This window comes from Sturnus vulgaris, chromosome 1 (assembly GCF_052056855.1).
Source record: "Sturnus vulgaris isolate bStuVul1 chromosome 1, bStuVul1.hap1, whole genome shotgun sequence".
NCBI lineage: Eukaryota > Metazoa > Chordata > Aves > Passeriformes > Sturnidae > Sturnus > Sturnus vulgaris.
The window spans coordinates 2,968,295-3,112,473 of record NC_142243.1 but is presented as its reverse complement, the minus strand read 5'-3'; the positions used below and the strand labels follow the sequence as shown (position 1 = coordinate 3,112,473).

At 44.1% G+C, this 144,179-nt stretch overlaps 1 protein-coding gene across 1 annotated transcript; it reads left to right on the top strand.

Annotated features, from left to right (window-relative positions):
- The first annotated feature begins 39,384 nt into the window (after positions 1 to 39,384).
- VIPR1 (vasoactive intestinal peptide receptor 1) lies at positions 39,385 to 136,679 on the top strand. Its single transcript, XM_014873698.2, has 13 exons — positions 39,385 to 39,539; positions 77,011 to 77,107; positions 91,056 to 91,163; positions 100,039 to 100,142; positions 104,514 to 104,614; positions 106,985 to 107,117; positions 118,643 to 118,796; positions 121,877 to 121,937; positions 124,239 to 124,308; positions 128,490 to 128,581; positions 133,287 to 133,416; positions 134,023 to 134,064; positions 135,630 to 136,679. The coding sequence occupies exons 1-13, from the start codon at positions 39,453 to 39,455 to the stop codon at positions 135,819 to 135,821; spliced, it is 1,371 nt and encodes a 456-aa protein (XP_014729184.2). The 5' UTR covers positions 39,385 to 39,452; the 3' UTR covers positions 135,822 to 136,679.
- Positions 136,680 to 144,179: the final 7,500 nt, after the last annotated feature.

The window sequence follows — 144,179 nt, the reverse complement described above, 5'->3', positions numbered from 1 at the left end:
TTATCAAATTTTCAGTGAAAGTGTTAACTCCTTTCAGGTTGGAGCTTGAACAACTTAGGAGAGGGCTGTGCTTGTGCTGGTGACAGGAGACTGAATCATCCTGTGAACAGGTGTCCACCATTTCCTTCTCTTCTCTTCTCTTCTCTTCTCTTCTCTTCTCTTCTCTTCTCTTCTCTTCTCTTCTCTTCTCTTCTCTTCTCTTCTCTTCTCTTCTCTTCTCTTCTCTTCTCTTCTCTTCTCTTCTCTTCTCTTCTCTTCTCTTCTCTTCTCTTCTCTTCTCAATTCTCTCTACACGAAAAACATTTCTTTTTCCTGCAGAATGAGTGGGGAGTGCACAGGTTTCTGGATGGACCCCATTGGCCCTCAGTCACTCCCAGAGCACCACCAGCCCTGTTCCCATCAACTTGATCAGTTCCTTTTACATTTCCATTTCTCTCCTGCAGCACACCTGAGGACACTGCACATTTACTGGGTTTTGTTCTCTGCAAGTTTGAATATCCCTGTATTTCAGAGAGTAAAGAAGTCTGAGCCCATCACTCATACATAAAAACGTCTTTGCACCACCTCTGCCAAGGCATTCCCCTGTGGGCACAGATCCCACATTTCTGGTTTATTCTCCACTCAGTGAAACTCCCATAAGAATTCTGTGCTATTACAATGATCTCACACCTTATATTGAGATGTGATAAAGAAATCACAAATAAATATCTACTTGAGCACATCGAATTGTTCAGAGCAGGATGCAAAAGTGTGGGGAAATGTAATGAATGACATGTGGCTCATGTGTTCACTGCTTTATCTAAGCAGAATTTCGAATTATTGAATCAACTTATTAAATTTGTTTTTATTGACTATTCTCTTTTAAACATAAAGGCAGACATCAGAGGAGATTGTGTAAATGTTGTTCTACATTTTATAAAAATGGATTAACACTAAGACTAAAGTAGCACTTTCTGGAAAGCAATGGACAGGCTGAAATGATAAACAGTGGCTATCAATTTCTGACTATTTTTAGCATAAAGAAAATATTGCATGACATCATATTAGTGACCAAGACTTGCCTTTATGTCAGGATTTCCTGTAGAATTGAGGTTTTACCCCATATCCAAACACATTCTACACACACACACACTCACAAATATGTCTCAGATCAGTAAATACCTGCTTTTATTTTATAGATTAAATTGCCAGAGGTCAGTGCTAACCAGGTAAGAATGAGACATGAAAATAAGAGAGAATAGAATAGAAATATTTGAATGTGTCTACAATAATTATCTACTCCAACCCCCTGATCAATCCAAGCCTGACCAAAAGTTAAAGCATGCTAACAAAGGCATTGTCTAAACCTCTTAAATACTTAACTTGCCCCTGAAAGATGAAATAAAATATTTTTTCTTTTATTTTTGCTTGCATGCGTTTTTAGTTCACTTTAAACTTAAGATCTTTGTGGTTATTAAATGAAAAATAAATACCTTTCTGAATCTGACCCATAGCTGTGTTTGGCATAGATGAGTTTAAACTGTGGAAATATCTTTATTAATTGTAGAAGCTAATCAGAACAGATATTTCAGGGTGCTGCTTCCCCTGGTGTTTTAAAACATGAATTTACAGGGTTTTCAGTAAGTAAATGACAGGAAAGAGGCACCTGCAGATACTGGGAGATGGTTCAGAATGCTGGGCCTGAATAAAGCTTCTCCCACCCCACACTAATTACCCTTCAACCCATTAAATGCAGAAACACAATTGTAACTAGATGAGAAGGCAGATTTTTACTGGAAGAAGAGATTTGTGTTGAATGTTAATGAGCTGAGTCTTATGTTTGCAAGATTTTCATTTGAAGATAATTTATTGTAATTCATTGAATCTCAACCATGTATCAGAAAGACTTTGCAGATCATGTTTTCTAAAATATTTAGGGAATCAGTGGTGAAAAGAAGGCATTTTCTGAATAAATTAATGAGCTTCTCTTTTAAAATTAGTTAAATTGTTGTCATTGATGCACATCCCTTTGCAGAACTTGGTTATCCAGGTGAAGATCAACACAATGGGAATGATGGGTGGAAAATCCAGCTCCATTTCCTGATTTCCAGGAATCCTCTTCATCAATGTCAGATGGAAAAAAAAGTCCTGCCTGGATGCCATCCCCTGTCGAGGAATGAATCTCTGTTTGAAATGCAAACTGGCTTGTCTGGGAGGGAAATTTGAATCAGAGAATAATTTGGGCTGGAAGGGACCTCTGGACATAATTTGGTGCAACCCCCTGGAGTTGAATGAGTCAAGTGTTTTATGAAAAGAGCAGAGTGGCAGCTCTGACCTCCCAGTTCCCTGAGCTTGTGCTGCTCTTATAAAATGATTGCTGCCACTCAAGTTACATCCACAGTTGTCAGTCTAATTAAATCCAGTTTAGGTCAATGCCTCTGAACCCAGGAGGCAACCCTTTATCTCCACGGGATATTTGCATCTGAGTGCTTTCCTTTTTTTCCCTAATTTCTACATTTTCCATTGCACTTCATTTTCCCCTTCATTTTCTGTCACACACGGTTTTTATAATGATGTGCTCAGCAGTAAAAGCTTGCTGGTGATTATGGCACTCAGTGTCTCAAGTGACTCTTGCAGAGGCCCTGCTCTCCAGGAAGAGGCTGGAATTTACCCAGAGATGGAAATGAGTAAAAAAATTCCTCTTTCTGCACTACCTGTGTGTGCAGCTTTTGCTTTTCCTAATCAATGATCATTATCTTGACCCACAATTTTGCTCACCTTCTGTTTTTCTTATCATCCTGCTGGTCTAGAAACCTAAATTTACAGTTCTTAACTGACAAGGTCAAATCCATGTCACAGAAGGACAGGATTCAGCTGTCTGGAGATACCTGAGACTCCTGAATCAGGCTATGAATATGAAAATAAATAAAATAAATAAATATGAATAAATATTATTATTAGTAATAATAATTATTTATTGATTGATAAATAAATAAATAAATACATATATAAATATGAAGTGGAACCCACAGAAGACCAGTGCTCTGATGGAACCTCAGTGTGGCATTAGATGATGGGTTAGGCAACAAAATCCCATTCTAGGACTTTATAATTCTATTTTAAAATGGAGTTCAGACCATCCTTGTGGAGGTACCAGTCTTGCTGCCAGTTTTTACAGGGAAAACAAGCTCTGCAACAGCTGGGCTGCACAGCACTAGGAAATAAAAGCAGAACGAGCCTCGTGTGTGGGATGGGGATAATGGGAGGTGATATGAAATATACCCTGCAGTGAGAAAAACCAGACTCTTCATCATCCCTACCTCTTCTTCCTCCACTTAAAGTGGGGAGCTCTTGATAAAGAGAGGAAACGTGAGAGAAACAAAGCAATCAGCTCTGCTGGACACGTAAGAAGGTTGGTCTGATGTTTTTTTTAAGGATCACCATGTAAATTTTCCTGGATTTCCTCATAGGTAAGCCTGCAGAACAATCTCTTGGTCACAAATATGTATCAATGCATACCACTGAACAGTGAATCACCTGATGCTCTAGCTCCTTCCATATGTGGGAGTTTAGTCACGTAATACAACTGTCTGTTGTCTTAGCAATGTTTTGTACCTGAATTTCTGTTTGCTTTTCCAGTTGTCTCTTTTATTTCTGCTCAGCCTGGAATTCCACGCCAGGCTATTTAAGAAGGAACATCATTTTATTGAAAGTCCTAATGACGCTAGAGCTGTTTGGGGATTATGTATCAAGAGCAGGGATTGAGCTCAGAATAAATGTTTGCTTCCTGCTATGGAAAGAAAAAAAAAAAAAACCCAAACCTGTGTCTATATAAGTATTTATTTTTCCAGTGCTTACAATTTTCTACAATGGAAGTTTTCTAAAAGCATCTCTGTATTCTTTCTCCTGAGTACTGTCTGCATTCTGCATTCCAGATCCAGGAGCTCCTCCAACACCATTCCTGCAGAGAGAAAGGGGAGGTTCTCTGTAGGACACACATTGAGAAAGTAAGAAAATTACAGCCTGAAAAATATTCCAGGCTGCAGCTTCTCAGCTCTGTTCCCAGCCCATGAGCTGCTCCAGCTCAAGGCCAGGGAGAATTTCTCCCAGGGTGATAATTTGGTCACAATAAAAAGGAATTAATACCAAGAGAGAAGCCCTGTTGTGGTGTGTGCCCAGGCCCTGGCCATGGGGTGTCTTCTCTCTGAACCAATCTCCTTTTCTCTGCTCTGGGAGTTGCAGTCCTGCTATAAAACCAAGTGTGTTTGTGAATAAACTTGGCTCTTTCTTCCTGTCATGACAGACGCCCATGGAGCCGTGCATCTTATTTCTGCAGCACTTAAAGGGTTAAAACCCCTTGCCATGGCTACAGTTCTCCTTCTGGAAAGGCTGAGGCACTCAAAGCTCCCTGCCCCATCTCCAGCTGCTTGCCAAGCCTGGCCTGGTGTGTCAGGAACGTGGCTGCTGGGGTGGCAGGGAGGTTTTCAAAAACCCACGAGGCACCAGGGAATGCCAAAGGAAACATTCCTCCTTTGAGAGTGGCCATGGAACAGCAATAAGGGCACTCCTCAGCAGCCAGCTGAGCCTGCTGGAGATGTGTTTGTGAGGCAGGAGGGGAAGGAAAAATGAAATCCTGAATGAAAAGCAGAGATAAACTGGTCCTGTTCAATCTGGGCGCTCTAACACATCCTGCAGGTTGTGCAGCAGAAAATGACACTGCTAGGAAATGGAAACTCATACCAGCAACATTTAATTGGTCTTTCAGCAGCTTAAAAGGAGTTAGTATTGAATAAAGCAGTGAACCTTTGTCCTGAGTGGATCTTTATGAATGCTGCTGTTTTAGTGGCTGCTACATCGACTTGTTTACGTAAAAACCTGTACAAATTGTTAAAAAAAATACAGGTTGTGCCTGTAACAAGTTTGCTGGAGCACACAAAAAGAAGTCTGGCCCACCCTGTAGCACAAATAATAAACTTAGGTCTGAGGTTCAAGTCAAAGCCCAATTGATTTTCTTCACCCTCTTTAAATAATGAGGGCCAAGCCAGGGCTCCTCTGCTCTGCTGTTCAGTGTCACTCTTCAGCATCAGATTTGGGACTGGTTTTAGAGGCAGTGATCTGAGGTAGGCAATAATCTTTATAGAGCCAGAAGGTTTTTAGAGAGACAACAACAAATCATAAACAGATATATAAAATACATGCATACATGCATTCATGTATATACGAGTACATGCATTTATATTTATATTTATATTTATATTTATATTTTTATTTTTATTTTTATTTTTATTTTTATTTTTATTTTTATTTTTATTTTTATTTAATCCAAAGCTAGGGTGGTAAACTACAGCACCTCTTTAGCAGCCTGTAAATTCTCCCCTCCTTCCCCACTTCCTCCCAGACACTCCCAGACAAAATGGAATGAAAGATGAAGTGAGAGCACCAGGCAGTCCTGTGTGTTTGCACCTGGAAAGGTGAAAGGCCATTTTATTGCCAGAGATTTTGGAAAGTATGATGATTTGGGGAATATATTGCAGCCAACAAGCCAACACATTCAGGTACAGCATCCTTACACACAGTGCTGTGTGCCCAAGCTGTAAATCCCCATTTTGAGCACACCCCCAGTGAAAAATGACACTCTGTGCATGGGATTAAGGTTTCTGACTCTTAGGTAAATGTTTGGGGTGATTTGGCTCTATCTGAAAATTTTTCGGTTGCAATAGTTTGAGTTTGGTGGGGATTTTTGTTTTTATTTTTTAATCTTTCTCTTTATTTGTTTTCCCACCTGCAAATTTTTAATGTAAAGTGTGTCTTGTTCTTTTCCCATAACACCAGGCTCTGCTTTGTTGTCCTTTATTATGCAGAGGAAGAAGGGTCCAGCTAAAAAGCGGAACAGCTGAATTGAACGTCAACTGAGTCAATAAGGAGAAGACTTTGAGATTTATGGAAAAAAAGGGTCAAATACTTTAAGTTTACAGCTGGGTTCTAAGCCTGACCCATAACCCCAGTGGTAATTAATGTCACAGCTGCATTATGCAGTATTATTAAGGAGATAGATGTGCTGTTATTAGCAATTAATATCACAGCTGACCTGAGCTGTAGAGGTTCACGTGTGGCCTGAAGGGACAGCTGGAAGTTTTATATATGTCAGTGTGTAGGGTTCCAGTCTAGGGAAGACCCTGAAGGCACTCAGGAACAGGACAATAATATCTGATTCTGTGCCTCAGCATCTCATAAAAATATGAAGTGCCCCCATTTTGGAAGGAAGGTAATGGGCAATGTAGTGACAATCTACTCACTGTTGTGTAAAATAAAGCCCAAAACCAAAACTGGTGAAAGGAGTAAAATGGTACCAAGCTGTGAGCACCCTAATGGAAACTGTCCCTGCTCACAGCAGGGGGTTGGAATTAAGGGATCTTTAAGGTCCCTTTCAACCCAAACCATTCTGGGACTCTCTGATTTCCCTCCTGGTTTCCTTTCTCCCATAACTGCTATTGACATCAAGACACTGAGCTCTCTACACGATCCAAATTGAACTCAAAATGGGAATTCAAACAATGCCAGCATCCAAAATAACTCAGTCATCAAAACCAAGAGACACTTAAATTCCCTCAGCATCATCTCTTTTCCCCTGAAAGATTTCTGGACACCTGCAGAGCCTCCCATTCCTTCAGCTTGACTGATTTGATTAATTAAGAAAGGAAATGGGTAACCATACCCCACTGAATTTCTGGAGCAGCAGGTTGAGCCCAGTCTGATGGGTTCAGAGCCAAAGTACCCCGTGGTAGACCCCAGGCTGGGACTTGTAACAAGCCCAGGGAATTCCCTTCCTTCTGATCACAGCAAGGCTGCCAGACCTGGTTCTGATATTAAAAGTTGAATAAATAGTAAAGTTCAATTTATGTTAAAAATTAGCATGGAAAGATGATGTCAAAAATTCTTCTTTTCCTTTCCTTTTGACTCTGGTTGTATTTATGGTCCAGTTGTTTGATCTGATTATTCAGATGTAAATGTCTACATCAGATGTCTGATGTAAAACCTTCCTGCTCAGAGCACAGTCTGAGATCTGGGAGCCTGCAGCTCCCACCTGAAACACAACTCTAACAATCAAAGCACTGGTGAGGAAGAAGATGAAGAAAATCTGTGGCTGAAGGTGCTGTTTTTCCATGACATTGATCCCACTTTTATGGGGTTAGAGGATTCAGGCACCAACAGATCACCAGCCCACAGAGCTGAACCACAAAATCTAAATATAGATTTGCACCCAGGATCCAAATATAAAGGCACCAACCTGCAGCCTCCTGGAACTTCTTATCTGGCACATCTTTTAGATTCTCTGTACAAAATCTGTACAGTTATATCAGTGGAAGTAAACTGATTCACTTGCAGAGGTCGTGGCAATTTGCAGGCACAATATTTTATTTTATACTTGCCAGAGGCCTAAAAGGTAATCTCTGGTGACTCATGAAGTCTTGGGAATGTAATCACCTGTGAAACCAGTCAGAGCAATGTCTAAAATTCACCCCTTTTTACTTAAAATGTCAGGAGAAAATGCAAAGGCAATAAACTTTGCAATAATAAGGAAATTTTCTCATCTAGCAGGCCTATGAAACACACATTATCCTAAATAGCCTAAGCTTATTTACACCAGTCACCACTTAATGAAGGCCATTAGCACTGAGAGGAGTGAATTTGGGCATGAAAATCACTGTAAAGACTTTGGGTGCATTATTACATAATAAAACCCCAAACCCCACTGGAGAACTGAAGGCAGGGGACTTGTCCTGGTTGTGCTCAGAGCTACAGCCACGATTTCTTCTATTCACAAAACAAAAGTGGGCAGGCACCTCCATTTTCTTGTCACTGTTTCTTAGCAAAGTGCAGTTTCTCTCCTGGAGAAATTAAATTGATGATTAACAGCATGGGGAAGGGAAAATCCTCATGCAAATCTCACAGTCAAGGTGGGAACAGGCAGTTCTGAAAATAAGCAGGTGACAATGGCGTTTTCTCATTTTCTTTGTAAATACAAGATGACTCCTGAGGCATTTGCTAATCAGAATAATGAAACAATTCAGCTGGCACTTGTCAAGTCACCTGAGTTTGCTCATCTGATTAGCTCTGGTCTCTTGTTACGACCTTGAATGAAGTGATGATGTGATCAGCAGTCCAAGAATTGCATCAAAATTCTTTTTCCTGACATTACTCATAACAGAAGAACAACAAGATAAGGCAAAAATGGTAGAACTTAGAGGATAAAAGACACAAAAGAACACTTTTCTAATTTTCCTGTGTGATACTGAGTAATTATGCCCTATGATTATTTGGTTTTTGAAATAGGCAAGTTTTATATGTCTTTTTTATTTGTCTTGTGCACAACAGGGATTTTGTTGCATGTCCTGCTAAGGAAATTCAGATTTCACAACAAATACTTCCGAGATCACTCAGATCTTCTAATACATAAAAAAAAAAAAAAAAATAGAATAAATGCAATAGATTCTTATAGCACCCAAAGGGGATAAAAGAAGCCTGGAGGGGGACTTTGGACAAGGATATGGAGTGATAGGACAAGACAGGATGGTTATAAAATGACAGAGGGTAGGTTTAGATGGGATATTGGGAAGGAATTCTTGGCTGTGAGGGAGCTGAGGCCCTGGCACAGGGTGCCCAGAGAAGCTGTGGCTGCCCCTGGATCCCTGGAAGTGTCCAAGGCCAGGTTGGATGAGGCTTGGAGCAGCCTGGGATAGTGGAAGTTGTCCCTGCCCATGGCAGGGGGTGGAATGGGATGATCTTTAAGATCCCTTCCGACCCAAACCATCCTGTGATTCCACAATTCTCAGACCCCTGAAGTCAGCAGCCTTTGTTTCTGAGCAGGAGCTGGGATTTTGGGACAGAGGCAGCTGCCCCTGTCCATGGTGCTGGTTCCTGCCCGAGAGCTGCCCGGCTCCGCTCTGACAAAAAGTCTTCAGCAAACTTCTGATCGTTCTGGTTAACCTCAGTGCCCAAAGAAGTGATTTGTGAGTTTATTGCCCTCATGTCACATCTTCTTGCGAGGATTTTTTCCTTTTCCTGAATGAAGCAGAGGGACAGGGCTTCTGAGTTGCTGTAGAAAGTGAGGTTTATTTTTCTTATCTTCTACACAGGCAGAAGGGGTAAGTTTGTCTTTTTGTCTTACAGATGTTCACAGCATGGCTCAGAAGTCACAAGACTTATGGTTACAAGGTCTTTTAAGGATTTATTAACCAATAAAACACTGCCAACAAATTTATTTATGTTATTAAACCAATACTAAGAAATTTCAGTGTGCCTTTCTTAGCCAATCCTGTTCTGACACACAAACCTACATTGCTGCACTCTAAAACTTCTTGTTAGATTTATTTTTTCTAAACTCTAAAGCTAAACCTATCTCTACTTAACTGTGTTTAATTTTAAACTTTAAACAGGCCCAATGTTCTGAGAATTCCGTACATTTTGAGTTCCAACATTGATTCATTATTTCATTTTCTTTGGCAAGCACTTGGCTGTAAAGAGCTTTCATACATCACTGTCTATCCCAGGTGTCTGTGAGTGTGAGAGTCACTGGAACCACTCCAGGGAGGAATTTTTCTGATCCAGCTGAAGGTCTGGAGAGTGATGGCTTTGCAGGACTTCAGTCAGTGGAGTACAGAACAGAATTAATATTTGCATAGGTCAGACAAATACTGCCTTCAACATCAATATTTATTTTACTTCTAGAACAAGCTGACTTGCAGTGGTGCAGTGTGGAACACAGATTGAGAAAGTAAGAAAATTACAGCCTGAAAAATATTCCAGGCTGGAGATTTCAGCTCTGTTCCCAGCCCATGAGCTGCTCCAGCTCAAGGCCAGGGAGAATTTCTCCCAGGGTGATAATTTGGTCACAATAAAAAGGAATTAATACCAAGATAGAAGCCCTGTTGTGGTGTGTGCCCAGGCCCTGGCCATGGGGTGTCTTCTCTCTGAACCAATCACCTTTTCTCTACTCTGGGAGTTGCAGTCCTGCTATAAAACCAAGTGTGTTTGTGAATAAACTTGGCTCTTTCTTCCTGTCATGACAGACGCCCATGGAGCCGTGCATCTTATTTCTGCTGCACTTAAAGGGTTAAAACCCCTTGCCATGGCTCCAGTGCAGATGTTTTAATGCAGTTTTATGAAGGTACCTGCACTCCATTCAAAATCATCCCACACCAAAACCATCCAAGCTACAATAATGTCTGTCCATCAAAATGGGATTCATCTTCTCCAACACTGAAAGCAAATACCTGTCCAGCCCAGAATTGTTCCAGCTCCTTCTGAACTCAAGGCAGAGACATGAGCATCTTCAGAGGGTGATCCTAAAAGTGCAGCATTAAACAGGTGAGCTGATCCATCCCCTGCCCTTACAGCAAGGGTGAGTTCCATCAGCTCAGCAATAAGGGGGGTTGACTCTGTCTGCAGCTCCTGTCCAAATCTGCCTTCTCTGGGTGACTCTGGGTGATTCTGCCATGGACCCATGTAAGATATTCATGTGCCAGCCTTGGTCTTGCTGGTGTTTTCTTATTAAATCTTTATTTGCTTGACTTCTTTTATCTTTGCAGGAGTGCCTCTTGTTGCTTTCTAATAACCCTAAAGAAATTTCCCAGATATTGTGTGGTCAGATGCAAATCCCAAACCATATTGAAACCAGGACTATTTTTAATTTTGTTGTTTTCCTCCTCTGACTCTTGCCAAAATGGACATTTTGCACTCTTAGCACTTTATTGTCCCACTAACACATTCCTGACTATGATGAATTCTAGCAAACTCCCTTTAAAAGTAAACAGTTTAATTAAAAGTCTGCTGCATATCCCCCCTCTGAGCCTCCAGGCTGTGAATAAACAGAGGAAAATCTTATTTCAATAAGCTCTCCTCTAATTAACATTTTTCTCTGCTTTTCCCTGGACATCTTAAACAAGTAGTGCCACATTGGGACTCGGCTGAATCTTCCTCCACAATGATATTAAAAGTTGGATAAATAGTAATGTTCAATTTCTGTCTAAAATTAACATGGAAAGCTGATGTCAAAAATTCTTCCTTTCCTTTCCTTTCGACTCTGGTTGTATTTATGGTCCAGTTGTTTGATCTGATTATTCAGGTGCCTCAGTTTAGGTTGTACCAGAATAAATCATTAGGACCAAATGTACCAAAATAAGGTAAAATAGCCTAATAATTTCCCCTGCTATTTAATAAATGCAATGCTGAGCTTATTCCAAACCAGTATTAAACACAACTCAGAGAAGTCTGGGTACAAATGGCACATATTTCACAGATCTCACAGGCTGTAATGATGAAATTCCATTTATTTCACAGAAATATGATGAAAGCAGTGCCAGGTTTCTGAAACTCCTGCAGTAAATAAATTTCTACGTGGTTATTTCAGCTCATGCCTCTCTAAAAGCATCAAATAGCAGTTCTGGGAAAGGATCCATCTCAGTTCTTGGTAGGGGAGTTCCTGTGGTCATCTTAGCCCTGGTGGTGATGTTTTAGTCCAAAATATTTAATTTTTATGTTAAATTTTTCCTGGTAAGTCTGGCAGGTGAGAGACAGCTCCAAAATAACCAAGTGCATAAAGGGTAAGGTGGGTTTGTGACAGACCTTGTAAAGAGTGAAGGGTAAAACACAAATTAAATATTCCCTCATTACAACATAATGATGTTTTAGGGGAATCTGTTTATTTGCTTACTTTTTGTTATGATCATTTGATTTGTGCCTAAAAAGTGCTGTTCTGGTTACCCATGGAATTACTACAATTCAAGATGGACACAACTTTTTAAAATTTTGTTTATTAACCGATCCCTCTCCTCACACACAAAAGGAAAAGAATGCAAGAATAAAAATTAAGGATTATTTAAATAAAAACAACAGGAAGAGGAGAAAAACTTTTCCTTCCATATGGTTCTTGGTAACCCCAATTTGTTTTGAACAAGCCATAGGAAAACATTCTGTTTCATCTCATATTTATCTGTTTTTGGGTGCAGTTTAAATTTATCTTTTTAATTCAAAACTGCAGCTATAAATCAGCTACTACTTCATTATCAGCCAAATAAACCTAACCATTTTCAGACAATTCTCTCAGTTTTTAACTTCCTGATTTTTCCTGCTGTTTCAAGCACTAGGATTTAATATGGTCAAAAAGTTCAAGCTGGAACATTGCCTGAGAGTGACAAGAAGTTGCCTCTGGTTATGGGATACATGTGGATTTGTTAAAAGAAGCAGGATTCTGAATATTTTTTTCCCCTTTTGATTGAATCTCTTTTAAAAGGGAGCACATTTTCGTGTCAAAATAATTGAAAGCTCCTTAGTAACAAATTTACAAGGCTTGTGTGTTACAGCACATTACTGCTCACCCCTTGAGGAAATAACCCCAATTATTGGGTTATTTTAGGATATCCCATTAACTTTGAGGGCACAAATGAAACTCCATTATTAAAATGGATTCAGCTGGCTATGGAGGGATGATATTTTCAAGAGGTGTTCTGATAAAAGGATTTGGGTTTGTTCCTTTGGAGATTTGCAAACATTTATCCCGTGGTCTTCTGTGATGTCTCACATTTCACCCTTAATGAGCCCGGCTTTGGCTGGAATTATACTTTATTTTTTTCCAAACTATTTTTATGCAACTATTTATGCACTGTGTTTATTGGACTAGAAGTTGAAACTTTATTCCAGAAATTGTCTTGTATCTCAAAATGTCATTTCAAACCCCGTCAATCCTGACTTTTTGCCCTGAATTTGGTGATGTTCTTACAATTCCTTTTCTTTTTCTTGTTAAGTTTCTGTTCATTTCTCATCAATCTTATGAGGCTTCACTCTGAAAATTACTCTGACAATTTTAGAGTAGGAATGTTTTGTTTTCTATCTTTTGGGGTTCAGCTACTTGCATTTTCCTGGCTATAGATCTGCCATAATTCCTGAAAATGATTCCACATTATTTTTTGGTTTCCCAGCTTGAGCTGAACACAGGCTCAATTTTCTTGTAGATTTTCACATTCAGACTTCCAGAATCAGTAATCAGCTTCAATGCTCATTCAGAATTTTAGGAATTATTCTAATTTCCCCAATGCATCATCTTTGTGAGAGAAAACCTTGCAGCTTTTGGTTGTCACAAATTCTTCACTGTTCTGCTCCACCTTAGCAGCTGATGGATTCTGCTCAGGCATTTCATAACTCCTGTCAATGGTGACAGCACTTCCTTCTTCTTTTCTGCTAAAAAAACCCCCAGGGGTGTGCATTAGACTTGCTCTCAATCCTTTCAATTTTTAATTTTTTTTCTCCTTGAGTTTTATGTCAATAATACAGGTTATTTAATTTTTTCCACTTGATTTACACTGAAATGTTGTATATCTATCTGTTGTAAACTCTCATTATCTTATCATATGAAAAAATAAATTATAGAAATTAACTTCCAACAAAAAAATAGGACAATGGCTGTTTTAAGTCTATTCTTTCTGCTGTGCTAAGAAAAAAAAAATCACCAAATTTACTCTCACAGCAATGAAAACCTTGAAAATCCTTTTTTTTTTTTTTCTTAATACCTACTTTAGAAAGATTTATGAGTTTCAGAATAATGTAGCTGGGACACTGTGGGTATTCACAGCCCTCAAAACAGGGCTGGCACTTTAATCTTGGCCTGACAGATCATAGGAGTCCTGTGAATATAAGGTCTGGATAATCCCTCTTAAAGTAATTTCCAGTTTAATACCCCAAATTGATAATGCTGATTTTTCTTCTCCATTTTTCCCTCCTTATCAGTATGTCCTGTCATGGCAGAAACTTTCACAGAGATTTTGATGCAACTGAAGTTTGGTGCCACCTCATTCCAGTCACTGTCTCAACCATTAAATGACCAGGGGACTGCATCATTCCAGTGGTAGATTTTTTTTTTTTTAATTTTTTTTTTTTAACCTGTAAGAGACACGGATTAATCTGGCCACAGTCTAAGATAAATTACCCGGGCTCCACCACTTTTTTCCTCCAGGATTTTCTCTGTTCACCCATTCTGTGAATGCATTTCCAGGTGAATTAGAGGTGTCCTGACAGAGCAGGACTTTGGGATGGAGAGGGAGTGTCTAAGTGGAGGTTCTGAGGATGTCAGAAGAATCTGAACACCTCCAGTGCTGTGCTCTGATACAGATTCACCAAAACAGAAAGTTTGTTGTGAAATGAGGAACTGGAGGCAGGTTCCCCTCTTTGCAATCCCAGATTTGAGAAGCCAAGCATTTCCACTTGCCAATTCCACTCCTTTTCTCCAAAGTACCTAAAATAATGTTGTTTTTCTCCCAATCAGGCTGATGCCTCTTCAAAGAACATATTTGGGTGGCACTCAGCTCACAGAGGGATAACAACATTTTGGGGTGTATCTGTACATGTCAAATTCCACTAATAATCCCCTACACCCATTTTCCATTCATTAGGAACCATGAAGGGAGAGAACCTGCAACACTCAGCTGTGGATATTATCAGTGTGGCACAACTAAACACCACAACAAAAATCCAATTATTAAATCATCTTAGTCCAGCTAATCCACCTGATTTAAGCTACAGTGGGTAAGGTTTGTGATTTCCTTGAAACAACAACACATATTTTCTTCCTTCTCTCATCTCTGAAGCTGGCAGACTGGTATTGCTGCTCAAAACTATTGATCTTGCTTCTCAAATCTCATTTATTCTATCTCAGACTCAACACTAAAGCCACCAATAGTGGAGAGATAAAGAGGGGTTATGAGTACATTGGTAATGTCCTCACACTAAATTTATCAGATTAAAGGATGGATCTAATAACTGCAATGTCAAATCTCAGATTTGATGGCACTGCTGGGATAAAGACAGACTGTTGATATTGGATGAAATTGATCCTGGCATCATTAAAACCAATATTTTACCTCTTCTTCTCCTGCCCTACTGACTGAGCCATTGAAATCCTAGTCCTGAAATCTGTCTGTTCTGCTCTAGTTCCTAAATCAGACGGTGAATTCCCTGGAATTGTGAACTTCAGTCCCTCTTTTGCTCCATCACCAGGTGCCTGGCAGCTCTGCCAGTGCTCAGCCACCCTCAGCTAATTTCTTTCCTGTCCTGTGTGTGAGCTGAAGTCTTTAGCACCGTTTCCCTTTGATCAGATGAATGAACAAGGGAGCTGAAATCACCACGTCTGTGCAGGACTCAAAGGCTGCACCACAGTGGGAGTCTCCATCACCATGGGCTGGCCTTCAGGTCACATTCCCCAGGATCTCCTGGAGGCTTTGAAGCCTGTCCATGAGGGCAAGCCCCTAAAGCCCACAGGCACCCATCTGTTAAATAAAAACAAATGGACCTGGAAGGAAAAGTACCCAGGGCAGGCCATGACTGGAAGCAATCAGCATTCCCCCATTGCCTTTGGTGATGATTAAGGACATGAACTGACCATCAGCTCAGTGGTGCATTAAATCAGTGCTCCACAGGAGGAAAAGAATTCCCCCTACACCATTCCCACTGCAGAGCACCGTGTGTGTGGTGCTCAGTTCAGTCCTGCAGCCTCAATTCTGGTTTAGGTTTGGTTTTTTCCACCCCAGGAGCCTGTGTGTCCAACATTCCAGCCTCTTGCCAACACACCCATGATTTGGGTTTGGCCTGGTCTTTACTGCTGGGCTGCTGTTTGTGGGATTTAGGGATATAAACAACACTGATTGCACTGACAGAAATGTAACAACCACACTGCACGAGGCTCAGGGTTGTATTTTTAGCATTTGCCAGGATTTTTTGGGTTTAGTTTGGTCTTTCAATCAGGTTATGTGTTTAGTTCATGGAATTAAAAACATCGACTTTCCAGAACTGGGGATTAAGCGTGTGACTCTTGGATTCAGAATCTGAGGTTTTTTTACTGATGGGGTTTCATAGTTTCAACCCTTCATTCTGCATTGGTGCTCCACAACTGGTTCTGCAAATGTGACTGAACTAATCAGAAATTGGGACATTTCTGAGTCCTCACCCATCCCAGGGATTTGGTAAAAACTCTGGCACCCTGGACCATCAGTCCTTGGCCATCACCCTCAATATCTCTGCACAGCTCAGCTGAAATCCCAAATCTGAGAGAAGGGAAGGGAAGGGAAGGGAAGGGAAGGGAAGGGAAGGGAAGGGAAGGGAAGGGAAGGGAAGGGAAGGGAAGGGAAGGGAAGGGAAGGGAAGGGGACTTCCACAGAATTCTACTTTTACCTCTTTTCATTTCTCAGTGTTAGAATTGAAATCCCAGGAAATCAGGGTATTTTATCAAAAGATATCTTCATTTGAATGCTCAAATCTATTTGAAATGCTAATGTTCTCCAGCCAACAGTGGATGACACATAAGAAAATTTAACTTTTATTGACTCTACTGAATACTAGTTTTGTATTTTTTAAGGTGAGTGGGTGAGATGTATAATTTTTTATGCTGAAGGTCTATGTATTTTGCTGTTAATTTAAATGATGATTTTTCCTTTTAAAACCCATGGCAGCCTTTTTCCACCCTCGCCTTACCCAGTGCTGTGATAAATGTTTAGAAAAGTCATAAGAGAACGAGTCCTGATGTAAATTTGGAGGCTCCTGGGACCTGCATTCAAACAAATCCATTCACAAGATCCAGCTCTCCTATGGATATAAAGGTTTATTCATCCTGGAGAAGAGAAGGCTCTGAGGAGACCTGAGAGCCCTTTGCAGTGCCTAAAGTGGGGGGTCAGGAGAGCTGGTGAGGGATTGAATGATGGCAGGCTCTGGAATATCTGCTAGCACTGAAAAATGAGATTTTGGGCTAGCAATTATTTTATGGAAATGTCAATTCAGCAGAAGTATCAGTCAAAAAAACAAATGATATTTGAAATATTCTAGGGAAATAAGAAAATTGAAGGCATTTTTCTGTCTCTACGGGTAATGTCCTCACATATTGAAAATTGTGTGTGGTTCTGGTCACGTTATAATAATTCTGTAAAAACTTCATGGAAAATCCATCACTGAAGGGATGATCCATCGTGGATTGATGGTGTTGGAATAAGGAGCAAAAGGACAGGTTGGAATCCAGCCTGGCAGTGGGATGACTGAGGAAGGGATGATGGACACCTGTAGAATCCAGAGTGATGTGAGCACTGGGTGAGAAGATGAAAAGGCAGCCAGGGCTGTTCTTGTGTAGTAATTACTCCACAACAAATCAAATTAGTGAGTGGCCAGCTCAAAACAAACAGAGGACATGCCAGAAAAAGGGAACTGGGGAACTCTCTGAAGCAGCTTGGAGCTAAAGGTTAGACAAGTTCAAAAAGTGATTGGAAATATTCAGGAAAGGAAAATCCATAAACCAGGCAAACATCTCAGGATGTTCTCCAAGCCTCCATTCACATCCAGGTCTCATCATGGGGAAATTTAAGAGACTTTATGAAGGAAACCTCTCATATTCCAGTACCTGTCCCTGGGAAGGGACTTTGGACATTTTGAGGACAGGATACCCATCTGGGCACTGATCCACAATGGTGTTTTCATAGGTTTTACCCCCTCACTGAACATATTTTTAATTTACTGGGGGGGTTTTCTGCACAGAGCAGCACAAGAGTGGGAAGTGAGTACATGAACATGTCTGGTAGGTGAAATAAATAAGATGAAGTGTGGGGAAAACAACTTATCAATATTCCTTGGCTGAGGGTGTGTTGGCAGATCATAAACAGTTTGTGAGAGCAGCACCTAAGAACTGTGTCATTCTAAACAAATAATGCTGGGGTGGATTAATCAAAAATTAATTCTATTAATTAAAAATACCTGTTTTTCAAGCCACAGATTTATTTGCTGGAGAGTGCAAGAAGTCTTAAGGAGGGGGGATGAGACAGTGGCAGAACACAGGGCAGGAAACCAGTGGAATTCTGTCTTCTCCCTCAAGCTACTGGGAATTTTCCTGTCAAGTTCCTTGTTTGTTCAGTCTCTGTTTTTCACAACTTAATAACGAAATCTTGTTTTCTTTGCCGTGCCAAAAACTTCCCACCAGAAGTATGGAGAAGAAGTTATTTGGGTCAGCCCCCAAAACTTTAATTTCTTTATGAACTAAAAAGGGAAACAATGTTTTTGTGGCAACCAATTCATTCATCCTAATTAACCCTCATTCTAATTATTCTCTTTTATGGAGAATAATTTTTTAACAACATCCTGTTTAAAATCAGCAATGCAACATTATAAGAGTATTCAAAGGTATCAGTTTCTTATTTTTTTTTAATTGTGAACAATACAGGAGCATCCTCAGTCCTTTAACTGACAGATTTAAAAAAGAATATTCTTTGTGAAACAGGGTTTGTGCAAAAAGAAAATTTTTAGCTCAATTACAAACAACACAGGCCAGAATTATATCCCATAATGAGTTTGTACTACACCAAGCATAATTATGTGCTTGTAACCAGCACTGATTCCAGAATAACAATTACCAAAATTTTAAGTACATTTCTGAATTTTACCTAAACCTTCTAATTACATTGAGATTATCCACAGAACTGAGCTGCTAAATGAGAGTCTGATTGAACAGCTGTGGGGATAAAAATAACTCAAACCTGCCCATCTTGTCTGCTTGTCCCAACAGCTGGTGCCAGCCTCAGAAAATACAGAAAATATAAAAAATTGAAGGTGTGTTGGACTAAACACAGCAGAGTATTTAGACCTCCTCCATGGGCTGGATCCTGACACAAGTTAAGATTTTTGCAGCTGAGTGAAGCCAGTTTGTGAATAAGCTGAGGTTTCACAGCTCACTTTCCAAACTCATTTATTTATATCAGACTTGAGACCAAGCCAAAAACCTGGATCTCACACTGCAGGCATCATTAAAAAACAAGATAAAACCTTCAGCCTTTTAACCTCCCCCTGTGACCCCTTGACAGAAGATAACCATTAACCAGTGTTCTCTTCTCCAGGTTTTCTGCCCTCAGAGCACTAAGCCAAGCTTTTCCTGCTAGCCCAGATTTGTGTTTACACGATTCCTCCCTGCCCTGTATATTTTGGGATTGCAAACTTTCTCAAACAAGTGAAATGAGATGGGAGAAGCAGCTGTGCTGCAGCAAAGCTTTCACAATGTTCCATTTTCTCCCCTCATGGGGTTGATGCCCTCCACAAATTTCTTTGCAGCAAATGCAGTTTTCCTAGCTGGGCATGATAATCCAAAAATATCACTTCATAATGAAGGAGCACATGTGTTTTGCATGTTAATGACCATGGCTGAGCTTGCTGGACTAAGAACACCAGTGGGAGCTGGAGAGAGATGACAAATCTTCACCCACAGTGTCCAAATGTCCTTTGAGCTTCCATGGCTTCTCAGCAGATGATTTCTTTCACCCAAGTGGTTTCAGGAGGCAAATAAAAAATTCCCTCTGCCTCTAAATTTGATTGCAGCCTTCTACTGACTGGCAATAAGGCCTGCTGTGGGTTATGCCCAGTGTTAGGTAAAAAAAATTTATGTAATTGGCTCTTGTCCAGCATCACTGCATTTCAAAATATTAAAGCTGAAGTGGTTAATGAAATGTACAGCTTGAAGCACCATCCCAGCCAAAAAGCTTCAGCTTTAAAAGGAGAGGACTGAGTGTAAACCTGAGACTTCTTGCTCCATGTACTCAACATCCTCTATGAGTTCCACTGACTTTAACTGGGGATTTTCTGGCTTCCTAAAAACCAGGGATCTCATCCCAGAAGTTAAACATTAATGTTTTCAGCATTAAGTGACTTGATGGTAATGGTGGTCCTTATAGCCCTTTAGACCAGCCCACACATTTTTAGATTTTATTGAGTCAAGCCAGTTGACTTCTCACAGAGCCCCATAACAACCCCAAGAAAGATGCAGGGTTAGATGGGATATTGGGAAGAAATTGTTCCCAGTGAGGATGGGAAGGTCCCAGCACAGGTGCCCAGAGAAGCTGTGGCTGCCCCTGGATCCCTGGAAGTGTCCAAGGACAGGTTGGATATTGGGGCCTGGGACAGTCTGGTCTACTGGAAGGTGGCCCTGTCCATGGCAGGGGGGTGGAAATAGACCCCTTTCAACCCAAACCATTGTAGGATTTTATCCTGTGCTTTGCTGTCTGGATGAATGATCTACCAGGGTGAACCTCAGGGGATTTAGGTTTCTCAGCAAATAAAAAAATCATTCTCTCCTTTCATGCAGAACTTCTAACCCAGCAGTTCTCAAGCTTTTCTCACCTCTTCTCTCTTCCATTAACATAATATTCCTTCCTTTTACAACTCCAGGTTGGCCACTCTACTTGGGCCTCTGGTTTGGTTAGAGCAGAATGAAATATTTGGGATAAGGATTAGAATAACCCTGCCCATCTGCTAAATATCTTCAGCTCAGCCCCGAGCTTCCTCCCCCAGGGCAGCCCTTTCCATGACCAGCTCACTTATTAAAGCCCACTGATATTGTGTCCCTGCAATTACATTGCCTGGGTTTTTTTGGAGGTGGTTCAATTCCCATTCCAGATGAGAACACCCTGGGGCTAAAAAAAACCCGAAGTGACTCCCTGCTGGATATCCTGGTTTTTTGTTTCTGCATTATCTATATTTCTTCAAATCGTTGTTAAGCACATTGTTTTCTCTTTGAACTAATTGAGATTGTGAATTTCTTCTGCTGGTAGTGGCTTCTTCCACCCTTTTTGGAGTCATTTCTCTCTAAAGATGGCACTGATGTGCATTGTCCCCCTTCTTCCCAAGAGGGCAGCTGGCACAGGCTTCAAACAGCATCTGTGACTGACAAAAACGTGTCTGCAAAACACTCACTGGGTCATCAGCACCAAAAGCTCCCACCTTGTGCTTTCCTCTGGAGGAGAGCACAAACTTCTCTGCAGGTGAGAGGATTATCAGCACCATCCTGCAGGTGGGAAAAGCTGAGTTCAACCAAACTCTGCCCCGAGGCTCTGGCAGGTGCCAGCCAGAGTCCCAGCTCTGTCACTCCTCTGGGATTATCCTCCCTGCAGAGTGGGGGAAGTGAGTGTGTGTGCTCTGTAAATCACTCCAGGGTGAAGTTCAGGAGCTGAGCTCTCACAAATCACCACAGGGTGAAGTTCGGGAGTTGAGCCCTCGTAAAACACTTCAGGGTGAAGGTCAGGAGCTGATCTCCAGTTTTTCTACTGAAAACCTTGGGCATGTGCACACAGAGCCTTCTGTGCAGTCCATAAGTGCCACCAAGGCATCAGGGACAGAGCTGGCCCTGGCTCTGGAGTGGACAGGACAGATGGAAGGGCTGCTGCTGGTTCCTTTCACACCTGGAAAACCACAGGGACCCTCCAAGGTCACATCCTGCAATTATTGCATCTACCCTGCAACTCTTGCATCGATTTCATCCTGGATCTGTCCTGCAGCTCTGAGTTCTGTACCCCAGTACCCCTCTGCAGACACAGCCCTGCACTGCTCACCTTCCAAAACTCTGCTGAAAGCCCCAAGGGAAACCCCTCACTCCTAAATAGTTTAACTACATCTCCCAGCCCCAAAAACCAGCGCTGGGATAAATCCCTCCTGCCAGATGAGAGGTGGCATTACCCGAGTGTGACTCAGCTCTGGAATATTCCAGGATTAATCCAGCCACAGCCTAACGTGTCCCAAGGGAAGCCAAGTCAGACACTGGTGGCTGGAGCTACGAGTGAATCTCATCCTCATGTTCCAAATTTATCTTCACCACTGTCACTGTTCTGCACCAACCCTCCCATGAGAATTCCTGCTCGTATCCGGGGAGTTCTTGCACCCCAACTCTGCGGGGAAATCAGCTCCTGATGGTTTGGATGCAGAACCCTCACAGACTTTTGTGCTCCCAACACCTTTAATCCCACCTGAACATTTTTCCAAAATTATTAAAACCTCAGTCTTGGGGAGACTGTGCCTACAGGACATTCCAGGTAGATCATGAAGCAGGGAAGAGAGAGATTCAGCTGTGGACATGGGAATTATCAACTTCATACAAATATTGTCCAGGAAAAACAGCAAAAAAAGGCATTTCAATAAAAATCTCACTTCACTCCATAAATCTTTTAGCAATTCCCTTTGGGTAAATCCAGTCCAAAGTTCCTCATTGACGTTGGCTGCCAATTAAAGCATCTAAATGGATACATTTAATTTACCTTTTTGTAGTTTTCAGTACTAAAGGAGATCTAAGGCAGACAACATCAGAGAGGATTACTCATGTGTCCCGAAGAAAAAGGAATAAAAAATCACTTTGTGACTACCTTTTGGAAAATTCATGGGGAGTTATTCAAGGGATCATAAGAGACCAAAACACTGTTACAAATAATCAGAATATGTTCTTTTTTTATCTGAGTCAGAGTATATGAGGAATGACAAAAAGACAGCTGCTGTGCTTTTAAGGAATGACTGAAGTAATCCTGTACCTTTTAACCTCTATCCTCAGTGTTTGAGCCATCAATACTTCTACTTTAGAGCTTCACTACACTTATTGAACCCAGCTGGCATCCCAGAATGATGAGGCAAATGCTGAATTCCCAAGGAATCAGACATCAGTGCCGAGGATCAATTTTCTGCTCTTGTTGTTGCTTTTCTTGTCGCTCGACAGGTGAATCCATGAATGAGAACAAGACACTAATGAGGTTGTAGAGCATCATTTGGAAAACATATCGAGTCCAGAGGCGTAAATGGTCTCTCTTAATGAATCTTCATGTTGCACTTGTACTCACTTTAGCGTGATAAATCAATAGTGCATGCTGTGACAGCAGGAGCATCGCTGCTCTGCACCCAGGCTAAATCAAAAATGCCAAGACAAGTGCTCAGAATGCAGCATCACACAAACAAGCCTGGAAGGAACCTCAAAATGTGATTTGATCTATTCCTTCACCGTGCCAGCCAAGCCCAGGCCTGTGAAACATTCCTTTAACCTGGGCTGAGCTCATCATTCCACACTGCCAGGGTGCTGGAGATGACTCACATCACTCAGCATAACCACACAACCACCACGAGATGATTTGGAATATAACCCCAACCTCCTCCTTTTTTTTTTTTTTTTTTTTTATTCCCTGAGGGTGTGTCCCTATGACAAAGTACAAAGCTGTGCAGGTGGATGTGGGAAAATCCCACGGATCAAACTGGGAATTTCCTGGCTGGCAGCTGCCCTGCTGTGCTGTGCTCCTGATAATTTTGGTAGCTCTTTTCCCAATCACTTTTATTTTCTTCACGTCCTTCTTGGGCTGGAAGGGGTGGGGAGAGCAGGATTCTCTACAGGGTGTCAGGAGAGACCCCAGCAATGCTGGACAGGGGAAGGATACCAGCCTGACTTATCTGAGGGCCACCCTGACCCTCATGAATGTTGATTATATCTCATTCCATATCAAAAAATCAGCTTGGACCACTGATTATGGCAAGGGACCAGGATTTACCATGATCCTTTACAAACTACTTGAATTATTTCAGACAAATCCTTAAAGCATCTAACCAGACCATCTCTTGTAGGTACTCAATATCTGAGTTACAAATCCCACAGACTTTTTGATCAAGAGAGAAAAGCCCATGACTCAGAGTTTAGGGTTTCTATTTCCATTTAACTGTGCAGTCAATAAAGAGGTTTAGACATAGTGTCTGAATTAATGTATATCAGGACATGAAAGTATAATTTTTACCTTTTCCCTGGTTATTCCCTGTTCATGTAATTATTTTCTAGTCCAAAAAAGAGTCATAAAAATATCTTCATTGGCACTGTAATGTGGCAGAGAAGAATCTCAGTCTCACAGCAAGTCTGCCTCAAGCACTGACCAATTCTGCATTTTTCAGAAGCTGCCAGAGAAAGCACAGACCCTTCTACCTTCTCATTGCTCTGTACCCTGTCATTATCATCAGTTTTACTCTGAAGCAGGAGTTGTTTGTTCTGTTTGACATTGCTGCAGATGTCTCCTATTCTCAAAAATCCCAGGTTTCTGGGATCCAACAATTATCCACTGATTTTTCAGTGGAACATGACCATTCCCAAATGCCACCTCAGATAAGAACTATCCCTCCAAAATACACGTTTGGTTTGGAGTTTATCTCGTCAGAATTAATTATTCAGGTTATTTATTGGGTCTGTAATTAAACAGGCTTGATTTTACTGATTTGCAATTAGTCATCATTCACTTTTATCAGTCTTCTTGTTTTAGTACCAGAGTGTTTCTGGTATATTGAGTGTGTGTTGGGTTTCTGTGTGTTGGGTTTGGGAGGTCAGGTTTTGGGAACAGGGGACTTCAGGGGTGGCTGCTGAGAGAAGCTCATATATGCTTATATAGAAACTTAAATATGGGAGAAGCTTCCCCCATGTCTGAGGGAGGCAATTCCAGCCAGCTCCAGAGAATCCAGGAGTGAGGTTGAGCCTGGGAAGAAGGGAGGGGTAGGAGGAAGGTGTTCTACAATTTGGTTTTCATTTCTCATTGTGCTGCTCTGATTTTATTAGTAATACACTAAATTATTCTTTTTTCCTTAGTCAAGTCTGCTTTGCCTGTGACAGCAGCTACTGAGAGATCTCTCCCTGTCCTTATATTGACCCTTTCCTTCTATTTTCTCTCTCCTGTCCAGCTGGGGAGGGGAATGATGGAGTGGCTTTGGTGGGAACCTGGTGTCTGGCTGAGGTCAGCTCACCACAGCCTGATCTCTGAGAGCAAATCTTTTCCCAACACTCATTTCCTCCTCATCTGTCACATCCCTCCACATCCATCTCCTCCCTCCCTCTGGCCCTTGCAGAAACCTTTCCCTGTCAGCAGTCATTGCTATCACCTAATTCTGGAGATTTTGCTCTTTACTCAGTCTGTTGGGATATGAGGCAGCCAGTGACAGGGAATGGAGATGGATTTATCATGGTGCAAGCTGAGTATCCTCCCCTCAGCTACTTACACAAAATTCCCCTATAACCAATATCAATCCAGCCAGTCACACCTCTGCAGTTTGGTGTCTGATACCAAGAGTCATAAATTGGGAGCACAAGAAAGAAAAGAAGTGGATTCTCCATTTCTTGACACTTTCAGGCACAAACTGCTGACATCCCTCAGCCAAAGATTGGATGCTGAACTCGCTGTGAGAAAGCCACAGCCCCAGTAATTTATACATCCTATACCCAAATCTATCACAGGGAACAATGAATTACCCTGTGAAAGAAATTATCTTTCTCCACTGACTGCAAAAGGAGCAGAGGGAAGACAGCTCATTTTGGCACAGGTATTCTGTAGCTAACTTCATTCCTTAAATAACTGTGAGGTGAATCCCATCCCACACACTGTGTAAAAGATCAAGGTGAGTGAGTTAATGATCCCATCTGGCCCTTAAACCTGTGAAAATCACTGAAATATGAGCTGATTCCAGGGACTCCTTTCCCACACAGTCAAGGTAACCAGTTCTTGCAAAAAAATTGAGCCAGGCAAGATTTCAAAAGCACTTGCAGAGTTAAATATTATGGTTTAAAAATACTGAAAGGTTTGGGGGGGTGGGGGCGGGGGGAAGGATTTATATTCTCTGCTCCAGAGATAAAACAACCAAAAAATGAAGATTAGGAAGAAAGCACCCATGTGATTAAATTATCCCAGAGCTGACAGCTTCAGGACTCTTTCTACTGACAACCAAACCAGACCATTCCATTTTATGCTGGAATCATAAAACATGGTTCTAAAATTTCCTGTGGCATTGAAAATGTGACCTGAGACCACGTCCATGACATGAAGAGCTGCTCCTCTCTGTGGAGCAGCCCAGTGTGTATCTTCCATCAGTCTTTCCTGACTGGAAAGGTCTGTCACAGGCTTGTCACTGTCACAGCAGCTCAAAGGGCCAGATAAATCATGATTTCATCCAGCATAGTAACACATTATTTCAATTTTCCTCAGGCAGCTATAATGGAAATGGAGTCTCTTCACAAGGCAAATTTCCATGTTGGATGTATTTTTCAAGTCCACCATCAGAGGAGAATGTTCAACACAAAGACGACTAAATTAGTCTGAAAAATGAATCCAGGGACACAGTCTTATATTCCTCCTCTCAAATGAGCATGTAATTAAAGATTCTTTTTGCATTTTAGTAATTTCAGTCAGCTTCAAGCCTTAGGGCTATATTCTGAAGTGGAAGATTGATTTTATAGGGGTTTTGATGAAAAAGTGGCTATATTTTTGAAATTCATTCCTTTTCTGGACTCCGTCTGAGCGAGATTCATCCCCCTTATGATTCCAATGGCTTCTCTGGGGATTGATGTGAATTAAATATGATCAGTGGTGCCTCATAAATTCCCAGTTACCCGTGTAGTAAGAGGTTCCACACAGTTAGGGGACACGTGGCTTTGGATTTTCAGCATCCAGAGGCATTGCAGGCTGACAGCTCAGAGAACACACCATGGCAGTGGGGATCTGAAGGTGGCCCCACAACCACAAGGCATTTATCAGAATGTTTTGAGAGCAGCCCTGAAGAAAACAAACTGTGTCAATGGACATGGCTCAGAAATGTGCATTCACTGACTGAATTCTGGGCTGCAGCAAATAAAAGAGTGACCAGCAGGTTGGTGGAGGAGATTCTCCCCTCTTCTCTGCTGCATCCAGCACTGGGTATTAGGAAGAAAATCGTCCCTGTGAGGGTAGTGAGGCCCTGGCACAGGGTGCCCAGAGAAGCTGTGGCTGCCCCTGGATCCCTGGAAGTGTCCAAGGCCAGGCTGGATGGGGCTTGGAGCAATCTGGGATAATGGAAGGTGTCCCTGCCCATGGCAGGGGGTGGAACTGGATGGGCTTTAACATCTCCTCCTGTTGCAACTTTGGTCACTGAGAATTTTAGGCTTTCTGTGTTAATAGGCACTGACTTTTAGGAGAAAACTGCTTTTGACCTGAGACCGTGGAGAAAGTTTCCAAAATTGAGTGATAGAACTGGAACTATGGGTGTGTAGTTTAAATAGAAGTGTGTAATATCACATGGCAGAAAACTTAGAGTTTAAAGTTTTAGAATATAGTAATATATATAAAGCAAGATGGAGGTTTTAGGGTGAAAGTTTGTCCTTCTTCTTCACCTTCTTCTTCCTGGGTCTAGGTGATATTGTGTGACTGGGTAAAAAAGTCCACATTGCAGACTATGGGTAGTTGGTTATTATGTTAAAAGTCAAAATAATTCAGGTGGCATTTCTTAATTAAACAGTTTACCCTTAAAAAGCCTTGTAGAAAGAAACATAGAGCTCCATTTTTTAGTTTATTAGCTTAAAGTGCTGTAGAACTCACAGTTTGTGAGACTGTAATATAGATAAGAACTAATAAACATCGAAGTCCAAACAAGAAATACCATCACGCTCATTTAATCCCAACTCTGGCAAAAAGCAAATAAGATTCAACATCCTCCATCCCAAACCATTCCAGGATTCTGTGATCACAGCTGGTTTGAAATGTTAAAAAATACACCTCAAACCAAATCAGAGCTATCTAAAACATTGGCAGACAAGATATGGTACAAGAAGAAAACTGATCACAACATCGTGGTGATGTGTCCAAGTTAATCAGGCAATAGTTTATTAATTAGTTAATTGCCAGGAGGTGCAGGCTTCCCTCATGTTCTCATGCCATTCTAGAGGCCTGATCTACTCACAGCCTCCCAAATTATCTCTGGAGACACTGCACAACACTGCACTTCTGGAGACAGACAAAACCTGGAGGTGTTTGGCAGCCAAGGCAGGTCTCAGCCTCACATGCTCAGATCCAAACGGGCTCATCCTGCAGGAACTGATTCAGCTCAGTGTGTGAAATGCATCCTCGTCTGAGGATGGGCCCTGCTTTGGATTCCTTCCTCATGCTGCTGGTGTGAGCTTTCCCTGGTACCTTTACTGCAATCAATCTTTTTTTGTGTGCTGATGCAGCTCCTGATGTGACAGCCTGTGAATAATCGCCTGGGGATATAAACAGGGAGCTGATTAGAGCCAGCATTGGAATGCTGGCTGTGCCTTCACCATGGCTTAGCTTCCCCTCAGCTCCAGACAGTGCCTTCCTCAAACCACCTTCTGTGCAGATCCAAAGGATTTGAAGTTCTCCCACAGTTCTGGAGCCCAGTCTGGCAGGATTCCCTGGCCAGCACACTCCTGGTGCTCCCAGATGTGCCACATGAATCATTTTTTTTAGCCAGAAATCAAGCCCTGTGCATTGTGACCATGTTGAACAATAGACCTGGAAGTCATTCCGGGATATTCAAAATATTTTGTCACATAGAACTCATTAAAACACACACAGAGGACGTGCCTGAAAAGCTGCCTCAAGTTCCCCATAGCATATCTATGCAAATGTTATCACTGATATGAGATATATGTGAAAGGGGATCACGGGTACAGAGCATGTCAAGGTTTTATGGCTCAGCCTCTGTAAATATTCTTCAGGTTGCCTCCATAATATGATTATTAATAGTAGTCTGACTAGGAATAAAAGGAATTTTTTAAATCCTTCTAATGAAAATTAGAGCTTTTTAAAGTGATCTGGCTTTATTTTCTCCACTTTTTAAAACAGTGGATGATTAGAGAAGCCTTGGTAAGCTTTGGAGATGAACAGCATACAGAGTTAAACATTTAGGCTAGTTTATCAATTTTAATTATGTACCAAAACCAAAGTAGCATTGGGTCTCACTCTGTTCTCTAACTGTTCTTTGCAGGAGCCGACAGGTCACTGCTCCCGTTTCCAGCTCAAAACAGAATCCAGCCCAAGCAAATAATTTCAGCTCAGGTTGTTATTGTTTGTATAACCATTGCACTTAAAAGGTTTTACAGCTTGAACAAATAACCCAAAATCGAACCAAACTGAAGGGAAAACAGAAGTCAACCTCTGAATGAGCTGAAGAACTGCACCAGCTCTGAATTCAGGGCCCTGGTTCTCAGGTTTTCTCTGAAACTCTCAAATGCCTGGGAGCATTCCAGCATCGAGATTTCCACTCATTCCATGATTTTAATGCCTGGAGTGACCTGGTACCTGAACAAACCCAGAGCACATCTGGGGAGACATCAGCAGTCCTGACTGAGCTCTCCCAGATCAGAGCATGGCCCAGGAGAAAGGGGCCAGGACAAGTGGGTTCCACCTGTGTTTTCTGCTGACCTAATCACAGCTGGAAACAACAAAACCCTGAGCCCCAGAGAAATCTGTCACCCAGATATTTACAGTCTGAGCTTCCACACCTGAACTTGTCAGCCCTGAGCTCTGTTGCTGCTGAAGAACAGAAAAAAGGTACTTTCGAAGGGGATTTGTCTGACGACTTTCAGATGTTTTCATCAAGATTATCTCCATCTTTCCGTGGTTGGAAGTGATTAAACTCCCAATGATTGATAAAACCTGAAGAGACGAATTAACACGTGTAACATGGTGCTCCACAACCCAGAACCACAACCACAATTCGAAAGAACACTTTTGACACAGCACTCACATCTTGCCACCCCGTGAAGCACAGATGTGCTGCAGATCTGGCAGATCCTGCCCTGTGTTTGCCACGCTCACAGGACTGCCAGGGAGAATCTCAAATAATATTGTTTTTATCCTGAGTTTAAGCAAACAAATCCCACCCAGAAAGCCCAACAAAGGGGTTGTATAAGGGAGCAGTTGCTCTTGCTTTATGTGCAGAAGGCTCGACAGCTCCAGTAAAGTCAGATTATCTGAAGATGCAAACTGGGGTGCACTGTGATAACACTTCACTATTTACAGGCTGGCTCTTGACAGGGAGTGTGTTTGCTTTTGGGGCCACAGCTGAAGAAATACATGTAAATACCGGGTTTTATTGCAGGACTCTTTTGCTGTCCAGGAATAAAGCAAGCCTCGAACAGCATGAAAGGCACAGGTGCTGAGTTTTGTTATCTTGATCACCCCAAAAGATCTTCACTGAGATTAATTTCCCTGGAAATCAAATGTGGTGGGTGGCACTGAGACTGTCTTGCAGTGAAACTCATCCTGCTTATTCTTAATGTCATGTTTGGCTCTGGGTCCAAATGGCTGCTCTAACACATAATCCTAATTATGTGTTCTGGAGTACTTTTGAATCAGCTAAAGAAAGCTGAATAAGTCCCCAAAGAGATAGTTTCAACAGACATTTAGCTTTCAACACTAACTATAACTTCCCCAACTTCAAGAGGATTTGAGTAAACTGAAATTTAGACACTATAATATCCCCACATTCAATAGACTTCAATAAACTGACATTCAGACACTATAACCTCCCCAAGTTCAACTGGATTTGAGTAAACTGAATTCTAGACCAGGTCTGTAGTGATTTTTCCCTTGATTGTGGATAATTTCTTAAAGTGAAGCCTTAGCTGATTATAATTCCCAATTCAGAGCTTCCTTGTTATCTTGGCATTGTTTACAATTATTATTATTGTTATTTTCTCACTTGAAAATAAACTGAAAACTGGATTTCATCTTGGACTTTATTGCAGGCTTATATTTTGTAATCATCCTTGATATTCACAAGAACAGAAAGCCTTGATTCGACCTGAGCATGGATAAATGGTAAAGGCAGAACATCTCTAGTTTTGCAGATTGCTTCTGTGTGTCTGATGTCCTGTGGTCTCCACCCTTTCTGCTGGAAAACTTCGATGGGAAGTGAGATTCCAGGGCTGCATCATCGATCAGATATGCCTGGAACACACAAATAAACAAATGAAAATTGGTGAAGCTGCAGTTAAACAAGATGGGGATGACTCACTGCAGAGCGAGTCCAACCCACTCACCTCCCCAGACAGAGGGAGATGTGGCACAGCTGCCTAAATTCCCCCTCAGAGAGCTATTCCCATTAAGCAGGGGACAGACACTCTAAGTTTTCCAGCTCAGCTGCTCTTAGCTAAGTTTTACAGTGAAAGCACCTCCATCACCCCAATGTCTCCTGTGAATCCTACAGGACCTTGGTGGGGCCATGCTTTAAAAATGTCTCACATGCCTCCAAAAAAACCCCTGTGAGCACATCCACGAATGCTTGGTGCTGCCCTCAGTGGAATTATTTTTCCCCTTTGCCAGCTGCACACAGCCCAGTTCCCAGGCTATCTCTGACTGGAGATAACCCAGGGCACAGATTCCACTCCCACCCTGCGTGGAGTTGTGCAGCCTGGTTGCTCTTTGCCATCCCCAGCCAAAGTTCTTGTTTGTTCACCCAAAAAATGTGCGAGGGCAACGACAAAAAAGCAAAAATCTGCCCTGCTGCAGAGGGGCTGAGAGCCAAGGGGTGAGCACAGGGGAGAAGATGCTGTAAAAACACCGAGGGCTGAGTGTAAATAGAGAGATAAGGTAGCGTTCATGGAGAAGATTAATGTTACAAATGCCAAGGGTCATATTTTCTGTTAAAACAAATAAAGCTTCGCTGAGCCCTGGTGAACTTCACTGGGGCTGTGCCAAGCCTTTGATATGTGAGGAGTGAGTTCAAGGCAGCATCTTGGAGGCAAAATCCAGTCCCAAGTTCTTGTGCCCTTCAGAAAGGTCACTCACCTCTCTGTGAAATCCCTTTCAGAGGCAGCAGGTAGCACAGGAAGCACCAGCACAGAGGCTGCACGTCAGGAAAGCTCAATAAATTCAATTATCTTAACTCAAAAGCACTGGAGCCTGATGCTTCACTTCCCTTAATTACTCCCTATGTTATGTCATCCACTTGTATAATGTTTTGAGCTGCATGGGAAGCATGTCTTTATATGCCTGATTTTTTTCTAGATGATTACAGCAGTATCCTCAGCTTAAAAATCTCTTTTTTCCTTGAAAAATCCAGCGCTGAACTTCATGGAGAGGCTCAAAATTCACAGGTATCAGAGTAATGCACTTCAGCTCCTTCACTCATCCACTTCTTGATAAAGAAAAAGAGGATGGCACTTTTTGAGATATCATTATGTCTTTGCCATTTGCACTGTCAGAAATTGATGGGAAGCATGGAAAATCAGTCATTGTCAATCCAGTTAAATCTAACACGATTTAGTCTGGATTAGGAGAGGGTTTCCCTGTTTTGTACAGTCAGTCTGGCAGATTGTGGGCATGAAACTATCTTTTGCTTACAAAGGGAGAAGAGTTGTCAGGGAAAGGAAAAAAAAAAACCACATCAAAATTATCTGGAAAATTACATTTATGTGAGACAAATTCTTCCCAGACAGCATTAATTCAGGAGAATGTGCTGTCATTTCTTATTCCCCCCAAGAAACAGAGTTTTATTTTTCATGTGTGTTGAAAGGACTTAGAACATAACACTTCCCCCCATTAGTGGATGTAATGTTTTGCTGACATACAGTGAGGATGCTTAATTTGCTTGCACAAATCTATCCTGGAGGCAGCAGATATGTAAGGGATGCATCAGGCAAGGGAATCAAATGAGCAGCACAAACCCTGGGATATTCATCAGCTCAAGCAAGAGAAATGAACTGCAGCAGGCAGAAAGGCTTGCTTTAAATCTGATTCATAATAAGGAGGGCTGGAGGAAGAACTCCCAACCCTAATACATCGTTGGATTCTTTCTCTCTGGGAGATTATAGCTGAGTGAAAAGGGAAAAGCAGGGCTGCTCTCATTTCTTTGTGCAAGGAGGATTTTGAAGAGCAGGTTTGAGCTGGAAACGAGGGATATCCCAGCTAAACAAACAGGAGGAAAATCAATAATCTTACAAGGAGTGTTCACGGACTGCCAAAAGCAGAACCAGGCAGAGGCAGAAATTAAATCTTTACAGTGACTTGGGTTTGTTTGGGGTGTGAGAGAATGAGCTGCCAGGGGAGCCCTCAAACAGGCAGATACCCTCCTACTGACCACACACAGAGTCTCTGACTTTAATCTTTTTCCAGTGGAAACAACCAGATTTCAGAGATGTATGATAGACAACCAGCAAGTTTCAGGCTCAGGTGTTTTCCTACCAAGCTGCAAAAAAAAAAAAAAACAAAACAGTTTGAGGGGAAGAAGGGTTGAAGGGTTTTTATTTCCTTCTCCCTCTTCTCCATCACCATGTCTGAGCCCTGGCCTTGTGATTTTGGTGTTGTTTTCCTGACTGATCCCTGCAGGAAGCTCAGCACTGCTGGGATAATCTGGCCTGGTCCAGGCATGGGGCAGGGCTGCCCAGCCCTGTGTGAGAGCAACTGGCTTGGACAGAGCTGAGCAGAGCAAGCTCAGCTTTTGTCTGCTGCAGTGAAAGATCTCCTTCTCTGCAGGCAAGAGAGGAAAGGAGGCAGCCTGAGCTTGCTGCTCATTTCAGAAGAGCAGTGGAAAATAAAAGAGAAAAACTCACAGGAGCTCTTGTGACTGAGAAATCCCAAAGAGTGTCCTGGTGTGTGTCCAGTGCTTTGGATCTCAGCTGCACCTTTCATTTGGCTTAGAAAAGAGAAAGGAGCAACCCAGCCCAGAAGGTGTAAAAAAACGGGATCATGCTCCACTGTGTGGCCAAAAATGCTTTGCTGGGCATTTTCTCCATTATTCCACTTCTTCCCAGTGTCTGGCTCTCCACAGATCAGAGCCACTGTCCCCAGGGCTCCCTCAGGACTCCAGCAGTCACAGAGCATAAAGCAGCTGGATGGAGCAGGCACATCCTGGGATTCAATGAACATGCTGCCTTCTGAAATGTGGGGTTTCCTTTTAATCCTTCCTGAAATGAATGTGGCAGCTCAGTCTCCTCAGAACTGGTTTCAGTAAACTCAGTAAACTCAGTAAACTCATCCAGTCTCAGAGGTTCTGGAGGTTTTTGTTCATGGTGAAGCCAAAGGCAGGGTAAAAGATAAAAGGATCTTGGAGAACAATAGATTTACAGAATCTTGGAATTTTTAGCTTGGCAAAGGCCTCTAAGATCGAGTCCTACCATTAACCCAGCACTACCAAGTCCACCAACAAGCCATGCCCCTGAGTGCCACCAGCAGACACCTTGGGAAGAGCCCTGAATTTTTTTTTCACTGTTCATTGCACTCGTCAGTTTATACTAAGCCTTACAACATTTAGCACGAAAATTAGTGAGATTCTAGAAATTCCTCTTTCCAGATGCTGAGGTCTTAAAAGCAGAATTATTATTTTCACAACAGAGATTCTCATCACCCAGTCAGAAGAAACTGGGGCTTGCTCTGTGGACACCAGCAGGCAATCCTCTCTGTGCACAGCAGCTCGGTGATGCATTTGGCCAGGCTGTGTAAAATGTTCCATTTCCTGCATCCTCCACAAAAGCATCAGCTCTGCCACATCCTCTAATGATAAGGTGGATCCTTTATCTCCCTCTCCAGAGCTTGCTTTAGCCCAGGCTTTTATTTAGCTTGTGCAATCTCTGGTGTCAATCACCGAGTTGGTTTCCCTGCTTCTTGTGCCTTCTGCTGCCAAAGGACTCTCAGGGAGTGTTAGGGGAGATCAAAATCTCTCAGTAATGAGGGTGAAATGTTTCTTTGTGGTGGCCAAGACCTGGGACAGAAGCTGCCTCTGCTGGGCAGTTTTATTTTAAGAACTGTGGTTGTAGCCATGGTGAGAACTGAGCTGAGCAGCTCTCTGCCCTGGCCACCTCCTGTGTCCTCCTTGGCTCTGCAGAGCCCCAAGGAGAAAGGAGGGAGAGGTGCCCTGTTCCCCCTGTGCCTTTGGCATGTGGTGTGCCCTGGAGCAGTTTTACAATGTTCCCAGTGTAAACAGCTCTGCTTTAATAATGCATGGTTTTCTACTCACCTGAACTCATTCCATCCCTGCCATCCCGAGTCTGGAGAAAGTCCTTGCTTGTAGTTTATTTCCACACCCTTTTTTTTAAATTTTATTTTATTTTATTTTTAATTTTTTTTTGTTCTTCATGAGCGCAGTCTTTCTCTTTTTCTGCCCAAATGCAAGCAAGATTATGATTTTTTTTTAATTATTTTTAAGAAAACTGTTTTATCTAAGCATTTTGTGAGTGGATAGTCCCCTGTCGATATGTAATAGTAATTGCACAGCTTATTTTTTCTGCTCCCAGTGGCTTTGATTGTGTGGAAATAAATGTTGAGTACTATGAAGCAATTAATCCTCAGCTCCCCTGGGAGTTGGGTAGGTAATTATTGCTATCTTTAGCTTACACAGTGAGGTGAGCATCAGGAACTGGATGATTTGCCCTTGCCCCAGAGATCAAGGACAAGATTTTAGCCTTCTTGTATCAGGTAGATCCTTTTAATTGAAACATCCCACTCCTGCTCTTCAGATGTTTCATGTTCTGCACTGACATATCCACCCCTGCTGCCCTCACACCTTTTTGTCGTTAAGCAGGTGGAGATTTCCAGGAGAACGTCACTGGAAAACTTTTGGGGACAGCTGGGGACAGAAAGAGAAGAAAGTCTGAGCTTTCAGCCCTGCTTGGTTGTGCTCAACTCACTTTAGATTTTCCCTACGGCCACTCTGGTTTTTCCACTCCACGCAGAATAAGGGCACTTAAACCACAGGAAAGCACCAATTGTTTGTGCTTCGTGTTGCAAATAATGAAGTCCTGTAGGTGGATGGAATGGTCCTGTTTGCAAAACACCACAGCCAGTGTTTGCCTGCCTCTAATCCCCAACGCAAATAATGCACAGGAATTTATTTTACAGCTTGTTTATGGGATGTGGTGCTGTTAGTGTATTCAAAGAAAGTCACACAGTGGAAAGCAGAACAGATGCATTGTGCTGGCTTTGGAGAGGAGGCTAAATGGGGAACATAACCCCAAGGGCACAGAACAGCAAATCCAGCCTTCAGCAAACTGCTGCATGAATCAGCCCTCAAATATTGTCCTTCTAGACACCACTGCTGCTAGTCTTTGTATTTCTGATTGCCAGAGGCACAGAGGAAAAAAACATAGCCAGGAAACAATGTGGCTGCTTTTATTTACCTCTGCCATTAGTGTCCACCAAAATTTCTTAAATTTGTATGACATTTCCCCAAGCAGTTCTCAGAGAGAGAAGGCATTTTGTGAAGGACAAATGTTAACTACCTGTGAGGAAGAGGAGTTAAATAATGGTAATGAAGAAAGGCAGGCACAGAGAAGAGGCACCAGCCCAAGACAGTGATCATTGAGGTAACTGTGCTGCTACTGATGTGAAGAGGAATTAGATCAAGGCTTTCTGGAATTGCTCACGACTGAAATTAGGCAAAAAATCACCTTCTAGGCTGCAATATCAATTTATTAGCTGAGAGCCTGTTCAACACCAAGCAGATGCCACCTTCCAGCTCCAAAGTTTAGGAAAGACTTTTGCAGGGAGGTGTTGGATGGAGTCACAGTGAGGAGAGCACCAAGCTCCCACCAGCAGGGAGAAATGGAAGCTGAAGTGCAGCAGCTCAAAACAGAATCATGCTTTGGGGGAAATACATCTTGGAGTGGTAATACCTGAGAATTCCCAGCTTGATACCTGGGAATTCTCCTCTTCCCACCCACCCAAGGCAAAAATGAGTGTTTAAACTATGACCAGCTCTAGGCCACACCATAAAACCACAGTGCACCAAGGTTTTGAATTCTTCAGGCTCACACTGTTGTTTTAAAGAAGATACACAGGGATAAGAAGATGGAAAAAAAAGATGCCAAAGGCACGGCACAGGCTCCAAGCATGGGGCTCCAGAGAGTTTTAGGCTTTTCAGTCTGCACTGACACAAACTGGAGAAGGGAATGGGATTTCACTGATACAGGCAGTGCAAGATTTGGGGGCATGGGATGAAATGAGCAGGAGGTGGAGTCAAATCAAACAAATATTCTCCCAACGTTGTGGAATTCACTGTCTGCCTTGTAAGAAATTATCAGATTTTTTTAGAGAATTATCTGAATCCAGTGAAGAATTGATGAGAAAAAACATGAGCTTGCCCCTCTTTTATCTTGCATCTGGCCTGGGCAAAGAGTAACACCAGGATGATGTCTGGAGGGAGGCAGAGGTCCCACAGCCTGGTGTTGTTTCAGTGAGGCACAGAAGGGTGGAGAAGGACCAAAGGGTTTATTTTACCTGTTATATTCATTGTAAATTCTAACTGAAAGTAGCCAAGCCTCTCATTAATGCTCATTTGCATATTAACTTCCACACCCCTAAGGATGCAAATGAAGACACAACATTCCTCACATGCAGACTGCAAACAACAAAACCCCACCTGAAACAAGTGATTGTTCCACCCCTTTGGCAAGGCCAAAAATTACAGGATAGAAGGAGTCTGGATAAGATTAAATATGAAGAAGAAAGAAAAAAAGAGAAGGGGAAAACAGCTCTGTTTGCTCAGGATCAGTCAGTGGATTATGTCCTCCTTCACTGAATGCAACCAGATTTATGGTGCTGAAAACAAACTATTTGTGAATCTGTGGAAGTTCTTGTTGAACAGGACCAGACTTGAGAGCTGAATTGGTTTTAATCAATAATTAAACCCAGCTGCACCCAGCCCTTCTGCTCCCTGAGGATCAGCAGGATCACAAGAGGATTCTTTTCTGCCAAATTTCCACACCCTCAACACAGCAAATCCACAGGACACTCAATGAGCTGGACCTCGATCCAGCACAGTCCACAGGGCAAAATGTGCTGCAGACTTTTCCTGTAAAATCACAAATCCCTCAGATTGACTCCCTGCTAAGAACACAAAAAGCAGCACCTGCCAATACCTTGCTCCTCTCCTCCTTCCCTCCCTCCCATATTTTTCCTTAACAGGCTACTTGAAAGCATTCAGGCTGCATTAATAAATTAAATAAGGATGCTCAGAGTGGCTGTAATTAGTGGGGGGATGCAGTGACCAGCTAATCAGCTCTGCCCCTGTCATTTTAGGATCCAAACTGAGCTTTATATAGCTTTGCTGGTTGTTCAAACCTCTGTACAACTAATTGAAGTAATTAACATCTTGTCCCTCTTTTTACACTGGCAATTACAGGCCACCATGAGGCCTATGATGAGAAACAAGGGAGAGGATTGTGATATTTCATACCAAATGTGAAAAAAAAAAATAAATAAAAGAGGGAAAAATATTTTCAATGCCATAAATTCACATGCCTTTCCATAAAAGTGGGGAAAAAGACACTAAACTGGTTTTTTCTCACCCTTTGCAGGTTATCTTGAAGAAGTAGATGGTTTAGTGATTTGCTAACAAGAACTAAAGACTGGAAATAACTTTAGATTTTTACCCATTAAGCCTTTTCCCTAAAAATAGCATCTTTCTTGGTTGTGTCAGTAAATTGAAGAGCCTGGAATTAGGGAGCTGTCTCCAGGGCCTCCCATGTATGAGGATTTTGTTTTCTTTCTTTGGCAGGTGGTTTACAAGACAACAAATCTGTCCATCTGTTGGAGTTTGAAAATCTAGCGGGCCTGGGGAGAAAGGAACAGTGAGGAGGATATAATGTTTCTTATTTTTACCTTTATTGATATGTCTTATTTGGCTTTTTACACTAAAGCAAGCTTAGACCTGAGGCTTGTCTTGAGTTGAAAAGTGCATTACCCTTAATATTAAATTAAATGCTGCCCAGTGTGCTGGAAAGGGGAAGGATTTCCACATTTTTATTAAATTGTCTTGACCTGTTCTTTCAAACTGAGAAATCCAGAAATTCCATGTTAGGGCCTATGGCATGGAATTGTTCTGCCTTTTTCTGGGGAAAATGTGCATACAATTCACTGAATTGGGCCGGGATTTTTGGCCCATTTAACCACTTCTTACCATGCACAGAGTTATTTTAGAGAAAGCCAAATGCTTCAATCAATCAATCAATCAATCAATCAATCAATCAATCATTTCTATCCCTTCCCAGCAGTGCTAGGTCACATTCCCAAAAGAGGAAAGGAAAGGAAAGGAAAGGAAAGGAAAGGAAAGGAAAGGAAAGGAAAGGAAAGGAAAGGAAAGGAAAGGAAAGGAAAGGAAAGGAAAGGAAAGGAAAGGAAAGGAAAGGAAAGGAAAGGAAAGGAAAGGAAAGGAAAGGAAAGGAAAGGAGTAAATAGGGAGAAATAGAGAATAAGGGAGAAATAGGAGAGAAAAAGTAAAAAGAGGATAGAAGACGGAAAGAAAAAGAAAGATGAAAAGGGAGAAAAAGTAAAATGGGAAGAGAGAGGAAAGGGGGAAATAGTGAAAAGGAAATGTGAGAAATAAGAGAGAAAGGGAGAAGAGAGGAGGAAGAGGGGAATAAGAAGAAATAGGAAATAAAAAGAAAGGAAAAAATGGAAAAATATAAAGGGAAAAATGGAAAGGAGGGAAGGAGATGAGAAGGAAAATAGGAAAGGAAGGGTAAGGAGGAAAAACAGGAGAAAGAAAAGGAGAAGAAAAAAAAAAAAAAAAAAAGGAGGAAGGGAAAATGAATAAAGGTCAAAAAAAGCCGAGTGAAAAGGAAGAAGGAGGAAGGGGGAAGAAGGAGCCGGGGCAGCGCCGTTCCCGCGGCTCCGGCCGTACCTGGGCCGGGCGGGGGCGGTGCCGGGGGCGGTGCCGGGGGCTCGGCGGAGCGGGCTCGGAGCCGCTGCCTCCTCCTCCTCCTCCCGCTCCTCCTCCTCCTCCTGCTGCTGTTGCTGTTGCTGCGTGCCGAGCCGTGCCGTGCCGTGCCGTGCCGAGCCGAGCCGAGCCGAGCCGAGCCGAGCCGAGCCGTGCCCGCTGGATGCGCCGGCAGCCGGGGCGGCGCGGGGCCCGCGGGCAGCTGGAGGATGCGGATGCGGGGCTCGGGCAGGATGCGGATGCGGGGCTCGGTGCTGCGGGTGGCGGTGCCGCTGCTCGGCTGCCTGCTGGCCACGGTGAGTGAGTGACTGAGTGACCGCCGGGACCGCGGGACGCCTCGGGAAAACTTCGGGAACTTTGGGAGCGCTGGCGGGCGAGGGCAGGTGGATCTGCTGCTTTCGCTATCCCTCGGTTAACCTGGGAAAAAGCGATCGCTCGGTTTGCTTTTCGATTCACGTGTGCGTCCCCTTCGCGAGCGAGAGGATCCCTTTGAGCCGCAGGAATTCCCTTCGGGATTTTAGCGTTTTGTTTCACAACCGGCTGTGGTTTCGCTGTCATTCAGGTTTGCTGGCTTTCGGTTTGCTTTGGTTCCTGTTTAGGAGCTCCTTGCAAGGCTCGCCCCAAAGCTGGGGATAACGGGATGAGGTTTCCCCGAGGGGACACGGGGGCTGGGCAGGGGGCTCTGGGCAGGGATCCATCCCCCTGCAGCTGCCCTCCAGAAGTTGGGCAGAGCGCTGCTCTCCAGCACTCCAGAGCCGGGAGCAGGGGATGTGTCCGAGCTGCCGTGTCCCTCCTGGCTGTGAATTCCTCCATCTGGGATCAGGGGATGTGTCCGGGCTGCCGTGTCCCTCTTTGGTGTGAGTTCCCCCATCCAGGAGCAGGGGATGTGTCCGGGATGCCGTGTCCCTCTTTGGTGTGAATTCCCCCATCCGGAAGCAGGGGATGTGTCCTGTCCGGGTGTCCGGGCTGCCGTGTCCCTCCTGGCTGTGATTCCCCCAGTGGGGTCCGGGATGGGGACGGTGCCGGGTGGCTCGGGGCAGGCTGAGCACAGGGGATTTGTTTCTGTGCACACACACACACACACACACACACACAGGGTCACACGTGCGAGCAGAGCTGATGCTCCGTGCCAGCAGCACAGGGCACGGCTCCTGCACGCTTATCTGAGCTCCCCGCTCCAGGGAGAGGTGTCCCTGCCCATGGCAGGAACTGGAACTGGAGGATCTTTAAGGTCCTTTCCAGCCCAGACCATTCTGCAGTTCTCTGACTTCTCCGAAGCTTTTGTTCTCGCAGTTCTTCCCTCGCAGTGTTTGATTTATAACGAGACTGGTTTTAAGTCAGCAGGCTGGCATTGGGGGGAGATTTGGTGCTGGCTGTGGCTGAGTTTTCCTCTCACTTGCAACCTTCTCCCAGAGCTGTTTTCTCTCTGGAAGGTGAGGTTGCCTCCTCGGCATCCTGTAGGGCTGGGTGAGGTTGCCCACCAGAGGTGGTTCTTGGTTACAAGTCACCTGTGTTTGCTCTGCTGGGCTGATGACAGTGGCTGTGGTCACAGAGCCGTCATAGAATTGTAGGATGGTTGGAAATAAATATCAGCTGATTCCAAAGCCCTGTGGACAGGACAGCTTTCAGTAGACCAGTTGCTCAGAGCATCATCCAACCTGGTATTAAAGCAGAGTCAGACCAACCAAGCTGAGACTCAAGAGAGTGGAAGTTAACCCAGATGTGTCAGTGCATCACTTGTCTCCATTTTCTTCTCCCCTTGTCCCACAAGAAGTGAAACAAATGGGTTTAATCGCAATATTTTGGCTGTCACCATGAGCCACCCACCCATCTGTGTTGCCGAGGACTTTCTTAGAGGATGAACAGGTTGGGTGGATTAAACTACTAAAAAAAAAAAAAATAAAAGACCAGGCAATCAGTTCTTGGAATTCTACAGAGCTTGCTGTAGGGAAGATCCAAAATAGCCCATGTGTCCAGGGCTGGTGCTGGGGAAAGGAGAAGGGGGCAGCGTTCTCATCAGCTGCTGGAGCTGCTCCAACTCTTGCTTCCACTGAAGCCCTTGGCAAAATTCCCATTTCTTTAAAGACTGTTGGCATGAGGAGCTCCTCTGGGGCCGGATCCTGCAGAGGGTGAGGTCACACAGCTGCTGAAGTTCACCCTGCCCGGGGTGGCAGGATCAGGCTGTGGGCTGATGCTCTTGGGTTGCCATCCATCAGCACAAACCCCTAAAGCTTTGGGGCAGCACAAGGCACAGGCTGGGTGCAATGCTGTAACTGCTTCCTTTCTAACCCTTTTTATTATTCTGTTGTTGTTAATGTTCCTGGGATCTGGTTCACGCTGGTGGGTTAAAAAGATTCACATGCTCCTTATCAGCACTGATCTGCAAGGTGACTAATACTGAACTGCCTCAGTGCTGGAGAAAATCCCTGGTTTGTTTCTCACCTTAAACCTGGGATTTGGTGCTGATTTTTAAAGCAAAATTAGCTTTGTAGTCATAACCTGGCTCTGGGACCTGTGGTGGCTCAGCAGAGCTTGGTTGGTTTGGGTTTCTTTTGTTTAATTTATCGTGATAATTTTTATTGGTACGTCCTTGGGGGAAAAAAAAAAAATTCTGAACAAGTGGCTGATCAACAAGTTCAGCGCCATAAAACTGTTGCAGCCATGTGGTTTCTAATTGCTGTTATAAACTTTCACCTCTCATCATGCACGCTGTGGAGAAAAGGGAATTGGGCAGTTCTCATTTGCTGCAGTTCATCAGGCCACCCTCACCAAAGTCCTGCCCTCCTGCCCGGGGCAGCTTTGAAAAGTTGGAATAAAAGTGTTAGTGTGGACGTGGTGTAAATGCACATTCCCTTTTAGATTCTTCTGTGTTGGTTTTAGGGGTGTAATTAAGATAATTTGGCCTGAAGAGCTACAAATTAGACGCTTATTTTTTTTTTTCCAGTGTGTGTCTAGAGCATGAGATGTGGATAATTTGAAGCAGTTGGTGGAATCCACGTGCCTTCAGACTTCCAGCTCCTTGAATTAGCCAAATCTGCCCAGCTGGTGCAATTTGTGCTTTTCTTCAGAGCTTTGCTCTGTTCCAGCCTTGAAGTAGGGTTGTGATGGAAAAGAATGAAACAACTCAGATCTGATTCTCCATCAGTCTGAGTGCAAATGTTGGAAATGTGAGCAGTGTGGAAAAAAATCAGTGAAATCTGAGCTCATGGGACAACCACTTCAGCTGTGTCTGCGTCTCTTTCCTCCTGTCATTGACTGAGAATCTGGGAAGTGAGATAAATAAATATACTTTTAAAAAAACAAGCACTGCATTTGGCCAAAAGACAAGGTGCACGCTGGAATCCTCCAGCTCAGTTCCTGCATCCAGCACAAAGACCCTTTAGCAATAACATGTGTTTAACAAAGGCCTTGCCACAAATCCTGAGTGTATCATTGGGTGTATGATTTATTCTATTAATGCTTGTATAAATGCATGACCGACTTTATTCAGGAGAACCAGTTGCCCAACCCTGTGTCTGGGTAGCTCTGAAAGCCTCTCTGCCTGTCTATAAAGCTGGAAGTTTTCAGAGAGGACACATAATCAGCAATAATAATATTGTGGGAGCTCTTATTTATGGCATAAAAAGGAAAAAATCTAAAATAGGGGCGGGGAAAACAGTATCTGAGGGGAAAAAGCATACTAGGGAAAATATTTAAAGCTGTTTCAAGCTGAGCTCTGAAAGCCTCTCTGCCTCTCTATGAAGCTGAAAGTTTTCAGAGAGGACACATAATCAGCAATAATAATATTTAGGAGCTCTTATTTAGGGCATTAAAAGGCAAAATTGTAAAATAGGAGTGGGGGAAACCGTATCTGAGGGGAAAAAAAAAACTTACTAAGGAAAATATTTAAAGCTGTTTCAAGCTGTGTTTTACTCCAGCTCAGCAGCAGGGGCATTCACAGCATCATTATCACATCCTCCCCGCAGCCCCGGGGTCTGTCTCCAGCAGGGAAACTCTGGACCAGCAGCCAGGAATTGTGATGGGCTGTAAAAGCAGACGAGTCCACCAGGGTGTTATTTAAAAAGCAGGATTTTTTTTTTTACCAGACACTCAGCGTCGGGAGGCAGGTGGGACCATGGACAGGGAAATCCACCTGGGTTGTGAATTTCGGGTGTGGAGGTACATTTGCCCCGTTTTTACAGCACTTTAAAGTTATTTTTTAAATATTTTTAAATTTTTCAACCCCTCGCTATTGTAGCAGCAGTGAGAGGTGTGAGAGCTAGAGGGCTGCTCCAGATAGAAATGCAAATTCAGGTGGGTTGCATTTTGTCCTGAGGGTGACAAAACATTTTGTTCTCGTTCTCAGTGCTCCACAGTGACTTTGTTGAGTGAGGTTTTTTTTGTCTCCTCACACTTGGCTTTCCAAGGAGGGATCGGGGCAGTCGGGGGATGCTCTGCACATTTGACAAGTGGAGAGTGAGTGAGTGAGTGAGTGGTGGGACCATGTCAGGAGGAGAGCTGTTTCAGCTGCAAGGCTGCCTTAGAAATGGCAAACGTGCAGAGTTTATATTCATGTTCAGGGGAGGAAAAAGGAAAAAAAAAAAAATAGAGAGCTTTTTGCCTTTACCAGATGGTCTCCAGCAGAAACAACTGGAGAGACTGATGGCTTGTCAAAATCAATCTTCCACATGATATGCTGATAGTCTGGGAGGAATGGGAATTTTCTGATGTTTGGGTTAGAATGTGGGCACAAATCTCTTGGAACAGAGGGAAGAGGGGCAGGACGGAGATCTCCCTGTTCAGCATCAGGTGTCCCATTTATTGCCAGCCTGGGGAAGGGCACCAGACACTGGAGATCGACAAGACTCGAGATTTGATGATCTTTATTTAAGTCAGACTTGAAGGAGATTTTTCACACCCTGAGTGGCTGAAATTCAGGAAAGGGCTCAGGTTATCTGTGCAGAATGAAAACTCTAAGGCAGGCTTTGGTGGGGAGCAGGATTCAGCTGGGTTTTAGAGCACAGGAGGTCACACCCTGCCCTCAGAGCAGGTCAGCACCAGCGTGGCAGTGTCACTTCTCTGCTGCAAATGGGGTCCCTGCTGCATCACCCTGCCTCAGGGGACATGGATTTGTGGTTTTCCAATGCCTGGGAAAGGCTGTGGGATTAAATATAGCCCCACTCCCTGCTCTCATCAGCTTTCTCTCTTCTGCGTTGGAAAGAAGAAGAAAGTCCCTTGCGAGAATCAAAATCTAGGAAATGCAGCCTAGAAAAAAATCTCAGGTCAGGGGCCAAAACCACAGACAAAATGAGCTGGAGGTGACTGGAGAGCCCAGAGCAGGAGGGGCTGGAGTTGTGCCCCAGCAGGATGGACAGACAGACAGACAGACAGAGTGGCCTGTGCCATGGCAGGGGTTTGTCCTCCTGTCCTGCCCTGGGCAGCCGGGCTGGTTCCCCTCTGCTGAGTGCAGCTGCTCCACTGCTCCCTCCCTTCCACACTCCTAGATGTTTTCCAGAAGTCACAAGCTCCCACAGCTTCAGCTGGGTGGGACCTCAGCCAGGAGGGGAGATGCTTTTTCCTCTGGAAATGAGATCTCAGAGGGCTGCAGTGGAAGAAAACCCAAACCTTGTGGTTTTTGGGAGGGCCAGGGATGAGATGCCAACCCTCAGACTGGCACCCAGGTCCTGTGCACGGCTGGAGAAGGTTGGTCCCCACCTGAGCAGCCTTTTTGTCACCATTCCCTTCTGCAGGACCCACAGCAGCCTTGGCTGGCTGCCTGAGAGCCCCAGGGATTTCTCTGGGCTGGTTCATCTCTCTGGGCACAGCCCTCACCTTCCCCATGGGATGGAAATGGGATGCAGGGAGAGTTCGTTCATTAGCACTCGGGAAGTGACTGGGGAAGGTTTGGAAGAGGAGATTTTTGAGGAGGGGATGAGCTCCCCAGAGCCATTGGATGCTCCTCTGTTCTAAAACCCATTTATTTGTTAAATGGGGCAATACCAGGCTGCTTCAGCACTGCTAGAAAGCCTAAAAGCTCCTGAAGATTAAAAAAAAACCAAAAAACCTGCAAACTTCCCTTCTGATGAGGACGTTAATACAACACAAATATTTTCCAGCCCAAAACTTCAGCTTTATTAGGAGCATCCCTTTGCCTGTAGCTTTGCCACAAATCTCTTTGAACCAGCTCACCCTCATGCATAAACCCTAACGAGGGGAAGAGCTATAATAGCAAAGCACTTATGTTTAATAATTGCCAATCTGCACAAATATAAATAGCCCCTGTGAACGAGGCCTGAGCCGCTGGGAGCGAGCAGGTGAGGTGAAGAGGAGCAAGCAGATGTGAGATTTCCTTGCCTCTGCTGTTTTTTTTTTTGTTTTTTGCTGTGGGTGCCAGGCTGATGAGGTGGCCCGAGGTCAGTGCAGCCCTGGCTGGAGGCTGCTGTGGGTGATTTGGAGCTGGTTGGTTTGAGAAGTGAATTTAGGGACGTTTTTGTGAGCGGGGATGTGTGCTGTGAGTTGCTCCAGGCTCGCATTAGTGCTGCTTTACTGGCACTTTATTGGGGCAGATCTTATCTCCAGCACTGACTGTATTATATATATATATATTTATATATCTATATATAGCATTTCCAGGATGTAAAAGCCTGTTCCTGTACAGGAATTTTAGAGACCCTGATGTATTCTAAATTAACACAGTCACTTTTTCAGTCAACTGCACCGGTGGATATTAGCAGCTCTAAATTCCTCCATTAGTCACATTAGGTGGATTTCTCCCCCCCAGGGCAGTCCCTAACTCTCCATTTCACTGTTTGCATTGCTGGGAGCTGGAGATTTACACTTCTGTAAATCTGTTTGGCATTTAAATTCCAGTGTTTGAGCAGAATTATGATTATTTTCTAATTCAGAACCAAACTTGGATTATTTTTTTTTTATATACTAATGAGTTTCACTAACTCATGATGTGGATGATGTGGTTTTGATAAACTCTCCTGGCTGTCATGGCTTGGCTCCATTGATTTGCATGGATTTAAAGTAGAGGTCAAAGGAATTGAATACAGAGATCCCAACTCTGTTTGCTGAGCCACCACCCCCATCCTGTTCTCTTTTCTTTTTAGCAGGGGTGTTCCTTCTCCTGTGTGATCTCCACAGTTTTTTTCATCCTCATCCCTGTCATTTTATCAAGAGGGACAGGAAAAAAAATCTATTTAAATACAATTCTTGTCTGGAGGGCAAAATATCAATACTTGGTGTCTCCTTTTGAAAGCTGAAATCTATTGGGTGTCTTTGAGGCTCCTGGATTCTGTGTTTAACAGATGTTTCCCTTAATGCCTGGTGATCTGGAACACCCCAACCAGCATGTGAGCAGTGTCCCCAGGGCCCTCACAAGTGTCACTGGCTGTCACAGATGCTCAGCCTGGGAGCTCCCTCACAGGTGGGATTCTCCTGGCAGATGAGGACACCCCGAGTTTGGCATTCCTGTGTGGGTGTCTGAGCTCCTGTGGGGTCAGCAGTGAAGGCAGGGTCAGTGATGCTGAGCACTTCAGACCACTGGAGGCACAGAAAAGTCTCCCCACATCGTCCCTGTGCTGACTGAAGCCCCAGCAGACAGTGGGGCTGGGAGGAAATGATCTTCAAGGTCCCTCTCAGCCCCAAACCATTGTAGGATTCTGGGACTCCTGTGATGCTGTGAGCACCAAAATTAAAGTTACCTCATTCTGCACTTTGCTGAACCCTCACAGACACAGTGGCACTTCAGTCCTTTGGCAGACACCTCTCTTTAGAGATCTTAAGCCTCCAACTGGTTTCTTGTGCTGTGTAAGAGTGAAAAAAAAACAAAAGAAATTTCCTCCATGCTTAGCTTTCCCTGCAGCCTGCTTTATTCCTTACCCAAGAACAGGTTTTATTTCATCTCTCCCAAGTGGCAGCTCAGACTTTGAGGAACACATCCCCTTGCCAGGCAGGAAGGAAATGAAATCAAATTAAATGCACTGGCTGTGATGACCACCATCCCCCCAAAAGAGGATCCATAACAGCTCTGCACATTTGCACCAAAATGAAAAGCAGCCTCAAGGCTGACCCTCAGCACTTTTATGCCTTTAGCTTGGAAATGGCCAGGATCCAAACCCTGCTGGGGATTACACCTCTGCCACCTTGATTTTGCCACAGCCACGTCCACCTCTCATTGTAAGTGAATGTGGTGATTTGGTGATTATTGTTGTATTTTCTACCCCATCCATTTGTCAGGGGAGAGGGGAACTTGTTCATCTTGCACATGGCTCTGTGGGACACATTCATTTATGTAATCGCCTCATTTTTTATTTTTTAAGTCACCTTTCACTGCCCTCTGGAGCTTCCTGAGTGGAGATTAAACTTATGCCTGGTTTCAAGTGACTAAAGCCACTTCATCCTGCTCGCCTCTGAGTGGCTGGGCTCAGTCCTGAGCTGTGCCTGGTATTTTTTGGCTGCTTTTTTTCCCCATGTAATTTGGGACAATTCAGCAAGGAATGATGTGGCTGCTTTGCTCCCCTTGCCATGTGCTGGGAGTTCTGTGATGGAGCTTTAGGATTCTCTCCCTGAAAGTTCATGGGGTTTTCCTGTTGCCCTGGGGTTATCCCAAAAGCAAAATGCAAAAGAGCCAACACTGAGTCAATTCACTTGTTTCCTCCCACATCTGCATCCATCTATTTGTTTTTTTTTATCATTTTCATCCTGCTTTTTAAGAATAATTAGGCTTTTCCAGCTGTTTTCACAATAGGAACAGGTTGTCTTTTGGCTTGACATCAACAGAGGCAGAGAAAAACGCTGCTGAGAGAGTTCCCAGCTTTCCAGGGCACCAAGAGAAGGCCAAGCACTACAGGAGGAATTTCTGATGTGCTCAAGTGTCCACTGCAAGGCTGAGTGCGTTTTTGGGAAGGGAATATGACATTAAATACATCTGCAGAGCCATGTGGGTCTCAGCCATGCCCTTAATTCCAGTGATCCCTCTCAAGGAAATTTTTCCACCCTTTCTGCTCTTCTCTCTGCTGCCTGACTCTCCTTGGACAGTTTGGTTTTTGCAGAGTTTCTCTGTGCAAAGTTTTTTTTCACCTGCTTTGTGGTTGGGGCACAGGAATTGTTCAAAAAGTTTTGTTTTCAGCAACATCTCCAGCAAAATAAAACTTTGTTCCTCCTTGCCCCTCTCTCTCCTCCCTTTCCAGGGAATTCACATAGCACAGGGTGTATCAAAGGTTTTTCTTTAGGCTTTTTGTGTGCAATGCAGATGAGGAAAAGTTTTATCAAGAGAAGTAACAGCTTATATTGGAACGACTGAAATAGATATTTATATATGTATATATATATATATTTATGCTTATAAAAAATGTGTGCTTTCAGGTATAGCAATGCTTCCTGAGGGATAAAAGAGGAAGAAAAGCTTAGTAGCCATTGCTGTGGATTTAGCCTGAAAGTATTTGGGATAGTATGAAATTAGAGTGCTGATTGTGGAGGGTGTCCTGTGGCAAAACCACTGCTCCCATCCTTCATGCCACAGACCTAGAGCCAAGCTCCCAAATCAACATTCATGGCTCTTCTGAGCATTAAACCTCTCAAACTCCGTGGATTTTATGTCATGCCACAGTTTCCTTCCCACCTGCTCACTATGCTGCTGCAGAGGTGATAACTCTTCACATCCCCACAAAGGGCTGGGGTCCCACCAGCTCCTCCCTGCCTGGGTGATTTCGTCTCTCTGCAGATGTTAATTGCTCTTTTTTCCTTTTTATTTCTGTAATTAACAAACTTGGCAGAACTCAGAACAATTTTTTCAGACCCACGAAATGCATAGCTGGAAGTTTCCTCGCTGTATTCCAGGGGTAAAGAGCCTTAAAAGCTTTTTTCTGCCTCTAGCTGTGCTAGTCAGTCTAACAAAAAAACCCCATGTGTCATATATCAGCAGCCAGTCCTGGCTAAAAGAGCACTTAATAAAACTCTGGTTTGAGATTTGCTTTTAGAGATCCATTCATCTTGGTCCCTTCTTCTTTTGGAGATGGTTCATTGGTGTCTGCCAGAGGCTGAAGGTGCTCTGGAAGTGTGTTCTGCACTGTAATTAAATTTATACACCATGAGGAAGGGACTCCTGGTGTTGGTGTGAGTATTTGTGCCTTCCACCTCAGCTGTTGTTTTCATTTGGGTCTCACAAATTTGGGGATATAAGGCAGGAACAACTTTTCTGTCTCCTTCAATTGTCTGCCAACACAGGGCTCCCATTTTAACCATACAGTTAATTACTTTAATTTTCTTAAAATCCACCTTTTTGCTGTGCTGCTTTCACTGGAAAGCTGTTCCCAGAGCCTGGTGTTAGCCAAGCCCTGATGGCTTTGTAGACAGAAAAGGAAATTAGAGCTGGAGCTCACTGCCTTGGGTCTACTTGACCTGAGCCTCAGAAATGCCTTAAGGGATCAAGAAAATATCTGGAAATGTTTTTTAAACCCAGCTATAAAGCTGAAGCTTTGGTTGTCTGTGCAAATTTGTTTGCTGGGTATTGTTGTTACAGGGAGGTGAAACAAAGGCAGGATTTATTGAGGGGACATCTTGCAAAAACGTTCAGTTGAGTTGTGGAAGAAGAGGAAAGCAAAGGCTGAGGAAAGGTTTTGTGCTCCTGAAGGGAAGGCTCTTGCAACTCAACAGCACTGCCCCTGTTCTTTGGAAATTGAGATAGGAAAAGATCCATGGGGCTGTTCAGGCTGTGGGAGAGCTCAGGGTCTGGCCAGCACCTCTGATCCCAGCATGGAATTGTCTGGGGAAGAGGATGGAGGCTGTAGGGAACCATGGGCAGGAGTCCTGAACCCCAGCTGCAGAGGGGTTGGGAAGCACAGCCTTTGGGACATCCACTGTGGAATGATCACAAATCTGAGCTCAGTCCCCCTGGCTCTGCTGATCCCACCTGGATCACCTGTGCCCAGGAGCTTCCCAGAGCTCCAGCACTCCCAGGGCTGTTCCCTGTGCTGGGAATGCTGAGCAGCCCAGTGCACTTCTCTCTCCTGTACTGCCTTTTTCCGTGGACTTTTTTATCTCTGCAAATTGCTCTAATTGTGTAACCCCCTCCATTCCTCTCTGCTGCAGATCTGACAGGATTTGTGAAGCTCTCATCATCACCATCATCATCCTCATCAAACAGCAGCTGTGTCTTTGAGTCTTGCTTCCTTCCCCTCTGTGGGACTGCTGAGGAGTCAAATCTCTCTTTCCAGAAAGGGAGTTTAAATGCTTGGCAGGTTGATGCCCCTCTCCTTTATAATGATTTCTTGCGTGTGCCAGTTCACCACTCAAACTTCCTGGGCTGTCAGCTCTGAAAACAAGTATTAAATATATATTGCAGCCCTGGGAGGAGAGCCCAACCAGTCAGAGAGCAATGGACCTAAAAATAAATGCTGATTTCCCTTGCAGAGTAGCCTGGGGAAAAGTACAGGCAAGGAACAGCATCCACTGGGGCAACCAGCAGGAGAAGGAGATGAACCAATAAATTCAGCTACAGATGGAGAGTTCAGGGTAAAGCTGGGAAGCTCAGCTCAGTTCCAGACTCTGAAAATGAACTTTCTGCTGGGGGTGGTCTTGTGGCTGAATGCCTAAAACCCAACCTGGAAATGAGACTTATTTTTGCCTTGTTTCTTTTCATTTTTTTTCTGCCTACATCCTGAAGGCATTGTAATTAATGTTTGGCTAGATTAGCATTGCTAATTGATGTCATGGGAATGATGTGCTTACCCCCTATACACGTGGACTCGTGATGACATCAGGGAATGGCAATTTTTATTTTTTTTTTGCATGGAAGTGTTTGGAAAAATTTCTTCTCCGAACGTGTTGTCAAGCTTTGGAATAGACTGCTCCTGCTGGTGATGGAATCCCTCTCCCTGATTGTGTTCAAAAATGTGTGAAGGTGGTGCCTGGGGACATGGTTTAGTGGTGCAGTGCTGGCTTTTTTGAGTGGACTCAGTGATCTCAGAGGCTTTTCCCAACTTTAAGGATTTTGTGATTCTAAGGTAAAGGGCCAGTGCTGGTGCAGGAGTGTTGTACACTCAATGGAATTGGATTTAGTGTGGGGAGGTTTGCAGCAGGGAGGGAGTGAGATGTGATCCTGTTCCCAGTGCTGGGCTCACCCTCCTGCTCTCCTGTCAGGAAAATCTGACCAAGGTAGAACCACCTTGAGCAGGAGCAAAGCATTAGTGCAGCTATGGATCTACCTGGCAGTGCAGGAATGGGGGCTTGGGGAAGCTTGGAGCTGTGTCTGTGCTTGACTTTCAGGCAGGTGACAATAGGAGATGGGAACAGGTCATCCTGGAAAGAGGAACATTTCCTGTGGTTTAGAAATTAAAATCCAGTGTAGAAATCCAGTGTGGATGGTTGAGAGGGGAGCAGGATCTCTCAAGGGGTCTGTGTAGTCATCACAGAGTCATGGAATGGTTTGGCTTGGAAAGGATCTTAGAATCATCCCATTCCACCCCTGCCATGGCAGGGACACCTTCCAGTGTCCCAGGCTGCTCCAAGCCCTGTCCAGCCTGGCCTAGGACACTGCCAGGTCTAAGGGGCATGCACAGCTTCTCTGGGAACCTGTGCCAGTGTTTCACCATTCTCACAGTGGAGAATTTCTTCTTGACATCTAAAAAATCTCTCCTCTTCGTTTAGAGCCATTCCCTTGTCTTATATCTCTCTGTCCATGTAAAAAATTGTTTTCCCTCTTTTTTAGAACTCTCCTTTAAGTACTGGGAGAGTTCAATGGTGTCTCCTCAGAGTCCAGTCCCACCAGTGATGTGGTTTTGCCAGATCCCTTGTAGAAGGCTCTCACTGATGATTCCTCTTTTGACAATCTTCCTCTAGGCTCATTATTATGGAATTTGTGCATGTGTGGACACGCTGGGGATGTGTCTGTGTGGCAGAAGCTCAAAGCCAACTGGAGAGCTTTGCTCTATGTGTGCAGGGCTCACTGCCCTCTCCCAACATCACCCCTTGTTTTGGGGGATCCATCCACAGCAGCCTCAGGCCTTCCTGTGCCAGCCAAGTGTCCTGGGGATCATGGCCATGAAGAAAGGAGTGTTTGTCAGGGAGCAGAGCCAGGGAATGGTTTCCACCAGGACTGTGCTCAGTGGTCACTCAGGGTTGGGTGACAGCCCCAGCATGGTGTTTCACCCAGCAGATGTGGTCTGTTTCCTGTTGAATAATTGGAATGGAGAGGAGCATGAATATTTCTGATTGTCCTTGTACAAGCAATAGAGGATCTCATCCAGACTCTTCACACCGTGCTGAAATAACAACAGCAAAATTAAAACTTGTGCTTCACACCAGGAAAGATGCAGTGACCACCTCCAGCCCCACATGCACAGGGACATGAGCTGCTTACAAGGGGCAGGAGGGAGAGAAACCTAAAATTGAATTTGTACCCTAACAGTGAGGTCTGCAGTGGGGAGCCCATTAAAGTTCTGCAGAGCTCACCAGTGAGTGACTGGAGCTGCCTTCTGAGACTGGGGCATGTGGCCACTGGGAAATGAGATTTAATTCATCTTAAGGCTTTAAGATATAAAGATATAAAGTGGTCTCTTCACATTAGACCTTGCTGACTCTTTGTCTTCTAAAGGAACTTTCCCTTAACAAAAACTCTAACCTTTCACTTCATCTCAGCAAGGTGGATTATTTTGTGAAGTTGAGAGGGGGTAAAGGGATTTTTCCTTGGAGATTTTCATTCTTAGTCAATGAGGAAAAAAAAACAGAATAGTCTTTCCTCCTTTTCTTCCCATCAAAAAACTGGATATATTCAGAAGTTCTAAGTTATTCTTTCTTAACAGAAGAGTGAATAAATGAAGAAAAAACCCTTGTTTTTAAACTTCCTTTTCAGGCCAGAAAATGGTCAGGTTGTGCCACATCTTTAATTGACAACAGAACCATTTTTGGGAAGGAGGGAAATGCCACTTTGCTGATTCTCAGGCTGTCAGTCTGACCCGCTCAGAGAAGGGATCACGACCTGTACCACGGATGAGATGGTGGAAGAGTTTCACTTTTGAAAGTTCTGTCACAGCTATCAGTTTCAAATCTATTCAGCCTTGGGGTCTGTAGTTCTCTAACTCCCTTCAACAGCAGCAGACTTTGTTGGGGAAGAACTTTTTCAGGCTTAGAAATGTAATATTGGGCTAAGTCTGGAGTCTAGAAGTATTTAAGAATCTAAGAATTCTTAAATTCTGCTGGGATCAGGTGTCTCCTGCAGGGTTTATCAGTGGGCCATGTTTCCCTGCAGAATGGTGGCATTTAAGTGGTGTGATGGAAAGCAGCACTCCTGGGTGTCAGGAGGGAGAGAGCAGGAGGAGTGCAAGAGAAAAGCTGCATTTTCTTCATTATGTGGGGGACACACGAAGAGCAACACTTGTGTTCTTGGCTTTGACCTGCAGATGGTTAATTCAGCCTAAATCAGCACCTTGTGGCTGAAATCATTTTACTGGAGCTGAAAATCGTGTCTTTCCTGATGGAAGTGGCATCTGATCTCCTCTGTGTCTGTAAGGACAGAGTTCCTGTGGCAGTGCTATTTCAAGGGAATTCCCAAAGGATCACTGCAAACAGCACGAGTCTAAGAACTCATCTCCAGCATCTCCCCCAGCATCCCTTCCCCTCACAGGGGCTGGCAAAGAACACGGGGAGATAAAAGCCCTCAGGAATTTGGCCACAAATTCATTGGCCCTTGGAATTTAACTCCTGGCTGTGCTTGGGAAAATCCTGCCCTGCAGCCACCACCACCCTGGCCAGGATAAATCAGCTTAGGTTGCTGACGTGAGGGTCCCACTGTGGGATTAATGCTCCTGGAAGTTGTGACAGGAACAACCCAGGGAGGCTGAAAGCCACGTGTGGCACAGGCAGCACATCCCAGTGACCCCAGGGATGTGGGGTGCTCCTCAGGGGACACCTCGAGGGGGTGTGACCCACCCCTGTCCTTACCCTGAGCTGGGAATTTTGTGGTCCCCATCTGGAAAAGCAAGAGGAGTGGGTGATGATGCTTGGGAAGAAAATGCTCCTTAACCACTGGAGTGGGGGAAATCTGCCAGGAATGGGTCCAGCCTTTGGCCTGACAGCCCTGCCAGGACAGTGAGAAACATTTCAATTGTCTACGAATATAAAAACACAGCCAAGGAGATGAAATTAAATGTATGGAGGTTCTTAGCATAGGAAATTCCCAGGATTCAGCAAACTGAACTGCAGCAGATTCAGGGAACGAGCTTTTGTCTCAACTTTTACAGACGCTCTGTGTGTCCTACGTGGCTTTTTGTGATCCATAAATGGGGTGAGGAGAGCTCAGGTGGGGCAGTCTGCAAAGGGTTACACAGGGTTTGGCACAGGGGTTTGGGGAATGGGGAATGGGATGCCAGAGTTTGCCACGCTCCCTCTGTAATCAGTTAAGTGCTCTCACTCTGATAAGTAAAGTATGATTTTAATTAAAAAGCCATTCCAGCTGGATTTAATTCTTATGCCATTGAAGAGGCAAATTGCTTTGTGTATAAGGAGAAAAAAAGTGTGATTGTCATGTTCCAAAGAGTTTTAATCCACAGTGGCTTGGATCCTAGGTCAGGGATAATTTCTCTGCTTCTCAGAAGTAATGTGATTTTTTTTTTCTCTCTCTCATCTTTAAGACATCCCTGCTCTGACTCCATGTGTTAAGGAGTTCATTGTGCCCCTCCAGGGGGATGCTGCACTCAGGGGAGCCAACTTTGATTTTTTTTTTTGCTTTTAAATGAAGGCTTTTCAGAGAAGATCTGCACATTTTGCTGTACTTTGATGCTGAGGAAAGCAGTTCCCTCTATTTCATATGCTGTGTTTAATTTTGTGGAGCAAAGCCTGGAGCTGGTGCTCCACTGAATCTAAGGGGTTTCTGGCCCTACTTGGTGGAAAGTGTGTATTAACCTAGCAGAAAATAAAGATGTTATTTTGCTCTTTATACTACTCGGTCTTATGTGGTCCAGGTTTAGCTGTGGCTTGAGTTGCTGTCAAAATCCTCCAGAAACAACTGTCTGATATCAGCTTGTGTCACCAGGGAGATGAATGACACAAATCTCCCCCAAAGCTGATACACAGAAAAGAGCAGAAATACAGCAAGGTGATGGCTATCAACTCAATCCAGAACTCTGAAAGGTCTTGCAGATAAAAAAATAAAATTATTCACTTATTTTGTTAATCCACCCACAAGAATATTTCCAGGCTGTATAACCACAGCTATGGTCTGGAGTGTCACTGTAAATCAGTGGGGCAGGGTTACTGAGTTTGATTTTCCTCAAGCTCTTTGCAAGGCTCAGTTCATGGATGGCTCCATGCCCAGGTTGGGAAAGCTGTGGAAGGAGAATGTTCCTACCCTGCCTGCAGCCCTGTGAGCATGGCAGGCACATCCATTAGCTGTGACAGTAAGCACAGCTATAATTACAGCAATAACAGGCTTTACATTAGCACACACGCCTTGGAAAAAGGTACTAATGATTTCAGGCTTTTGATTTTAGGCTTTGTTGCTTCTTCTCCATCCTCATCCTGTTCTGCTGCTGCTGTGTGATTCCCTGAAGCCCAAACCTGGGAATTTAGGAGTGAAATTAAGGGGAAAAGCTGCATTTCCACACTTGGAGAAGCCACTTTTTCCCAGAAATGCTCACAGCCTGATAAACCTGTGAGGGATGCACGAGGCACAGCTGGATCCTGGTGCTGGTTTGGCTGTGATTTGAAAGTGCCATAAATTCTCATCTACACAATCTGGTCCTCAGTAACACGTGCAGGGCTGGGAATGGGATGTTCTGGGCAGGAAGCTGCCCCTGGGGGCAGGAAACCCAGTTAAGGGGGGTTAAGGTAGGAACCAGAAGATGGTGAACACAATGTTCACTGCAGTGGGCAAAGCACAGGCTGTGGAACAGAAAATCCTCATTTTTCACTGGCTTGGCTGGTGGGCTGTGGAGCTGGGAAGAGTTTCTGAAGGACTCCTGACCTTAAACATGGTTTTGCTGTTGGGAATAGCCTGAGCTTCTTGTCTGGAAGATCTTCCCTTGCTGGACCAACCTCTGCCATGGCAGGGTGAGCTTGTGCCACTGAGAGGCCTTTTCAGCTCTGAGCATCCTCAGGAAAAAGGCTGAACTCTTCCAGAAAAGTAAAATAATTGGGTTGTGAAGTCCCAGCCTTGAAGATGCTTTTAAGGTCCCTGCTCCCAAGTTTAGAGCCAGATGAGTCTGATAAACCACGAGCAGTGCAATCCTCTTGTATCTGCTGGGGCACCTCAGAATAGCAAAAGGGTTAAAATGGGATCCCACAGCAGGTCTTCAGGCACAGGGACTGCACAATCCATTCACTTTTGTAACATTTAAATAGTTCCTGAGAGGCAGATGCAGCCAGAGCTCACGGTGTCCCCAGCCCCAGGCTGGGTTTGTGGGGTCCAGCAAGCCCAGAACTGATGACATGGATGTTCTTCCTTTGAAGAACAGAAAACAGCCAAAAAAAAAAAAAAAAAAAAAGGTAGGAATGGTGTCTCTTCCCTGGAATTTCAGGACATCCTCATTCAAGATGGATTTCTTTCTCCCACACATGGATCAGAAGGAGATGTTATGCAGAGGACAGGGAGACTCCAGGCATCCTTCATTTTTAGTAAGAATAGGATCAGATCCTCCTTCTGTCCTGTAAAAACATCCTGAGGGTGGGACTGGATTGCAGATTAAGGTGTCAAACTCTGCTTTTGTGGTCACTGGAGCTTTGAGGTTGGATTTGTCTGCCCCCAGGTAGGGCCTTGTGCCAGTTCAGGAAGCTGAGGGCTGCAGAGGGGACAGGTCCCTCAGACACCTTTTCTTGGACCATGGGCTCTCCCAAATTCTTGAGAATTTCACCTGGGACTTGGCAGCAAAACCAGCAGCAAAAATCATTAAATTATTCAGGGGAGAAAAAACAAAACAAAACAAAACAAAAGGTTGAATTTCACATTTATTTATCAGCTGGATTACAGAGGTTTGGCATCTTTCTTCTCTGTGCCACCAAGGTGACCTGAAGGCTGCTGCTGCTGCCCCTCTGTTGGTGGGATCACAGAATCATGGAATCATGGAATGGCTTTGGTGGAAGAGATCTTAAAGTTCACACCAGGATGTACTGACCATGAAAAAAAAGAAGATACTGCAAGTTTCCTAATGAAACTTTGGGAACCGACAGCACCTGTGGCTCCAGCTTGATCAATATGATTTTTCTTTACCTCTTCTTGCTCCATGACATGGATAGTTAGACCTTGACCTGAATTTTTCCAACCCAAAGGTGTTAATTGAAGAGAAGTGGAGTTTTCAAGGCCATCTGAGCAACATTTCCTCCTCTTACAGTTGAGAACATCATTGAAACTTCCTCATTTAAATGTATTTTTTTTTTCCAAGCAAGAGCAAAGTGGCCTTTCATGAATGGAATCCAGCATCTACTTGGGAAAGTCCAAGGAAAATGTAACATCTCAGTGCCTGGGCCAAAATTTGACATCAAAACCCAGGAAGTCTGTGCAGTTGGAGCTATATTAAGATTAGAGTAATCCCTGATGGGAAGGATAGATTATTTTATTTGGCAAGTTATTAAAAGCAGCTAATATTCACCAGTTACCTCCAGTAAATCGAGTCCAAGTACCTGTTTCTGATAAAATGTAACTTGTGCTCTGCTGAACTCTTATTTTAAGGGGCTGAGATGGGCAGCCCAACACATTTCCCCTGGCCCTGGCTGTTATTGGAGATAATCTGGAGAGGGTTATGGATTTTCAGAGGTTTTCAGTTCATGTCCCATTGCTCTTTACTCTGAATTTTCTGATAGCAAAGGGCCTCTGAGCACATTCAACACCTGGTTAAGTCACCTGAACGTGCTCCCAGTGGCTACTGAGATAACCTGAGGGCATCCAGAAGGATGCAGAGCTCCTCTACTTCCTTTTGTGCTTCCTTTCCACACCCTCCTCTGGTTTTTATTAGCCTTTTAAAATTCTTGACGTGATGTCATGGGACAAATCTTCCCAGTGCTGTGTAAAAAAAGGAGAATTTTCTTCTTGTCCTTCCTCTCTGCTCAGTTTATCCAGCAAACACTCGTGTTTGCCTTTTGCCAGCAGCACGCACTGGGAGTTCATGTGGAATTATTTACCACTTTTAATCTCCAAATTCTCTGCCACATCATTTCTTTCCCAAAATCTGGGCTGCTGTGCTGGAGGTCTGTGCTGAGTCTGTTCTTTCTCGAGTCCAGGTTCTGCATTTGGCTGTGTTCAAACAGATCTTCTCAGCCAGCTTTTACAAATGCTCTTAGGTGCAAGTTATCCAGGCCTGCTAATTTGAAATGTTTATCTCTCGTGGATGCTGTTTAACATCTGCCTTTGTTACTAATGAGCTGGAAAAAGCTTCTCCATCATCCTCAGAGCCATGCATGTTGCCCTGCTGCTTTCCAAATACAGATCAAAATTATTACATGTTGAACTTTCTTCTACTGGAGTGTAAAGCCTGTGAAATTTTGTTTGTTGTAATGCTTTTGTTAAAAAAAATCCAAAAAACTACAAGGAAACCAAACTCAAAATAAATCAAATTATAAAAATGACAAACAACAGAACACAAAAAAAACAACTAAAAAATATTAACTTCTCATTAATCCCTTATCTTTAGCAGCTGCAGAGTTTTCCTGATATCTTCAGGTTCTTATATAATGCTTCTAAACTTCATGATGTTTTGTTTGTATTTCCTCATCTCTATTTGCCTTCGTTTAGTAAACACTGGGTTACTGGTTCACTTATTTATTTTCACTTCCGATTCTCCCCTTTTTAATTCATGGTTGAGCTGGGATGAAGTTTTTTTTTCTCCAAGTTAATCATTTCCATTGGGAAACTGTGCCTGGATTGGATGACCATTGTGTCTTTGGTGGCCTTCCAGGAGAACCATGACCTGTGTGCAAAAATAACCTGGTCTGGTGGAAAATGTCCCTGCCCACGGCAGGGGCTGGAATGAGAGGAGCTTTAAGGTCCCTTCCAACCCAAACCATTCCATGATTCCATGGTTTCATAAACAGGATAACCAAGAGGAAGTGGTGAAGGAGGCTCCTCATCCTCAAGCTGGTGCCTGGTCAGCAGGAGGAGGAGTTTTTTTGTCAGGATGCAGAGATCATGAGAGGAAGATGGGTTTTATTACAGAAGCATCATTTGGGGGACAGCAGGGATATTTTAAAAGGCTCCTACAACATTCTGGTGGTGCTTTCTGGAAGACAGGGGTGGCAATCTGGCAGTGGGAATAGGATAATACCACCCTAAGGGTGGTGTTGGGATGGTGTTCCCTGGAAAGGTGCAGAGGATCAACAGAGCAGAGCAGTGATCAATTCCCTACAACAACTCTTTACTCAAAACCCAACTTCAATAAACACTGATCAGCACAGGGAAATTTCCCACAGTCCACAGAGAGGACCTGAGAGGGAAACCTCATTCATTTCACAAGGGGGGGTGGTTTTAATGTTATTGTGAGCAATTTAAGTGCTGTTTCATTTACAGATTTACACTGGGTACAATTAATAAAACCAGAGAAGAAAAAAGAATGTGCTGTATATTAAAGTCAGTTTTCAGTCAGGAGAACACAGGCAAAGGGGGATCTCCTGTTGGGTATCACTGTTTGTGGAGATATCTCTGTGTTTATAGAATATATTTCCCTTCATGGGGCATGGATGGCAGTTTAAGAACTTGGCTGGGTTTTGTCAGTTAATGTTTTTAGAGAATTCTTGGGCTATGTTTGTTATGTGTCCACGCTTGAAATGTTCTTGTGGTGGATGCCTTCTGTGGGAAATCTGGGATTTCCTGAAGTGTGTGATGTGGCCAAGAAAACTCTGCTCTGCTCAAGGTCAAACTCTGGAGGGAAGAGGGGCTGGATTTCTTAATTGTTATTATTTTTATTCTTTAATGAAGCACCCTAATCCTTTAGGATGAGTTTTGTGGTTATTTCCTCTAAGGTATTTCGTGATTAGAAACTTTGATGGCAGCTCAAGCTATTGCAGAAGGAGTTCTTCAGGAGTTTTTAATTTGCTTGTGCAATTTCACCTCTGCATCCACAGAATCATAGAAATGTTTAGATTGGAAAAGACCTCAAAGATCATCAAGCCCAACCCTTAATCCTGCCAACTCCATCCCTCAACCATGGCCCAATCCAGAGCACTCTGAAGCCACGAGATTTATCCTTCTTGATTGGGTAAACTTGGCTGGATTCATTGTGAGTCATCCATGATCTGGCTTTGCAGGTGTCATCTTATTTCCAGTTGCATCCTGAATTAAAATCCTGACAGGACAGTGCTGCTGGCTGGGGGTTACACGTGAAGATCTTACACTGGTTGCTCTTCAGGTGCCATGGGGACAAGGTTTGGTGGTGGATTTCACAGTGCTGGGTTAATCACACACAATCACACACAGAATCACACACAGAATCACAGAATTCACAGAATCACCAGGCTGGAAGAGACCTCCAAGATCATCGAGTCCAACCCAGCCCTGACACCTCAACTAACCCATGGCACCCAGTGCCACATCCAGGCTTTTATTAAACACATCCAGGGATGGTGACTCCACCACCTCCCCGGGCAGACCATTCCAGGACTTTATCACTCTTTCTGTGAAAAACTTTTCCCTAATATCCAGCCTAATTTTCCCTTGGCACAGCTTGAGACTGTGTCTGGTTCTGTCAGTGCTGCCTGGAGACAGAGACCAACCCCAGCTGACACAGCCACCTTCCAGGAGCTGTACAGAGTGACAAGGTCACCCCTGAGTCTCCTTTTCTCCAGGATAAACACCCCCAGCTCCCTCAGTTGTTCCTCACAGGGTTTGTGTTCCAAGCCCCTCACCAGCCTCGTTGCCTCCTCTGGAGTTTAGGAGTCCTCCCTAAACTGAGGGGACAGAACTGGACACAGCACTCAAGGTGTGACCTCACCTGTGCTGAGTCCAGGGGCAGAACCTCCCTGCTCCTGCTGGCCACACCATTCCTGATCCAGGCCAGGAGCCATTGGCCTTCTTGGCCACCAGGGCACACTGCTGGCTCCTGTCCTGCTGTCCATCAGTGTCCCCAGGTCCCTTTCTGCCTGGGCACTGTCCAGCCACTCTGTCCCCTGCCTGTAACACTGCAGGGGGTTATTGTGGCCAAAATGCAGGACTTGGCACTGGGATTTATTAAACTTCACCCTATTGGACTCTGCCCATCCATCCAACCATTCCAGGTCTCTGTGCAGAGCCCTCCTCCCTTCCAACACATCCACGCTCCCAGCTTGATGTCCTCCACAAATTTACTAATGAAAGACTCAATAATGGTTGGACTCAATGGTGTTAAAGGTCTTTTCCAACCTAAATTATTCTGTGATTCTGTGATGTCAAGGTCTGTTGTTTGACTGGTCCTGTCAGCTGTGCAAGCCCTCAGAGAAAAATAAAGCCACAGTAGACTGATTCTGTGATTCCCTGATTACTTTCATTCCGTCAATGTCCAAACTTCCTGATGTGTGAAGACAATACAGTTTTTATTAAAAAGGGAATTCCCAGCAATCTGTGAAACTGGGTAGTCCTCAGTGAGGTTCACCCATGTGCGTGTGAGCTGCTGGGCTGCATGAATGGAGAGGAACTAAAATGAGGAAATGCTGGTTTGTTGTTTTTTTTTTTAAGAATTCCTTTTTTATCATTTAGTGTTGATTTTGTAGGGCAAGGCTGTATTTTGACCCTTCTGTTTCACCATGAATATCCAAAAGCTATTGGAATATGTGGTGTCACTTCAGGAGCTGGAGGGGATGGAGGGAGATGCCATTTTCTGGGAGTTTTCCTGCTTTTCCTTGGGGTTGATGTTATTCCTTGCAGTTCATCTTCCCTGTTCAGCTGTGACTCTGCAACACAAAGTTCATCTGGTGCACTGATATTTTAACTTGCTGAAAGGTGATTACATCACTAAGACTTAGATAAAGGACCTGGAAAATCTACCCTGGGTTTCTGTTCCTGACAGAAGTTTTTGTCCTCCTCAGCTTTATGCACTTTTCAACCCACAAAATCAGAATTTCTCAGAAGTTTTTTTTTTTTTTTTGCCTATTTTAGTTCATTTTCCACAGAGGCTGGGCTGAGCTCATAGACAACCCTTCTTACTTTTGGCTGCTGCCTATGTTAGGCTGCAAGTAAGATAAACAATAAACTGGAATCAAACTTTTGTTTTGGTCAAGGGAAAAGAAGTAAATAATCCCTGACAGACTTTTAACTGGAGCACGTGTATCTGTTCTGGGGTAAAAACACTTGAAATTGGAGTCCAGGCAGGGCCAGAAGAATGATAAAAAGTCTAAAAAATGCTGTGGAAATAAAAAAAAGAAAAGAGAGAACTGGGGGTGTTTATTCTAGAAAATGAGACACTGAGGGACAACTCACAACTTGTATTTTAGCGTTTGATAAAACTTTGGCAAATAAAAAGCAGGAGAAAAAAAGTCTCCATAACCAGTCAGGTTAGAACCACAGATTTGGTAGGGCAGAACTTAAAATTTAATCCTTAGGCTGCAGCTACAGATATTTAGAGTTTTGAAACATAGATTAAATCTTTTTATGGTCAGCAGAGGAAAGCCCAGGAATGGGTTGGGATCTATAGGGACACTGTGGAGTCTTATCAGTGGGGACACTGATAAAGGATGAGTCAAAAGGTAATAGAAACCATTTCTGGGATTTCTTACTTTTAAATAGGGATAAAATAGTCAGGCCCTTATGGGCTGTCCTAATCTTTGTTGTTTTTTGGTTTTTTGGTTTTTTTTTTCCTGATAGTTAAAAATCCCAAGAATTACACTTTCTCCCTTTACTCTTGGCAAACTCAACATCATTTTCACAATCAGGTCAGCTGAGTTCAGAAGGGACCTCTGGAGTCTGTTTGACTCTGTGAAATTTAGTTTTTCCTCCTGCATAGGTCAAACTATCAGGTCCTTCCTTGGACCTGCAGTACAAACAGATCCAAATGATTTGGAGGAGACTCCTGACAGCTCTTCTGGCCAGTCCTGCCAGGCACTGTTAAACCATCCCCAAGCAATGTTTTGCTTCTAATCCTTATTTGTCTCATTACGGAGTTCAGTCCCTGAAATTAAAGCCTTTTTTTTCTTTTCACATTAAATAGATATCCTTGGGGAAAAAAACCTTATAGTTTAGGCACTTGCTGGTTCAGATTGATTACACATTTGCTTTCTCTCTCCCTAAGTTTAGCTGGGCTTTTCTTAAAATTTGCTTTCTGATTATTATTTTATTTTATCCTAGCAGGTTTTCCAGACCTTTAATCATTCCTACAATGCCATTCCCAGTGGTGAGGCAGGGTGTACATTGTGCCAGCCCCCTGGGAATGAGGTGCAATCCTGCTTATTCCAAGTCATTGGAAATCTCTGTGACTTCATTTTGTCTTGCAATTTACCCTGCAGGCAGCTGCCAATGCAAATCTCATGGTTATTACTTGTGAAGGTGAACAGGAGGACACCTGGCTGTGTGGATGAACATTTGCTCTGTAAAAGGGGGAGATGTGGCTCCTCTTTGACCTCAAGGTTCTCCACAAGGTGGTAGTCAGAAGGTGCATGAAGAGCAGCTGCAAATAATGCAGTTTTCTGCACTACAAAAATTTTGTTTGTAAAACAAAACAAATCACCCAGAAAGGTTGTGCAATCTCCATGCTCGAGGGGCTTTTGAGTGGCTGAGCAAGAATAATATTGGTGTGAGCCCAGCTTCAAGCTGAAGGCTGGACCAGCCCTCCTGAGATCCCTTCCAGCCAATTTTTCTGTAATTCAGTGCTTAGACAGTGCCTGTGCTGTGGTCACCACGATGCCTCTGCTGCATCCTCTCCTTGGGGGTATCTGGGGTAATCCCTTGGCCAGATTTACTGCAGGCCAGGTTGTTAAAACAACAAAGAGAAGGGATAACTCACACCTGTAAGACTTTGCTGTTGTGTTGGATGAACTTCCAGCAGCTCTGCAGTGGGGAGAATTGGTTGTGATAATGGAGGGACAATGACAGTGTCACCAATAGAGGATTGAGCATTTTTTGAGGCTCAGCTTCTTGCATCCAGCTGCCCAGAGCACCTGGCTGTCTCAGAATTGTGTTGTCAGAGCCACAGATCATTGCTCAGAACCACTGAGAGAGTGTCAGGGGTTTCCTAGGCTGTGTCACCAAAAATGACCACTGTTGTTATTGGCTTTGTGCAGGGCTGTGATTTTTTAAAGCATCCACACAGGGCTGAGTGTCAGCCTGAAATGAGCCCACCTCAGAAAAGGCATTTGGGAACGGAAATCCTGATGACCTCACAGGGACCTGAGAGCCTCCTCCTCTGCTATCCCACGTTGCAGGGTTTGAAAGGGACATCAGGAGCAGCATCAATAGGTTGGGTTGATTTCTTCTCAGCAGTTTTGCTTTCCTCCTCTCCCACCCTCCTAGAGGTGACTGCTGTGGAAGGAGCTGTTCCCTGTGCTCCTCACTGATATTCTTCCTGCTGCCTGTCTCTTAACTAATTGATTTCACACACTTGAAGGAGTTTTGGAGAGGCAGAAAAGTTTTTGCCATGCTTTCTTCCTCAGAACCAAAGTTGCATTTAGTTGCTATCATTTTTTCCTCTCTTTTTCTTAAATTTTCTTTTTTCTTTTTCCATTCTCTTTCCAGTCAGGAAATTGTAGGAAATGCTGCAGGACTGCAGTTTCTGGGGGAGCTGTCAAGGGTTATTGCTTTAGTTGTAGGCAGATCTGAATTGGCCATTTTTAGGTGTGTGCACACAAGTGATTAAAAAAAAGCTCATTCCTCCCCCTGCCATGGGCAGGGACACCTTCCACCATCCCAGGTTGCTCCAAACCCCATCCAACCTGGCCTTGGGCACTCCCAGAGATGAAGAATTCACAGGTTTGCTGGCCCATCTCCTTTAGTTTCCGTCCAGTTTTATTAAAGTTTGTGTCCATTGTTATGGCAGTCATTCCTTTTAGCACAGAATCAGACTTCGGAAAGTTTAAATCTACTGGCTTTCATCTCCCCCCCCAAAAAAAACCCCACCCAAACCAAACTATTACCTTATAAAACAACCCTATAAATTACATTGCCACGATTTGCTTTCAGTAAATCACATTTTCTATTTTGTCCCCATCTCCATTTGCTGCCACTTCCCATCACCCTTTCTTTTGAGTCGTGTTCAAAAGTCTTGTGTATTTAACTCGGATTAACCTGCTGAGAGCTGCCTGGATCTTTTTTCCCATCTCCTTCCTACATATAAAAAAGCTTTACTTTTGTTGACTTTCAGCCAGATGGTGCCACTCCCACCATCCCACCTGAGCACGTTTTTCCTGTCACCTCACATCAGTTTCCATGCCCCTTCACACCCAGCCCTGTTGTTGTTCTCAGTTATTCAAGCTAAATCATTTTCATGTGTAACTACTCCAGTTTGCATTAGTAAAGTTATATTTTCACCTCCAGTTCTTTGGAGAAGCCAGTGAACAGAAGCTGGGGTGGGGCTCCACGTGAGGGCTCCTTTTATTTTTTGGTGCTATATTTAGCTTTCTCTTGAAATTTCTTTGCATAGTAATCTCACTTGGTTTCTTTTCCTGTTGTTCTCTTTTTAGTCCTGTTGCTCCAAGGCATTTTCTGCTCAGCTCAGTTGATCCTGACAGTCAGGCTGAGACTTTCAGCAATGCTCAGAGGTTTTCTGCTCCTCCTGCTGCTCTAAACATTGTTTTCTTTCCAAGATCCCCTTCCCAGGTGTCCTGATCACTGATGCCCATCTCAGCTTTTACCTTCCTGATTGCCTAATCTGTTGTTTTCCTCGTATTCAATATTCCTACACTGAGATTTGAAATCTTTCTCTGGTTCCCATGGAAAAAGGGCCCAACTCTTTTCTTTCCCACTCCTTTTTCCACACAAATTCTCCCTTTTTCTGCTGGCAGATCAGAGTATTTTGAGGAGAGCATTTCAGTATTTCATAGCTCTGACAGATGTGGGCATCAATGTACACTGGCACATGGAAAGGTCTTTTAGAGACATTCAAGTGCTGGGAACAGAAAGTGTGAAGAATTTGGGGGGTTTGCTACTGCTTTGTCTATTTTTTCCTATAAGGAAGGAGTTTTTGGAGGCAGAGCAGAGAGACCAACCTGACAATTTTGTTGTGGGTTTTTTGGTGGGGTTTTTGTGGGTTGGGGTTTCCTTAGCATCTTTTGAGTTTGGGAGGCTTGTTTTTTGGTTATTTGGGGTTTTTTAACTATTTTTTTATCTTGGCTTTTCTGCTTTGAAAAGATATTAGAGATAGATTATTATAGTCAAAAGATATTAGAGATACTACTTTTGTGAAACATTCTGAGATTTTTTCAGCCAGTGGCATCACCTGAGAGAGGTCTGGTGATACTGTGCCACTAAGACTTGTTTTCTGTCAACAAAGCACTCAGTTTCTGTGTCATTTGTGCCCTTTTATATTTTCCCTTTTACCCAGACAAAGCAGAAACATCTTCCCTCTAATCTCTTTCTCCCATCTGTGCTGTTAGCAGGTAAGGGATGACAAAAGGCAGTGCCTGGGGGGATAAAGCAGAATTAATTATCTTCCTGAACATCAGGTTCACCACAAGCTGGTGCACAGTTTGAGGGTGCTGGAAGTTGACTTGGAGGATGGATGGGAACCAAAGCTGTCACCCAACAGCCAAGGTGGTGAATCCCTGCAGGAAGCAAGAGAGTTTGATCCTTGCTTCCTTAAAGCTGTTGGAAAACATTTTCCTGGTCAAGCCTCACCATGGCCCATCTCTGCAAATGTCCAAGGCCAGGTTGGATGAGATTTGGAGCAAAAACAGTGAGACAGTGGAAAGTGCCCTGCCCATGGCAGAGGGTTGGCATTGAGATGATCTTCAGGGTCCCTTCCAACCCAAACCACTCCATGATTCTGTGTTTAAAGCAGGGGAGTTGCTGGCAGGTTGTTTGCCTTTGGAACGTGGATATTCCCATCAGGTGACACATCACTGGGATCCTCTGTCCCTGCTGGCACTCAGCTGTGTGCTCAGCAGTGTGGAGGGTGGGGATGCAGCCACAGCATCCCTGCATGAGCACTGTGATGAGGAGGGTGGTGGGAGCTGCCAGGAGAATTCAGTGTGGCCCTGGGGCTCCTGGGGAGATGTCAGTGCTCTCCTCAGGTGGAAGAGCTGCCTGCATGCCTGGTTTAGACAGCGTGGGTGAGTGTGTGTCATGTCCTGTTTGTTACCTTTTCCTCTGTTTCAGGCTCTTAGGCTCACGTTACAGCCTGCTCAACCTGTGGCTTTAATTCCCTTTTCAGCCCCCAAGAGTGGAACCACGTTTTGAATTATTCCTGTGCCTTCATAGTGACCCTGCACACACTCACCCTGTGCAGGGACAGTGCTGATAGTTTTGTTTGCTGAGTCCAGTAACGTTTACTCCTCCAGGACTGTTAAATTCCTCCTGAAATCTGTAGTCAGGCTGCTAAGTCCTGGTGAGAATGTCCCTCTTCAGCAGCTGCTCAGATACATGATGTCCTCTGTGTGCACTGGCCATTGGACACAGGAGGGTTATCAAAAATGTCTTAACTCAAAGCTGGCAAACTTAAATGTCATTAGAAGTTTTTCTCTAGGAGATCCCTGGGTAATCAGTGCTCTCCAGCATGTTCTGTTCTGAATTCTGTCCATGTGTCCATCCTGTGCTGGCTTGGGTTAGGATCTCTTCATGTGCTCTCTGCATGGTTTTTCCCATTTTTGTGAATCCTTTTTCTCCATGGCAGCATTGCTCCCTGTAACCTTGCTCTGCTTCACTCATGTCACAAATCACTTGTCCTTTTGTTTCCCTCCCTCCTCAGCCAGAGGAGGAGAGGTGGTCCTGCCCTGATTTTTGTCAGAGAAGCTCTTGAGCCTGGAGTGGCTCCAAACCATTGAGATACTCTTGCCTCCCTCATTTTTAGGAACAATTACTTTTTCTTTTGTCCCGAGGCCAGGAGCTCATCCCAGCATGTCTTTCTTCCTGGAAGGCACACCTGGATGCTTCAGACCATCTGTGAAGAACCATTCACCAGAGGGTTCTGATAAAAAATGCTTTATAAACCTATGAGTAATGTACTCATCCAGAGCCCTGACTAAACCACTTCTGCTCCTTGTGAAAGGGGGAGCATTCCTTTTTTTCCCAATGTCTGAATGAACCAAACTCATCTTGTGCCAACACCTTTGTATTTTTTGTGCTCCCCTTTGTAAGGAAGCAGCCCTTTGAGAGTGAATTCCTTGAAATGAGAAGTGTTTATGGATTGTTCCAGGAAGATACCTGGATTTTCATAGAAAGCTCTCAATAGTGGCCCAAACGAGCCCTCTTAAGGCCACTTGCTTAGAATGGAAGTGATGTATGAGTAGTAAAATCATCCTGGAATTTCTTTTATGTTGGTTTGATGAAAGATGTGGAAGGCAGTGATAGCCAAGAAGGTTAAAACCTTGTCCCAGACTGTGTTATAGAAGGGCACTGTGATGATGCTGGATAACATAGCCCAGAGGAGGGATTATTTTATTCATTCCCTTTTTCTTGTTTTCTCTGTTTCTTTCTGCCTCCTCCTGCTTGTTCTTCAGGATGTGATACTGACACCAAACCTTCCACTATCCCAGGTTGCTCCAAGCCCCATCCAACCTGGCCTTGAACACTTCCAGGGATGGGGCAGCCACAAATTCCCAGGGCAAACTGTGCCAGAGCTTCACCAGTGAATAACTTCCTTTCTAATATTCAATCAAAACTACTCTCTTTCAGTTTAAAACTGTTCTATACCACTTCCCTTTGCTGTCCTTACCTGAATGCATGAAAAAAAAAACAAAACAAAAAACAAAACAGTGAGAAGCTGTGGACAGGATTTGCCTCCTCTCCAGACATCCCCAGAGCTCCAGGTGAAGTTGGTGCTTGCTCCAGCTCTGCAATTCCTGGTGTCAGTCACTGCAGCCCTTCCTTTCCTGATGCTCTGGTCACACTGGATTTCTAGACACTCTCAGGGCTTTCACTTCCCTAAAAGTTAACAGGAGCTGCTGTGTTTGTGGCCAAAACTGTTGTTCCTCAAACCAAACCACTGCAGCTTTTGTGAGAACTGGAGAACGCCCAGTTTGCTTTATCCAGCTCCCTGGTTATAAATAATCCCCAATATCCAGCCTTGCAGGGGTCCTGTTTTCCAAAGGTTTTGTGTATGTGATGTGGGTACACAAATCCCAGGCAGTGAGGGAGGTCTGGGGAGTGACTGGATGTGAAGAGAAACCTCAGGGACCTCACTGTGGTTTTGATCAAGCTCTGATTTTGTGACAGGCTCTGTGCTGAAGTCCCACTTGGCAGTTTGTGGATTGTTCTGGACAACCTGCCAGACTCAACTCCTCTGGATTTGGGATCTCCTCCCTGCAATACCCTCACCCAAAAAGCCTTCCAGCTCTCTGGGGAAGCTGAGCAGATCTGAGCTCACTCCAGAACTCAGTGTTGTGGCAGTGTTGATGTCACCCTGCTGGGGGGTGACATCAGGGTTGGATTCAGGAGGAAAATCAGACTCGGGTGGCACAGCTGGAGTGAGCTGGAGGTGCAGTGGAGAGCTGGCAGGGCTGGGTGGGGGCACTCTGTGCTTGCCCAGGAAAAGAATCAGGGATGGATGGATGGATGGATGGATGGATGGATGGATGGATGGATGGATGGAGACTGTCAGGAACTGGGATCTGATGTTTTTCAGTCCCTTCTGAGCCTGCATCTGAATTAGGAAACATTTTTCCCGTGCACAGCAGTGAAGAGGTGGCTGCTCAGGAGATGAGTCAGGGCTGGAGGAGCAGAAATTCAGGACAGGATGAACAGGTTACCTGCACATGCTGCTGGAGCCAAGGCCTTCCCTGAACACCAGCATGTCAAAGTTGATATATCTTGGGAAAAAAAACAAAACAAAACCAGCCTGTGAACAAATTAGAGCACCCATGAGTATTCACTCAACTTCTTTATAGGGATCCTGCCAGGTCCCAACTCCACCTGCTCGCTCTTGGAGAATTCCAGGGGAGGATGGGCCTGACTGGAGGGGAGTGATCCTGTTCAGGTGACCCCAGGTCTGTGGAGTTTGGCTATTTTAACTTTAGATATTGGCACAGTAGGCACCCACCCCTCAGGCAGCTGCCTCAGGCTCCCTGGATGGAGCACAGGACAAGTTTTCTTTTGCCTGTTTTAGATAGTTCCTTCAGTTTGGAGTGACTCATGCCCTGAAAGCTTCTGCTTCTCTCTTCAGCTGAGCAAGGACAATCAGTGTGAAGACAGATGGAGATGTTTACATTACAGACACATAATTTTTGCCCACAGACCCCCAAATCCTGTTCCTGAGCCCTGGGGGTCAGGCAGGTCTGGATCTGCATTTCCTTTGTATTCCTGCTGTTCCTGTCATTAACTGAACAGATGCTTTGGAGTTGAATTTCATGCAGAAGGTTTAAATAGTTTAATGGGTAAATTTTGGAATATTTTTATTTAAAAAGAACAGACTTCTCTCAACCAGGCTTCTTAGATCCTAAGGGAAAAAGGAAATTAAAAGTAGTTAATGATCAGTAGTTCAGGGAAAACAACAAGATAATTTGCACTCTAGGTAGTGGAGTCCCCTTCTTTCCCTCCTTGCTGTCCCTGTCCCTACCCATTCTGGGATAATTATTGTTGTTCCTCTCTTATTTTCCCTCAGCCATATGAGAGATATTGCAGCACTTTGCTCTGAGCCCTGTAATTGCAGATCTAAGCACTGCTGATCTCAGTGTTCCTGCAGCAGCCTGGATTCAGATCCTCACTCTGAGCTTCCTGGAGAGGAATCTCATCCTTGGCTACTCCAGCTGAAATTTTAAAGCCAGGAGCAGAAGGTGCTTACCCAGCCATCAGAGCTGTCTCCTGCTCCTTTGAATTCACTCAGGTGCTGCCTCTCTTTTAGTTGTATGTCATAACTGAAATTTTAAGGTGTCACTTCTTCCTTAAAAACCCCAATCCAGCTCTTTTTTTTTTTTTTTTTTCCCAGCAGAGGCATTTGCAAGCTTATCCCTAAGGAGTTCAGGAACACAGCTGCACATCTTCTCTTTCCCTGTGGCTCTCCCAGCCCTTTACAAAACCCTTCTTTTTCCTCGATCTTCCAACCCCTCCCACCGAAATGGGGCAATCAGACTAAAAGAAGGCTCTGAGCCTCCAAGCTGCTGCCTTGATTTGGCCGAGTTGCCTTTGTTTGACAGAGCCTGCTTGGATGAGCTGGGAAAAGACATCTGCTTTCCTCCTCAAATGATGGATCTGTCATTGGCAGGATTATGTTTGGCAGGAAGATAAAGTGGAGTGGTTTGAACAGCTAAGTGGGAGTCAGGAGAGTTGGGCATTTGCCTGGACCTCTTTTATTTGGAAAAGTCTCCCAGGGACATGTGCTGCTACCCATGGTCCCTCACTGGTGGTTGGTCACTGAGAAATTTGTTCACAACATAAGAGAGGTCACAGGAGAAAATAAATTTTCTCTGTTTAAAAATCACTGGGTTTGCAAATCCTCCTGGACTGATCCTACAAAGGAGGTTTGAGGTGTTTTAAACTTGGATTTATCTTCCATTCTGTCTATAATACTGATATTTGAAATTTACTTCCCCACATTGTCACGACATTTGTAACATGGTTTGGATTCTTACACAAAGGTCCTTCAGAAGAGAAAATAAATCTTCACAAATACTCCCTTTTAAAAAAATTTATTTTCCCCAGACCACCAGAGCTTTTGCAGCTTTTGACAGGCTTATTGTGGGAAATTGTGTCACCCATCACTATAGAAAAAAATTCTTGGTGTCTTCTTTTTCTCATTCCTGCACTTTTACACTGTATTTTTTTGTGTCTCAGAGGGTTTAAGGAATAAATCTGTATTTTCCTGAGGATGTTTAAAAGGAAAAAACAACAAAAAAAAAGAATCTGAAAATCTAGTTTTAAGACGGAGCTGAATAAAGTTACAGAAGAAATCAAAGCCAGGATTGTTTTGAGAGAAGTTCCTTCAGTCCTGTGTTCCTACAAATAATGAGTATGGAGGAAAGCCAGAGGGAGATTATATTTCTGATGCTTGAAATAAGACCTGCCTGCTAAAATCTTGCATTTCTTTTGTGGTTCACGTGAGAAAGAAACTTCATCTCCACGTCAAGCAGTGACTGAAGCTGAGTTACAGAAAGTCTCTGGAGGCACAACTGGCTCTTGTCTCATTGCATTCCTGTTTTCACAGAGGCTCTGGGAAGGTGGGGATGGTGAGAAATTGGCACTCAGAGAACCAGAAATGAACCCATACCCGATAGAAATGGGTGAGGGATGGGATTTCACCCTCTGAAGACCTTTCAGTTCTCCTCCTCCTCTGTTTGACTCCAAACCCTGTTGTCACTGTGGTCACCCTGGTTCTCATCTCTGCAGTGTCCATCCAGTGAGCTCCAGGTGAGCCCAGGAATACCCTGGGCTCAGGACAAAGGGACACACCGAGCCTCCCAGCCCTTCCTCTGTGAATCCACCTGGCTCCGAGGAGCTGCCACGTGTCCCCTGGATATTCTGGCCCTGCAGATGAGACTAAACATTTCTGCAGCTCCTTCAGCCTGTGGCAACCCTTGGAATTGTATTTAATTAAGGAGTATACACAAAGGCTTTATTTGCAGCAGCAGACTGCACAGTAATCCTCTAACAATTCCTGGGATCCATGGGGAAGGAAAACTCCCATTAATAAAGATTTTGGTTACAGCTCCTCGTTATGTGAGAGCTGCTGCAGATCTCAGGGCTGCAAGAAATCACCTCCAGAAGAACATTCCCTTCATGTTTCTGCTCAGGGATCAGAGTATGGGTGGGAAAAGCCCTGACAAACCCACCACACCTTGACACGGTGTTTTGGGCATGCCAGGAGGGATTAGTGAGGGGTGCTTCCCACATTTCAGTTCACCCAGCAGGGATATTCCCAAGAAACTGGATTACACTTCACCCTCTGATGTTAACGTGAGCTAACCAGAGCTTGTCATGCTTTTTGCTTGATATTTACTTTTTTTGGATGGGAAATAGGAATTCATGTGCTCCCCAGCCCTTTGTCTGTGTGGCCAGTTGCCCACTGCAGTGAGAGAGGCCAAACCCCAAAATCTCTGCCTTTTCCATAGGAAAAAAACTCAAACCAAACCACACAACATAGTAAGAAACAGCCTAGAAATGGAGAATTAGTAAGTGGGTTTGTACAAAGCTGTTTATAAAGTCTAATTCAACTTTTCCAGGAGGAATAGATCAAAGAAAGATAATTATTTAGCCCCTCTTCCAGGGAATATCCCCTTTGACAGGCAGGACTCACAGCTCTTGAGGGCTCTTTCCCACCATGAGCATTTTGTCACCTGGGGGGGAATTAAGGCAGCTGAACTTTTTCCTTTGCTCACCACATACCCTGATGTCCCACCAACAAAAAAAACCCCACACTTTCTATTTCCTAACGATTCCCAAAAATGTGATATTTTGGGATTATTTTTATTCCATCTGCCTTTATCAGCCTGTATCAGTGACAGCTGTGACACGTGAGGGTTATCGTGCTGTTATCACTGAGGAGGCTGAAGGAGAGTTGCTGTGATAGAGTTATGTATTTACTTCTTTAGTTCATGTGCAAAATGAGTCATAAACTTAAAGTCCTCCAGTGTGAATCTGTTTGTTGACCTTGATTGAGTTAAAGGTCTGTGGACATTAAATTCACACATCACTGACCTTTTCCAGCTAAGTGCTGGGTATTGAAGTTTGAAGCCATCCAAGCACGGGCAGTGGAGTGGGATGAAAGCCTTCAGAGCTGGTGTTTGCTTGTTCTCTGTGGGCTTGGAGCAATGGTAAAAAATCAGGTCAGACTAAACATAGAGCTCTGACTCAGCTAAAATTGAGGGTGATGTGTCCCAGTGACAGAGAAGCTGAGATACATCTCACTCTTTGTTTATGGAGCCATAAAATCATTAAGGTTTGGAAAGATCTCCAAGATCATCAAGAGGAGTCATTAGCCCAGCACTGCCCCATGTCCCCAGGTGCCACACCCACATGGCTTTTCAATATCTCCAGAGGGCTCAACCCCTGCCCTGGGCATCCTGTGCCAGGGTTAAACCTTTCCGTGAAGAAATTTTCCCTAATATCCAAACTAAATATCCCCTGGTGCACCTTGAGGCTGTTCCTTCTTGTCCTGTCCCTTGTCACTTGGGAGGAGAGCCACACCTGGCTGTCCCCTCCTGTCAGGGAGTTGTGCAGAGCCACAAGGTCCCCTCTGAGCCTCCTTTTCTCCAGGCTGAGCCCCTTTCCCAGCTCCCTCAGGAATTCTCCAGACCCTTCCCCAGCTCTGCTCCCTTCTCTGGGCTCACTCCAGCCCCTCCATGTCCTTCTTGTCATGAGGGGCCCAAAAGTGACCCCAGCGTTGGAGCTGTGGCCTCAGCAGTGCCCAGCACAGGGGACAATCCCTGCCCTGCTCCTGCTGGACACCCCATTCCTGATCCCATCCAAGTGCCCTTCCTGCACACCTGGGCACATCTGGGCACACCTGGGCACATCTGGGGTCACCTGGGCACACCTGGGCTCATGTCCAGCTGCTGTCACCAGCACCCCCAGCACCTTTTCCAGCCCCTCCGTCCTCAGCCTGAAGTTCTGCTTGGGGTTGTTGTGAGCATCCACCTTCCCTAAAAGCTCACAAGAAGTCAGCACCAGCACTACAAAATCCAGAATCTTCTGTATTTTGGTGTTTTAGCTGCTGGACACTCTTTCTTCAGTGTTTTAATAGATATATTTTCTTTTGGATTGTATGGCAAAAAAAAAAAAAAAAAAAAAGATAAAATTTTAAGGATTCTATGTATAATCCAGTTTACCTGAGCCTGTCACAAGCTCAGTTTTCAAAACAGAGCCTCATTTGTTTTTTAAAGGTGAGAAAACCAGTTACTCAAAAGTAAATATTGGGCCATTGAGGTGAATACACAATTATCTAATTCAGGCATGAGATTTTGGTGGAGGGAAGAAGTGGCAGTGAAGTACTTGCTAATGGGCTTGGTGTAAAATCTACTGCCTAAAATAAATTCCAATATATTGTGGAGCTGTAAAGTGTTTTGCCAGCCCTGATCAAAGTTAGAGTCGTACGAATTAATTTATAAATTGAAAACCAGAAGTATTTATAGATGTGAGATGAATTTGGCAAACGTTTAAGTCCAGAGAGTTAAAACTTCCCTTTGAAAAAGTCAGAATGTTTTGAAAACATTTCAATCTTTATTTTTCCAGCAAGTGTTCTGCAAATCTCTCACGCTTCCCCCCGTGCTTTTTTAAGGTTAAAATGAAATGGCAAGAAGCGCTGTAAATCAAAACAAAATAAATCTATGGTATTTCAGATGAGCCAAGATGAAATTTCCAAAGATCTATTTCCCTTTGGGGAAAAGAAATATTTGAGAATGAAGACAACTCCAAATGATTCCCCTACTTCTAGTGTTTGTATTTTTATTTATTTTTAATTTGACAAGAAAACCACATAATTACTTGTTTATACACTATTAATCAAGCCCATTCCTAACCTAAAGGAAATTAAAATTTGAAGCAGGCATGGCATGAAATAGGGAAGAGAGGACAGGTTAATGGGAAATTGTGAGATTAATTTAAGGTGTTAAATTATTTTATAATTTTAACCTAAATTTACATCAAACAATTGTTCCTTCAAAGGATTGCTGGACTTTTGGTCTTAAAACCTTGAGTGGCAAATATATGAACAGAGCAATAACTCACACATTTTGAAACAAGACAGGATTTTTAAATTTTTTATTTATTTTCTCTGCCTATTTCTGATAAAAATATATGATTATCCCAAAACCCTTAAGAGAGGACACCGAATTAATCACTTCCTACTGGCAGAGCTTTCTCCTGTGTCCTTGTGATCTGTTCCTGAAGTTCATCCCACTGATGTTTTTTTCCCACATTACATTTAACAGTGACAGGATAAACTCAAGCCAAGGCTTGGCTCTCTTGACATCTTTCCCTTCTCTCCACCTCTTTGCAGCTGGATTTCTGAAAAGTTTTCTGCCTGTTGAATTCCTTTTCCAGTCCAAAGGGATTGGAAAATTGGAAAAAAAGAGGTGGGGTTTGGAGCAGCCTCAGTTTCTGGCCATAGCAATGGTCAAGGTGTCCCCTCCAAGCTGAGAGTGTTGGTGACAAGGGGACACTGAGATATGTGTGAGCTTCCACTTCCTTTTTTTTTGGAGTAAAAAATCACCATTTCCACGTTTTATGATTGAGGCAGCTCATTAATTACACATTATGAGGAGTCCACGATTAATTACCTGAATTTATGGCCCCTGTTGTATTACAAACACAACTTGATCAGGGCTGACTGAGGAGAAACCACTCGAGAGGGGAAAAAGTCTGGTCACTGGGAATTTCCTGCTTTTCAGCTCCTTGATCTTCTCATCTGCATCAGAGATTCCATCCTTATTTGATTTGGGGTTTGTTGTGCTGTGAATTATTGTGAGATCCAGGAGGCAGGGGATAAACCATGGAGCACAGATCCCACTGCTGCTGGCATGAATATTAGAGCTGCTGCCTGCCTGCCCTGCATAGCTGCTGGTGCTGGTGGTTCCAGAGCATAAAGCAGCAGAATTGCTCCTGATCATCAGAAAATAAAGAAGTTGTGGGGAAATGGAGGGAAATGCTGATTTTTCAGCAGGCTCTGGGTTGCTCTAAAGCAATCATAAAATAAAGCTGGGTGCACATCTGTGCAGTGGTCCTGGAGAGCTCCAGCCTGTTCCAGGAGGCCATGAATGCCCAGGAATGTCTCCCTGAGGATGAGTTTTGCTCACTGTCTCTCTGTGCCCTCCCTGCAGGCGTCCAGCACCCGGCCCGAGTGCAGCATCATGCAGGAGATCGAGGAGGAGCGCAGCCAGTGCCTGGCAGAGCTCACCTGGGACAACCAGACCTCAGGTATGGCAACGCTCCCATCCCTCCCTGGCCAGCAAATCCACGTCCCCCAGCCCCACAGTGCCTTGCCCAGGTCGTTTCCCAGCCCTTCTGCTGCTGGAGCAAGGATTCCTCCAGCTGCTCTTCAGCAGGGAGGGAAATGGGTGTTTGCAAAGCACAGCTCAGTCAGCCAAGAGTTCCAGCAGCTCTGCAGCCTCCTGGCTGGGAAAGCCTAACTGAGGTGTTTCAGTGGGTTTAATCACTGTTGTCCACCTCTCTGAACTGGAATTTTACCAGTTTTTCCTTGGGAACTGAAAGCATGAAGTTCTTCCAGGCCTTGGATTACTTCAAAAGAAGTCATTGTGACCATCTCCTTTGATTGAACTGCCCTCCCTCCCCTAAAAGCTTCTTCTGTCCTTATGGTGAAGCAGAGGGTGCTCCAAGGCTGTGAAGTATTTCTGGAGTTGGGACAGGCAGCTGAGATCCTCTCCTTGTTCATGGAGCACTCACCATACTGAGAAATCTCCCTGGAAGGGTCTGTGCTCTCCTTAACCCTCTTCCTGCTTCGATGATCAGGAAAGGAGGAAGGTTTTGGTGCTGCCCCATCCCATCCCATCCCATCCCATCCCATCCCATCCCATCCCATCCCATCCCATCCCATCCCACCCCACCCTACCCTGTCCTGCAGCAGAGCTGTCAGAATCCCAAGTTAAGGCATCCAGTTGGATCTCTCCCACCCCAAATGCCTCTCTCAAGTTACCAGCCCTGTGTCTGTCAGTAAAAGGTGTGTCAGGACCCATGCTGGACTCCCAGGATCCAAAAAGAAGGGATCATTTTGCTGGGAAAAGGGCTGGGAAGATGAATCTCAAATCCTGCTTGAGTTTTGTATCCCTCCTGCAAAAAGAGGGAAAAGTGGAAGAGGAAACTCTCCATTGGCAAAGTTTGCAGCCAGGCCACAGACTGAGGGAACAGAATCCTGGGACAAGCTGATCCCAGGAGGAGCTTCACTGGATGCCAGGAAGGCTTTTGGCCCCTGCTTTTATCTACTGAGGGATGGTTTTCTTTGATTTGGAAGCTGTTTCAAGTGTCCCTGTACAGTTAAATGGAACCTTTTAACTGGATTCCAGTAAAGGGAGAACTCAGGCTGGATAAAAAAACCTTCATCTGAAAGCCAGCTAAATGCTTCATTTCATTTTCATGGATATTTAAAGGAATTCAATTAAATACAGTACATTAAAGGGAGAAGAATAAATAGTTGAAGTGATAATAATACTTCTCTGCTTTTCCAAAATGATTTTTCTCATTGGAAAATTTAATCCAAACCAGCTTTTTTGTTGTTTTTTTTCAACAACAGAACTAAACCAGTGCAAGTTTTTCCCAATTCTGAAGTTAAGACACATAGCCATGCTGCAAGTCATTAATGCCCAAAGCAAATACATGAAAATCCTTTGGAGGCTTTTTTTCCTGATGGAATGCTGAAACATTGGGCTGGGATAAATCTGCATTTCCACCAGTCACTACTGATGAATTGGACAAATTCAGAAATTGCAGTTTTGGGCATAGGAAAATGGTTTTGTCCATGGAGACAGTACTGGAACTGGAGTGAGAGGACAGGGGGGAATGGCTTCAGACAGAAGGAGGGTGGGTTTAGATAAGATATTGGGAAGGAATTCTTCCCTGTGGGGCCCTGGCACAGGGTGCCCAGAGAAGCTGCTGCTGCCCCTGGATCACTGGAAGTGTCCAAGGCCAGGTTGGACAGGGCTTGGATCACCCTGGGATGGTGGAAGGTGTCCCTGCCCATGGCAGGGGATTGGAATGATGACTGAGATGATTTTAAGGTCCCTTCCTTTGTGGGAAGCAGTTGGCATCCATTCACCCCAAAACATCAGCAGGTATTCAGGAGCTCAATACCTGACCTTATTATCCAGACACTCACAACTGCCCTGGAGGCAACAGGAAAAATCAGAATTGTTGTCTCTTAGATGTGTGACTGTGGATGAGTGTATGGAGAGCTCTGTTGTGTGCTGTGTGGACAGACAGTTTCCAAGTGCTGACACAGGATGTGTTTCCCCTTCAGAATGTTCACAGCATGTGAGCACAAGTAGGTCAAAGATGTTTTTCTGGAGTGGGGATCCATAACTCAATAAATGTGGCTGAGCTGTAAAACCAAACTTTGAACTTTGACGGTTGGGGATGAGGGGGAAGTTTGTTGGAGAGAAATCTCCTGGAGATGATGATATGAGATCACGTGAAGGTGATGACTGCTTCATCTCAGTCTTGCTGGAAAGAGAAATCCAAGTAAAACTCTGAGGAAAAACATGATTTTAACCCAGTTCCATCCCCCAGAACAGGAGGATGGAAAGCAATGGAGGCTCCCTGTGCTCTGCAGTGTAAAACTTTGATTTATGGCCAGGTGGTTGTGTTGCCTTTTCAGGAACAGGAGAATCACTGGAGGGTTAACGAGTGATTCGTTATCCTTTCTAATCAAATGAGTGGAAATAAACACAGTGCCTCAGTACATTCTGGAAGGAAAGCTTTGTTTAGGAGCCATTATCAATTGTATTGATCAGAGGGGCTTAATCACAGCTGTAATTTGATGTGTCAGACAGATCAGTCACTTGTTAAGAGCCCTTGATGGTGATGCTGAGGTTGATCACTGGCTCAGGTAAAGCAGGTAGATTTCCACTGATAAACAATAACATCCTTCTTAAGCCTCTTTTTTTTTTGTCTTCAAACACCCACCCCTTCCTCACAGGGGCTGAACGTGCATGAAATCCAGGTTTCTTTACAGATTAAACTTAATCCATCCCTGGAAGTGTCCAAGGCCAGGTTGGACAGGGCTTGAAGCAGCCTGGGACAGTGGAAGGTGTCCCTGCCCATGGCAGGGGGGTGGAAGGAGATGATCCATGTGAATCCCTCTATTCCCTGCTGGGAGTGTGATTCAATATCTGAATTCACCCATATTTGAGGAGGCTTGACCATTGGACTCGATAATTTTAAAGGTGTCTTCCAACCCTGATGATTCTGTGATTCTACACCCCAGGGCTCACTAAATATTGCCCAAGTCTGAGGAGGAGAAGTTTGTTTCGTTTGTTTTCCAGCACAGGAAAGGCTGCAGAGGATGCAGTGAAGGGGGAAACCCCCAGGGAAAAGCGGTTGAAGCTGGCAGCGTGTACAGAGGAGAACCAAACGGCTGAGAGATCAAAGTCTGGGCTTTTCAGGAAGTTTTTAACCCTCAGAGGACACCGAGCAGCCTCTCTGCAGGTCTGCAGGAAGGAGAGCTTTATGGATTTTGTGGCAGAGCCTGCCCGGTTTCTGGAAGGGTGTGTGGGATGTGCAGCACAGGGCTGGCCTTGCACTCCTCTGTCCTGGTGTTCTTTAACTCAGTGCTGAAATTACATCAAATGACACCTGATTCAAACACAGGGGTGGATTCTTTGCCATTAAAATCAGGAGTAGGCAGACAGAGACCAGATTTACCTGGGCAGCCACGGCATGGGAATGACTTTTGGCAAGGGATTTTCATTGCTTTTGGGTATCCCTGGTGTGTCCTGGCCAGGTGGAGGCAGCTCTTTCAGGATGTGAGGAATCCTGTTCAGATTGTCTTGACTGCTGTCAAAATCTTTAAAATGAGGAGAATCTTAGTGAGCATCTCAGGTGTGCAGGAAAGAACCCCACATTTCACAGATAATCTCTGTGCTGGTGTTCCCTGGCTTGGAGGGGATTTGGCCAGATGAGGTGAAATCATGGCAGAGGGGTTGGGCAAGATGACCTTTAAAGGTCCCTTTCAACCCAAACTATTCCATGATTCTGTATTCCAGAAGGGAGGAATGCAATCCCAGCCTCAGTGAAAATTGGGATTTAGCTCCAGATGCTTTTCCAGCTGGGACATATGTGTGCACCACGGTGGCTGCTCAGCTGGGAATGAAGGGTTGGGATAAAGGGTTTTGCTTCCCAGACTCACAGACAGAGGAAAATCCCTCTCTGTGAGGTGTGGCTGAGCTCCTGAAGGCTGCAAGGCAGGAATCACCACTTCTCTGCTTCCTGCTGACTTTCACTTGCCTCTTTTATGTCACGGTCCCAGAGCACAGAGCAATATTTCTGTTTGTTTTTGAGAAATTATTTCTATTTGTTTTTGAGAAAGCTTCGCTTCTCCATGGTTGTAATTTACAAACAGTTCAGCTTAAACTGGAGCACACAAATGAAATGATAATAAATAAAAAAAGTAGCCCTCTCTTTGTTAAAAGGGCAGGAAAATCAATCAGGTCTAGGTCGGCTGGCTCAGCTCATTATCTGTTTATCCCATTATTGCTAATTAATTTGCTCTGCAATCAGACACTCTTTCAGAAGCAGGAGAGTTATTTAGGAATAACAGCTGAATAAGGAACCATGTCTGGGTGGGATGAGCAGCTCTGGAGACCAAGAGCTGTGCAGGGAATCACAGAATCATGGAGTGGTTTGGGTTGGAAAGGACCTTAAAGGGACCTTAAAGCTCATTCAGTGCCACCCCTGCCATGGGCAGGGACACCTTTCACTGTCCCAGGCTGTCCCAAGCCCCATCCAGCCTGCCCTGATACCCCTAGTCCTTCAACACTGCACTTTTTTGTTTGCTCTCCAGCCCTGTCTGTCTTGAATAAACAGAATAAACCCCCCCCAAAAAGTCTGAAAAATGGAAAACACGGGGAAAAACAGTGCAATTCCCCCTCCCAATGCCTGTTCACTTCTGCTTAACTTGCACATGCCTCACACTTGTGAGACAGAGATGAGTCCTGCAAGCTCAGCATCACCATTGTCACATGAAAAAAAAATCCAGGTGGGAAATGGCCCATGCTGTTTAAACTCTATTGCTTTTGCTGTTTTGTGGAGGCTGGCTTGAAAAAAACAAATTTGGAGCCTGGGGGGGTCTCTGTCAGTTCCCCCTGAAGAAGTCAAAGCAAATTTGATGGGAGGAGAAGCAGTGAACATATGGAAATTAAAAATCAAGCTGGAAAAAAACATTGATGAAGTTTAAATTAGGATCCTGTTTATTCATCACCATCTGTTTATAGTGCAGCAAGATAAGAAATAATTAATAGTTTCTTGCTTGGAAAAGTTCAAGTGAATTCTCACCTCCCAGTTACATAAGCCCTCTTGGGGCAGATGAGGTGTCAGTGGGATTTGTGGGACAATCCTGTTCTCAGCAGCTCTCCAGGTGCTGGAACAGGCACCGTGTGTTTGATCCAGCTCAGGAACTCCAGAAAGTGCCCAAAGTAGGGTGGGGAAAACTGTGGATGTGGCATTTGAGAACGTGAATCAGTGGGGAACGTGGTGGGGCTGGGTTGGTGGCTGATTTTAGTGACCTTGTGGGTCTTTCCCAACCTCAAAGATTCTGTGATTCTGTCATTTCAGAGCTGTGCAGAGCTCTCATAAGTCTTGTGCCATATTCATCAGCCTCTTAAAAAATCCTGGGACAACAGGAATATCATTAAATGGTAGCTGTTGGTCTGCTAAACCAAACCCTTAATCAAACCTCTATCAATACACTCAAAAAAAACCAGTTTAGCACAGCCTAAAATATGTTTGATCTTGATGGTCTCTCTAAAGGCAAAAGGACCTGCTGGACTTTTTGCCAGGTTCTCTTTTATTAAATTTTAATTTACTTTTTTTCCTATTGCTCCAGCCTAGGTGATACAAAGGGCCTCAGAGATTCATTCTTGCTCTGACCAGCAGCACTGGGCAACTCCCAGATGTGACATCAGTGCCCTCCATTCCTTGGCAGGGTGGCCTCTCCTACAACAGTAAAAAACAGTAGAAGGGACATCAAGACCTTAAACCCCAGACTCTCATGTAGGATAAGTACCAAAGTCAAGCTCATTTTTATTTAAGAGGGATTTTTCTCCCAGTTCTTTGGCAATGGTCATGATACACAGTAGTGTATAATCCACATTTGGACATCCTTCCAAATGTTCTTCCTTCACCATTCCCTCATCTCTCTGGGACTCTTCCCAAAGAGTCCCTTCATGCTGCAGCTCTTACAGAGGTGCAGCCACTCCCTGGAAACTCAAAATAAAGAAATCTGCCATGGGTTTTTCAGAGGAGAACCTTTGCAGACTCTGCTGTGGAAGCTGGCACCTGAAACACCAAACTTTGGTATTGGCTGCTGTGATCCAGCCTGAAGCCAGTGCTGTTTTTCCAGATCAGGAGTTTCTGAGGAAGCAGCAATCACCAAAATTTTCCCTAAAAATGGTTCTTTTCCTGTCCATCCTTGCTCCACTGCCCACCTCTCCAGTGAGCTCTGCTAATTCCCAGTTGAGTTTTGGGGATGTGAATTAGTGGTGAAAACGGTGGTGCTGGGTTAACTCTTGGTCTCAATGGCTTTAAAATGTTTTTCCAACCTCAACAATTCCATGTTTCCAACAGTTGGTGCCACAGTTGCTTGTCTGAGCCCACCCACCCCCCTTAAGTGCCAAACACCCACCAAAACCAGGATGAAATTCCAGCACGGACCCACAGCACCTCATCACTCCTCCCTGTGGAGCTAAGAGCTGATTTTTGCCTTGACCTCACCTTTCCACAGATATTAAGATATTCCAACTCTGTTTTCTGCCTTAAAACACTTCAGGGGTGGAGGTTTTGCTTTGGATTTCCCTGTTGCTGGCTCCTGGCTGGAAGCTCTCTAGCAAGCAGCAGGGTTTGTTTGACTTGGGAACAGCTGTCCCAGGGTTTGTCAGGATTAGCAGGCACTCAGTGGACAGAAATTTGTGTTGGAAAAGGCATTATAGTTTGGAGAATGTGTCACACTTTTAAATGCCAGCAGAGGTTTTGCTTTTTTGTTTTTTTTTTTTTTCTTTTAATATGATGGGATAATAAAAGATGAGCTAATAGATAAATGCACGCAGCCTTAGCTGAGCAAAGGTTATAGAAATAAGGAGAAAGTGCCATTGCTGGAGACCAATGGAAAATAAATTCCAAGTATTTTCAGAGCTCTGGGTAATGGCTCAGGTTAAAGCCATGTATGCAGAGGTTTTGTTTCTGACAGCAGCTTGTGTTTGTCCCTCTCACATCCCATGAGATTTCTGTTAAAAAATCTCTCCTTCCTCATCTTTACTTTTTGTTTTTCTGTTAATATTGACTGGATCAGAGCACTTTTATGATCTGCCCTTTTTACCTGGGATAAGTACATTGGAGAATATTGCACACAATGTAAGTGATGTTGGAAAAAGCATTTCTAGAGGTTGAGCCACGTCTCCTTCTGGAGATGCCAATATGGGAAAAACCATCTAGGAAGGAACCTAAATTCAAAGTCTGATCCTCTAGAAATCCAGTTGTCTACAACTCCTGGAAGAGCAGAGGGATGTGAGTGAGGAAAGCCTGGAATAATCCTTGAAGCATGCTCTGTGTCAGAGCACTGGAGATCTTGTTCAGAGGCTGCTGAGGAGATAAGTCATGTTCTGGCAACCCCTCATCTTAAATCTTGGATCTTTTCTTTCAGTTTACATGTTGTGGAGTTAGGCAGAAGGGCTCAGCTCACAAATTTGATTTATGAAAAGGAGGGATTAAAAAAGCCAAGTGTTTATTTAGCTTGTTGGTTAGAAAAGGCTAAAAGATTACAAACATTTTTAAAACAAAATTGTTTCCTAATAGATGTTGTTCATGGAAAATCTCATAGGATTTTAATGCTTCAAAATCACCCTCCAGCAACAGTCATTGGTGATTTCCTTCATGCTGATAAGAATGATTCAGTCTGGGGCTTTGCAGTGAGGTTTCCTTCATATGTCTTTGAGTCAAATTCCTGCAAACATTTGGGAAGAAAGTTATTTTTTTAAATATATTCCTGTTGAGTGCTTGGACAGCTTCTACTTGCAGAAGTGTAAACCAGGTTTTAGATAATTAATGGTGTTCTTATTACAGAATCATGGAGTTGTTAAAGGGTGGAAAAGACCTTTATGATTATCAAGTCCAGCTTGTGGGAAAAATGAGATCACAGACTTGACACCGATATTGAGGCAAAGTCCAAAGCAAACTCTTTTCACTTATGCTGAATTTTGGGATCCTTTTTTGCCCAATCCCTTTCCTGCTGAATTGGAGCTACAAAGGATGCTGGAGTGTGAGTGGGATTGGGGACAGGAGGGCACAGCAGTGACTTTTCCAGGGAAGACAGGGAGGATGCATTTAGTGAAACACCAAAGCCAAGCTAACCCCAGTCAAACCCAATCTGTCAGAGAAAAATAGAATAAAACTCTACTCTGCAAGCCCAGGGCAGGATGGGGTAGAATTAAACCCACCAAAGAAACGAGGGAGAAATGATAGCAAGCTGTTTCCATGCTGGAAGCTACTAAATAGGCTGGGACACTTCAGCTTGAAAAAGAGATGCCCGAGGAGGGATATTAAAGAGGATTTTATGGCTTTTCTCCCCAGGGAAAGGGATATTGTGGTTAGGCTGTGAATATTTCTGTCTTTGTAAAAGAACTGAGCAATTCCTAGTGAAACCAGCAATGAGCAGGTTCAAAGTGAATTCAGAAAAGGGTATAATTTTTCTGTCAGTGGACACTTAAACCGTGCAATGCCTTGGCACAAGAGGTTGTGAATTCTAAAAATTATCCTGGATTCAGAATCAAACTCAAATTGCATTTAACTTACAAGATTTATGGAAGAAAAATAATCTATCTAGGATATTTTTTATGATTTCATACAACTTTTAAATAGGAAATTATCCCTCATTTGGGAGGTCTGTGCTGTCTGGAGTCTGTGGTGGCAGTAGTGACTCAAGGTTCATGGTGGGTTTTCCTCCACTGGGATTAAATTCAAACTGCCTGGGCTGTGCTGAGCTAGGGATTGTTGCAGGCACCATCTTTTGGAGCCTGTTTCCTTCAATCAGGCAAAAAATCAGTGCTCATCTGGGACAGGGAGATTGATGCAGTGATAATTGGTTGTAATGAGATGCTTGTAACAGGCAAGCCACGGGTGAGCAGCAAGGCTGGGCTTGTCAGGGGGACAATAAATGTCATCCCACGGCTGTTTACAGTCCTGAGAGCTTGGAAACTGCCTGCTGGTATGAAATTGGAGTGAAAATGAGATTTTATTGCAGCACACCAGGCTGTGATGGTGCCCTGGGATAGCTCAGCCTGGCTTAACTGAGCTGTGCCTTTGCCTTGCTGTTATCCCTGTGGGTACTGGGATACTCCTGAAATAGCCCAGCTGTCAAATGGGCATCTCTGCATCTGAACAGGGATTCTAGGAGAAAAAGGGGTGGAGATGTCTTTCAGAAGAGACCTGGAGTGACCTCCCCTACATTAGAGAGAATTTGCTGTGAGAATTTGGGGGGTGGAGTTTGGTCAAAGGTTGGTTTTGCTGCCCTTGGAGGTCTTTTCCAACCTTAATGATTCCATGATGCAGTGAAAGACTGATGTGCTGGAAGGGTTTTTCCCTGAACTGGGAGTTCACCTGGCTTCAGAGAGTGCCTGGTACCAGCCTGCTGCTGTTCATTTCCTTCCTCAGCCAAACCAAGTCCTATCTCAGGGCTGTGCCAAAGCTCTGGAATTCATCTTTATTCATGAGGGAGAGTTCTTCTCTGCTGCTTCCTAGATAAGCTTTGACCACGATTTGCTGTAAGTGTAGATATGACTCCAATAAATGGGTTTTTATGCTCCAGCCTGCCAGTTCTGCAAACCAGTGTGCCTCGTGAGAATTGGCCTGCTTTGTGTTTATTAACCTTTTAAAGGAGAGGAAATGAGAGCTCTGATCCACTTTTAGCAGAGACAGTGGGAAAGGTGTGCTGGGGCCTCCTAATGCTGAAATATTGGGCTGGGATAAATCTGCATTTCCACCAGTCACTACTGATGAATTGGACTGATTCAGAAATTGCAGTTTTGGGCATAGGAAGATGGTTTTGTCCATGGAGACAGTACTGGAACTGGAGTGAGAGGACAAGGGGGAATGGCTTCAAACTGAAGGAGGGTGGGTTTAGATGAGATATAAGGAAGAAATTGTTCCCTATAAAGGCAGTGATGCCCTGGCACAGGGTGCCCAGAGAAGCTGCTGCTGCCCCTGGATCCCTGGAGTGTTCCAGCCCAGGTTGGATGGGGCTTGGATCACCCTGGGACAGTGGAAGATGTCCCTGCCCATGGCAGGGGATTGGAATGATGACTGAGATGAATTTAAGGTCCCTTCCTTTGTGGGAAGCAGTTGGCTTCCATTTACCCCAAAACATCAGCAGGTATTTAGGAGCTCACTGGTGTCACTGGTCCTCAGCTACTTCTGAGCCAGAACCTCTCAGAGGAGGGCTCTGAGTGAGGCTGGTGCAGCCCTTGGCTTGCATGGGGAGTATTTGGCTTGCAGAGAGGAAGGCTGAGCTGCTGGATAGAAGGATCTGAGCTCCAGCTACTTTAGAAGCATGAAGGATTTTTCCCTGCAGCCCTGCAGAAGAAAATATTCAGCTCCAGAGAGCACTTCATGGGCTGGCAAGGAAGGGCAAAGCTGAGGGTGTGAAAGTCACACAAGTTAAAATAATTAAAATTGGAAAAAAACAAAAAACCCTCTTCTTTTAAAAAAAATATATATTTAGTTTTTTAAAGCTTATTTTTATAATGACAAGAGTTTAAAGACTGCACCTGAGACACCCAGAGAGGTGGTGAGTGCTGCTGGCTTGGAAAAGCCACACACTTATTTTTATACAGCTCCTCCAGATTCACCTGGGATCCTTCCCACTGCCCTTGGCAGTGTGTATCCCGTGGATTTTTGGGACAGGCACGTGAGCAGAGCAATTCTTTTGATGGAAGTGGAGAGTAGGAGTGTTTTAACTCATTGGCACTTGCTGCACTGGGTGAGGAGTGATAAATACCTTTGCATCCTCCCTGCAGGCGCTGAGTGCAAGGTAGAAGACAACATTTATAATTAATTAATGAGGAAGCACTTATCAACCCCCAAACATGACATGATCAGGCCAAACTTGTCATCTTTGCTAAACCAAGTGATGCCAGAGGGAAGAGAGGGATTTCTTTCTTTTAAGGTACAGTGCAGCTGCTTCTGCCCCCATACAGTTTTTTTGCCTGCCAACCTCTCAATCCCAGCAGTTTTCTAGGATAAAGTCTATCAGTTTGGGAGGAAGAAAAGCAGTTTCTGGAAGGCTCTTTCATAAAGGTTGGCTGTGTGCTGGGTCAGGTGAAAAGGCACAAAGTTTTACTTGAAGTTGTGATGGGGTGATTACAGCATGGGACTGTGCATGCAAAGCATTTTGCAGGTATCAATCTCCAATTGTTCCAGCTCTTTAAACTCAGTTATTCTTTTCTGCTCACTAAATATTACTGATTTTCCTGAACTGCAGATAATTAGTACAAGAAAGACACAGACCTGTTAGAAGCTGTGGCTGCCCCTGGATCCCTGGAAGTGCCCAAGGCCAGGTTGGATGGGGCTTGGAGCAGCCTGGGACAGTGGCAGGGGGTTGGAATGAAATGTTCCTTAGGGCCCATTCCAACCCAAACCATTCCAAGATTCACTGATCCTGTGGTGACAGGCACTGCCAGCCAGAATTCTGGCTTCCATTGCCTTCTTTATTTATTGCAGAAATATTTTCAGCATGCCTGGGGCAGCAATGAGGAAGATGGGTGTTGTAAGAGCTAATGGGCAGGTACAAGGTGTGTTTACAGAAGCAATGATTTGTAAAAATACACTTTATGTGCCTTGCAAGGCCAGTTTCACTTTCTTTTAATCAGGAAAAAAAAAAAAGCTTTTGATACAAAAATGAGCACCTAAAAGCTTTCTTCACACATCACAGGTGGTGCTGAAAAATGTCAACGGGGAAAAAGATACAGATCACCTAAACTCTCAGAGTGCATAATTCAGGGCATTTAAAAAGCCATCTGATGCTATCAGATAGCTTTTATTTTGTATTATAACCTATCATGAGGTAATGGCTGCACTCTAATTTATTGCAGCTGGTGGAGGAAAAGATTGTAGAACGTGAAATATTCCATCATGGAATCATTTTCCTTGGAATCTTTAATATCCTGACACTTTTAGAGCTGCTGGCTGTTTGGTGGGAGATAAGTGTGAGGCTGTGAGAGCTGAGTTGGGCACTTGATACAAGGACCTGAAACCTGACTTTTAATGAACTCTGCAGGAGAGCTGGGTGAAGGAGATTCCATCAGTTATTCCATTTTTCAGGCTCAGATAAACTCAGCTCAGGACTTGATTTGAAAAGTTCAGTTTGTTCATGAAAGAAGAGAGGAGAAAAAAAAGCCTGTAAAATCACTTTGAAAGCGAGCTAAGGGCTCTTTTTCAGCTTCAAAGCATTTCTGAGTGCTCCCTATTGATCTGAGACACATCTGCACAGGCTGGGGACGAGAGCAGCCCTTTCCTCAGCTCAAGGAGTAAAAGATGATTTAAAGGAGGAATTTCAGAGCAGGGTGTAATTACCTGACAGGGGTTTTCATAGTTGCCTTTGCTGGCACGTGAGAATATTTCCTCAACATTTTCTCACCACTTTGTTCTTCACATCCCAGTGTCTCTGCTGTGGGGCTGTTGATCTCAACAGTGTGTGTGAGTCACATTTGGGGGAGTGTTTCCATCTAATGGGGTGTGACAAATAACTCAGAGCACAGGTGCTGCAAAAGGGAGCTCTGCTGACAACCATGGGCTGTGATGGGAAAGTGAAGCCACGAGAGAATTGTTTTTTCTTCTTGTGGAAAAGTCCCTATGGCCTGACAAGGGGAGACTCCTCTCCATAGAGTGACCTGAAAAAGATTATTTAAGTTGGTGACTGACTGAAGTGTTTCTGTATGATGTTGTTAAGAAAGACAACAAGGTGTAGGAGAGGGGAGGAGAGAGGTCTAAAGGTTTTATTTTGAATTTATTATTTCTTGATGTTGTTAATCAAGTTTTTCTTTACACCCTTTGTATTTTTAAGCCTGCCTTGCTTTTGCTCCTAATCCTATTTTACAGCAAAAAATAAGTATATTAAAATTAGCAAATCTAAACTACTACACCATCCATCTCACCCAGGCAGCAACTGAAGTGCCTGGCTGTTGGAAATATAAAGCAAGGGGGAAAATGTCAAAATTCTGCTAAGAACTCTGAAATGGAAACATATCAATGTAAAAATGTGATTGATTCCTGGGTTTTTATTTTATTTTTAATTCAGATCTGCCAACTCCTCTTGGATTCAGCGTTAATGTTACGTGATCCAACAATGCAGCATACTTGGGGTATTATTAATGCCTTTTGAGAAATAAAAGGGCAAAATCAGAACATTATACATCTGTGGAAAGGACATGGCATTTTTTTTCTTTCCACTAAAGCTTTTATTCTACTCAGAAAAATCTTCAGCAAGGCCTCACTTTGACAAAACTCTGTGTTTCCTCCCTGTGTTGGTTATTCCTTCATTCCTGGCTTGGATAGCTCAGGATGTGCCACCAGGGATCATCTCCTGGCCCCAGCACTGTCCCTGCTCAGCCTCCAGCAGTGTTTTGTGCCTTTTCCCTTTTTAAGAAGGAAACTGCTTCTGGTGAAGGGATTTTGGTCCTTAATCCCTTGTTTGTCCTCTGCGTCCCCTTCCTGCTGTGAGAGCTGCACAATTGTTGCAATGGGAAGAAAAAGGTGATGGAATTTGGAGGAAACTGAGGAGGAATGTCTCACAGGTTCAGATCAGGTGTATTAGTACAACAGGAAATGACAAAGGCAAGGAAGAGATAGATTTAATTAGTAATTTCTGCCTTTTTAATCTAGTAGAAGACACTATTCTTGTATCAAGCCTGATTAGTCTCTTTTTTTTGCCCTTATCTGCTGTTCTTTCAGTACTGATTTCTGGAAAATTACAGTGCTGACTTTTAGGGACTGGGGGAGGTAAAATCTGTGTATTTAAAGGAAATATTTCCATGGGGTTTCATTCCAAAAGGTGCCTGTGCCGGGCTGAGGGGCTCTACACGGCTTTGCAGAGCTGCTCTGCTGCATCCAGCACTCCTGAGTGCTCCACCATCTGCTTTTTTCTCTCCCCCAGGCTGCAGGAGGCAGTGGGACAACATCACGTGCTGGCCTGAGGCAGAGGTGGGAGAAGTCGTGGTACGGCCATGCCCCAAGTACTTCAGGTTCCTGACCTCCTTCCTGGGTAAGCAAATGTCTTGGTTTGAAAGACAGGTGTCTGCCAAGAAAGGCAGGAGATTCTTTTTAAAATGGAGAATGTCAACCCCCTCCCTCCAAATTATTATAATTTGGAAATTAAGGGGCTCTCAGGCAAAGATATGGGAATGGGAATAACAGTTCTTTACTAGGAAAATTAAAATAGAAATACAGAATTACAGAGAACAAACGCAAAGCAGTGTCAGAGTGAGAATCCAAGGTGCCCCCGTCAGTCAGTCAGGGTTGGTGCAGTCCCATTCCATGGTGGCTGCATCCTCCTGCAGTGACAGATGTGGTTCTGCTGGAGCAGGGCTCCTGCACAAGGTGCAGTTTTCCTCCAAAGCTCCAGTGATGATGTGGAAAGGTCTGGTTTTCCTCTGGGATCCAGTGGGAAAAGGCTGCTCTGATGTTCCAAATTTGAGATTTTATCTAGGTAGGAAATGTTTGACTCCTCCCCCTGGGTGGAGCATCTCCCAGTGGGATGATGGAATTTTATCAGTCATGCACTGGGACTGCATGGCCATGAACAGGAGAGATCTCCTGGAGGGAGGATGGGCTGTGGAAAGGATAAAGAACACTGCCCCACATGGTTTTTAACAGCTGGCCCATTAGCAGAGAATATCTCCCAGAGAGATCAGGATCACTGCCCCAGCTGATTTCAACAGATGGTGACAGGATACAAACTTTTGGTCACATCCTGTATTGCAACCTAAGACAGCAAATCCCAAACTATCTCCACAGCTTCACTGCCAGTGGGGTTTCTCATCATCCACAGGGGGAACATCTCAATAAGGAGGGAGAAACCAGCTCTTAGTCTGAGGTAAAGGAGGTGTCCAAGCCATACATGAATTCCCAAACATCAAAACATCCTCCCTGCACTTGCAGCACCACTGCTGTGGATGCAAAAATGGCTCCTGGTGAAATCCAATAATATGGATGTTGTGCAGTGAAAATTGAATCAACCCACGGAACCGCTGTGTTTGTTGTGCAAAATGAGCAGTTTAGTACAATCATTAATTAAGTCTCTGACAGAAAATAAACAAGCTGGAACTGTACATAATAAAGTTTTTGGGTTTTTTCCTGCTGGAATGACAAATATGGCCACAGGCCAAGGAATTAACCTGCCAAATAATGGGCAGGGGAGATTAATGGAGGAGGTGGCTTAACTCACTGTTCAGGGTGTTCTGAGAAGCTTTAGTTTAAAACTCAGGTCTCAAGGGGCCATGCAGCAACAGGGATGATTGTATCTCCTGGTAGTTTTTAGTTATTTCTCACTATTTTTATTATAGAAGCCCTGCAGGCCTTAACAGAGAATTAAGTTCTTTTGCACTGGAGATCCTGCATTGAGCTCCATTTTTAAAGCCTTGTAGGCAAACACACAGGATAGATTAAAAATGGGGGTAGGAATGAACATTAGGAATGAACAATATCATCCCTGTTCAACAGGCCTGGGCACTGCACTCATTAACCAGCATGTGCTGGTTACATCCCTTGCCCAAGGCCACACCAAAATTCTTTGCAGGCACAGAGGGGAAATTTAAAATTCCTGATCCTAGCACTGACTTCCTCGTTTCCAAAATTCCCTGGGAGCTCATCACTCCTGTCCCAACACCCAGGGAGAGAAGGCAGAAGCTGCTGTGAGTTCACATCTTGCAGGACAAGACCCCTGTGCATTTGAAATAATTTCCTGCTGTTCCTGCTCTGTGCCCTCCCCTGAGCTCAGCATTCACTCACTGGGTTTTATATACCAGCAAAGTTACTAAAACACAAAGAAATATCTCTGAAAAACACTTTCTAGTACATCATACCACTAGAGCAATGAGGAAAATATTGTGTATATTTGATTATATATAGAGGTCAAGCACTGGAACAGGGTCTCCAGGGAAGTGGTGGATTCATTGTCCAGGGAAGTGTTCAAAATAGGAACATGGTTTAGTGTGGACCTGGCAGTGTTGGACTTGATGTTCTTAGAGGTCTTTTTAAACCTCAATGACTCTAAGATTCCATTTTATATGTATATATATTTTTTTTTTCCTTTTAAATCATTGGGACTATGTTGGACTTTAGCTAAGGACAGTGGGATATCTTTAATTTTGTGGCAGGATGGGCTTATGAGACTCAATAAATTTGCCTGTTCAGGTGCAACTGCTGTTCTCTGAGATGTCCCAGGACATCCTGATCTCCAGGCTCCCCTGCAAAAAGGTGCAGATCTCCCAGAGTTTCTGTGTCATTGGATCTGTCAGGTACTTCAGAGTATCTCAAAAAACCTTAGGTTGGGTGAGAGCTGGGCTCTGCTCCCAGGGAACAAGGGACAGGACAAGAGGAAATGGCCTCAAACTGTGCCAGGGGAGGTTCAGGTTGGACATCAGGATAATTTTTTTTCATGGAAAGGGTGGTCAGGCATTGGAAGGGGCTGCCCAGGGAGGTTTGGAGTGCCCATCCCTGGAGGTGTCCGAGGAAGGCACTGGAGGTGGCACTCGGGGCTCTGGGCTGGGGACAAGCTTGGAATCAGTGACCTTGGAGGGCTTTTTCCAACCTGTGTGACTTTGTGATTCTACCTAGGGAATGATTCCTGTTCTGGGAGAAGCCCAGACTCCCCTCAGAGCACTCAGAGTTTCACCTGGGCTCTGTGCCCTCATCTCAGTGTGCCCAGCCAAGAAAGAGCCTCAGACATGGCCCTTCCCTGCACACCCCTGTGGCCACGTGTGCTCTTCTGGGAGCCACGACCTCAGCAAATGTCACCCAGCCTTGCAGCTGGCAAGGTCAGCAGCCTTCTGGGGCAATTTCACATTGCTTTGGGGGAGTTTCCTCTGGTTTAGTCTGGTTCTCTGCAGCTGACTGTCATGCAGGGATTCCAGTCACTGGAAAGCTCCCTGGGTTGTACAAGGGTATAGAACCAGAGAGAATGGCTTTAAATTGACAGAGGGCTAGGTTACATTAGATTTTAGGAAGAAATGTTTCCCTCTGAGGGTGGTAAAATCTTCCCTGTGAGGATGAGAATGCCCTGGCAGAGGTGTCCCAGAGAAGCTGTGGCTGTCCCTGGATCCCTGGAAGTGTCCAAGGCCAGGCTGGACAGGGTTTGGAGCATCTGGGATAGTGGAAGGTGTCTCTGCCCATGGCAGGTGGTTTGAACAAAATGATCTTTTAAGTTCCCTTCCAACCCAAGCCATTCTATGACTTTATGATTGTATGGTTTGAGCAGTGATTCATCTGAACTTGAATTAGCCATTTACAGTGATCACATGAACAACAGCATGAAAATACCTGTTTGGAAAAGCACAGGGTGAGTTTCTTTGGAGAGAGCAGAGTCAGGACTCTTAATTTCTGCTGTTTGTAAAGCAGGGGTGTCTGTACAAGACTGGTGTCCAGTCCCCTTTAATGTCCACATGAATCTGGTCAGCAGTGGCCAAAGACACCGTGGGGGTACCTGAACAGCTCTGGAGGTGCCATGGGCTCTATTGATGAATTTTGTGTTGACTGGAGTAGGAATGCTCTGAGCTCACAGAGAGGCACCCACAGCACTGACACTGAGGGCTCTGTTCAGGTTTTTAACCATAAATATCTGGTACCATTTGATAAATGTTGGAAGATGTAAAATCCACAAGGATTTAGGATACCTGTATTAAGGAAGCCAGATTTCCAACGTGGAATGGCATTTGTATCAACTGATTTTAGAGTTTTCCACAAGTCAGCCTATCCCTGAGCTGGTTTTACAGTCAGAGGTGAGGAACAGGCTCCCTAGAGGTAGGGATGGGCTGGTTTTTAGATTCCCCCTCCAGGATGGGTTTAACACCATCCATAAAACACATGTTTCTCTCCATGTGCAATGAAAAGATTGCAGAGTGGCTCTGGCAGATGGGAATGTCTTCCAACAGGATTTAATTTCTCCTCAGCAGAGCACCAACAGAGCAAGTGATGCCATTCCCAAAGCAGAAACAGCAGCTTTGATTCTCTCTGAGTCAGACACTTTGCACAACCATTAACAAACAGGGAAAGCAGTGATGGTCTTAAATAAAGGGAGAGGAAGATTGCTTCCTGTTTTATAGGATTTCTTGCAAAATTAATGCCATTAAAGGTTGTGAAGCAGCTCTTCCTTTGCAGCAGTGAGTGTCATTGAGCAGCTTTCAAGGAACTCAATCATCTGGGTAATGGTTGTGTCGTACTCTTTGATCCCTTTGCAGGAACATGAAGGCTTTTATCAAGTTGTGAGCCAGAGAAAAACTTTTTAAGGTATTTAGAGCAGGAAAAGAGCGAAAATACCAGGAAACAAAGAGTTAATGTGATTTTCCTGCCTCATGGAGAATAAGCTCTTCAAATGGCTAATATCCCATCTCATGGTCAATAAAGGATAAAATATCTTCTGGCATTTAAAAACCTTAAACTGTCCTGATGTCATTTGACATTAATTTTTTATGGCATTCACAGATCCAGAAAATTTTCATTATTTCATGACGTTCATCAGTGCCACGTGAGGGAGATGGATGAAAATATTTTTGGCACCTTTCATTATTAAAGTGCTTTACTTTCCACCCCTTGACCAGAGTGCTCCAGCTCTCTTTGGATACGTGGAAGATGACATTTGTAATAGGGATTTATGTCTCACAGTTTCTCCAAAAGCAAATTGTCCACCATGCACAAGTTAAATTAGCACTGACAGTTTTTAAGCTTCAGCTCTGAGATTAATTGACCTAAGGGGGTGGAGATGGGCACAAGCAAGCTCTGGAATCCCACTCAGTGAGGTGAGATCCATCTGAGTTTCGGGTTTGCCAAACTCCTTTTTTCCTTGGGTGCTCTAAATTTATTTCCCCTCTCCTTTCCCCTCCTTTGTGAGCACTTCTTATTCTGCATTGCTTCTGAAACTGGGACAAAAATTGAATAAAATGAGGATGGGGATGAGCAGAGAGCAGATAAGAAGACATCACCACTTCTCCAACAAAGTCCAAAATGAACCATAATCATTATTTATTTACTACAATTAAAATACTCAAGGAATTGAATGTGATTTTTGTGGGGTTCTCTTCACTGAGAGCCCTCGACCTGCTCTGGTGCTCTGCTGTCCACACATCCCTTCATATCAAAAATGCAAAATTAACTGGAGGAAAGGAGGCTCAGAGGGAGCATCACTACCCCTGGAAGTGTTCAAAAACGTGTGGATGTGGCACTTGGGGACATGGTTTGATGGTGGCCTTGGCAGTGTGGGGTTAATGGTTGGACTTGATCTTAGAGGGCTTTTCCAACTTAAACCATTCTGTAATTCCATTATTTATTTGCACCTGAGGTGTCACAATGCTTGTGCCCCACTCCTCTGAAGGATTGGTGCTACACCTCCACCTTTACCTAAAAATGTGCATCTTTTTCTAGGTAAAGTTTGCTGGAATCCTACAATTGCAGTACCAAAAGATCTAATGAGAATTTTGTCCTAAAATTTGACAGCTCTGTTTTTAGGATGAGAAAACAAATGGTTTACAAGAGGTGCCTAATCAAGGGTGACATTGTTACTGTTAAGAAAGGGGGAATTGTCTGTATTTATTAAGGATCAGGGTCTTCACTCTTAGAAGTGAAATGTGCAGGGAGGGGAAAGGAAAAGAAGGAAAAATCGAGTTTTGCCACAAAAAGAGGTGCAGGAAGTTTCAGGGCATTGGACATGTGGCAGGAATATCTGCATGCCATCCTGGGATGCTGTGAAAGCAGGACACTGAGCTCTTGCAAGGAATTATGAGGTTATTAAAATAAATGAGAGTTAGTTGTGGCTTTTTCAATTTTTTTTTATAATGGAAAACTTCACCTCGTTGCTTTTAGGAACATATGCACCAGTTTGACAGTAGGAACATCAATCAAATTAAATACAAACCCCACAAAAAACTCAGATTAATTAATGGTTTTGACTAATACCATGAGAATGAGGGGACTCTGTTCTTACCAGGGACCTGCCTCTTCTTTTTCCAGAACACAGAGGAGAGCCTGGAGCACAAACCTGCTGGCACTGGGATGCTTCCCATCTCTCAGTGAATCTCCTCCACTCTGCATTGCTAATTACATGTGGTTTTAAACCCCTGCCTTCCTTTCTCATTAAATCTCTAGGAGTACAATTTGAAAAATTTAGCTCCAGTCTGATAGGAAATGGGAAAATTTGGGAAATCTAGTGAACTTTGAAAGGCTAGAGATAAATTCCAAGTGAAGAAACTTTGTGTTTTCTGGTACTGTCATTTTCAATGTACTGCAGATTTTCAATGTACTCCAGTGGTGCTCATTTTAGGGAGAATTTGTGTTACACAAATTAGTGAGAAACAGCTCTGGCAAATGGCAAATACAAACTCTGGTGCTTTGAAAAATTTGCCTTTCCATTGACAAATAATTAGACTTTATTAGCAAAGTCTGGAAAAAACGAGAGACCACAAGAACTGGCTCATTTTCATCAGGGATCTGTGGCAGAGCTGGGATTTGACCTTGGAACAGAAAAATACTTCAGTCTAAGCTGAGCCTGTAAACCTCAGAAGAAAACAAAGCTTGTGAGGCACTTTCCCAAATTTTATGCTCATTTTCAGTATAGAAAATGATATTTTTAAATAGCAGTAATTAGAAATGTTATTTGGACTGAGGAGAGACATCATGCACTACTTGAGCCAAATTGTGGTGTGATAAAATCTTTGTTTTGTAACCTTGTACTTTTTGTACCTCTCAGATGTCAGGTGAACATGAGAGGTTTTAGAAAGGTGTCTTGTATCACACCATGTATGTGAATTTCCACATCTAAAAGTGACATGAGCAGCAAAGAGTGGTAGAAAATCTTCTCTGGGAAGTGAGTTTCCCTAAAGTCAGAGTAAGTTTTCTTATTGTTTTTCTAATTCCATTGATGCTTTGTCATTGTTCTGCCCTCTGCCTTGGTTTCCTCATCTAAAGCACTGAGACAGTTTTTGAAAGCATTGAGAGAGGTGAGAATTTTTAAATAATCATAAAATTTTGAGGAAGTGCAACTGAAAAGAAGAAATAGGAGAAAATTAAGCTGAAAGAAGCACACCTTAGTTCACTGAGAATAAGAAACAAAGATTTAAAACCACCGTGAAATCTTGAACCATCCCTAAACAGAGAGGAGGAGTTTTGAGCAGGAAATGGGAAGCAGTGAAGTTCAGATAATGGGATCCATTGTCACGAAGAAGAAATAACAGAAATTGCAAAACACCTCAAAAAAAAAACAACAAAACCCTGAAAGTACTGAACAGTCATGTCCTTGATTTGTTTGCACAAAATCCTTTATGATCCCGAGGTGAAGCCTGGTGAGAAGAGCTGCAAACAGTGCAGGGAAAGCCTGGGAACAGCAGCCCACGGGGCTGTGCTGAACTTGCTCCTCCTGGAGAACAAAGGCACCTTCCAGAGCCCTCCCAGACTCAGATCTACTGCAAAGACAGATTAAAGGGGCGAGTTTTAGTGTCCAAATCCACCTGTCACAGGGATTCGAGAAGTGACTTTACACAAGGGTTGTCTGCTGCTGATTTCAGTGCAGAGCAGCCCCATGGCTGGGAAGATGTTCAGATGATTCAAGTGTCAGAAATTGCTGGAGGTGATACTCAAATATTTTTGTGACTCACAGCTGCATAACTGATTTACTCCCATTTACAGGAGTTTTCTTGTGTGCAAAGAACTCCATTGTTGAAAATGTTTGCGAAGCTCTTTGAGCTTCACTGGTGTCGTTTTTCACCTTTAAGAAGCCAAGTTTGATTTCTGTTTGTTCATTCTGGTGTATTGACCAGTTTTCCAGTTTGGTGTGGTGAGTGGCACCAGTGGAATGGCCCAATAATGGGATCTGTGTGAGGTGGGCAGGGTGGCCAATTTACAATGTGCTGCTGGGTGTGTTCCTGCTTTGTTGTTTTTTGACAAACCCATATCTTGACCTGTTAGCCTAAAAACCTCCTGGGGACAAGGCTGATCCCCGGCTCTGCTCTCTCCTCCTTTTGCTCCATTAGACTGATGTGGGTTTGAGGTCCAGCTGGGACAGGGAGCAGAGATGTTTTACAAAGTGAGAAGTGCTTTGCACTTACAATCCTGGATGGATCAGGCAGTTCTGAGTGCCAGAGAGCCACGTGAACTTCAGTTTTGACAGCTTGGCTGAAGGAGTGAGATGTTTCTGTGTTAATTAAAGCTCTTTTTAGCTGGTCAGAGGCCCCAGGCACTCAGTGAGCTTGACAGTCCAGGAAATCTTCCTGCCCTGGAGTATACAAGTTAAAACAGGCAATACAGGTTGTCAGCATGTGGATTTTCTCCCTTCACAGCCAAATTTTGAAGTGTTTTGATCACAAACAAGAGTGCAGTACATTTCCCAGGAATCACATTTGATCAGGGCGCAGTTGTAGGCAAGGTCTGGGTGTGGAGGATTGGATTTAGTTCCCAGACCCCCAGCCTTATCTGCATCGTGTGAAATGAGCCCTTTATCTATCCCTCTCCTGGCTTCTCACAGGCAGAGTGAAAGGCATTAAATACTTCACTGCTCTGTTCAGATAAAAATTTTCCAGGAACAAAGTCAATGTGACAATAAAACATTCAAACAATACTGGTGCAGTGCCAGCAACCAAAGGTTGGGTAACAAGTGGCAGTGTGGTACCACTAGAAGAGATGTTTTGTGTACACCTCTGTATTAAAATGTACTTTTTTACTGAGCTCTGGACTTTAAAACAAAATGGATGCCTCCCATTTATGAGTTCTGTGTAACATGAAAAATTAATAACAGGGAAAAAATATCAGAGTTTACTCTAAGTGTTACAATAATTGTGCTTTGGCATTTATACCACAAAAGGCAGAAGTTGTTTTAACAGTGAGCTGAAGGTTTTTTTTTTTTTTTTTTAATCATGGGTTTTTTTCTTTTCTTCCAGGGAATGTGACCAGGAATTGTACAAGCCAGGGCTGGTCAGACGTGTACCCTGCACCCTATGCTGTGGCTTGTGGATATGATTCCAACAGCACTCCAGGGGAAGAGGTTTGTAAACATGGATGGTCAAGATTTAATAGGGATCAATATCAGAATTGTATCACCCTCCCATGCCCACTTTTTCCCATTCCCCCTCTGATTCCTCAAGAGGGAAGGATCCTCTTGAGGATCCTTGGAAGCAGAGCTCACATGTTTGGTCAAGGAAATGCTCTTCCCTTTGATGTCATAGACTCATAGAATTATGGAATGGCTTGGGATGGAGGGGAACTTCAGGATCATCTCATTCCAGTCCCTGCCATGGGCAGGAACATCTTCCACTAGACCAGGTTGTTCCAAACCTGACCTTGAACACTTCCAGGGATGGGACATCTAAAATTTCCAGGATCTGAGAAGATCAGACCTTTGTCTATGTGATGGCCACTCATAACTTCAGGTGTTTTACTTCCCACAGTGCACTTTGAAACAATCCCTCCACATTTATATTTATGCTTAAGTAGAAATGGTGATTCTAGCCTTTCTGTGGCAACACAAGCATCAAAAGCTCTTAAGGGGTAAAAATTATGTTTTGCTGCTCTGCAGATCTCAACTGGTTAAATACCTGGATCACTGTAGGGAACATACTTTTTCATGAAATTTTCCTTAATTTTCATAGAAAATCCAAAAGTTCTCTGGGATTTGTTTATGTATAAATTAGCAATTGCTGACTTAGTTATAATTAGTTTTACAGAGTATTGTTATTCCACAGGAAGGAGTTTGTTACTGGTTTGCTGCATGCTGAGACATGAAGGGTAAAGTCTAAAGAGGGTGACAAATGTTAGAAGCAAGATTCACCTCACCTAACTCAAAGTTCAGTATCTAATCTAAACTAATCACCTGTAGCAGTCCCATAGTCAACAAGAAAAAGTTTATGCAAGAAAAGTTATATTTCACTGCAATCATATGTTGCAGTATTTATATTTTTCTATACTAGGATAATGTGTTTATATTAAACCTGTGCCCATGCTTTTTTGATGTTGTTTAAGACATACCTCTGTGTTAGTGAATGTTGGACATAGGAATCTCAATAATTAATTATTATGTGTTTCCAGTATTTAAAGGGGGCTGGAGAAGGATTTTTCACAAGAGCATGGAGTGATGGGACAAGGGGGAATGGTGCTGAGGTAAAGGAGGGGAGGTTTTGATGAGATATTGGGAAGAAATTCCTCATTGTGAGGGTGCTGAGGTCCCAGCACTGAAAGCTGTGGCTGCCCCTGGATCCCTGGAAGTGTCCAAGGCCATGTTGGAGAGGGCTTGGAGCAACCTGGGATAGTGGGAGGTGTCCCTGCCCAGGACAGGGGGTGGAATAAGATGATTTTTAAGGTCCCTTCCAACCCAAACCATTCTGGGGTTCTGTGACTCCATATGGTGAGAGGTCTCTGTGCATGGTCACACACTGCCAAGGCACTCAAAGAGTTAACAGGGGATCTGAGCAGAACTGGGCCAGCTCTGAATGTGAAATAAAACAGCAAACAGCAAAGGGAGAGGTGCACAAAGAACTTCAGGGCTGTGCTGAAGAGAGCCTTAGTCTGCCTTTAGGGTCAGCCAGCACTTCACATCCTCACGTGTCCATCCCTCAGACTGAGCTGTGTGGCTGCAAAAACCAGCTCTGCTGTGGAAGGACCCCCATCCAGAGCTCTGGCTTGTGCTCCTGCTGCTCAGGGGGTTTGGGAATTCCTGGGACATTCTCTGGCCACCCAATGGATTGCAGCATTGACAAAGTGCAGCATTGCCAGAGCGCCGTGTTACCAGGAGAACCTCTATTGTGTTCTTTTAATTCTTTCTTAATTATTTTCCCTTGACTTCCACAGTTTTTTTTCCCTGCTGTTAAAGTCCAGTTTGTGTGAAAGTTGGCTGAGGGGGGTGAGCATGCAGTAGGCAGCTTGTGAAGAAGAATAGATTTTTGTTTTGTTGTTGTCGAATTGGCAGTGAGTTTGGGGAGCAAGAAGTAAAGGGAGTAAAAAAAAAAAATCCAGCAAGCTGTACAAGACATGAGGTCCAGGAAAGGCTGATAAGCTTCCAGGAGTAAAACACTTCATGAACTTTTGGTCTCAGGTCAGAAACAACAAGAAAAAAATATGAAAAATAAATAAGGGCAGTGTGTAAGGTTTTAGCTGTGAATTTTGGCAGTCCCTAAAGTAGCAGATGATGATTTTGGGCTGGATGACATGAACCTCAAAACACTTGGCTCCTGAAAAGCTTTATATCAGTATTTCTCTTCTTTTTCTCTCAAAATTGTAAATGTTTCCCATTGCCAACCAAGGGACAAATGTTGATGTTACTGAGTAGAAACCAAGGAAAATAAATCTCAGTTAATCTCAATTTAGCAACCTACCTCAAATAATTGTTATTATCACACTCCTGTGAAATTAAGCAGAAGCTTTTAGAAGTCAAAGAGACAATGATGAAGTTGCCTGATTTAATTCTGTAATTCAGTCAGGCATCCTGGCATGCATTGCCTTCACTTATCAACATCCCTTCCTTTTCTAATAAGAATATTTTATAATCTGGACCTTGGGTGAAATTTCAGTTCCATTTATGATCTTGGGTCAAATTCTCTGCTTTGAGATCTCTAAAATAGGAAGCAGCTGTCATTATCAAGTGCAGTGGAGAGTGAGAAGTCAGTGTGTGCTGTTTGCAGAGCAGAGATGACCCCATATCCTGCATTAAAGCTGAATGCAGAACCATCCCTCTCTGCATAGGAAGGATTAGTCACCATAAAATATGATGGGGGAAAAACAGGGAATTGCTTGTTGAGTAACACCAGGAACTTTCTGTGCATAACTTGCTCCTGGGGGTAACTCTAAGAGCAGAAGACTTTGCTCTCCTAAATGAAGGATGGGACAACCTCTTCTTTCCACAGTCCCCTACCACGAGCTCCTTCCTTCTCCTGGAACAGTTCTGCTCTGATGCCATTAAAAATAGAGATAACAGAGAAAGATGAAATCAACATGGGGGAGGTTGACAGTTTTAATTAGAAAAGTCAGAGCTGCCTTTGGGATCCCAAACTCCAGGAAAGTTGGAAAGAAGACTTTATCTTCAGGGTGCTGGTGGATGAGAGGCTGGACATGTGCTGACCAGAAATCCAATTGTATCCTGGGCTGATCCCACAGCCTGGGCAGCAGGGAAAACGGGAGATTCTGCAGAGCTTTACCTGGGCCAGACCAGGCAGATAAACTGTCCTGAAAGCCTTGAATTATCCCTTCAGAGTGACCCAAAGCTCTTAGTGATGTGGCTGTGAGGACACGGTGCTTTAACCACCTCTGAGATCTGTGGTTGAAGATATGACCAGTGTTATCTCTGAAAATTCTCATTTTAACACCCCTCCAAGCTGCCTTGTGCAAATGCTAAAGGATTGCAACTCATCCCAGCCTCACTGGTTCTGTAAAGTACCAAATACTTGTCAAAGCCTGTGAAAATAGCACATCAAAATGTCAACTCTCAGTGTTATGGAGGAGCATTTCTCCAAACAAGGTTGGGTTTAGATTTTCTGTCTATCGTGCTCTTTGTGGTTTTGGTTGTTTGGGTTCTTTATAGAAGATGGTGACAAGGAGGGCAGAGGAGGGTCAATCAAGAGCTGGAAAAAAATAAAATTTTCCATAAACTGAGTTAGATTCTCCTAAAAACATAGATTATTTTCTTTATTGCTAAAGTTCTAAATAATTTTACCTCTTGATTCTTTCTTCTCTTTTTTTTTTTAAAGCTGAAAATCAAAATCTATTGATTTAGAGTGTTTCCAGAGAGCTTTGGAGAGCTTATTTACCCATTTTATTTAGACTGGGATCCCCTGTTGCATCCAAACCCTGCAGTGCCCCATGCTCAGAGATTCTCTCTGTGTGCTCTCAAAGAGAACAAACCATGAACCAATTTCCAGCTTAACACATATTTCCAAATTAACAGAGAGAACGTTTTAAGTTTTCACTTCCCTAAACACAGTGTAAATTCCACACAAGCAAACCAATTTCCCAGTTCTGCCCTCAGACTTCCTCAGTAAAATTGTCTCACCGCACTCACCGCGTCGGGCCCAGAGCCGCGCACTCTGTAGCCGAACATCGGTCACTCCTGTTCCACGAGGTTTTTGGCTGTAGCTGTGTCTGCAGGTGTCAAATCAGGCTCCATCCAGCAGGAACCTTTCCCTTGTGTGGCTTTACCCTGGGTTTGGAGTGCTCCAAGCCCTGCTGTAACCAGCTGTGTTCTCCACGCTCACACCGGCGGTGTTTGAGCCGCGCGCGCTGTGGGATGGGATTTTAGAGCGTGAAGGAGTCAGAAGTATTTCAAAAGAATGGAGAAGGATGATTTCCTTGTCCCAGCAGCCAGTGATGCTGTGTTTAGCAGTGCATTTTGGACCTCTTTGAAAGCCCTGTTTTCTTTTTTTCACACCAGCAAACGGCGTTCTACGGAACGGTCAAGACGGGCTACACCATCGGGCACACCTTATCCCTCATCGCCCTCACGGCTGCCATGATCATCCTGTGTCTCTTCAGGTAAGACACGAGCAGAAAAAGGCACAGGGAAGGGGATGACTCAAAAACTGCTGATTTACAGGCTGTACAGGCTGGGAGTGTTACAGGAAGATGCCCAAGATTTCTGTCAGTCTGAAATAGGGTGTTGGGTTTTGCTCTTTTCTGAGCCAGAGATGAGGCAACTGAGAGATGTTTTAAAAATCTTTTATTCCATTTTCAGTCTTATATGAAGGGTGAGACAATACAGATGTTATAATTCACGCCATCACAATCAAAAACCAACTATTTCCTAATTACAATACACTATAAATGTTTCTTGGCCTATCAGCTTTTGTCACATCATGCTGTAAATGCCTTAAAGCCAGTAATCTAAAATCACCCCTGATGGGTTCTATTACAATGCACCTTTCATAGTTCTATTTCCCCAAAGTATCTGGTCATATTTGCAAGGCCATCCTTTGAAACTTTTTCCTAGCTCCATTTCTCTCTCATCAATACCTGCCTTATTCCATGGCATTTCTAAGTCAGCATTTCTGATCTCCAAGTTTGCCCACAGATGCACAGTGTGAGCCTTCTGGCAGGCCCTGAGAACTCTCTACAACTCCATTTGCCCCACTGGGGAGGAAGGTTCCTCCTTCTTTCAGTGTCACTGTGTTTTGGTGTGTGATTTGTGACCTTTGTGTGGGAGTTGTAACCCAAATCCAATTCTTTAGGTGGATTCATCTCACCAAAGGCAGATTGTTCTGTAATGGATCTCTGTTAGAGAGTTACAGTCCACAGAGTCCTAGTCAGAATGCTGTATATGGATACCATGGAATTTCTACCTAAAGTAGGTATTCAAAATGGCATCCAAAAATATCCAGGATCACAAAATCCCAGAATGGTTTGGGTTGGAAGGGACTTTAATGATCATTTCATCCCAGGTTGCTCCAAGTTCCATCCAGCTGGGCCTTGGACACTTTCCAGGCATGGAACATCCACAGTTTCTCTGGGCACCCTGTTTCCTCCCAAAGTCTTTTCCAAAAACACTTCCTGCTGCCCCTCTATGGCAAGACAGAGACACCCAGGGCCATTTAAACTTTCTGGTGTCCCTGAGATATGCACAAGTGTGGCCTTCAGGAGACCCAGGGCCTCATGGATGGATGGGCAGACAGTCTGCAGTTCATCAAGTGGCATTAGAATCCCAGATTGCAGAAAATCTATTAATTCTTGCTGTCTATTGTTAGTAATAGATTCAGACATCTAAATTTGGGTGCCTCCAGTGAAGAAGTCTGCATATATGTAATCTCCTATTATAAATTCATTTGTGTAAAGGGACATCAGCAAAAAGCAGACCTGTGTGAGATGGAAGAGCCCTTTGGATGAGGTTCCATCTCCTCACGTAAGACAGAGCACATTTTCTAGGGTAACTCTCACACTCTCTCACCCTTCAGGAACTTTTCACTTCTCCTCCCACGTTCTCTCCCCACTCCTCTTACAATGGAGGAGTCAATCAGACACAAACAAATCACCTCCACAAGGTGCAAGGTGCCAGCCAGGCTGGGGAAACCCTTGAGGATCCTGTTTTTTCCTTGCTGGGAAACAGCTGAACTTGACTTAGCAGGCACAGAGGGTTCAGCTCAGCCCCATCATTTTGCCATCATCAGAGATTAGGAGCACAACCTCTGCCAGTGCACAGTGGCTCGTTAAGAGGTGGTAATTTGATTGTTTTACTGAGTGAGGTCTGCTGTGGTTCTGGTGTCTGCACAAAGCACCCATTTCCAGACTATTAGGCCTTTCACCTTAGTTGTTGTAAAATCTCTCTTGAAAAAAAAGCTCTTGCTTGATCAGAATTCATCTTCAAAATATCAGTGGGCAAGGGATAGAGAAACTCTGGTGTAATTCTCAGTATCATTAACAACCAGTAATTTAAAAGTGAAAATATAGTTCATATTGCTCCAGAAAGCCTGTAATATGTGTTAATTCTGGCAACAGATGCTAAGAATTTATTTGCCTGATTGAAGAGACGTTTCACTTTGAAAAGAATTATTGCAGCAGAAACATTCTGTAGAAAACAGAATGTTTATCATGAACACAGTCTGCTCAATCAAAAACATTTCTTTTCCAGTGGAGAGCAGTGGGATGGACCTGTTTTCTGTCATTCTGTGTTTTTCCCTGTTTTTCTGAGGATTGAAAAAGCAGCAGTCCTGCTGCAGATACGTGGATTGCCATGTTCTGAGGAATTAAAGAGGCTTAAATGGATTTGTGGTGATGTTCATCAGACCAGAGCCTGTCTCAGGGTTTCTAATGTTTAATTGGGACTCTCTGTCATGGTAGAAGAAACGTGTAAATATAAAAATAATGCTTTTGAGAAGATTTGCTATTCAGAAATGTTTCATTTCTTCCCAACAGAAAACTACACTGTACTCGAAATTACATTCACATGCACCTCTTCATGTCCTTCATCATGAGAGCCATTGCAGTCTTCATAAAGGATGTGATCCTGTTTGAAAGTGGGGAGTCTGAGCACTGCTTTGTGAGTTCAGTAAGTAGCCTTGCACTTTGAAATTTCCACCTCATTTTGTTGCCCTCTTCAGCAATCCACCAAAAATTACCTTGCAAATGAACATGAGGCACTATCTCAGGAAGATTTCAAATCCTTTCCTCTTTTGAAAGGAAGAAATAATCCATGATTGTTGCAATTTGATTTATATGGAGAAGGAATAAATTGATTATCAGAGTCCAAAATGTCTATATTTGTATTTTATATCTAGTCCTTTCTGAAGTTGTACTTGACAATTTTAGAGGTCTTTTTGAACCTTAAGGATTTTATCAAACCCACAAGTGAGGCTGTACAGGATGTTGGGGCTCCTGTGAGTCCTGTGTCCATCTCCCAGCCACATGCTGATTTCTTGGATATCCTGGTAAAAGGAGATTTGTGTTTAGGGATTCAATAGAAGCTTTTCCCTCAGTGAGGATGGGAGTCAGATCCAAATTCACATAACTAATCTCAATTATCTCTGGGGTAAGTACCTACACATGAGCTATGTGTGTGAAGTGCATCCATAGATAATGGGCTCTAATTAATCTGTTCCCTGGAGCCTGGAATGCTGTTCAGTCCTTTGGGAGGAGGCACCTGCATGTGGGTGATTCTCTGGGCTCCAGTGATCAGATCCCTGCAGGACTTTAGGCAGGAAATCTATGTGCAGACATCATCATCCATTTTTTATCTGAATCAGTATCCCACGCTCGCTGTCTGCAACTGTGAGATTTCCCTACTGGGATGATAAATAAGGGGAATAAAGGAGCTGGGTTATTTTTTTTGCCTTTCAAACTCAGTGTTATCAGCTGGAGCAAACATTAAGGAGGGAGAAGGGTTGTTTATTTAAAGGCCACACTGACGTAAGAGGACACCAGTCATGAATAAATTTAGGCAGGAAATTGAAATCACCAATACGGAGAGATGTGATCAGAAGTTATCCAGGGAGAAAAAAAAAAAAGAAAAACAGGAACCCTCCATAGTAAATTCAGAGCATTGGATGAGCTGCTTGCTGATAATAGCAGGGACTGGGCACAGCACTTCAGCAGATCCCTCTGGACCTGTTTTTTATGTCATAGAGCACCAGAAAAAAAAGATTCTCTTTTCCAGCCACTCAATTTCTTCCTTGCTTGCTGGCTTTTCTGTATCCTTACCCTGCTGTTGTAGTGACCTTTCTGCTTGTGCATCTCTCAGTTGAAACCCAGAGCAGCCTCCTCTCAGCTTTTCCCAAGAACTGTGTGCAGCATGATTTGCTCCCTTTGGAATGTCCCTGAGTGCTGCTTCCTCCCTGTGATTCAGGAAGGGGATTTTCTTGTGAAGGTCCATGAATGGATAGAAAGACATGGAAACTGGAATAAATTGCCACAGATTAATTGTCAATGCCAATTGGCAGAGGATCCAGGACAGGACAGTCTATGGAGTGGGAAGCAACCTCTCATCCCTGTGGGAGTTTGCACTGGATTTTGCTGGATCAGAACTGAGGCACAGTTGCAGAGAGCTGAGAAATGTTTGCCTCTCATCCATCCAGAAACATTTCTGGGTGTAAATACAGAATTTTCCTGCAGAATCCAGAATGCCTGCACTTTCAGGTAGCCCCGTGGCTACAACATTTCTGTGTTTCTCCCCATCAGAAGATTTTTTAGTTAATTGCCAGCTCAGGGTGAATGACTGGATGATACATAACAGTTATAAAATTATATGGGACAAATCTGTCTCCACCACATTAGGCTGAGCATAGCCCTTACAAAATCTTCCCCAGTCTTGAAGCAGCATTTTGGGCAACGTTTTAGGTCACAGTGTAAAAACACTGCCACAAAATGCCTCTCCTAACATTCATCTGTTAGGAAAAATTGTTATAAAATCCGTTATGTTCCTGTGGGGTTGGCTGGGTTGGGTTAGGCTGGCTTGAGTTAAGTTTGTGCTTTGAACTTGCAGGATAAAGCTTGGCTTGGGAGACGTGGTGCTAATTCATATACTCAGGATTTTATACACAATTCACTGAAGGTTTTGTGTGTAATGGCTGGATGTGGCCTTGAGCTCATTCAGTCTGGGGAGAGATTTGAACAAACAATTTGCTGAATGCTCTCACTGCTCCTCTGGTTTAGAACAGGGCAAACCCAAAGCAATAAAAATGTTTCATTACAAGAGAAAGTGCCACACTCAGTTCCTTCAGGGAATGAAAGGGTAAAGACACCCCCCCACCTTTCCAGAACTGATTTAAGCCTATAAAATCCAAATAAATAGAAACCTCTCCCAGCATTTCTGATGAAGGCACCAAAATCCTCAGTTTGATATTACCTGCTGCAGTAAGAAGACTTTAAATTATGTTGTGTGCTCCAGCCACACAAAAATACATTAAGCTCTCCACCAACAAATGTGTCAATGCCTCAATCAAGTAGGAACTCCAACACAGGAAGATTTATATGTAATAAAAAAACCCTTTTAATAGGCTTTACTGCATTTTCACTTTATTTTGCCTAGTTTGGGATACTTCAGGTGTGATGTTAACTCTCCACCATTTTAAACTCAAAGCGTTTTGTATTGCCACTGAGTTTAACATGAAAAAGCATCCCAAAAAATTAATTTATTGAGCATTTCTACGGGCCACAGTGCTTGAGAATGTGGCTGTAAGCATTTCAGGACCAGTGCAGGCAAAATATATGTGATGAGCATCACTGAGCCATGGTGTGAGGCAGCACTGGGGGATGTTTGCAGAGTGATGTGTGGCATCTGTAGCCCCCTTGAGTTCCTTGGTCCTACTTTATGGATGAACTCACTCCTGGGGGAAAGAAAAGTCTTGCTGCTTGGGTGAAAAAATCAACCTGCTTTCATTGGGCAGAAACCCTGAGTTGACAGGCAGGGCTTGTTTTTATGACTAAATGGGGCAGGTTTAAATTGTCTTTAAACCCAGAACCTGCACAAGGTCCCACACCAAGGAAACTCAGCACCAGTGGCTTTGTAAATGTCCCTCACTCCTTTTCCTCTTCCCAGGTGTCCAAATCTGTTGGATTTGTTTCTAGGCACAGTGTGGCTCACTTGGCTCATGGAGAATCCTTAGACTGGCTTCTTCCAAAAGTGGATTTTTGTGGGATTTTCCAGTAAGAAACAAAACGCTGCAGGGACCTTGAATTTTCTAGAGGGGTCCAAAGAGCAGAGGGGTGTGATGGGCATGCACAGACACGAGGTTTTGCTGAAGGTACCATGAGGAGACCAAACCCACTTCCTCCCTCTCTCTCATAATGTGTTTATGTAGCTTTTTAATTGCAATTATACGTAACTGAATCATCCTATTGACTTAAATGGATTAAAACCAGGCATCTGCTCAAGTGTGTTTGTCATTTGGGGCTTTAAGCACTTGGATGTGGAGATGATCAGGCTCAAGAGGGTTCTGTGGAGCCACCCACTTGGATTTCTTCAATAGCTGTTGGTTTTGACTCATTCAGGTTATGTTCTGTCTCACTAATTGGTCATTTCTGACACAAAACTCACCACACGTGGCTTTGTTACATCTACAGTTGTTCATAGTGTGGGGAAAAGTTGCACCATTTTACAGTCTGGATTTGCCTTCATTATTTCTGTTTGGTTTTGGTTTTTTTTCTCCTGCCAGACTCAAGAGGCCTCCTTAGAAGTTTTAGTTTTTCACACTGATTTCTTTAGGTTAATGCCCTTCCCTCTTGGCATTCCCACAATTTATCTTCCCCTTTCCTTCTCTCCCTGGAGAACTCCCTGTAAAAAACAACAGTCAAAACAACAAAAGTGGTAGAAGGATTGAACTGAACACTTCAATTGTTGTTTTATTTAATTTTTTGTGGGTTTAGGGATAGGTTTTGATATAGTTTCATTACTGTCATATCTGGATGTCATAATAATGATGAACCACTTACATTTCCAGCCTCACTGAAGACAAAGCCAGCAGTTTGCTGTAAACAAAGATCAGGTTCTTCAGATTAAATTCAGGCTGACTTTTCCTTTCTGAGCTCTGCAAATTTGCCCTTGCTGGCAATTCAGCCAAGGGAGATCACCTCATTCATCTTTTCCCTTTTGTATTATTCCAGAAAAATAAAAAAATCCAACACAAAATTTATTCTTAACGAAAGAGAGTGGGAGTTCAGCAGTTGAGAATTTACATGCATATCTCATATTTTCAGAGTGGAAAATTGGTGGGTTTTTTTACATTAATTCCCTCAAGACAAACTGATAACAGCTACAGGCCCCTAAATGAATTTTATTTATGGAATTTGAAGACAGATACATTTTCATTTCCAGCAGTGAGGCTGCTCAGATCCATTTGGAAGCACCAGGACATGCAGGCTGATGGAGAAATGGAACAGTGCAAGGTTTTTATACACTTGTGTTAAAGCAAAGCAAATATTAGAGAGTCAGTTGTTGGGTGATATCTGATGATCACTGCTACAATCTAAGATTTACAGCAAAACAGAGAGGAAGGGAAAAAAAGAATAAAACAAAACAAAAAACTCAAAGCAAGCCCTAGAGAAAGGTCCTGTAAATCATGGAAAACAACAGAAAGAAAGCAAAGGGAAGGGGTGGAAGCATCCTGGAAATAACCCAGGAATGGAGGCAGAAGATCAGACTCTGGCAAAGCTCTGGAGAAGAATTTTTTTTTGTTTAAGTGACTCTATAATCCTGTGCCACCATCATGGGCTGGCACCTTAACACACCACAGTCACCAAAAAAGAGGGAAAATGGGAAAAGTGTGAGGAAGGGCTTTGTTAAAACCCCCATCACCTCCTCTTTTGGGTTGCTGCCTTGTGGTTGTCTTGGCTTATCACTGAAGATGTGCTCATGAGTGCCATTATCCCGTGATTGATGAGCACAAAGCAGGCACAGTTAACCCACTTACCGAGATAATTCTATTTTTTATGTCTGAACTCAACTGACACCCAGGTTAGACCAGCCAGAGCTAAACAGCATCTCAGAAATGTTCACAAGACTGCTCCCAAAAATCAAACAAGAATTCCTGAGAGACAAAATAGAAAGGCTGAGTCCTTCAAGGCTGGCAGTTACATAACCCCTGTTAAAACCAGCAAAGAGAAATTGTTAAATAGCCTTGAGGATCACAGTCATAGGGCTTAAAGTTGCTTCTTGTGTGAAGGAAAGCAGATATAAGAGTTTCTTCCTGAATTGGAGGAAGCCTGCATGGGAAGTGGGCAAGGCATGAAGTGCAGCCATGTGCACCACATTTTTCATCGGTGTAAACTGGTAAAGCTCCGTTTATTTTAATAAAAAATTCACTGGTGCAACTCCATTTGTTGTAGTACAGATTTCACTGGTGCAACTCCATTTATTTTAATCAGTGCAAGACCTGCCCCTGCCATGCTTTGCACATGAAGTAGAGGCTGTCTCAGGTAACTTCCTTGTAAATCCTCAGCTCATCCCTGGAAGTGTCCAAGGCCAGGCTGGACAGGGCTTGGAGCACCTTGGGACAGTGGAAGGTGTCCCTGCCATGGCAGGGGTGGCACTGGTTGATCTTTAAGGTCCCTTCCAACCCAAACCATTCAGGGATTGTGTTTCTATAAATGCCCTGCCATTTTCAGCTGGCTTTCAGCTGCCACTGGGGAGGTGAAAGCACAGAGAAAAGCAGAGTTTATCTCTTGGGACTTTGGATTTCATGTGACTTTGGATTGAGCTCTTTCTGCAGAAGTAATTCTCTAATGCTCCATCCAGGTTCATTAGTGGCCCAACCTTGTTGTGTGTGCAGGAGGGACAGGAAAGAAATAAAAATTGATCCAAAAGCTTCTCCCTGGTGTCTCCATTGCTGCACAGTTTTGATGGGAGCAGGAAAGCCTTACCTGGCTGTGCCTGGGTCAGGCTGTACAGCCCAGCTCATCCATCTGGGAATGGCATTTCTGCTTTATAAAGTGGCAACAAATCCACGAGCCCAGACACAATAATTGGGCTTCATAAATTGCCCAATGACAGCTGACATGAGGCAAGCATTCCAGGGCGTGCTCTTGGGGCAATAATGGGTGCATGAAAGTGTAATGGATTTTGGCCTGAAGGAAAACAGGTTAAGATAAATTGAATTAATTGGCCACTGCCAAGGCTTTAGAGTGCACTTGCAGAATGTTTCTGGGGCACCATGGGTGCAGAGCAGGAAGTTAACAGGGAAAATATGGGTTTGGGAACTCTTCTCCCTGTGCCTGAGACACACAGTGACCATGAATCCAGTTAAATTCATCTGTCTGTATTCTTAATAATGTATTTTTATACTTAGAGTTGAAACCTCTGAAAGGTTCATCATCAAGACCTAAGATTACTATTCCCATGAAGTTCTTTTATTTTTCATAAGTGTTGAGAGCTCATCAATTGGTTTAACAGAGCCTTTCAAACTGGAATCCATGTGCTTCCATCGTGAGCCACTTTGCTTCTGTCAAGATGGCCTTTTAAGAATTTCTTGAGTCACATTTCTTCATTCACAGATATTGTTCTTAACATCCGAAATTTCTGTGCATCTTCCAGGAAAATCTGCAGAGCCACCCACTAGTGCAGCAATTTATTGTTTGTAATTCCCTGCTTGTCACACCCTGTGATAGGGAGGCAGGGAAGGAGGGAGGCAAAGGCACCCAATTCATTTAGGAGGAGTTTTCTCACTTGAGTATTTGAAGACAATTCATGTTCATTATCAAACATAAACTTTGTGCTTTTTTTTTTTATTGCCCACTTGTTTGAATCTGTCTACAACTGCAATTAAACTGAGGGAAGAAATGAAAGTGATGGCTTTTTGCCAGGCAGTCTGGCTTTTGTTTATAATTTGTTTTTTTTGCTGTTGTTACAGAAAAGATCGGCTGTGCTAAGCCTAAGCTAACATAAACTAATTTCTTTTTCTCTTTTTCTTTTTCCCTTTCTCTTTCTCTTTTTTTCTTTCTCTTTCTCTCTCTCTTTGGGACACGGTTTAGTGGTGGCCTTGACAGTGCTGGATTTACAGTAGGACTCAATGATAATAAAAGTCTTTTCCAAACCAAATGGTTCTCAGATTCTGTGAACAAAAAGTTAAGTTAAAAGCAGAGCAAAATCCCCCATGAAAATTGAAAACATGTTTGGAAACTGAGTCCATCCTGACATCTCCATGCCACAGGTACAGAAATTAATGGGACATCTTTAGCCCTGGACAGAGCAGTTAGATTATAAAATTATTGGGAATTAGACACTTACATGAATTCCAGTGCCATGATAGTGAGATGGGGAATTAATCACACTGTGTAACCTTACAAGCAGAGCAATTATTTGGTTATTGAATCATTATTACAGATTTCATTATGGTTTGGTTAAAGTGGATGTCTCAACAGAAGGGAACAGCTCAAAAGTGATGCATTCCTGAATTATGATTATGAGTGTCTAAAGTGGAACTTTATGGAGCTGTAGAGTTGGGCCAGTCCCTGTGCTGGAAATTCTTAATTTCAGCATCTCCAAAGCAGGCAATGCCTGCCCAGTGCTATCCCATCTTCCAGGTCATGAGTGGGATCTATGAAAAGCTTTTAAATAAGGTCAAGGAAGCCTCCCTGACCAGGCTGGGGAGGAGATCAGCTCTTGCTGAGTGCAAATGCAGTCAGCAGCCCTTCCCACAGGTCATGTCTTCTGGGCAACATAAAACAAAAGTGCTGGATAAATCTGTCACTGGGAAAATGAGTTTTTATCAGCCTTTTATGGAAGAGACCTGCAGGAATCTCAGTGTAAATCTCTTCCTGCTGCAGTGCTGGTGGTAGCCAGGTAACAGCACCAAAGTACCTTCAAGGAGGATTTTGAAGTCTCAAGGTTTTATGGATTGATGGATTGAGGCAAATCTGAGCCCACATTTTTGCTGCATAAAAACTGAAGGAGCTGAATCACTGACCAGGATTGCATGGGAGTCTTCAATATATCTTTAAGCTGACTTAAATATGTCTTGGTGCCTTGTCCCAAACCTTCCACACCACGGAAAGCCACAGAGTTTATGGGTATAAGGGAGGAATTGGGGTCTGCACAGGGGTTGTGTCCATACACTGGACAGGCCACACAGGGCTAGGACCCCTAAAAGGTCCTTTCCAACTCAAACTATTCCATAATTCTGTACAGGGCAAGGAACAGGTCAGGTCTTGTGATGGGGATTCTTGTGGCTGGAGCAGTGAGACTCCAGTATTCCCAGTCCAGCTGTGGCAGGTGGGATATCAATCACTCAAGTGCTTCTTTGTGCTTCTTTGGTCTAAATCCTTCCTGAACCCAAATCCTAAACCTGTAACAAACCATATCTTTACTAAAGAAGGCAAGGGAGGCTTGTGTTGGCATTTTTGTGGAGATCATTGCCTTTTTTCATAGAGTTTTATTGCCTTCACAGGAGGGTGATCATGGATGTGATCAAAAATTCAGACCAATTCCTGTCCAACTAAGGTGCTCATATTGAGCTTGAGAAATTAATCAGCTGGTCCAGACTGACAACCTTCAGGAGTTATGAATGAGCAGAGTTACTGCCACTGAGGAGAATGATATATGTATATTTAGTGCACATTCAGCTCTGAGCTGATTACTGCCTCCAGCATCTGAACTATATTTTTATAGGTGGGCCATAAAGCTGATGTAGTGACCAGCTGACTCACCTGAGAAATGAAGAGAAAGATGTTTTTCTGGGGGCTAGCATTACTCCAAAGGAAAATGTGCTGCTGGGCACAAGTAAAAAGCATGGCAGGGTTGTTTCTCACTCTTCTTGTTCCCACCCTTGTGTCCCTTCTCTTTTCCTCTTCCTCTTGAAAGCAGGTCTAAGACAGGCCCCATCCTCAAGCAGACTTGTACAATAATCAAGATTAAATTTTCTTGTTGACTATGAGGAATTTCCAGAGAAGCACAAATGTGTTGGGATCCAAGAGTTTGTCAGGAGGGGTCAAGAGCCCAGTGCCTCCGGCTGGAGGCAGAGCCCTTCCCTGTGCTCAGCTATGTGGAATGGGAGGGATTTTCATGGGAAAAGCAAGTGGCACATGCCTGATGCAGCTCTGAATAGAAGAACAACAGAGGAGCCACTTGAGCAGATGTGCCATCCACAAAATCAGGGGGAAAAACACCTCACTGCCACTTCTCCTGTGGACATGAGCAGAGCAGGAAGAAAGACAAGGAAATAGTCTGTAAATGAGCCTGTGGAAAAAGAGAGAGTAGAAAAAGCAGTGATGTAATTCAGCTTTTCCTCTTGAAAATGCCTGTTCTAAAAACAGCCCATGTTAGTCTTTGAACAGTGACACATCGTGAGGTCTGCTCTTTATGAAAAAAAATAAATTCTAGAGATGTAATGGCTCATCTCTGCCCTGTGTCTGTCATCTAAAGGGTAAGATACCTTACATAAAAGAGGGTTTTATTCCCCAGCATTAAACCAGCTTCTCTGAGGCTGAATTTAATCAATCAGGAAGTTAGAGACCCATTGCCAGGTGCTGCATGGAATAAGGTCTCCCAAAAGCCAGGAAGGGCTGTTTTTCAAATGTGCCACTGTCAAAGAGGATTAATGGAATCATCAACAATCAAACTGCCCCTCTCATACAAATATCTCTTTCAAACTTACACACTTTAGGTAATGGTAGCAAGCTCAGACAGTAGAAAAATGTCATTATTTAATTTTAAGGACAGGACAATGCATCCAACTCTGTCCAGAACATCCCTGTGCCATGGGGGATCCCTGGCTTCAAGACATTACTGCCGTGCACTCAAAATGGTACACAAAAAGGTCTTTTCTCCAGGTAAAAACCAAAAATTCCAGGGGTGGCAGGAACTGCTCAAATAAGCAAATATTCCTTGGATATATATATAAGGAGCAAAGAATTGATCTGCTGCAGGTCCTGCAGAGAAGAAGTTGCCAAAACCCAGCTGCTGCCCGTGTGCATGGAGAAATAAAACCATAGAATCATTAGGGGTTGATCATTGGAGATGATCAGATCCAGCTGCTAACCATCATCCACCTCAGCTTTGTGACAAGCCACCAGCACTTTAGAGAGGAATTAGGGTCAGAGACTGCCACAAAATTGATGTTTGCCAGTACTGGGAGAAGAGGGGATGGATTTGGATCTGCAGTTTCTGCTGCCACAGCCTGAGTTCAGCACGGCTTTCTCTCTGTACAGCAATAGCTGCAAAGTCAGGCTGGAAATCCCTTCCTGAGAGTCTCTGCTGGGCAGAAATCATTGCACTCTTTGTGAGCAGCCTTCCCTTGTCCTGTGAAGCCTTGCAGTCCCTTTGTGCTGTGCTCCAGCCTCCTGCCTCTGCCACGAGTTCTGTGCAACCATCCAGAAGTGATGAATCCCCAAAGGAAATCCTTGTTTTACAGGCAGGTGGTTGAGATGCATCAAATCTGTCCCTAACACCCCGTGTCTCACCTGGGAGCTGCTGAACAGCAACAGAGTGAAACCACAAAGGAATTCCCTCACACAGATCCCTGCTGGCTGCAGACACACCAAGCAGGCTTTGGGGGAAGGGAAGGGGGGGGTGACAATGTCAAACAGCCACCTGCCCACAAAATCGGGGAGAAACCAAATGTGTGGTGATGCCATAGGGATGAGGCTGCTGCATCCCCAGCCCTGTGCCACCTTCCCTCCCTGGCAGTCCCTGAAGTCACACACAGGATATTGTGAGTTGGAAAGGAGTTCAATTCCTGCTCTGCCTGCCCATCACTACCCCTCAGCAAGTCTGTGTTTATGCTGTGCCTCCCAGGAGGGAGCTGATGTGCACAGAAGTTGATCATCAGGAGCCCATCAGGGTCCCCAGTGTCACACACTGAGGAGTTGAGGGGAGAGCTGAGGGTGGGGACAGCCCCTCCCAAAACATGTGGCATTGAAAAAACTCTTTCCACACTTCTTCTTTTAGCCAGTGTTTCATAGCAACTGCTTTCAGCAGGAGGGCAGTAGAAGGGGAAGTGGCATCTTGGCACTGGAGCAAATTATTGCTCTAAATTAAACATTCTACACATGCAGGACACCAAAAAAAGTGCCACCAACCAGAAAGTGAGAGCAAACACTTGCCCCAGAAAGTGCAGGGAGAGCCAGGCAGAGCCACTGAAAGCAGCAGGCCAATTGCTGAGTCAACAACTCGAGGATGTGTAATGATGCAGTGGGTGCAAAGTTTCCCTTAAGTGTCAGAAATTTCCATTTATATCTATTTCTTTGCTAAGGGAGCTGTTCCCATTACCTGTGCTGCAGTGAAATCTCCACGCAGCAAGTTACTGTGTTTAATTATTCATTTCCTGAAGGTAAACAATTCACCTTCTCTTTTCAAATGTCTCCCCTTCCAAAGCAATAAAAGCTGTGCATGCTTTTGTGTGCTTACCCTGCTTCTCCTGCCTATGCTTTATTTTAAAAATACATATCCCAGTCCTTCTTTTCCTAAAGAGGAACCAACTTTTTCTAGACTTGGCTTCTCACCATAGAATTCATTCCATGAGGAGTTCAGGTGCTGCACAAAGCAATCCCAAAGATACACCCAGAGCAAGGATCACTGGTAATTTGGTAGAAATGTCTTTGCTGTGGGAATGTGCTGCAGTTCACCACTCTTCATTCCTTCTCTTCCAGGTGGGCTGCAAGGCTATGATGGTTTTCTTCCAGTACTGTGTCATGGCCAACTTCTTCTGGCTGCTGGTGGAGGGGTTGTACCTTCACACCCTGCTGGTCATCTCCTTCTTCTCGGAGAGGAAATACTTCTGGTGGTACATCCTGATCGGCTGGGGTATGTATCTCCTCCAGGATGGGTGCCAGGAGGGATGGGCAGAGTCCAATAGGGTGAAGTTTAATAAATCCAAGTGCCATTTTGGCCACAATAACCCCCTGCAGTGTTACAGGCAGGGGACAGAGTGGCTGGACAGTGCCCAGGCAGAAAGGGACCTGGGGACACTGATGGACAGCAGGACAGGAGCCAGCAGTGTGCCCTGGTGGCCAAGAAGGCCAATGGCCCCTGGCCTGGAACAGGAATGGTGTGGCCAGCAGGAGCAGGGAGGTTCTGCCCCTGGACTCAGCACAGGTGAGGTCACACCTTGAGTGCTGTGTCCAGTTCTGTCCCCTCAGTTTAGGGAGGACTCCTAAACTCCAGAGGAGGCAACGAGGCTGGTGAGGGGCTTGGAACACAAACCCTGTGAGGAACAACTGAGGGAGCTGGGGTTGTTTATCCTGGAGAAAAGGAGACTCAGGGGTGACCTTGTCACTCTCTACAGCTCCTGGAAGGTGGCTGTGTCAGCTGGGGTTGGTCTCTGTCTCCAGGCAGCACTGACAGAAACAGACACAGTCTCAAGCAGAGTCAAGGGAAAATTAGGCTGGATATTAGGAAAAAGTTTTTCACAGAAAGAGTGATAAAGTACTGGAATGGTCTGCCTGGGGAGGTGGTGGAGTCACCATCCCTGGATGTGTTTAATAAAAGCCTGGATGTGGCACTGGGTGCCATGGGTTAGTTGAGGTGTCAGGGCTGGGTTGGACTCAATGATCTTGGAGGTCTCTTCCAGCCTGGTGATTCTGTGAATTCTGTGATCCTGACTGGCATTTTTATCAGGAATTTAGCACAGATACCTGGGCACTCAGGTGGGGCAGAGATGTTGTAGACAGCACCCAGCCCACCTAAGTCCTGAGAAGGATTTGGGGCTTCTGGTGGATGAGAGGTTGGACATGAGTTCAGAACGTGCCCAAAAACCCAACTGTGTCCTGGGCTGCATCAAAATGTGACCAGCAGGTCAAGGGAGGTGATTCTGTCCCTCTGCTCTGCTCATCTGAGATTCCACCTGCAGAGAGGCATCCAGCCATGGGGTCCCCAAAATAAGAAGGATGTGGAGTGGTTGGAGCAACTGCAGTGGAGGCCCTGGGGCTGCTCCAGGGCTGGAGCTCCTCTGCTCTGGAGCTGGGAGAGCTGGGAATGTTCCCCTGGAGAGGAGAAGGCTCCAGGGAGAGCTCAGCGCCCCTGGCAGGGCCTGAAGGGGCTCCAGGAGAGCTGGAGAGGGACTGGGGACAAGGCATGGAGGGAGAGGACACAGGGAATGGCTTCAAACTGACAGAGAGTAGATTTAGGTTGGGTATTGAGAAGGAATTCTTTGATCCTGACTGGGATCTCAAATTTGATATCATGCATTGACCATAAATTGTAAGGATGGATCCCAGCAAAGGAGAACTCCTGGACTGAACCAGATCCTGAATTCAGGCCAGCCTGCATCCCATCACCTGTGTGCTAATGCTGGTAACCTTCTGCCACTGCACTGCTGATTTCTACAGCCTTAATGCAAATCCAGTCTCAAACACATTAAAAAAACCAAAAAACATATGATTAAAATAAAATAACATAAAATATAGTAAAATAAATAGAGCAAAGCAAAACAAAATAAAATAAGAAAAATGGTAAGAGAGAATGAAGCTCTTCACAAAGTAACTCACAACTGAATTGCCAACTTAAGCAAATAATCCCTACCAGATCAACTTCTTTTTTTTTCTCCAAAAAGGAAACAGAGATCTTATTTCTCCTTTCATGCCATTTAGTTGAAGATTTATATTTAAGTAAGAAAATAACTTCCTACTGCCTGCTCTCAATAGCTGAAACTGAGAAATAATTGGAGCGGGAAAGACTCTTGAGAAGAAAAGGTAAAATAAAATCGTGCCAGGTCCAGGGATTTGCCTGGGCTCAGGCTTTGATGAATTATCCAAGGAGTAATTTCCATAGAAAGTGACAGGAGCTGTGCTGGGGCTCACACTGCAAAGGAGAGATGATTCTCTGTGCTCTGGGCAGGATGATGATGATGGGAGCAGGTCTTGGTTCAGTTCCTCAGGTCAGACCTTCTTCAAACTCACCTTGTGCCCCAGATATTCTTTATTTCAGCACTGGAGAGCTGGAAGGTTTTAAAGAAAAATGCACAAAGGGAATGATTTAAATCAAAGGAAATTTCTTGCACTCCTAATGTGTCCTGAGGTTCCTTGGGTGCAGAAGAGCAATTCCAGAACATGGCAAGTGCTTGAGGGAACTTTTGGCCTTTCAGTCATCCATCAATTGCAAGAGCATCAGGGATGGATCTGGAATGGACTGTGCACGAATTAATCATTTGGATGCTCTAATTACAGTTCTTACTGACTTTAGTGTGATAGCACTTGGAAATCACTGGTAATAAAGTATACATAATCTGTGAGTAACACAGAGCAAAGAGATGTGTCCTTCCTGGAGTATTTATAACCTAAATCCAGTCAAAGACAAGAGAGAGGAAAGAGCCAGCACGAGGATGGGACAAGACCACCCTAATTTGGAACATCATGGAGTGAGGAGCAGAGACAGCTTCACTTGGCCAGCTACAGCTGTGTGTGAACCTGGCACTCCAGGCTCCCTCACAGGGCAAAAGAGCCCAGGGATATTTCATATTTATTGTTCTAAATCAAACATTTAACTATTGGATGACCTTGGTGTGAGAATAACATAATTCTGCTGAAGAGATCCTGTGGTGACCTCCTTATGTCCACACTGGAGATTAATTCAAGTTAACCCTATTCCTATCCCTATTCCTTCTTTTCACCCCTGAAAGTTTTTTCTAGGCACTGCAGCAGGAAAATCAATGTGCTGGGGGCACTTCCAGACAGCTGATCTTGCATGGGCACAGGGAGGGAAAGGCAACCTTGGTGGAAAATGTGCAGTATTTTCCCACCTCGGGGGGAAGGCACCCCCTCAGTCACTCAGGAGAGAGAGGGAGAACAGCCCTGAGAAATGAGGCAGATTTTAAATGATCTGCTGATGAAATCAGGTAACCATTTGATCATGATTTCTGACAGCAGCACCATCTCTTCTCTCCTCAGGTGCCCCCTCCGTGTTCATCACTGCCTGGACCATTGTCAGGATTTACTTTTTCGATGTTGGGTAAGCCTGTGCACTCAGTTATCTTTTCCTTTATAAATCTGCTTTTCTTTATGGCCAAGGAAAGCTCTGCCCTTTAGTAACCCAAAACCCAGCAGCAGTGGCACCTCTCTCCTCTCCCCTGCCACCAGGAACCAGGAAAGGCTCCAAGGTCTCCCTGAAATGTCATTTTAGGGCAATCACTCTCCCTCTTTGCTTCCCAGTGCCTTAGTCAGGATATTTCCAGGGAATCTGTGGGCATTTGTATTTGTATTATTTGTATTATTGATGTGTTGATTTGGCCCCGTGCTCAGAGCAGAGCTTTGCACCCTACAGAATTGACACTAAACACGCAGCAGGGAATTAATAAACACCAATAATAAACCAAATAATTGGTTAATAAACTCAATTCTCTCCCACAGGAAAAGGCTAAAAATTCTTTTTCTTTTTTTCTCAAGCAGATTTTAGGATCTATTTTTCATCCTTTCTAACCTAGCAGCAGCCTTTGATATTTTGTATGAGAAGCAGATAGAATGAAGCTAAGAAAATGAGGCAGATACCAGAGTTATCCAAGAATATGTGCAAGTAAAGAGGATTTGATCCTGAAATCCTCATTCTTGCCTTTATTCAACTGGTCAGACTGCACTAATTGGAAAGGGTTTAATAGGAAAACACCCCAGAGAGATGCAGAATCAAGTGCTTATTCCATCCTCAGTGTGCATTCCCTCACTTCTTGCATTTACATCCTGGAGTTGAGTCCATTTTCTCCTGTGCATTCTTCCCCTCCAAATGTGTCCTGATTTGCCCTTTTTTCAGTACAAGAAGCAGCTCAGATTTCTCACTGCATTTTTGATTTATAGTCACCCCAGCACATTTCCTGAGGGCTACTTACTTCCTTTATGGTTTCACTCTATCTGCATAAAACTGACCTTATTTACTCTGTTAATAAATAGCCTCTACAATGAGACAGAGACAGGAGGATTTAACCATTCTAAATACCAATTTTTCTTACTATATATTCCTATTCAGCTCCAACAATTCTTAATAAAAATACAGAATTCTTTGCATTTTCTGAGGGCTTTAAAGCCCTACATTTTTTTGTGCTGAGTAAAACAGAGCAAGAATTTACAGAATATATTAATACTTAACACAGATATTTTTTTTTTTCGTTACCTGCAGAGAAAAATTACAGGAAATTAATCCAGATTAAATAAACCCTAATTAGGTAAGATTGGTTAAACAACACTAAGCCTTTATTTAAACATTCCAACTTCCAATGAAACTGACTTTCATTCAGACTGTCTCAATTTATTTCAAAAATGAAGTGCACTAGACATAATTAGGGCCACTTTAGTTTTAAATGAAAGGGCAGCATACACCTGACTGGAAACATTTGTATGTGAGCAGTTTGCTCCATCTCCCTGTAGAATTAGGGCAGATTTACTCAGTGTAGTCCATAAAGTGCAAAGTTGGTGCTTAAGGAGGTCTAAAAGTGCCTCTCCTCATCTCCTGCTGCCTTCACTGCCAACATTTGGAATGAGGGGAGCTGAATCTGGGTGAAATTTTCTACAGTGGGCTCCACTCATCTATTCTTACATGAAAGCAGCCCAATTTCCATGAATGCTTTCCTAAAAATGCACTTTCCATCACCTGACTGTGCAGATAAATTGTGTCCCAAGCAATATCAGTCATTTCCACATCAGCATTTCCTCTTTAAAACACAGTCCCAGGTGAGCAGTGCTGTGTGCAGACAGCTCTGCCTTCAGGGAGGAAATAAATCCCACCCTGGACCCTGTGGGCTTTTCCATCTCAATCCATAGCTCAGGGGCAGCTTGCTGGATTTAGTGGGGCTAACCCCACCATTGGATGTTACTTTTTTCAGAAGTATGTGATTTTTTTAATTTTTTTTTTCTACTGGTGCCAGTCCATCCAGGATGGTGCAGAGCACTGGAGCCCTGATGAATCTTTTCATGGATTTTCATCGATTTTCATGGTTTCAATAGAATTTCCTTGCAGCAGAGCTCAGTGTTGGAAAATTTAAGAAAATCACCCTCCTCCCCCACATTCATCCTGCTTAACATCCTCCAGCCCATTCCTTGGCCAAGGGGAAAAAATTGGCATCACATCTGGGATATCTGCTACCTACCAGTGCCCACAGCCACTGCAAAGCAAATTTTGGCCATTCTCAGTCCATGCACACAAGGTTTAGTCCTCTTCACACAACCCAGCCTAGCAAAGCTTAGCTTTTAGGGAAAGCTGAGAAGGTTACAGACCTGCTTGCTTGCTGTGCTTGATGTTTTAAGTCTGGCTTTGTTTCTTTTTTAGGTGCTGGGAAGAAATAGTGGAATCCCCATTCTGGTGGATCATTAAAACTCCTATTTTGGTGTCTATTTTGGTAAAGTATCAGCACATTCTGCTGGCTGCAAAGCCATCTTTGGTCCTAAGTGGGGAGGGGTGAAGGGGTGTTGAGAATTGTCCTGTAAATGCCCATTAAATGCACTGCCAGGTAAAATCTCACTGTACATCAAACATTTGCCTTAAGATGAGGAAATTCTCCTCCAGATAAACATCCTCACTGTAACGGGGTGGTGTTTTCACCACTTAATCAATGGCTTGTCTGAAGTTTCTTCTGTCTTCACTCAGAGCCAGGATTAAAAAACACAAAGGAGATGGAATTTCTTGTGTTCAGGCTTGGTTGTTTATTAAATCTTATCTAAAGTACAGCGAGTTCTGCAGCACTTCCAGCTACCAGCTAAAAGTGAGCAAAGTGGAGATCAACCTAGCTAGTTACAAGGTCTCTTAAAGCTAAACAGTCCAATACAGAATTAATACCTATATTATTTATACCTTTAACCCAATAACCAAATTCCTGTGACCCTCAGTGCAGCACTGACCAACCAGAAACTACTGCCTGAAATCATGAAGAAGAAGGAAGAACAGAAAGGAAACAGCACACAAAATCCTCCATCTTGTCCCATACCTATTGCTGTATTATAAAAACTCAATTTTAAAACCCTTCACCGTGTGAAATCACACACTCCTATTTAAATACACACTCATGATTTTAACTCCATCACTCAATTTTGGAAGCCTTCTCCAAGCCCTCAGGTCCAAAGCAGTGTTCTCCTGGGGGTCAGTGCCAGAAAGCACAGAAAGCTCAAAAATCCCAGGTTTCTGGGATCCAACAGCTCAGCTGCAGCATTGACCATGGGAGGAGTTTGAGTGACCAGGCCATCAGGGTGGAGCTCACCTGATGTGGCTTTGGCCACCTTCATCTCCTTGGTGGAGTGGCCATGGGAGAGGAGATTGAGGAATGTGCTTGGATACCCAGGAAAGACTCATTTTGCCTGAGGAACCAGTGGATACCTGAATTCCATCAGATGACCTGGGCTAGGAGTGGTTTTGTTTCTCCAAGCTGGCCAGGATGACTCGTTCAGTTGTAGATGTCAACACTGCAAATTAACGTGAGATGAGTCCTACCATGAATCTCCACTTAGATAAAAAAGGAGTAGATGAATTCCCTCAGGAATTTGCCCCTTGCACCCAGTACAGAGTTGCATTCCAGCTGTGTATTTTTGGAGCAAGTTCTAGAGGAGCTTGGCTCATTTCCAGAAAAATCAACAGAAGCGTTTTATTTTTATTCTCTGGATATGATCAATCCTGACCACAGAAGCCAGGACACTTCTGAGGAATTCTGGGTTCTTCCATCCTTGTTGAACGTTGCTCTGTTGGGCATGGATCCAAACCTTAAAATCAAATGAACTGGAGTTAAACTTAACTTTGAATTTTCTTAAATGAAGTCAAGGATGTGGGAAGGGAAGCAGAAAAAAGCAAAAAATCAAATCAAATGTATCTCTTTTAAACAGAAATCTTTCTGTAGAGATTCTTCTTATTCCATGTACATTATGACCTTTACAGGAAGACTTTTTTTTTCTCTGTGGCATTTATCATGCAGGGATTCCAGACTGAAGGTTTCAATAATGACATCTTGCTCTGTTTACCTCACTGCAAAGAAACACAGTAGTTAGATGACACATCTCCAAATATTTATATCATCCTGGAAAGCTATAGATAGTATTTTCCCTTTCCTGAGATAAGCTTTCAGTCAAAAAACACACCCTTTTATTCTCTTCAGATCAATGGGTCTGTATTTTCTTTTGGCCAATAAATCTTTTCCTCATTGCCAATCAGAATTTGCCCAGCAGTTCCTGATTTTCTTTCAGCAGATATCCTATAAATCTGTCCTAAAGGAAGGGGCTGATAGCCCCTGGCTGATGAACAGCAGGTTTCTCCAGGGAGTAATGCAGCATTTCCCCCAAATCCATGGGAATACATCTGATATCTGAGTGTAAGGAAGAAATAGATAGAAAAGATCTATAAAGAAAGTTTATTATATAAGATCTACAAGAAAATAGACAAGATCTATAAGATCTTTGAGGTACATGAGATATATCTTGTGTACAAGGTGTTAAGCACTGGGAACACATTGATTTCCTTTGATTATACTCTAGGGATAAAAAATAATCTAAACAACTTCTCCAATATCCTGATTCCTCTGTCTTCTGCCGTGGAATTCCAAGGTTATACCAAGCCCATATATCAAACCCCACTCCATGTTTGCTTTTGACTGCTCCAAGCCAACACAGTCAGAATTTAATTGCTCCATTCTTGCCTTCCTTGCAGCAGCTTGTGTGTTATCAATGCTCATCAGTGTAATTGATCTAGATAATACTGGTTTGGACTAATAAATTTTACTTGCCACCAAATCAGACACACAAACTGTTCATTTGAGGAAATAGATACAAACAGAAACTATGATAAATGGTTCAGGATAGGTAAGAAGTGATTAGGCAATGCATCATAACCAAGAAATGCAATTAATATTCTATCACTCATAGGCTTTGGAAAAAGAGTGTCTATTTGAGAGATGGGCTTCAGTCTGTTTTATTCATCTATTGTTGTGATAAGTGCAGGAATTGCTGGAAGAAATCTTATAATCTATTTTTGCAGGGAATCAGACTGGCTGGTTTAACACAATCCCTTCCAGCTGCTGAGCCTCTGAAAATCAGAATCATTTGCACATTCACTGACCATGAAAGGATAAAGAAAGGGGTTACGTGCCAATCTAAAACTGGACTAAGTCTCCAGGAATCTGTCATTGCTTTTCTGTTGTCTGTGGTGCATGGATAACAGGATGACTCAATGGAGAGGACCTTGAAGGAAGCAGATTTTTATTCAGTTCATGCCATCAGGACATTCCCATTCTCAGCTCTACACCTTTGCTATGAAATAAGGTTCACATTGCTTGAGTACATTGGTAGAGCACTGTGAGATTTTGGGGTGAAAAAGAACCACCTAAAATCTGGGTATGAGCCAGACTTCTCTGGTCTAACATGCCAGGAGGGAATGTTTTCCACTGCCTTGAGGAGGTCTGTCCCTTGCTGCACAAGGTCTCCAGACAGGACATGGCCAGTACGATGCCTTGGAGTGGCTACCTGAAACAGAGGCTAGACAAGATGAAGAGAATAAAAGTGGGTGTTTATTAAAAGCCTTCAATAGGTGCACCTTGGGCAGTTAAAAGCCTCGGAGAGGGGCTACACCCAAGGTGGACAATGGTCACGAGTTTTTCATACAGTTGAAAGTTTGGTCCATTTACATACCAGGGGTTAATCCTCCAATTGCAGCTTCACATCCCCAGTTTTCTCCCCCCAACTCACTTTTGTTTATATTTTTTGGGGCCTGAGGCAGTGAGGTGTCCTTGAGTTTCAGGCCTAGACAGGAATTGTTTTGTCTGAATAAAATGGAAGAACAGCAGCTGACAGGCTATAGAGTTTTAGAACTAAAGCCGGACTTGAAAACTATAAAAGCTAAATCCTACGGCATCAAATAGGATTGAGCAGAGGCCTGCTGGAGTGCATCCTGCCCCGTGGTGTGGTTTGGTGTGGTGTGGTTTGGTGTGGTGTGGTTTGGTGTGGTTTGGTTTCCCTGGCTCTCCAGGCTCAGCAGCCAGGCCGTGTCACCGCCGGGTCCCAAGGCTCCTTCCCGGACGTCGTGCGGAGCTGTGCTCGATGGGCTTGACATCATCATACTTGGGATGTATGACACGAAGTCCCAAGCAGGCTGATGTCAGGCCCAAGATGCCATCCTGTGTCGGTTTTCTGTGTGCTCCCTGCCCCCGAGAGGGGCTCTCTGCTCATGGCTTGTGTCCTGGCTTAGGGCAAATTTGGGAGGAAAACTCTGAATGGGGCTCCTTTAGGGAACAGATCCAAGCAGGGAGCAAGTGCAGTCTCTGGTAGCAAACTCTGCACCTCTTCTCTCCCCCTTCACTCCTGGAACCAGTCTTAAAGCTGCAGAACTCAATATTCAACACCAACAGAACATTGGGAATACGAGCATCATAAGGCTGTAACCCCAAGACAGCTTGTTAAACAGCAAAAGCATTCCAGGGAGAGGAATTCCCCTGGCAGCTCCTTCCATGACAAAAACATCCCAGGGAGAGGAATTCCCCTCTAGTGATGGGCTCTTTTCCCTGGAGAAAAATCCTGATGTTTTACCCCTCTCTTCCCATCTCGACAGGTGAACTTCATCCTCTTCATCTGCATCATCCGTATCTTAGTCCAGAAGCTGCATTCCCCAGATGTTGGGCACAACGAAACCAGCCAATATTCGTAAGTCCCAGACTTTTCCAGCCCTATCCTGTGGTTTTTGGGAAACCTGCCTGGTTGTTTGATAGTTCATTATTGCGCCTTGGTTCGTGATCGCGTCTGTCTGCGCTGATCAAAATCAATTAATTTTAATTGCTTAAAGCAGATTAGGACTCAGGAAATGGAGCATTTGCTAAAACAGCTGGGCAGGTTTTATGTCAGTTTGTGGCAGGTGAGAGGGATTTCTCCTGGGATTAATGATGAAGAAATGAGAGTAATAATAATGATCATGAAGCAAAATATAATTTTTCTTCAAGTATTTCATATTTATTGGTTTCTGATGGCAGATCGACCCTGATGGAAAACAAAAAAGTTGCTCTCCACAGTATACAGCCTTTTGTTTCCTGACTTTCAGTTTTAAAGAAGGAGAGATGTAAAAAATTACCATTCAGTAGGATCTATGACAAATTTTCCTTATCCTAAAAGAGATCTCTAAAGGAGATTGCATTAACTCAATTCATTCCTCTTCTCTGTTGAGAAGGATCACTGTCTTAGAAGTTTTACTTGACTTAATGCTTTTATTCCGGGGATATGAGGTTGACCTTAATGGGGCTTTATATAATGAACAACATGCAGGAGAGATCAACATCTCTCTCAGTGGCCAAGGCTGGTCTCAGCTGCAATATTTTAAGAGTGAAAGAAATGTCTATCTGCATGGATTTATTCTGGCTTCGATGCAAATAAAATAAAAGATTATTTTTGACTCTTCCCACTGTTCTGGCTCTGCTTTTCAGCTATCCTGGATATTTATGAAACATTTCCTAGAAAAGAATTAAATGAAAAAAAGTCCAGTGTCTGCACGGTCACTGCTCGTAAATCTTTGTCTTCAGAGGGAGCTGTGCTTTTGGGTACCCTGAAAAATCTCAGTTCATCTTCCTGTAGGATGGAAAACAATAGCAATATGTTCCTTAAATCCTGTCCTACAGCACTGAGACTTTCTCCTGGTGACATTGAATTATTCATTTAATCTGCCTCGAGAGATTCTCAGATTTATGAAAGGAAATGCCAGTTTTTGACCTTAGTTTTCCTGGCAGCAGCCAAAGCAAATTACCTGTTTTTCTGTCATCACAATACACCAACATTACCATACTCTGTGCTTTCTGCTACCTTCTCTTCTGGATTGGGAATTTTATCTTTGCATCCCAGGTTTGCAGCAGGTGCACAGATTAAATCAGCATATTTAAATGTGTTCTAGTACTGGCACTGCTGACTCCTGTTCACCTCAGTGCTGCCAACGTGCATCTGAAGAGTTGTGCCCAGATTATCTCAGAGGTCATGCTGGGCTTTGGGCTCAGGACACATTTTCCAGTGAGGTGGGAGCTGCCAGGAAAGCTCTTTTTGCCTTATAAATGTAGGGGATGTTGGTAAAACACAGAGTGCCCCTCACTGACCTCCCAGCAGGGGGTTCTGCTGAAGGACAGCTGATCCTGACATCTACAGATCCTCACCTTCCTTCACCACCTGCAAGGACAGCTCAGATCCATTAGGGAATGAATCAGTTGCTCACTTGACAGAACCAGAGAATCCCACAAAATTTTGGGTTTTAAGGGACCTTAAAGTTCATTCAGCTTCAACCCCTACCATGGGCAGGGTCACCTTCCACTATCCCAGGTTGCTCAGAGCATCTTCCAACCTGACCTTAAAGTTTTAGGTTTCCAAGCCATTTGAGGTGTTTTAGGACACTTCCAAAATTTGCATGGACGTGTCCCACAGGACACAGGATCTATGGGACACTTGTCCCCTTGTCACCCAGCCACATCTGGCTGGGGCAGCTGGAAATCTCTTGACTGTATTCACTGCAGTCAACAAGACATCACACTTTCCTATGGAAACAAATATTAATTGTGTGAAACTGAAGGTTAGATCCCACCAGGGCAACTTCTCAGAGTGGTCCTAAGATTTTTACTTTTAGACAACAATCTGTGGAGCCATCTGGGGTTTGACTGCAGGACCCAACGGTTCTTAGCAAAAAACTGCTGCTGAAATGTTGAGGGAGCTGGGGGTGTTTAGCCTGGAGAAGAGGAGGCTCAGGGAGATCTTATTGCTCTCCACAACTCCCTGACAGGAGGTTGGAGCCAGGTGGGGATCAGGCTCTGCTCCCAGGCAACAAGGGACAGGATGAGAGGAAATGGCCTCAAGTTGTGCCTGGAGAGGTTCAGGTTGGACATCAGGAGGAATTTCTTCACCAAAAGGGTTGTGAAGCATTGTAAGGGGCTGTTCATGGAGGTTTGGACTCCCCATCCCTGGAGGTGTTCAAGGAAGGGCTGGAGGTGGCACTCAGTGCCCTGGGCTGGGGACAAGGTGGGGATCAGGAACAGCTTGGACTTAATGGTTTGGAGGGCTTTTCCAACCAAATGACTCTGTGTGGGTTCCTCCTGCCAAATCTGAGACAAATCTGTTTTAAACTAACAGCATCCTGGATATTTCATCTGCACTTCCCCCTCATTCTCATGTGTATTTTATATTGTTTATTTTCTACAAACACAGCCTGCTGACATGCTGACAGCACTGTTCAGCTCCTAAAGGTCTGAGTTTCAGTGCCAGCTGGAAGTTGAGGTGTGCTGCTGACTCCCTCATTAATGCTGCACACACGGAGCTGGGCTTTCATGTGCTGGAAGCTCTAAAAACGAGTCTCCCAAAACAGTTTTCTGGAAATGACAGGGACACGTGCAAGAATGGGGCAGCAATATTTCAGGCAAATAGAATTTATCATCTGCAACAGAAAACTTGAGTATAATTCATCTCCCCATTCTGTCCATGTCCGTGGATCAATATTTTCATCAAAGTCCTCTGAGCTGCTTTTCCACTCTGATTTCAAGGAGCGTGACTGAAATGTTGGTTCGCTCTTGCCCACTTCCAAGGACAGGGAAGGTTCCATGCAGGTTAATGGACACAAGTTTTCTCAAAATTACCTGTGACCACGTGTATCTGTCAGAGAGGGGAGATCCAGGATGTGCTGGGAATGAGAGTAATGAGGTTTTTGAGAATCCATGGCTTCCAGCAGATTTAACCAGCTTTAGACAATCCCCCAAGCAGTTCTGCTCCTGCACAGCCAGGATTGAGCTTCCTGGAAGAAATTATTCTTCCAGGTGATGATTTTCCTGAGTGCAGTGTTTAGGTGGTGGAGTCCTTTAAAAATCACAGAGCCCTTGCCTTGATGCCAAAATAAAATCTAAAATTCAGTATCTGGTGAAGCTCAGTGTTGGGAGCAAGAGACTGCTGTGAGTCCAAATTGGAGGAAGGAGCTCAAGTTTTGTCATTTATGTCCTTTCCATTACCACAGTCCAGCCAGGAGGGAAAATATTGTAATTAAGGCCCCAGTGTTTTCTGCAATGATAAGATAAAATTTTCTAAGCCACTGGAGGTTACAAACAGCATCTCTGTCAATGTGGGACACAAAGGTAGCACCACATCTCCTCTAGGCCGATGTTCCTCAGAGACTGGGGAGAGAAGAGAAGTCTCTGCAAATCCACTGTTGATATTCACTGGATGCTGGGGAAATGTGTGACTTTCTCACATGTCAGGAGCTGGGGGGATCAGGGCTTGGTGATACCACCATGGGTCCCATTGGCCAGAGCTGCTTCTGGGAGTGAGGAACAGGGAACACTGATTGATGATCACCAGAGACAGTGGCACCTGTGACAGGGACAGGGACACTGCCTGGCAGAGCAAGGAATCCAAGAGAACTCAGATATTGGATCCCTATGAGCAGGGATGTGCCTGCCAGTGAGGGATGTGGGAAAGGCCAACTCCTGTGAAGCTCCTCAGCTTCCTGCAGGCTCTCATTTTGCCTGGGATGATTGGGATCTCATTTGGCATGGGATGAGCCACAGCTTCCAATCACAGCCATAATTGAGCTGTCTCTGGGCCAGGCCCAGGGAGAGCTACAGAGGAGCTCTGGGATGCTCAGGGATGAGCATCCTCTGCACAAAGCTGCCACAGCAGCCTCCCTGTGGGCTCATGCAGGTGGCAAATAAATGAAGATGGGCTGAGAGGTCTGAGCCTGATGAGGTTTGGAGGGGTTGCAGGTGGAAAATTAATATTTCCAACATCCCAGCTTTAGCTTTATTTCCTCCAGAAGCCTCTGAGAGAGGGGGAGATGTCACAGGTTACGAGTGACCAAGGGAGACAAAACCCCCACAAGCATCTTTAGACCCTTGGTTTCATTTTCTTTCTGCCAGCTACTTTTTAATAATGATTATATTTAATACATTATCATCTCTTCCTAATTAGACCTCTGATTACCCAGCACGATGCCATTAAGCACTCATACTGTTCATCCCCCTCCTTTGGAGACATTCATTGTGCAGTAGCCTGTCATTATTCCAAGCTAAACATACCATTTCTCTCCCAGAAGCTGTAATTTTCAGAAATCCCAGGCAAACAAAGACATTTCTAGATGATGATTTAGCTTGTGGAGATGAAAAAAAGATCTCTGGTGGGAGGGGAAGAAGAGAGGAGGGAGAAAGAAATACCTTCAGTGGAGCTACTGGGAATAAAAACGTCACATTTTATGGTGCCACCAGGTCTGAAATCACCAGCCATCTGCAGTCTGTGGGACAAGGAGAAATAATAAATTTTTGGGGTTTCACAGGGCTCAGCTGTAGGATTCCTCAGCCTCTTACCCTCTTCCCTCTCCCCTCGTGGCTCATGTTTGTCTTTCCAACAGGAGGCTGGCCAAGTCCACTCTGCTGCTGATCCCTCTCTTTGGCATTCACTACATCATGTTTGCTTTCTTCCCTGACAATTTCAAAGCAGAAGTGAAGCTGGTCTTTGAGCTCGTGGTTGGGTCATTCCAGGTAAGCCACCATTTGGATCACCAGGTTTGTCACCAGGGAGAAATGCAATGAGCTGGACATGGGTTTTTCCTGGACATGCCCCATCCTGCTCTTGTATCTTTGTGGAAAATCTCACTCCAGCCTGGCCAGGATGAAAGATAAATTTATATTTTGTCTTCCAGGAGATTCTCTTCTCTCATTTTAGGAAATGAGAAGAAAATGTTCCTCTGTACATTGGTCTCTCTATGTTTTTTCATATTAAGGGAGAAAAATAAGCAGCCCAGTTCAGTTTATGAATTATTGACATGTCCAAGGCCATGGTGGATGGGGCTTTGAGCAGCAAGTTTCATTCAGTGGTGAAAGATTAACATCCCTGTCTAAATCTTCATCACTGCATATCTGACAGCTGGAAGTGTACAAAACCTGTGCAGATGTGGCACTTGGGGACATGGGTTAGTGGTGGACTTGGCTGTGCTGGGGGAATGGTTTGGCTTCATGACTTTAGAGGTCTTTTCCCACCTGAACAATTCTGTGATTGTGTGATCTCTCCTTTGAAAGCTGAATGGATCTACACTCTCTCCTACTAAAATGCTGTAGTGCTAAAATCCTGTTTTATCCTTTCCCCAGGGATTCGTGGTGGCTGTTCTGTACTGCTTTCTCAATGGAGAGGTAAGAACAGACCCTCGGTGGTTTTTGGTTAATGTTTGCAGAATGAATGCATGTGGAGAGTGGATTGAGAAGTGTCCCATTCCTGATCCTGATGTTACAATACTGGGGGGAAGCATCCAAATCACATCTCTCTCTCCAGGAAAACAATTCAACCAAAAGTGTCACCCGACACTTTTCAGCACAATTCATAAAAACAATTACTAAACACATCAGGACCTGTGTGTGCACTGTAGTGTTGCTGCTGAGCCCATCCTTCCCTCATAAAACAGCATCAGCAGAACTCCTGTGTGAACTTGCACAATCCCTGATCCCAAGGGACCACCTTCAGCAGGGCAGGATAAATCCCATCTAAGCCCTGCTCATGTTTATTGCCTCCAGGAATCCTCGCCAGGATCACACCCACTGCTAAAACCAGCACAGCCATTGGTGTGACTTGTTAAGCACAGAGCAGTGCAGGTCAATGTGTTTATGCCTGCCAGGATTAATCTTGACTTTCCCATATTTTAGTCCTGGCATTCTCATGCTGGGATTGTGCTGTTCCTGTGTTTGTTCAGCCCAGAGCCCTTCAGTCACAGTTGTTTCACCTAATTCATGCTGTTACATAAAATTTGCACTGGAGGGCTGCAGGAGGGGACAAGGACTGTGGCCAGATTTGTTCAGGATTTGAATTGGGATGGTGTAAACCAGGTTATTTCTGCAAACTCTCTGAGCAGCAGCAAACAGCTTCTGTCAAAAAAAGCACAGCTGTATTGACAGCCTTAAAAACAAGCTGTAGTTACATCATTTCTATTTGGACCAAAACCAGGGCACTGAAAAAGAAAGCATCTTAATTATACTCACAAAGTGTTGTCATTGAAGTTAAGTTGTCTGGCACCTTGACTGTACAAATAAGAAATTCCTTTAGGGATTTCTGCTCCAGTAATTTACCAGCTGGAGTGTCCCCTTTGTGTGGTTAAAAGTTCTGGCCAAGCCAAGATTAGTGGCCTTTATAAAGTAATTATTTCACTGAATTCACAGAATCACAGAATCAAAGAATTCATAGAATCAAAGAATTCACAGAATCACAGAATCACAGAATTCACAGGATCACAGATTCCCAGAATCATAGAATTCACAGAATCACAGGATCACTGGGTTGGAAGAGACCTCCAAGATCATCGAGTCCAACCCAGCCCTGACACCTCAACTAACCCATGGCACCCAGTGCCACATCCAGGCTTTTATTAAACACATCCAGGGATGGTGACTCCACCACCTCCCCGGGCACATTACTCCAGTACTTACTCTTTCTGTGAAAAACTTTTCCCTAATATCCAACCTCTATTTCTATTGTCTCAGCTTAGGGCTGTGTCCTCTGTTTCTGTCAGTGCTGCCTGGAGACAGAGACCAACCCCAGGTGACACAGCCACCTTTCAGGGATCTGTAGAGAGTGACAAGGTCACCCCTGAGTCTCCTTTTCTCCTTGGCCCCGTGGTGGGTGGGTTACCCATGGCTGCTCACATCATCAGGCCAGAACAGCACCAAGTGATGCCCTGTGCTGCCTTTTCTGTCTTCCCCACGCCCAGGTGCAAGCTGAGCTCAAGAGGAAGTGGCGGAGGTGGCACCTGGAGAGGTTCCTGGGCTCGGACATGAAGTACCACCACCCTTCCCTGGGCAGCAATGGCACCAACTTCAGCACCCAGATCTCCATGCTGACCAAGTGCTCGCCCAAAACACGCCGCTGCTCCGGCTTCCAGGCTGAGTTCTCTCTGGTGTGATGGGGAGAGGCTCCCCAGGCACTGAGCATCCAAAACTGAGACACGAGGAGCCCCGGGAATCAGTGGTCCCATGACAAACCCCTGTGAAATGACCTGCTCCACATGAGCCAACAGAGGACACACAACTGGAAAAGGCGCTGGCACCCAGGATGAGATGGGACAAGCCAAGAGGAACACTCTTGCTCTCCCTCTTTTCAGGCCTTTCACTCTTCAGTTTCAAGCCCTCGGGGGTTGATGACTCTGAGGAATTGTCCAAGTTGCTTGAGGACAGCCTGGGAGATGCTGTTGTGTCATAAATTATGAAGTGCTGGGGTAAGGGAGGGGAAACCTCAATCCTTGGTGGTTTTACCAGAACTGGCATCTCTGAAACAGGCAAATTGCACTTCTTTTTTTTTTTTTTTTTTTTTTTTTTAATGAGCCAGTAAAGGAGAGACAGCAGCAGAAAGCAGGAAAGAAAAAAAAAAACAAACATATGAATGTGCCAAAATTCCTGTGGACAAGAGGTGATGATACAGCACCAAAGACAGTGTTGGGGACACAGGGAGAAGGGACAGGAGGAACATGAGCAGGAAGGGAGAGGCCAGCACATGGCCCCCACGTTTTACACAGGTGGAGATGAAGCTGCAGCACCAGGAAAGCCCCTCGGAGGATGCCCCAGTGTGTTCTGCTAATTCCCCACCACCCTTGGGAGCAGAAGCTTTCCAGGCACCCTTGGAAGAGCAGATCCCTGAGAAGGGTCAGCGTGAGGACACCCTTCTCTGCACTGTGTTGGTGACATGGTGTTTTGCTTGGTTGTGTTCCATGAACAGGAAACTCTATTTGCATGTATAAAAACCAGGGCCAGGTGCCAAAAGCAGAGCACTCCTGTGGTTTTTTTTTTCATTCTCTTTAAGTTCTCCCATAGATCTCGGTGCATGGATGCACCCAGGGTCATTAGGGATCAGGGGAAAATAATTGGGCTGTAATTCATTTGCACTTGCTTAGCACACACTGTCAGGAAAGGGAAATATAGGGCCCTGTAATCCTTAATTGAATCAGAGCTGCCATAAGGAGCCACTCTCCAGATGAAAAGAATTAGCATCACAGCAGCAGGTAAAATTGTTTTCATCAGAACAAGGTTGTCCCTGCACACAGCTGGCACTCCGGGAGGGAGGAAGGAGAGAAGGAACAATTAAATGGATTTCTTCTTCAGCTTTTGTGGGGCACTTTCATCCTATATGAAGACATTGTTAGCTATTTAAGATGTGTGTGTGTGCATTTTACCTCTTTTCTGAAGGCCTCTAAGCTTCCATACAGGGGCAATTCCTACTTGAAGAATGCACATGGATCCCATGAAAACCGAGGCAGTAGGGTTTTTTTAATTCTTGTTTTCATGGTGGAGAGGCAAAGAAGAAATGTTAAAGCCCGGTCTTAACTCATTTGAGGCAACCCCAGAATCCCAAACTCAGTCAGGAGACAGAAAATACACGGATACAGATGCTCATGTTTGTGTCCCACTCAACTGCATCGAGTGAGGTTAAAAAAGTTTCATGCTGAGGGTGGGAAACCCTGCCCAGCTCATGAGTACCCTCAGTAACTGGGCTGCTGCCATCCTACTAAATCATGTCCTTGTGAAAAAGTGTCTGGGTCACCAACACAGGCACCTGGAGAGGGAGGTGGGCTCCCCTGTGAGAGTTCAGAGATCTCAGCTTACCAGTTGGATTTCTCCACTGTGAGATGCAGAGGGAAGCAGCTGCAGCCTGCTGGGCTTGGGGGTTGTTTGCCTTAAGCAAAGGATGCCAACAAACCACGCTGAGCCCAGGAGGAGAACTGCAGATCCTTTCTGAGTCCTGACAGGGCAGTGTTCCCTGCCATAGCCATTCCCAGAGCCTGTTATCAGTTGAGCTGGATGTTCCCAAAGTATTTCTCCAGGTGTGGGACTGTGAGAACAGCATGGGATGCTGGAGTCAGTAAAGGGGTTGAGATCTGTGATACACCAAGGGCAAACTTGCAGTCCTGAGTTTGCAGGGAGCCAGCTCAGACCCTGTCACAGTGTAGACCCAGCCTGTAGGTCTTAAGAGGATAGGAAGATGTGAAAATTCCTGGAATTACAGTGCTGGTGACTCCAGGCTGGCCAGGTGTGAGCCAGCTTTGTTATGGCTCCTTTACACTGAGCCCACATCAACAGTGAGGATCCAACTCTGATGTGCCATAAGATCATCAAAATGCAACTCCCCGATTCCCAAAATGCAGAGAAAACAAGAGGATGCTCAAAATTTCCCCACTTTTCTTGTATTGAAGCCCTTATGCCTTGACACCCCTCAAATAATATCCCATTTAAATCTCAGAGATTCTCAGAGGCAAGAACCTTTTAAGTCATTTCAAGAAGAGTTTGGACAAAGCTCTCAGGCACTTGGTGTGGTTTTTAGGGTTGTCCTGTGCAGGACCAGGAGTTGGGACTCAATAATCCTTGTGAGTACCTTCTAACTCAGGATATTCTGTGATTCTTTTTGTGTTTGGTGCTTGTATTGCTCTGCTGAGCATTTTCAGACCTGGATCAGGACTCAGCCAGGAAATACTGGAGAAATCCCACCAGTGACACCAATTCTTCTCCTGTGCCTGGTTCAAAGCAAGGATTTGACCTGCATTTTTCTAGGTGAATTACTAACTTCAAGGAAGCCCAGAAGAAGCAAGAGAAAATTCTGTCTCAGCTTCCAAGTTGTTCCACTTGGTGCAAAATGCTTTGTCTCACTGGTTCAGAGTTTTGAAGCAATGCCAGTCTGGGAAAGATTGGATTCATCAGGCTGTAAAGCCATTCCCCCTGTTCATCTGTCATGGTAAATATTTATACCCAACAAAACTGATGGGCTGCAGAGGAACACTGCCCAATCTTGGGAATGCATCCACTGAGGTGCCTGAGGTGTGAGCTGGGATGTCAGGTCCCAGACAAGCAGCAGAGGAGCTGGAGCACAGAGCTGTAGAGCAGAAGTGCAGCAGCATTGCCAGCAGCCTCCTTTGTGGGATGTGAGGGAATCCCTTCCCATCTGTTCCAGGCAGCCTTGCTGGGGGAAGAGCCATCAGCACTGAGACACACTGAGCATTTTCCCTCTGCTCTTCACCTTCCCTTTCCTCTCCCTGTGCTCCCTGCTGCTCTCATTTGCTGGGCTTTCTGCTGAGTGTTTGCAGCTTCTCCTGTGTTCCAGCCCCGTGCCAGCCCCATCTGCCAAAGACAACCAGGAAGGGTTTGCCTTTTGGAGAAGTGACAGGGAAAAACCCCAGCTGGGCATTTACCCTCACCACAGCCTGTCAGATTCCCCACCAGGCTATTCTGCACAGGAGCCTGAAGGTGGGATGTTCCCTAGGCTGAGGGGCTCCTTCAAAAAGTGTTGAGCACATCAGCATTGCCCCCAGGCACCCCACTCATGATTATTTCATTACTGAACACCCAGCCACGTCGCCTGCCTGCTCTCGAGGGTGTTGGGGGGATTAAATGAGCGTGCTGGATGTACCTGCTGTGACAGGCATGGCAGTGTGAGCCATGCAGAGCTGCCAGCCCAGCTGCCTTGGCCTCGTGTTCCAGGAGAGCAGAGGAGCTGGGGGTGAACTCAGAGCTCGTAACTCTGGGGACGTGAGCAATCCAGTGAATGATGACATTGGGATTGGGCCCTGGCTTAGTGCAGGGATTTGGCTCCATGGCTTGGCCTTGTCTGCTCTGGTTTTCATGCAGCTCATCAATGAGATGGAATTCGAGGGCTGCAGTGCAGATGACAGCATGCAGTGAGCTGTGCTGGCCGCACACAGAGCACACAGCACAGCTCAGCTCTTCTGCTGCTCCCCCTGCCCCGGGGTGGCACAGAGCTGACTCCAGCAGGGCAGCTGCTTCCATTTGCTGCATAAAAAGATCAGAGGTGTGCCTCTTAAAGTGTATTAAAACAACTTCTGCCTCTATGAAAAGGCGCAGATATGTTTGAGGATCGTGAATTTGGGCTCCAAAACTCTTTACAGAAATAAAGCCAAATTCTGATCCTGCTTGCACCAGTCAGTGCACTGCAGTGAGTCCTGAATTACACCAGCATTAAACTGGGATTTGCCTTCAAAATAATTCCTTTTTCTTCATTATGGAGCTGTTTACCCCCTTTCTGCATCAGGGATAGAGTAAGCCCCTCCTGTTCTATACTTCAGTGATTGAATTATTTTAAAAAAATTAATAAGTATAGAACAGTTAAAATATAAAAAATAAATTATTTTTCTCAAGGTCTAGAGGTACCAGGTTCAATGCTACCATTAGACTGTAAATATTTCTGTTCAGCTGGGACCTGTGTTGCTTTGTGTCCCTCTCACAAACAGCAAGAAATGAGAATATGATCGTGTTTAGGGTTTAGAAAAGAAATTCTGTTGTAGAATTTTAGGGGCATTAAAACCAAACAAGTTTTTAAAATCAGAGTTATGTATGCAGCAGCAGCAGCATTACTGCAGTTGTGGAATGAAAAAGGGGAAAGGCCAGAAGATGAAAGATCTGAGCATTTTGGTTTATTTTTGGTTTGTTTGGGGTGTTTTTGCTAGGAAACAAGTTATATTTTTCTCCAGGAAGGTGTTGCTGGAGAAAAGATATTTTATACATGAACTAATAATTAAAATTATTTCTTTCTCTGTATCCCACTGGGTTCCCATTCATCTCAAAAGCAATGAGGGTCATGTCTGTGCCACAGGGCTCTGTGGGCAGAGGGATTAACCCCAAATCTCTGCTCCAATCTGATGGAAATGCTTTCAGAGAGAAATGCACCTGCTGACTAGTGAAAGATTGCTGGGAGTTTTTCAAAAGCGAAATGAAGTTCCAAAGAAAGCTCAGGAGTGAATGAACACCACTTGGCTCCATGACAGGGATTAAAGGGGTTTGGTGGGATTGCTTTGTCTCCATTCCTTCCAGCCTCACCCCAGGGTTTAAACAAGGGGAAAGGAAATATGGGGAAGGGAAATAGGAAATAATTTCAGACTAAAAGGGAATCTCTCAAACTAGGAAATGCCAGTGTGTGTCTTCATAAAGCTTATTTTATTCTGACCACACAGGCACATCTTGGTTGGATAAATGGCCTGTGGAAACACAGGTGGATCAGAAGCAATGTCCCTTCTCTGGAAGGTGAATGAGCTGAAACAGAAAACCCAGATAAAACATTCCTCCTGCTTTCAGGCTGGGTGTTTGGCACAGCCCAGGTTCCCTCCCAGCCTTGTGCTTCCCCCCGTGGCATCTCTGCACCCGTGAATGTGCCAAACTCCTGGGGACAGGGATTGCACTCCTGAATTCCCTGGCTCACAATGTGAATTTGCACTTTTCCCACCCTGATGCTGATGGGGCCAGCACCCCAAAGCTGCTTCACTGGAGATGAACCTGGAGGAGCAGGGGGTCCCACACACCCATTCTGGATCCATCCACAATGACTCTGCTGGCATCATTCCTGCACTAAACTGCTGTAATGAGGAAAAGATTCAAGTCCCAGACCTGCACGTGGAGTCAGATGTCCCAAAATGTGGATTTCAATCCATTTCCTTTCAGCCAGTCAGTTTTCCATCCCCTCTCCAAGCCCAGTATTTGCACATCAGTCTGATGAGGTATAATTACAGTGACTGGCCTTGTTATTTCCCCTGGAGACCTGTGCAGATGTAAACTCTGGCTTTTACTCAGGAGTTTCTTGGGAGCACAGACCAACTTTTCCACCTCTTCCTGAATGTCCTGATTCTCATGATGTTGTGCTATATCCTGAAGAGCCCTGGGTTTGAAATTCTGGTTATTTCTAGAATTCTGTGAAATCACAGGGGAGAAAACAAACATTGGGACTGGAGGCTGCAGGTCTGTAAGGAAAAGAATGCCCACTTGTGTTCTGGGTGCCAGACCACGAACATGCACATTGGCAGCAGCAGAGCACCAGTGTTTTATACCCAAGTTTTGTGGATATTGTACATCTGTACATAGAGGAAATCTGAAGAGCACATTAAAAGAAAAAAAAAATAAAAAACAAAACCACAATTTTGATACTCAGATGATGATGATGATGATAAATCGAATTTGAAAAGGCATTTTTGAACTCGAAAGTGCATTTTTCAGAGCCTGTTCCAAACACCTCAAGCTGTGGGTCAGCAGCTGGTGCCAACTGACCCTTCTCACTCCAGCTGTGCCCACCTCTGCTCTGCCCTCCTGTACATAGGCTTTGACAGCAGGGGGTGATGGGGACTGGCTGTGAGCAGAGAATCTCTGTCTCTGTGGACTTCTCTGTACCAGGTGCTTGTGATGTATCCTCCATGCCAGCAAGAACAGGCCTGCTTGCTCAGCACAGGTGAAATCTCTGCCTTGTTTCATGGCCTTTTGCCTGATGTTATTTATTTTTGGTCTGACTGTGTACATATGCAATGAAATGGCTATTATTTTTTTTTTTCTTTGTATTTGATTCACCTCCTTGCTTCAGAGGGGGTTCTTCTCTGTGGTTGACACTGCTGAAAACAAGCAATAAAACCATTGTGAAGACATTGTGTCTGAGGTGTTCCAGCTGATATTTTAATTTATTCCTCACAGCCCTGGAGAAGACACAGAGAAGGAAAATTAGGAAGGAAGTTGTAAGCTGGGGAGGTTCTTGCTTAGAGTTAAGCATAATAACCTCATACTTTGAAAGGTTAACCAGATAGAACAAATCACTCTTAAAATCAGAAAATCATAGAAATATTTGAGTTAGAAGGGACCTTTAAAGGCCATTTAGTCCTTGCAGTGAGCAGGGACATCTTCAGTGGGAGTTTTGAGGAGACCTTCTTTGAGAACATCAGTGCCAGCAGAAGAACCAATACCAAATCCAACACAAATGACCCCAAAACCTCCACCACTGCACGAGCTGGGTGCATGGATGGTCCTTTGGAGGGCAGGAGTGGTGCATGGAGGTGACAACCATGGAATCACAAACGTGCTGCCATCATTTTGTCACCATCCACAAGCTTGGAATGATTCCTGCATTTACAGGAGCGTACAACCCAACACATAAATAGAGATGTGTTGATTGTTGCTGGAATATCCCCCAACAAATGTCTTTATTGTCCAACAAATATCTTACTGACATGATAAAAAATGTCTTTATAGCTCACAGCAAAGCATGAGCCTTCCTCTGTGCTGGAGAAAAGCCAGGCAGGCAACCACAAGTGAACAACAATTGTTCATATCAAAGACACAATATTTGATGCACACGAGTATCAGGGAGTGAAAACAGATCTCAACAAGAGGTCAAGTGAGTTTTTCCATATCCACTGGACCAGTCTGGCCACTCACCCCCCTTCTTAAACTGATTTACACCCAGGGTTCACACTGCTGATAAAGGCCAAACCTACAACTTGAAATGACAAGTCTTGGTTATATTTGTCCCTCTTTCTGCATGGATGAACCATTTTCATTTAAAGCAAGGGGTCTGATGCTCTGGGCCATTGTGAGAGGTGAAGCTGTTTGTACTGACCTCCACTAGATCTCTCTGTGGGCTGAGCTAGAAATCAGGAAAACAGGTTGTGAGGGCTGGGGAAAGGAAAAACCAGCCAATTGTATTTATTCTGTGTCTGTAGACGTGAGGATAATCCCATCCTGCCAAAAAAAAAAAAAACATCTTCCACATGAGGAACTCCAATCACTGCTCAGAAATGAATGTAAGTAGGTTTGATGAAGGTTGCCTGAGAATTCTGGAAAAAAACCAAACAGCCCAATCCTCTTTGGTCCCATCTGTGTGTCCTCTGTGTCCTTCCTGGCTGGCAAAGAGCAAAGCATGGCTTTTCTTAGGCACACAGAATTATTCTGGATTTGATGGAACATGCAATCACAACCTCTGGAAGGTTTTGAGCTTGGCTTTTAGGGCTTCTCCGTGTAAGTTCAGTTTTTGTGACTGCAAAAGCATCTTTCTCTATTAGAAAGAATCATGTTTAAAGATGGCAAATGACATCCTTTTCCTTTGATCCCCCGTGGTTTCCATGGCAAAACACCAGGATGAGGAATTTTGTGATTTCCACAACATTAAAGCAATTTCCCATGCAGGGGATCAATCCTAGTGGTTAAATCACTCCACATGCAATGGGCTCTATCTGTACCCTCACACTGGGGATATAAAGTCTGAACTATGGCTCAGTGCAATCCTCAGAGGGAATTTAACAGTGCTGGGTTGTCCAAGGATCCCAAAGACATGTGGCACCAGGAGCCCAGGCATGGTGTCACAGCTGTAACACTGCACTTTCTGAAAGCCTAAAAACCTCTCCTGACCCTGACAGTGCTCACAGAGAAATCATTCCTCCTGGAGAACCCCTTATGCATTTACTCCTCTGTTGGATCATAAGAACAAAGGCAGGTGAGTGGCAGTGTCATCTTAA

Coding starts and splice junctions, on each gene's coding strand:
- VIPR1 (XM_014873698.2), top strand. CDS start 39,453: ATGCGGATGCGGGGCTCGGGCAGGATGCGGATGCGGGGCTCGGTGCTG. Junction 91,164..100,038: donor GTTCCTGACCTCCTTCCTGG/GTAAGCAAATGT, acceptor CTTTTCTTCCAG/GGAATGTGACCAGGAATTGT. Junction 133,417..134,022: donor TCGTGGTTGGGTCATTCCAG/GTAAGCCACCAT, acceptor TCCTTTCCCCAG/GGATTCGTGGTGGCTGTTCT.